Source organism: Oryx dammah, unplaced genomic scaffold, assembly GCF_014754425.2.
Source record: "Oryx dammah isolate SB20612 unplaced genomic scaffold, SCBI_Odam_1.1 HiC_scaffold_18, whole genome shotgun sequence".
Taxonomy (NCBI): domain Eukaryota; kingdom Metazoa; phylum Chordata; class Mammalia; order Artiodactyla; family Bovidae; genus Oryx; species Oryx dammah.
Window position 1 is genome coordinate 99,074,406 of NW_024070202.1, and position 135,529 is coordinate 99,209,934.

The 135,529-nt window shown below is 45.8% G+C and overlaps 3 protein-coding genes across 4 annotated transcripts in view; 1 reads left to right on the top strand and 2 right to left on the bottom strand.

The window, feature by feature from the left end:
• The window catches only part of WDR91 (WD repeat domain 91), a 27,042-nt gene extending 24,194 nt beyond the window's left edge, over window positions 1–2,848 (bottom strand). The window contains exons 1-3 of the mRNA XM_040260926.1: window positions 2,676–2,848; window positions 1,177–1,356; window positions 393–600 (exon numbers count right to left, since the gene is read on the bottom strand). Coding sequence (XP_040116860.1) covers window positions 393–600; window positions 1,177–1,356; window positions 2,676–2,798 — 511 coding nt within the window. The 5' untranslated portion in view covers window positions 2,799–2,848. The remainder of the gene's footprint in view (window positions 1–392; window positions 601–1,176; window positions 1,357–2,675) is intronic.
• Window positions 2,849–23,436: 20,588 nt separating this feature from the next.
• On the top strand, window positions 23,437–38,500 carry STRA8 (stimulated by retinoic acid 8). Its single transcript, XM_040259894.1, has 7 exons — window positions 23,437–23,638; window positions 24,253–24,337; window positions 27,443–27,658; window positions 28,743–29,019; window positions 32,785–32,858; window positions 34,853–34,964; window positions 38,107–38,500. The coding sequence occupies exons 1-7, from the start codon at window positions 23,437–23,439 to the stop codon at window positions 38,179–38,181; spliced, it is 1,041 nt and encodes a 346-aa protein (XP_040115828.1). The 3' UTR covers window positions 38,182–38,500.
• Window positions 38,501–40,004: 1,504 nt separating this feature from the next.
• On the bottom strand, window positions 40,005–100,914 carry LOC120878232 (solute carrier family 23 member 1-like). 2 transcript variants are annotated; one of them, XM_040260927.1, is made up of 12 exons: window positions 100,761–100,914; window positions 85,201–85,344; window positions 81,843–82,000; window positions 69,863–70,022; window positions 55,769–55,950; window positions 53,959–54,079; window positions 52,748–52,904; window positions 51,819–52,072; window positions 43,942–44,106; window positions 43,468–43,576; window positions 42,121–42,216; window positions 40,005–40,709 (listed from the first exon to the last, which is right to left on the bottom strand). In XM_040260927.1, the coding sequence occupies exons 1-12, from the start codon at window positions 100,800–100,802 to the stop codon at window positions 40,465–40,467; spliced, it is 1,833 nt and encodes a 610-aa protein (XP_040116861.1). In that variant the 5' UTR covers window positions 100,803–100,914; the 3' UTR covers window positions 40,005–40,464. The 2 variants fall into 2 exon arrangements, with proteins under 2 accessions (XP_040116861.1, XP_040116862.1); XM_040260928.1 differs by lacking the exon at window positions 43,942–44,106.
• Window positions 100,915–135,529: the final 34,615 nt, after the last annotated feature.

Sequence of the window (135,529 nt, forward strand, 5' to 3'; positions counted from 1 at the left end):
CCCTAGAAGCGTTTTCACCCCCTACCTAATCCCAGCAAAGTCCAGTGAAATCCTGGGGAGGCATGGAGCATGCGCAGAGAGGGAGGCTGGCCGGTTTCGCTGTGCTTGCTGGGAGAGGCCCCCCGCTCTACTTGAGGGCTCCTATCCCCCTACTGCGAGGATAGTCTCCCCACCCACCCATGTCAACGATTCAGCAGTAGAACTAAGAATTACAACTCCCACCCTCCCAGATCAAAATAACCACAGTCGGCCCAGCCCCATCACGTGACAACACGATGATGATCTTTGGGCATTTTGTAGAAGAAATGACTGCATTAAGGGCAGCAGCCGCTGATCTCGCTGTCGGTTGGCCTCAGGCTGGGCTGCCAGCCCCCCGGCCACTGAGAGGATATGCATGCACTGAAACAGGACACTCAGGAAGTTGTGCAGGGACACGATGAAGGTGTCGGCCCACTGGCGCGAAAAGTAGGTGGCGAAGGTGGGGTTGGTGTCGGGAGATGGCAGGAAGGGCAGGACAAACCAATCCTTCCACTCGGCCTGGTTCTGGAGCTCCGAGGCCTGCTTTGCAAAGAACTCCTGAGCCTTGTCACTTCTGTTTGTCTGCCAAGACACGGAGGAGGCGGCAAAGAAAGGAGAGAGACAGAAGGCCAGAGGTGAGACTCTTCACCACCACACCACAGGCAGCTTTTGAACACTGGCCTGCTGAGCAAGTCGTCAAACACGATCTATGAACTCTGTATAAAAGAAATCACCACTCTTTTCTCAAGTTCCTTGTAACTTCAAAGAAGCTTGTTTAAAGCTCTAGTGATAAATGCCACCCTAAAAATTAATTCCTAGTTGATTTTCAAATAATCTAAGTGATTTACTACCCTCTACCCCTCAAGTCAGTCATAACCTTTTTACTCAAACTTTAGCCCAGCTACTTATATTCTTCAAAACACCACCCAGGCTAATGTGCTTAAGACAAGAGGAGAAATAGGAATGAGGAAGGTAAGTCAGATGATCTACAGATGAGAAGGGGAAAAAAAAATTGGAAAACAGTCAAAAATAATTTGCACTGTGACTGTTCCACCCTTTCCCAGAGTAACAGAGAAGAGCTGTCCCTAGGCGTTAAAAGAAAATCTATTTCTGGATTAAAGAATTTTCTCCACCAAGAGATCCCTGAACCAGAAACACCTGGATTGTGTAGACGAGATAAAAGCGGAACAGGCTGGTTTTCAGCTTGTTGATGGTGGGTCTGTACACGTCCTCCAAGCGGCTGAAGAGCCGCCGCTCCAAGTAGTTCCAGTAATCCCGAAGAGCAGCCAGGTCATACACCTGCATTAATTGCTGCAGCTGGTCCACAATCTTGTCCACCTGGAGAGAGAAAGATGTGATGGAAAAGGGAATTCTCTCTTCGCACCACAGAGTTAATACAGCTTTTTCCCTCTTGCTGCAGCTTCTGGATGCTTCCATTTTTTTTTTTCTTTAAGTTAGCAATCTATAAAACTTTCAAAACACTGAAACATAGTAGGTTTCAAGTTTTTTTCTTAATGTTAGATATGTGTTTCTACCCTTTGGCAAGCATGGAAATTTCAGGTGTAAAAGCACTCTGATCCAGGAACCAGACAGAGTCCAGGGCCTGGACTTAGTGCTAATTTATTCAACCACCTTGGCAATGTCACTTCAACTCTCTGGTCTTAGTGACCTAAGATTTCAAAAAGCAAAAAAGAGGGAGTGAGACAATATCCATGCTCCTCCTCCATTCCAGGATTCCAAGTCTTATGTTAGAGGTACTGTCTCCTTCAAGTCCTCTAAGCACCACTAAAGCCCTGGCAGCTGCTGAGAGTGTCAGCCAAAAGGGGTCCCCTCCTTGTGAGGAGCACTCATATCGGAGGACACAAGATGGAACAGGTTTTGAATACTGATACCATTCTAAATCTCCCCATTTTACAGATCAGGACACTGAGGCTCAGAGAGCTGAAATATTTGCTTTAGCCACCACCAAGTAGCCACTAACTTTGGCAAGACAAGAACCCAGGTCTCCTAACTCCCCTCCGGTGTTCCTGCTGCTAACTCACTGCCTCTCTACTCACCTGCCAACACCAACTGAAGCCAGCAGACATACACACAAATCACACACATATAACTTCCAAGAACTCAACAGAAAAGCATGTCTGAGCTAAGTTATGTTTTCAAATGTACAAGGTCTTCCTCAAAGGCGAAGCAAAACTGCCAATGGGTCACTGACAAAGCCATTTCAAATACCTAGCTCAACATGGGCTGCAGACCCCTTTGCTCCCAATGCCACTGGAAGCCGACTTTAGAATATTTCTGTTCCCCAAACCCAAACGTCTACCCAACCATAGCTCCTCAAACCTCATCGCCATCCAGCCAATGACTGGCCAGCACCTGCTGGGAGACGGGTGGAGAACAGAGCCCTGGACCAGGAGTCAGGGCACCTGGGCTCCAGCCTCGGCGATGCTCCTGACTCGCTGGCAACTTCGGACAAGTCATGTCCCCTCTCAGGGCCTCAGTTCCTCATCTGTCAACCGAGTGCCGGACGCGCTGATGTCAATGATCCCCCTGGCGCGGTGACAGCGCCGCTCCCGCCCCGGAGGGCAGTGCTGGGGGAGAGCCAGCTCCTGGCTCCCTCGGGGCCGCCTCTGCCCGCGCCGCGCTCGCCGGCCCCTCACCCGGAAGCCCTTCTCCTTATCCGCCTTGATCTCGGCGTCCAGCTGCCGCAGAGTGTGCGTGAAGCCGCGGAAGAGCAGGTACTCTCGGACCATCTCGTCAGTGCGCTCCACGGCCTCCGCCATCTCTGCGCCAGCGCCGCCGAGGGGCTGCGCCGGGTGAGGGACGAAGGGGCGGAGCTAAGGCCGAACGGGGCGGGGCTGGGCGCGAGCACCGGATCGTCACGCCGAGGCCGGCCTACCAGCGCGCACGCATTGCGCGCCGCGCGCCTATGGCCCCGCCCCCGGACCCGCCCAGCTGCTCCCGTCACTTATCACCCAGCTCAAAGAGCGAATGAAAGCAGCACTGCTAGCTGGGTTTTACTGGCAGCGCCAGCGGCGGCTGTGTCATCTGAGTTATTGAAAGGGGCGGCTGCCGTCCAAGTCAAGTAGGGCTGGACCTTGGAGATTATCCCAGATAGTCACGAGGCGGGGGGCTGAGATGCCCTGATCGTTGGCATTACAGCGCCGAATCTTCTGTGCTCTGCCTGCCCTCATTTTACAAATGGGGGAAACTGTAGTCCTAGAGGCAAAGTAACTTGTGTGAAATCACACAACCAGGTGTGTCATCAGGGAGCTCTAACCTCTCCCCCAACTTTCATTAATAAGATTTATCAACACCGCAAGACAATCAAAGCATACTGTTACCAGAAAAGAAAAAAAAAAAAAAGGACAAGTTTCAGAACAGAATGTATAATATGATCCCACTTTCTTGAGGAAAGGAGTGAGGGAGAGATGCGTGCTTTTGTGTACATTTTACAAATTCAGGAAGATTACACACTAATCCCTTGTAGTTGTTTCCTCTCCCAGGTGAGACTCCGAGGGACTTTCACTTCCTAATTTTTACTGCTTTTTTGTTTGACATTTTTATAAAGTGCATATAAGCAGGGAAATATTCAATATCTTTGAGCCTCACTTTCCACCTACCTTCCAGAGTAATAATGAAAATGTAATAAGATAATGTATGTGAAATGCTTAACACAGTAAACAGCCCATCAGTAAATTGCAAGGTTTGTTCCCTTCTCTCTAATGGTATGGCTTTCTGTACAGTAAGTCCCCTGCGGACGAATCTTCAAGTTGCAAGCTTTCAAAGATACAAACGTGTATTCACATGTCCAGTCATGTGTTAGTTCATGTGCCTGGCATACATTGTCACATGTGTGCATCCTCTACAAATAGTTGTGGTTTTGTATTGTGTGTATTTGTGTGTGCTTTACAGCAATGTATAGAGTATAACAGTACAGTATCTTCATTTTTTCGCCTTTTCACTTGAGGGCAGCTCCTGTATGCCAGCTGTTGTACTGTACTACTGTACTTTTCAAGGTACTGTACCATTTGATTACAAATGGTTTCTTTATTTTTTGTGTTTATTTTTTATGTATTATTTGTGTGAAAAATATTATAAACCTATTACAGTATTATAAGTGCAGTACTATATAGCCAATTGTGTTAGTGGGTACCTAGGGTAATTCTGTTGGACTTACAAGCAAATTAGACTTAGGAACATGCTCTTAGAACATAACTCATTCATATGCCGGGGACTTACTGTATTTGTCAAAGTGAAAGTGAAGGTAAAGTGAAAATGAAGTCACTCAGTCGTGTCCAACTCTTTGAGACTCCATGGACTGTAGCCTATCAGGCTCTTCTGTCCATGGGATTTTCCAGGCAAGAGTGCTGGAATGGATTGCCATTTCCTTCTCCAGGGGACCTTCCCGACCCAGGAATCGAACCCAGGTCTCCTGCATTGCAGACAGACGCTTTACCATCTGAGCCACTCAGAATCATGACTGCCACTCTGCCTAGATCCTCCAATCTTATTACATGGAAATTGAGCCCCAAAGGCATTCTGATCTGCACTAGAGAAATTTGAAAAGATAACAAAGCGTAAAACCCATGGCAAGACAAGGTAGAGACTTGTTCCTCTCTGCCCGCTTTACCTGTCTCCACAGGTATAAGTGTCCCCCAAGCAAACAGGCTTGCCACACAGGGCAGGCAAGAAGAGTCCCCTCTGTGATTACTAGGAGAACTGGGGCAAATCTTATTAATACTTTGACTGGGATCTCAGATTTTCAAAAGGGAACTTGGGAAATCCTGACGAGTAGCCAATGCCAATTCCTCCTGCTACAGGAAAGTTTCGAGTTAGATTCTCCTTTTAAAGGCACCAGAAGCCACAGCCCTCACCTCTCCCACCTCCCCCACCTTCAACAGCCATGACGGTTTCAGACCAGAGTCTATAAAACCAACTAAGATTGGTTTTCTGATCAACAAAAGACAGCTCCTCTGGGCCTTAGTAGGAGCTCTTTCCTCTACCAGGAATGCCGTCTTCCAGATACCCATATGGATGGCTCATTTGAGCAAACACAGGAAGCAGATTATGCACATTTGCACTAATGTCACCTTGTCAGAAAAGTCTGACCATCCTGTACAAAATAGCAGTGCTGTCACCTCCAGAACTAGCCCCTTTGCCCGGCTATATCTTTCTCCATAGCACATATCACCACCTGACATACTAGATATTTTACTTATTATCTGTCCCCTGCCCCCCTTGAAAATATAAGTGGCAAGAAAACAGAGAATTTTGTCTTGTTTGCTACTATAGCCCCACTGGGGCTTTCCCAATGGCTCAATGGTAAAGAACACAATGCAAGAGAATCAGGTTCAATACCTGGGTTAGGAAGATCCCTGGAAGAGAAAATGGCTATCCACTCCAGTATTCTTGCCTGGAACAAATCCCATGGACAGAGGAGCCTGGCTGGCTATAGTTCATGGGGTCACAAAGAGTTGGATATGACTGAGTGACTAAGCATGAATGCATAGCCCCACTGCCTAAGATAATGTCTGACTTATAGTTATTACTATTACTATTAAGCTTAAAATAGTCACTTGTGCTTGGAAGCTCTGTTGATTGGCAGCTGACCCCTTCTAGGTTCCATTTCCATGAAATAAGTGAGTCTCAGACATATGTGTTCCCACGAATCCCTCGGAAATTAGTCCAAATGCAGATTCCCAGGCCCCATCCAAGCATGCTGAGAAAGATTGAAGGCAGGAGGAGAAGGGGACAACAGAGGATGAGATGGGTTGGATGGCATCACCAACTCAATCAACATGAGTTTGAGCAAGCTTCAGGAGTTGGTGATAGACAGGGAAGCCTGGCACGCTGCAGTCCATGGGGTTGCAAAGAGTCGGGCACGACTGAGCGACCGAACTGACTGACTGATTTCATTTGAACCTCATTCAGCCCTGTGAAGTCTTTTTCTCCTCATCTTAGAAATAAAAAACTGAGGTTTAGGGAGCCTAAATGATTTATTCACGTTCTCAGGTTGATGTTTTTGATTCCAAGTCCTATAGTGCTCACAGCAGCATCACTGAATTAGTCAGCTTGTGAGATAGGCCGCATGGCTAAGTGAGGACAATTATGTCCTGCTCCTGAAGAGTATTAGAGCTCAGACTAACCACGCAGGGTCTCTTTCATGGCTGGAGCACTCTACCTGGGACAGGGATCAATCAGTTTAACCCTGGGTACCACAGATAACAGGTCAAAGGTATAAGAGCTCTGGAGCTCTCTAAGTTTCTGGGATTATTTTAGAATTTCATCTCCTACTCAGACTTCTTTTTTTAGACATGCTGGGAGGCATGTGATATCTTAGACCCCCAAACAGGGATCAAACCGGTGCCCCTTGCATTGGAAGCACAGAGTCTTAACCACTGGCCTGCCAGGGAAGTCCCCCCTGCCCTTACTTCTGATCCTGATGCTCTGGGCTGCCCTTTGTTTAATCTACAACTTCTGATATTTCTTGTCACCCCCATCCTTTGCCTGTTCTGCCTGCAGTTGTTCCCTTGAACGCCTATCCTTTAAGACTCAGCCTAGTCATCCCTGGCCCTCACCACTCCGGTTGCACTTGTGTATCCCTCTCTCTGTTCCCTTGGCCTAGCACCCTGTTTGTGCTTATCACACTGCTTTGTAACTATCTGTCTCGTTTCCTTGATTATAAACTCCTGGGAGCAGAGAGTGTGTCTGTTGATCCTCCAGTGCCTAGCATAGTCCCTTGAAAGGAGGTGCTCAAGAGCTATTTGTTGAATTAATGAGTGAATGAAGTGCACATGACTGTACTGCTGGGGACTCCAAGTTACATGCTTAGTACAGAGCTCCCATTGCCATTGTCTTCAGTAGAGAAGTATTTTCTTACTGTGGTTAATGTCATAAAAAGTCCTGGGCTCTTCTGAAAACTGGAAGTGGCCTGGCATGACATATTTGCACATTAATGTTCACCCCCACTGAAGACCAGTGACATAAATTAAAATACATGTTATTTTCCCTTACCAAATCTCCATTGAAAAATCTATTGCCTGGTGTTGATCAACATAAAATGAAATATACATTCTCACCAAGCTCCAGATTGAGCTAATTTTCTAGGGATGACATTATAAGTGATTACTACCCCCCAAAATGTTCATACTCTTGAACTCAGTGGCTATTGCTTCTAAAATTTCCCTTAAGAATAATTTTTACAAAAACAAGATTCATGTAGAATGGGTTGTTTGTAAGAGTGCAAATTATTTGTAATAATGGAAGTTATTTACAATGGTGGAAGTTGTAAGTACTTAGAGGCTGCAGTAAGGTGTACTCCAAGAACTTAGGGATCAGGAAACTGCATTTCCACTGGGTGCTGAACTGCAGAACCAGCCCAAGATGGATCAGAAACCAAAGAAACAAAGTTAGTGAAGAGAGAGAGAAGCTACAAGCTCACAGTACTTGACTGAGCATATCAATTCACAAAATAAATAGTGTGTGCGTCCATCAGAAAAGGTTTTGCACTCAGACTCACAGAAATCAGGGACTTCCCCGCTGGCTCAGTGGTAAAAGAATCTGCCTGCAGTGCAGGAGACACGGGTTCAATCCCTGGGTCGGGAAGATCCCCTGGAGAAGGCAATGGCAACCTGCTTCAGTATTCTTGCCTGGGAAACCCCATGGATAAAGAAGCCTGGTGGGCTACAGTCCAGAGGGTCACAAAGAGTCAGACATGACTTAGTGACTAAACAGCCACAACACAGAGATCAAGTGAGTGACCAAGGGCAGAGCCCACTGAAGCCCTCAAGTGCATCTCTTCCAGCAGACATCCTGAGTTCTGTCCTATGACAAGACTATGACTAGGCCATGAAAATTGGGCCATTAGAGGTAACCTACCCTTTTCCTAGATCCAACCTCACCAGGGGTCCATCTGATTACCCTGGCATTTGACCACAGGAAGAGTTATAGCATTCTGGTGTCTTTCTCCTCGTAAACAGAAAAGGAGTTTCCAATTATGTTAGTCTTCCAACATAGGCCAAAGGGGCTGTCGTTGAGACCAGTGCTACCATGCACAGTCTGTGTGTGTGCAATAGTTTATTGAGTGACAATAAGTGTGGCATTGTGATATCTCCCTCAGATCCCTGTGCAGTGAAGTTAGCATGAAACAGCCTTTCAGAACCTGCTTATCCTTGGGCATGACAAGAACAGTTCCCAGCTGACCTGTTCTTCACACCAACTGCACAGGCAGGCCTCTCTTCATGATTTCTACAAGGAAAAAGAAATCTGAAACAACCAAAATGTCCAATATCAGGGAAAAACTGAAATAAGTCATGCTAATCCATCCCATGAATATCAGATCATTACTTTAAATCTTTTTTTTTTTAAGCATATTTCATTACTTAGAGAAATGCTCATACTACATGTCAAAAATGTGTGATTTGGGGACTTCCCAGTGGTTAGGACTCCATGCTTCCACTGCAGTGGGCACAGGTTTGATCCCTGGTTGGGGAACTAAGATCTGGCATGCTGGTAGTGCAGCTAAAAATTAAAAAAAAAAAATATATATATATAGTAAAGCAATTATCCTTCAAGTAAAAGCTTTTTAAAAGTGTGATTCACACTTCAAAAAATTTTCAGGCAGTCTCTTATAAATTAAACACACAATTACTATACAACCCAGTCACCATGCTCTTGGGCATTTGTCCCAGAGAAATGAAAACATATCTTCACATAAAAGCTTGTAGATAAATGCTCATAGCAGCTTTACTTAATCGCCCCAAACTGGAAACAACCCAGATGTTCTTCACCTGTTTTTGGTAGAGGCTAAAACACACAAGGTCAACAGGCAACATGACCAACCTACCTGACTTCCTCTGGTTAATCAAACTGGTACATCCATATTATGGAATAGTACTCAACAATAAATATAAGTGAATTAGTGATACACAACAAGTAGATAGATCTCCAGAAAATTATGCTGAGTGGAAGAAAAGAATTCTAAAATGTTATATATGCATACATATACACCAAAAGGCAGGTACAATTCCATTTATTTAATATTTTTGAAAATACAAAATTTAGACATGGAGAACAGATTAGTGGTTGCCAGGGGCCAGGAATGAGTGAAGGAGTATGAGAGGAAGGGGGTGAGATTATTAAAGGGCCAGATGAGGGCTCCTTGTGGTAATGGAACCATTCTGGGTCTTCGAGTTGGTTGTGGATACATAGATCTACACATGTGCTAAAATTGTAGAGACATAACCACACACATATGTACAAGCAAAAGGGGTAGTGTTAATAATATCAGTGGATTATAAAGGTTAATATGCTGATTGTGATATGATATTATAGTTCTTCAAGATGTTACCACTGAGGAAAATTTGCTGGAGGGTACATGGGATCTCTGTACTATTTCTTACAACTGCATGTGTAAGAAATACAATTATCTCAAAAACTAGAATTGTAGATGCAATATGATTGCTTATATAATATTTTTGATACATACATATGCAAAAAATAGCTACAGTTATTGGCTTTATATAGTAGAGATGATGAATTTTATGGGTGATTTCTGACTTTTTATACTTTTTAATGTTTTTCACATTCTTTACCATGAACACATATTAATTTTATTTTGTAAATATGATGAATATCTTTAAATACAGCACATTCATTTTTCATAACCATATCTTAGTACCAACTCACACAAATCTTTTATCAACTATCTCCCCAAGACTTTTAAATATAAATTGAAAGTGAAAGTGTTAGTGAGTTCAGTCATGTCCGACTCTTTGCAACCCCATGGACTGTAGCCCTCTAGGCTCCTCTGTCCATGGGATTCTCCAGGCAAGAATGCTGGAGTGGGTTACCATTCCCTTCTCCAGGGGATCTTCCCAATCCAGGGATTGAACCCAAGTATCCTGTATTGTAGGCAAATTCTTGACCATAAAAATTCCCAATCCTCTGCTTATACAATTCAGTTTTCAAAACAAAATACAGGACCTTACACTTGAACTCTATTAATCAAGTTGTCCCGCTTCCTCATCTGCAACATGAAGAACTTGAGTCAGAAGAACCATGAAGACCTTCCAGCGCTTATGGTTTATGGGCCTCATTCCGGCATAAGGCACTTGCTGGGGACCTTGGTCTATCTGTTTAAAGATTATCTCTAAAATTATCCAAAACACTGAAAGTGACCCACCTTCTTCCAGACACTGTGATCATTCCTTAAGGAGTATCCCAAATTAGAGTGAGAACTTGCCTGCCTCTCCAGGCCTGTGCCTTCCACCCCATGTGGAACCAAAGTCTCCATTAACACAGGGCAGTAAACCACCAATAATGGCATTAAACTGCCAGCAGCAGGAATCCATGAGTTTATGAATCTATAAAATCATTCACTTTCACTGCTGAAACCATTCAAATCTCCTAAATTAGTAAGTAATATGCTTTCGCAAACATCGAGTGGAGGATAGCATGGGGGAATCCCAGTTCTGCTGTCCCATTTCCTAAAAAACAACTCCTTGCTCTCTACAATCCTGTTTCTGCCTTCTGCAATAAATGAGGCAGCTTCCCTGCCTGTTCCCCATACTTCTCTCAATCATTCTCTCTCTCCCTCTTTCTCTCTCTGTGTGTATAAATGCATTTTGATTCTCTGGAGAGCCCTGACTAATACACCTTGCAAAAGTTTTCTCTACTTTCAGATGAATTCACCATTCCTTTATAGTTCTCTAACCAACTCAGTGGACGTGAGTTTGAGCAAGCTCGAGGAGTTGGTGATGGACAAGAAAGCCTGGCACGCTGCAGTCCATGGGGTCACAGAGAGTTGGACACGACTGAGTGACTGAACTGAACTGAACATATATTATGCAGCCATGAAAACAAATGAGGTAGATCCCCAAATCCAAATATGAACTCATCTCCAATTTATATGATTGAATAAAAACAGCATGTTGCAGAGTGATATATTTATGTAAAGGTTCTTTCCTCCCAGAGCTCACAAAACTATATTTTCTGAGGGACTATCTGTAGGTATGTAAACATTTAGCAAAGGATCTGGGAGCAGACATATCAAACTAATAACAGTAGCTAAATCTATAAAGGTGGAGAGAAGACCAGGGTGGGCTCAGGTGTCTTCATTTTACAAGGGGAATGTGTATTATTTGTGTAGCTAAAATTCACTTTATGTGGCAACTGACTAAAGGAGTTGACCGATGATTTGATTTATAAGAACTGAGCCTGCCCATCCTTTCATTTCATCCTTTCAGCTCTCCGGGCTCAAAATCAGGGAGTCACCTTTGACTCCCCTCTTTCTGTGGGTGCCCTCCTACCATCAACCCATCACAAAGGGTTGTGGGCTTTGCCTTCAATATCTAGTGATTTCTAACCTCATCTACCACCAGCTCTCATATTTTCTCACCTGTGTTATTAAAAGAGCTTACCTGGCCTCCAGGCTTCGCCCCCTTACCTCCTCACTGCCTCTTCTGGACTCTGTTTCTATGAGGTTGACCACTCTAAATATCTCACATATGCAGTATTTGTCATTCTGTGACTGGTTTATTTCACATAGCATAATGTCCTCAAGGTTTATCCATCTTCTTATGACTGAATAATATTCCATTGTTTATATACTAATATTCCATCGTGTGTACCATATTTTCTTTATCCATTCATCTGTCAATGGACATTTAGTTGTTTCTGCCTTTAGCTACTGTGCATAATGCTGAAATGAACATGCGTGCAGACATCTTTTTAAGATCCTGGTTTCAATTCTTTCAGATAAATACCTAGAAGTGGGATTGCTGGATAGTTAGTTTTATTTTTAATCTTTTTAGGAACCTCCATGCTGTTTTCCCTAACTGTTGCACCATTTTACATTCACAGGAACTGTGCACATAGTTCCAATTTCTCTGTATTCTTCCAATACTTTGTTTGATAATGGCCATCCTAACAGGCATGAGGTGACATCTCGTTGTGGTTTTGGTGTTTATGTCCCTGATCATTGGTGGTACTGAGCACCTTTTCATATTGCTGTTGGCTGTTTGTATGTCTTCTTTTCAGAAACCTCTGTTCCAGTCCTTTGCCCATTTTTTTTTTCAAAGGTTATTTGGGTTTTTGCTATTGAGTAGTAGGAGTTCATTACATATTTTGGATATTAACCCCTTAGATATACAATACTTTCTCCCATTCTGGAATGCCTATTGACTCTGTTGTTTCCTTTGCTCTGCAGAAGCCTTTTAGTTTGATGTATATTTTTATTTCATTGCCTGTGTTTTCAGTGTCATATCCATGAAACCACTGCCAAAACCAATGTTCTGAAGATTTTCCCTTATGTCTTCTTCTAGGAATTCTATAGTTTCAAGCCTCAACTTTCTTCATCAGTATTTGTGTTTCTCTTTTTCCATTTCACAGCACTTTCATACACTTTAAACTCTTTAAACAGAAACCCCAGAGGGAAGTCCCGTGCTGCTGAGTCATGATGACAGGCCCTGGAGGTCAGGAGAGGATGGGCACTCTTACCCTGGGATGCGTCTTGGGAGTCACGTTTCTGTCCTTCTACAGCAGACAGTGCCCAGCCAAGCTGACTCAGCAATACCTGTTCCTCGTGAAGGAGCTTACTCAATTCCCAGACTCTTCTGGAAGCCAGAATCTGGCCCTATGCAAAGGAGATGAAAGGCAGAAGCCCATCTAGGATTGCATTTAAGGCTCCTTTTGACAGAAGAGGAGCTGGGAGCTCCAAACTGGAGTCAGAGACTGTACCATTCTGTGGGCCTCACCTTCCTCATCCCTCCCTGCATGCCATTGTCCACAGACCTCAGTTCACAGCTGAGAATCTTCTGTTCGGAAACTTACAAAATGATGCAAATTTCTCTCCAGCAGAAAAAAGTTAACATTCCTTTCACTAAATGCTACCCAACAAGGCATGGCGAGCAGAAAACCAGAGAGAACCCTAAGTGTTCAGACTTTAGGCAGGTGATTGCCTTTCTCTGAGCTGGCTTCTCCCATCTATGAAATGGGGAAGAGAAGACTCTTCACAAGATCATCCATGAGGATTAAGAACATAGCAGATGCTCAATACACAATCCATCACTCTCATTTTGTTTGGACGATACAAAGATGATAGAGTCTGAGACCCCTGCCTGTTATCACATGAAATGGATAGAACTAACGTTGATGCAAATAATCAGAAAACAATCTATAATAAGGGACAGAAGAGAGTTTCATTTGAGGCAAAGTAAGGAGTATAGCCCAGGAGACACAGATTCAAGAAGCACCTGAATTATGTTCCACAGGACTGCAAAATAGAGGTGGCTTGTATACACAAAATCTATAATATTTACATAAGTTGTTTGTCAAGATTTAGGACTGGAGCTGGCAAGAAGGGTGCTTGTTAAGCAGAGATTGGTTGGTGCCCAAAATGGTTGTATAGTTACAAGCATAGACCTGGAGACCATACGATTGCAGCTGCCAGCTGCTACCAGATGTTTTGAAAATAGCTGGTAACATCCTTGAATTTGATACAGTTCAGAAAATTCAGGAATTGGTGCAGTAATGTGTCTGCAACCACATCCACAATGGCCACCAGCTCCATTTTAGATGTCTGAATCACAGTTCCTCCATTTTGATTTTTAAATGATCTTAAACACGTCATCCCCAACAATGGAGAACAAGTGAAAAAGGCTGTTTCTCAAAACCAGAAAGTTAGGGCTGAGGATGCAGAACATGGGTGGCCATAGTGGGCTGGCATTATGCAGAAATCTTAGAAGGCTCCCTGTTGGGACTGGTGTAGAACTTATCTGAGGGAAAGAAATGCTCTCAGGCTGGTGGAGGGAAGGGGTATTTCAGGGCGGGATCTATGCTCCTTTGGCAGGGGAGGTATTTTGGGCAGGACCCATGTTACTATGAGGAGGGATATTTCACGGCAGGATCTCTGGTACTGGGAGGGAGGAGTCAGGGTCAGAAGGTGATGCTGTGTCTGTGTGTGGCTGTTACCGGGGAGAACTCTGATTGTATCCAAAACTGGTGAGAAGCCACCTGGAGGTCCCAGAGTTCATGAGCAGAGCCTTCTGCCTCACGGCAGTGAGGAAGGCTGACTGAAGTGGGCCAGAGGTCTTCATTTTCAAGAAAGAAATCTGGCTGCAGCAGGTAAGGAACCCTCTCAGCAACATCCCACCCCAGGACTGCATGTTTTCTGGATGCAGACCTGCTCCTCAATGGCCACATCCAGGGAGCCAGACATGTGTGGTAGTGGTGGAGAGGGGATGACTACACAAAGGGCTGGGCAGGTTGGTTTCTGGACCTCTGTGTGCCCTCTTAGTGCAAAGGTAAAGCTCTCCAAGAGAGAGGTGTGCTGCTGCTGCTGCTAAGTCGCTTCAGTCGTGTCCGACTCTGTGCGACCCCATAGACGGCAGCACACCAGGCTCCCCCATCCCTGGGATTCTCCAGGCAAGAACACTGGAGTGGGTTGCCATTTCCTTCTCCAATGCATGAAAGTGAAAAGTGAAAGGGAAGGAAGGCACTCAGTCGTGTCCGACTCTTCAAGACCCCATGGACTGTAGCCTCCTGGCTCCTCCGTCCATGGGATTTTCCAGGGAAGAGTACTGTACTGGCTCTTGAATGCCCTCAGTCGCACAAGGGTCTCAACAACTCTGAGACTGGTGTTGGGAGGCAAGGAGCAGGGGCAGGGAGGAGAAACAGAGGGGGCAGGGGAGAAAAGCAATTCCTCAGGGACCCTCCATGATGCTAGGTCACAGGGTCCTGGCAGCCAGAAGGGCCAGGGCCTCAGGCTAGGCAGAATTTTGTTTTAAAATGAATATTTAATATTTATCTTGAAAAGGAGGAGGAGAATTTGCTCTCCCTGGGTGCTTTCCATGTTACAGTTTCTTTCTACATAACACACGGTTTAATTTAGTGTTCCACCAAACTCCGAATTTCAAGAGCGGCCACTGGGGGGCCAGGTACCCTGTCTGTCTGTGTTAGGTAGATTTCATGGTCCTCATGTTCACTGTGAGGTAAATCCCCTGTCAGAAACCAAATCCAAGTGCCTCTAGGCCCCGTGCAGGAGGGCTTTCGACCTCAGGTTCACCCCTCCCTGTGGTGAAGCAGCTTGTCCCAGGAGCAGCAAGGGGCGCCTGGCTGCTGGGACCTTCTAGCCTCAAACTGAAGGCGTGGAAGCAGATCATCCCGGAAACATTCAGGGGAGCAGGAATTCAAGCAGAAAGACACCTAGGCACACAAATCTCTATTTGGGGGAAAAATGATTTTTGGGGGGGGGCGGGCCTAAGCTGGAAGAATACCTGTTTCCTCTTGTCTCAGGGAGTAAGCACTTTCTCTTTTCTTCTTGCTATTTTGATCCCACCTTCTAAAGGCCGCTTCTGTGCAACCTCTCTCATGGCCCACCCCTTTTTTTCTTCCCTAGTTTAAAACATCAATCCCCCGGTCTCCACCACCGCCCCCACCCCCCGGCTTGTATGTGTGTCGCTATTTCCTCACATCTGCCTGCTCTCATCTTTCCCCCGAGACAGGGAACCTGTGCTCTGGACCCTGTACTGACAATACCCTCTCTAAGCCTCAGGGAAACCCTGTTCAGGCTGGTGTCAGAGCCCCGTTTGAGGGATGAGGATACTGGGGCTGTAGGTCAGGCCAGCGGACCCAGTCGAAGGACATCCGTTTAGTCCTCGGTGGGTACATACAGCCCGTGTGGTGACACAGGGATCCGCTCCCTGGCCGCTCTCGACCTCACTTGGAAAGAAGTCGTCGGGCAAGGTGAAAAGGTCAACCCCCCCCGTCCCCCTCCCCCCCCCCGCCCCCGCCGCGTTGTGTCACCTTCGGACAATATGTTACACTGTTTCTTCCACTGCCTGCACCTCATTGGTCCACCACCGCGCATTCTCATTGGCTGTGGGCCCAGGAACACACTGTGATTGGTCCGCACGCCTGTGCTGAGGTCTGTCGGGGCCAGTGGAAGCGACACTGTGTTTGGCACATGAAGCTGGTGACCCACTGCCACCACTGTCATGGCTTCCCGCGGCCCGTGTGCCCAGGTGTTCATCTCCCTGCGAGGGTGAGAGTCGACTAAACGCCACGCATTCATCTCCAGAATAGTGCACTGGCCTTGTGGGTGCTTTATGCAATACATGTGACTGACTGAAACTCGTAGGTCCAAACAGGTGGCCATTTAGGTCTGGGTTCAAACTTTTGTACATTTGTACACGTCATCCTGACACCCAACAGATTTCTGAGAATGATTCTGAGGGTTTTGTTTTTTTCTTAAGTACGATCTTATTCCCTGGTGGCTCGGAGGTTAAAGCGTCTGTCTGGAATGTGTGAGACCCGGATTCGATCCCTGGGTCTGGAAGATCCCCTAGATGAAGGAAATGGCAACACACTCCAGTACTCTTGCCTGGAGAATCCCATGGAGGGAGGAGCCTGGTAGGCTACAGTCCATGGAGTCGCAAAGAGTCGGACACGACTGAGCAACTTCACTTCACTTCACTTCACTATAAGCATAGGGAACCAAAGGAAGCTACTGGTGGGTTGCAAAACTCTGTGTGTGTGTGAGAAATCACTTCAGTCCTGTCCGACTTTGCAATCCTATGGACTGTAGCCCGCCAGGCTTCTGCAGGAAAGACTACTGGAGTAGGTTGCCCATGCCCGCCGCTAGGGCATCTTCCCCACTCAGAGATCAAACTGATGTCTCCTGCATTGACAGGGGAGTTCTTTACCACTAGTGCCACCTGGGAAGCTCTAATGCAACTGGATCACACTTAAATGTTTTAGGGATTGATAATTTAAAATGATTGAAAGTTACTTTGAAACTTGGAAAGGGTGAAGTCATAGTTTTTTTTTTTAAAGTTTAGCCTAGGGAGTTCTTTTTTTTTTTTTTAAGTTCAACTCTAGGTGGGTATTAAGTGGTGTTTCAGTAGGAAAGTCTTTGATAGAGAATGTATGCTTTATATATGAGAGGTGATGATGATAAAAAAAAATGTGGCATGAGAATACAAACCTCCACAAAATGTCTTTTTTTTTTTTTCAAAATGTCTTTTTAGAAGAATGCATCAATGAAGCTGTCTTCTAACTCTGTGAGACTGAAGGTTATGCGTAGCAGGCTGATCTAATGAACAGGATTGAAGGCACAGTAAAAAGTTTTTTAAAAGGAAAAGATTTCAGAGTTATGGTCATTCTGAAATGCCTGATACTATTTTGGGCCCTAGTTTCCTGCAGAATGGATGGGCTGTGCACAAAGTGCCTGGTAAACATTTGTTTGAGGAGCCACAGTCCCCAGAATTCCTTCAGATCAGCTGCCCATGCTGCCGTGTGCTCTAACTCCACTTATGCTGGAGAATGAGCAGCTTGTGTTGCTTGCCCTTGCTCCAAATAATCACAGACTCATGACAGTGACCTTAAAGGTGAACAGCTTAAAACTATAATCTAGTTAAAGACTTTTTCACCTCCTTTATCCAGATAAAGAAATTAAGATTTCAGGTTTCCTGGCTCATAGAATAGTCACATTGCTGGTTAACATAAAGTTAGAGCTCAAGTCTTGTGCCAATCCATAATCCCTCTGCTTTTCCCACACTGGTTCGTCTCATTGGCCAGGTACCATCTCTAGGAGCAACCTTCCATCATCCTACCCACTGTGGATTCATATGACTAGCTTCCTTTCACCTACTATCCCCGTAATGAATTCCCCAATTCTCACATGTATCAGACGCCCAGACATTCACATTCACCCTCCAAACATGCCCTATTTCCTGAGTCAGAATAAGGTATCCAGGTCCTGTATAATCCTTCCCTACCTGTCTCACATGCAGCTGGCCAGCGTCACCTTCAAAGATTTTTTGAAGTTTCTCAACTATGTGCTTGTCACTGTGAATCTTGTCAAGAACTGAATTCATGAGATTGCAAATGCTTAGGATCCAGAGAGAACTTTGGGGTCAGTGTCCATCGCACTATTACTCCTTGCCCCCAAGGTTTTCTCTTAATGCTCTCCTTGTTGTTCAGTCGCTAAGTTGTGTCCAACTCTTTGTGACCCCATAGACTGCAGCACTCCAGGCTTCCCAGTCCTTCACTGTCTCCCAGAGTTTGCTCAAATTCATGTGCATTGAGTCAGAATGCTATCTAACCCTCTCATCCTCTGCCACCTGCTATCCTGTCTTATAGCTGTTCTGATGCACTCTCAGACATACATGGATCCTGACAAAGGATCTTACTGATTTGTTGACAAAACAAGATTCAAATGAGAAGCCAGTGTGACCTGGGTCTGAAAGCTTCTCAGAGAAATTGGGGCTTAAATTGAGAACTGAAGGACAACCTGACTCTAGACAGGTATAAACCAGGGGTGGGAGGTCGGGGCGGGGGGGCGTGGCATTCTAAGTAGGAGGAAAGAAAAGGGAGACAGGCAGTGGAGGCAGCCTCTGGAGGCAGCAAGTTATGGGAGTGTCTGCCCCCTATAGGAGAGGCAGAGGACTGCACCCTCATCCGGTGCGGCAAACATCTCCACAGCCGGGCAGATCTTTCCAGAGAAATGTGTTTGGGTAAGAAACCTGAGAGGAAAGTCAAATTATCAGCATTGTCACAGGAGAGCTCTAAACTCCCTACAAGCCCAGAGGCCTTTGGCATTCATATTCCTAGACTATTTAGAGAATTTGAGATCCTGAGAGGACCTTGGTGTTTTTACCTCAGCCTAAATGTCAACCTAAATGCCCTGTTATCCAGGCACACGCATTTCTTTTTAATTTAAACAGGTAAAGAAGACTCATATTCTTAAATTCGAAAGGGTCTTGTTTTTCCCTGTACTGTGTGCTGTCCTTAGTCCCTCAGTTGTATCTGACTCTGTGACGCCATGGACTCCACCAGGCTCCTCTGTTCATGGGATTCTCCAGGCAAGAATATTGGAGTGGGTTGCCATTTCCTCCTCCAGGGGATCTTCCTGACACAGGGTTCAAACCCAGGTCTCCCGCATCACAGGCGGATTCTTTACCACTAGTACCACCTGGGAAACACTTGTTTTTCTCTGGGCTTCCTGTTCACTTCAATGTTTCACTTTGCTTCCTATTAAAGATTTGTCTGTGTCTGGAAATTGGAGACTATAAAAGGTGGCCTCTGATGTAAACTAGCCCTCAGGCTGGATGGGCCTCTGATTCTGTAGCTGTCCTCCCAACCCAAAGAGGGGTGCCTTCTCAGGGTAGGAAAGACCTCACAGGGTTGGGAGACACCTGCCCCACCTCTTACAGACTGTAAAGAATGAGACCTCAGGGTATGGCCTACCCTCCTTGGCCTCCTTGGCCACCGTGGTCAATTAACAAGTATCTAGTGAGAACCTGCAAGTTTCTGGAGACTTCCTGCTGTAAAGCAGCAGTGCTCTTTGACTGTAAGTCAGGTATGAGCACCTTGGGTTTTCGGGAGTCGAGCTTCGATAACAGGTTTTGTATCACCTATGGTTGATTGTGTATCTGTTGTCGATTATACTCATTGATTTGGGAACTTTTACTTGGGAATTGTTCCCCTTTCAGCTTCAATCTACCTTCCTTTCTCTTTAATATTTTACCTTTACTATTTAGGGCGAAGCCAGGCCTAGCACCTTGCAGCTTCTCATGGAGACTGCAGGAGAAGGCGGCAACGCTGGCGGCAGAATGCTGCCCCGGCGCCTGCAGGAGCTGGAGCAGCGGGTGGCCCGCAGACGCCTGTCCCAGGCCCGCCACAGAGCCACCCTGGCAGGGCTCTTCGGCAACCTCAGGAAGGCTGTTTACTCCCACTCTGATCTCACAGCCTCAAAGGTATGGGGACCAGAGGGTAGGGAGGAAAAGCTCCCACACATGGAAAGACTGTGGAGCCAGGGTGGGGACTGGCCTGGAGCTCCACCCCCAAGGGCTGCGGCTCGGGTGGGTCAGCGGCCTGCAGTGGACACCTCGTGGCGCTCTGTCTGCTCTGGGCCCTACCTACCCGCTGCAGACAAGCCTGGCCTCAGGAGGGAAATGACCCACCAAGAGGCTGGGTGAGCCGGCCACACCGATGCCCATCCCTCTCATGGGCCGTGGTGAGCCTCCAGCCACTGCCCGGATCCTGCATTCCCACTGCAACACACACAACTCCCTCTCCCCAGAGCACACCCCCAACTACAGGCGCGTGTGTGTCCCTCAAGTTTCATGCACTAACCAGGTCTTTCCCTAGGTGGCAGGACTCTCCAGGTAAGCATTTGTCTTTTCCTGATCTTAATTCTGCCTTTCTCCTTCCTGGGCTGCCGTACTGCTGGTTGGTGTCTCTGGCAGAGCACAGAAGGTTCGCGTGGGTTCAGGTGGTGATGGAAGGATGGAGTTGGTATCACCAGAGGGAGCAGTCAGGAGGTCTCCAACGTGGGGGAAGTCGCGGTAGCCTCAAGGCCCCTCACCCTCTTTAACGGAGGGAACTGGAATTCAGACAGGACCTGCCAGCTGCCAGGGAGAGGCCAGGTTTGGGGATCCAGGCCAGGCCCTCTTTCCACCGTCCATCTCTCTGGACCAGCCCGTTGCCCTGAAACTGTGGGTTTCCGTCTGGGCTGGTGCTGCTTCCAGAGCAGGTGAACAGAAGAGCACCGGCCCCCACCACCGGTGGGCACAGGGCCAGAGCCTCTGTGGAAAACAGAGGAAGGTGCCCCAAGTGCCCTTGTGCCCGGGCAAGGGGGGCAGGAAGAATCTCAACAGAGCTCCCATCTGCTCCTCTAGAAGGGTGTGGGGGGTGGGGGGGCGGGGGAGCGCTGCTCCTCTGCCCGACACCCTGCTGTGGACGCCTCATGGTGCTCTGTCTCCTGCTGCACGTGGCTAAAGCTTGAGAGCTGCGCCTTAGCTGCCCGCTGCAGACTAGGCCACATCCGGGCCTCTCAGCAAAAAGCCTGTCCAGAACAACTCTGCTCCGTGTCCCCGGGTGACATGCATCCAGGGGTGCACAACAAACCCAAGGCCCCGTCACTGCAGTGAAGAAGTATGCAGAGACAGGCAGCACGACTGAAGAAAAAAACAGGTACTGGGGGCTGGCAGTAAGGAGTGGAAGTAAATCTAGAGGAAAGCCCTCTGCACCCCTGAAAATTCAAACCTCATGATGTGGTAGTGGAGAGCCTGGCTGTTAAGTGGCATCAGCCCACGCGAGGTAGGTTCCTCACTAGGCTTCAGTTAACACATCGGTTAAACAGGGACACCAGTCACGGCTTCCTGAGGCCTGCCGTGGAGTTTAACAAGAAAAAGCATGAAAAACATAGGTCCTGGGTGGTTTAGAATGCTAGTATCGTTTCCCCATGCATCCCCTCATTTATTCCTCCCAGCTCTGTTCGTCTCACCCTCACTCTGCAGAGGAGCAAACTGAGGCTCCAGAAAGTTAGACTATTTGCCTGGGATGGCACAGCCAGGGGACAGCCTGGAAATCAAATATCTTCTGTCCTGTCCTTCCTTTGCGCTCCTGCTGGAGGGAGAACGCTGAATTTTGCATTTGTAGTGTCCATGCAGAAAGGATTTGCCTTACAAGAGTGAGATCCAGACATGTGTGGCAGCAAGGTCGTACTAGTTCTCTGTGGCTGCCAAAACAAAATAGCATACACGAGGTGGCTTAGAACAACAGAAATGTCTCAGAGATCTAGCCTCTAGAGGCTCAAAATCCAGGTGCCGGCTCCCTCTGACTGCCCTAGGGGAGAACACTTCCTGCCTCTTCTGGCATCTGCTGGCAATCCTTGGCATTATCTGGCTTACAGAGGTGCCACTCCAGTCACTGTGCGTGTCTGTCTCTGTGTCCGAATTTCCCCTTTTATAAGGACACTGGTCATACAGGGTAAAAGCCCACCCTCATGACCTCACGTCGACTTGATTACCTCGAGAAAGGCCCTGCTTCCAAATAAGGTCATGCTCACAGGCCTGGGGTTAGAACTTCAACACATCTTTTTTTAGGGGCACATAATTCAACTCAGACAAAGGTCCTAAGAAAATCAGCCTGCCAAAAATGTTGTAGATACAGAGTTTCAGTGAACAGCACCTGGCCTATGTGGCTCTGTTCCGGCCCAGGTGACGCAGTCAGACTGCAAGGTGGGCATGGGGTGGCCGTGCTGCGCGGACACAGGTGATTATCCTAGACCAGAGGGCTGGAAAGTCCTCACCTCCCAAGCCTGGGGTTCAGCCAGCCTGTTGGCCCCAGGTATCCCGAGTGGACAGGGTCCTTGCTGACCCAACGGTGTGATTCTGAGCCTGGGACGAGGGCCAGCAGATGGTGTAGGGCGGCAGGGGCCCCGCTCTAAAGGAGCAGTCCGAGACCCCCGTGGTCTGCTGGATCTCAAGTCGCCGTCCCATGGGTCTGCAGAGTGGCGGACCTTTAGTCGCCCTCCAGTCTCTTTTTCACACACCAGTGGGGCTCAGTCGGGCCCTCCAGGAGGGTGGGTCCCTCCACCGCCCCTGCAGGGTGCTCCCACGGTCCTCTGCAGGGCTTACCGAATTCTGTTAAGAGGGGCTGTTGTGTGTTCTGTGTGATGAGTGGTTGTCTCCACGCTCACCTCCCCTATTAGAATGTCAGAGGCCTGAAAGCCGGGCAGTTTTGTTTACTCTGTGACCCCAGGTTGGGCATACAGCTCTTTGCCGTTGTGCGTGCCTGAGGTCTGGGACTCCTCACAGGCACTGGGCGGTCTGAATAATACACAATATTCAGCGTTTCTCATTGTTGTAAAATCTTGCAGTTACCATTTTGACTTGAATAATGCTATATCCAGTGGTGAAGAAGAAGGAGGGAGCAAGGAAATGCTTGTGATTCTATTTTTGCAGGACAGGAAATTCATAGTTCAAGTTGACAGAGCATTTGATAAGACTTTAGGTCGACTAGAATGTATGCATCTGGCAAACAAAAATACATTTTTGTATTTTTACTAACTAGTACATTTACTGGGAGAAGGCAATGGCACCCCACTCCAGTACTCTTGCCTGGACAATCCCATGGACGAAGGCACCTGGTGGGCTGCAGTCCATGGGGTCGCTGAGAGTCGGACATGACTGAGCGACTTCACTTTCACTTTTCACTTTCATGCGTTAAGGAAATGGCACCCCACTCCAGTACTCTTGCCTGGAGAATCCCAGGGACGGGGGAGCCTGGTGGGCTGCCATCTATGGGGTCGCACCGAGTCTGACACGACTGAAGCAACTTAGCAGCAGCAGCAGCAGCAGTACATTTACTAATACTAAACTAGTACATTTACTGTTAACCTGCCTGTAGCACACTGCGAAGTGAGCAGAAGTTAATGGGGGGAGGAGGGGGCTTTGTGCTGCCTCTACAGACATTGTCCATCCCAACTTCACGGCACGTCTATAGTCGTTTGCAGCCCTAACTGTCTGCTGAACACAGCCTAATGGTTTCCAAATGCTTTGGTATTTCTGTGAGAACCATTCCCAGAATACAAAGTAAATGTCGTGCCTTCTGTGGCTCAGAACTAAAACGATGTCAAAGACAGACTTCGCACCCGAGGTGGGGGTGGCTTCAAGCCAGGAAAGGGGCTTCCATGTCCACAAAACCAACTCTGCGGGGGGAGGCTGGCTTCTCCGCACTGTCTGTCTCTGTCCTCAGTGGCAAGTTTTGAATAAGGCGAAGAATCATATTCAGGAACTGGAACAAACTTTGGATAATCTGCTGAAGCTGAAAGGTAAGCGATCCATACCTACCACCCCTCTGCCTCCCAGTGTAGGGCTGGTTGGTTTTTTCTGTTGAAAACAGAGAGATTGGGGTAAGCCAAGTGAACATATAGTTACTGAGAGCCTACTATGTGCCAGGCACTGCACCTGGGCCAGGGGTACGATGAGATCCATGCTCCTGTCCTCAGTGAGTTTAGGGTCTGGCAGGATGGACGAACGTCAGCGGGCTGTGTGAGCAAGAGGAGTTCCTTCCCAGATGCCTGACCTCCTCTTGAGAGGCCAGAGAAGTGGACCAGGGCTGTCCAACTCGAAAGCAAAGGGCAGAAGCTGTCTCCCTTCTTTAGCATTCAGGCTGGACATTGGGGTTTCATGAGTCAGTGGAAGCTGAATTCTCAGCGGGGTGCTCTCCATGCCTTGACTGAGAAGGGCCGGCTCAAGAAGCTCTTCCCCTGTCCCTCTCCCCCTCCCATCTAAAAAGAGAGGTGAAACTGGGCTCTTGACCCCTAACACTGAACCTGGGTGGGCTCAGCAACCACCCATGGTCCACGCAGTCCAGAAAGGCAGGAGAGACTGGACCAAGTCCCGACTTTATCATGTATGACCCTTGCCTTCAACTCCTTAATAGGATCTTTCAACCTGGAGGATGGGAATGCAAACAGCTTAGAGGAGGTCAAGAAAGAATATGCCAGCATGTACTCCAGAAACCTCAGGTAAAACCCCCAAGCACCAGGAGACCAAGGACATGCCGCTCTTCTGCCACAGTTTTGCTGCGGCTCGACAGCCCACCCTCCCCTCCAGAATGCAGAACAGAGTGAGAGGCACTGCTTATCTATTTAGAACAGCTTTGTGCTGGAGAGTTCTCATCTCTGTTTTATCCTAATCACATGTATTGGATTTTTCCTGAATATAAAAATAATCCTACTTATTAACAGAAAATGTCAAAAAGAACAGAAGTACCCGAAAAAGAACATGAAAGTACTTATCTCACCACTCAAAGAAAATCAATGTTAACCATAAAGAATATCCTCATTTTTTTTATTTTGCACATTATTTTGTAGAGAAATGAGATCACAGTATTCATATAGTACTATAGCTTAAAAAAAAAACTTACCTAATGGTTTTACTGAAGGATACATAAGAAGATCGGGGAAATCTAAATCTCTGCCTACTTTCTAGCTTCACAGGAACCTAAGAAAAGCTAAAAAGGATGTCAGAGAAGAAAGGAAAAAGTAGTACATGCGGGTTCTGCAAGGGGAAGGGGTGCTGAAAGGGGAACCTCGTTTATAACAGCGCACTCAGATAAGAGAGGCTGCCTGAGTAACGTCTCTCACATTTCTGTGATCTCACGTGGGACATTTAACGCTCACACCTTTTGACATGCACTTTGTAGCCTCCGTCTTTGCTGTGCTCTCAAAGGCTGGCCCAGGCCCCGTGCCACCTTACCCTGCGCAGCTGCTCCAAGCGCAGCCTGGACTCTGGGCACAGTGGCCGGACCCTCATCACCTCTGGTGGCGCCAGGGTGTTCCCAGCATGGTGTGAGCTCAGACCGGCCTCCAAGGAGGCGCCAGAGTATGTGTGTAAACAGTTTTACTCACTCTGAAAAGGGGACTGCACATGGCTTGTGATCAGAGTCTCCCGACAACCTGCGGAAGCCAAGTGAGGTTGTTCCCCTAGTTTGGGGAGGGGTTACTGATTTCTTATATTGTTTTCTCTGTGCTTTTCTGTATTTGTAGTTTTTTAAAACAGCGAATGTGTACTATATCCTAAAGGAAATAATCAGGAGAAAAATGATTTAATTAAATTCACATTGTAGACACTGTGAGAATACAGAAAAGTATTAAGAAGGATGTAATCACCTATAATCATAATCTGCACTGTTTGGTCATGTGGAGGGGAAAAGGCAAGTGGAGTGTGTGTGTATTGAGTATACGTGGCAGGGTATTTGTGGCCATATTTTACAAATCAGACTGGCCCCACCTAGAAATCAGCCTGGGAGATGATCTCAGTGAGGCAGACGTTAGCTATTGACTCCACCCCCCATTTATTACGGACGCCATACTCTCCCTCCTGATTTAACATGTGAACACTATCACATACTAAAATCTTATTAATACTTGTATCACCCACATGTGGATGGCTAAATTTCTTTCTGAATCATATTAATTAGGGAAGATTTTTCACTAGAATTATTATAAACCTGCAATAATTAAAACTGTGGTACCAGTAGAGGACTAGATTGATTGCATTTATGAATAAGCTTAAGTGCCTTTGTTCAGGGTCATTTGCATTTGCCTTCCTGGAAGCTTTTTTTTAACCTATTTTTTGCCCATTTTCCTGTTCGGTTGGTGGTCTTTTTCTTATTTAGTGGTAGAAGTACTTTATGTATAATGAGAAATCAGCTCTCCTAGCATATAGATTACAAACAATCATACCTTGGTTGGTTGTTTTACTATTTCAGCATTTCTGTTTTTTGTTTTGTCCATGCAAAAATGAAGTCTAATCTGTCTATCTACAATGGCACCTGATGTTATTTGAATAGTCAGAAAGACTTCTTCCACTCTGAAATTAAACAGAAAGAGAGACAGCGAGAGGCTGAGACCCCTCCTATGTTTCTTCTGGTGCACTTGCTTTTTAACTCAATCTGATGCCTTGGGGATTATTCCTATCAGTATGAAGAGATTCTGGGTACAAGTCTTGGTTTTCCAAATTGTGTCATACTGTTTCATTCTCTTAAAACTATCTTCTGAAGAGCAGAATTTAAAACTTTGAAGTCCAATTTATTGCTTTCTTTTCTAGGTGGAGCTTTTAGTTTAAACCCAAATATTTAACCATGGTTTTGGGTGCTACTGTAAATGCTACTTTTTAAAATTTCAATTTCCAGTTATTCATTGCTAGTATACAGAATACTACTGGGTTTTGTATATCAACTTTGTATTCTGAAACCTGGCTTCCTTCTTAGTTCTGGCCACATATTTTTAGGTTCTTTGGGATTTTCTGCATAGATAATCACATTGTCGGCAAAGACAGTTTTATTTCCTCCTATCCAATCTGTAAACCTTTCATTTCTTTAGTTCACCTTATGGGATGGGCTATAATTTCCAGCATAATTTTGAATAGAAGTGGTAAGAGAGGACATCTTTCTCTTGTTCCTGATCTTGGCAGATAAACAATCTTTTACTACTAAGTATGCCTGTTAGCTATAGGCTTTTTATAGATGCTCTTTATCAGGTTGAAGAAATTCTTCTATTCCTAGTTTGTGGAGAGTTTTTAAAAACCATGAATGAATGTTGAATTTTGCCAAGTGCTTTTCTGCACATATTGAAATTAATATTTTTCCTTCAGTCTGTTGATATGGTAAACTACACTGATTGATTTTCAAAGCTTGGATAACCATCTTATATTCCTAGAATAAACCTCACTTGGTCAAAATGTATTTATACATATGTAGGGTAGGGTAGGTAGGGTAAGAGGACCATGTTGCCTGCATGCTTGGGCCATCAGTCATGTCCAACTCTTTTCGACCCCATGGACTGTAGCCCACCAGGCTCCATCGTCCATGGGATTTTCCAGGCAAAAACATTGGAGCGGGTTGCCATTTCCTGCTCCAGGGGATCTTCCTGACCCAGGAATCAAACCTGTGTGTCTTGTGTCTCCTGCATTGGCAGGCGGATTCTTTGCCACTGAGCCATCGGGGAAGCCCGCTTACGCATAGATATAATATAGATAAAATATGCTAAAACTGCGTTTAAATGTTTAGTCTTGATGTTCATGAAGGAAATTAGTCTGTAAATGTCTTGTTTCTACTTCCTCCCCAGTCTGGTGTCAAATAAAATTCATCAGAAAGGCTCAGACACTTGGTGCTCCATCGAGGCAGCCGGGAAGGATGTTGAGGAGGAAGAAGAAGAGGAGGAGGAGGAGGAAGACCAGGAAGAGGAGGAAGAGGATGAGGAGGTGGAGGAGGAAGAGGAGAAAAAAGTGGAGCTCTCACACTCCTCCGTCACTGTGCTGCCAGACCTGTTGGAATTTGAAAGGTTTGAAAGGCCTGGCGCCCGTGGGGGAGGGGACAAGTGCTCCAGCGGGAGCACCCTGCAGGCCCTGAGTCACGGGCCCTCCAGATTTCCACACAGGAAGGGCTTGGGGGTGGGGTTGGCAGAGGGGCTAGAGAAATAGCCTTGAAACCACATTTGCACAGCACATGCACTGTGTTTCCTCAGACTGACTTTATCTGGGGTGACACTGTGGGGGTCTGTTGGAATTTGAGGGCTAAAGTGCCTCCCCACCCCCACAGCATTACTGGTCTTGGAGCAAGGGAAGCAGTGAATGGCTAGCCCAGATTCCACCTGCTATTCACTGCTGCTGCTGCTGCTAAGTCGCGTCAGTCGTGTCCGACTCTATGCGACCCCATAGACAGAAGCCCAACAGGCTCCTCTGTCCCTGGGATTCTCCAGGCAAGAACACTGGAGTGGGTTGCCATTTCCTTCTCCAATGCATGAAAATGAAAAGTGAAAGGGAAGTCACTCAGTCGTGTCCGACTCTTAGCGACCCCATAGACGGCAGCCCACCAGGCTCCTCCATCCATGGGGTTCTCCAGGCAAGAGTACTGGAGTGGGTTGCCATTGCCTTCTCTATGCTATTCACTGCTCCTCCGCAAACTCAAGGCTGAACACATCCATGTATGTGGGCTTGGAGGAGTTGGCCCAACAGAAAGAGGCTTACTCCACAGCTTCCAAATTTAAGCGAGCTCATACCATGTCTGCATATTCCTGGGCTCTAAATTCGAAGCCATGTTCCCCTGGTGAGAGAGTCAGCCTGCCCTGCCTCTCATCCTCTCTTCTGTCGGGCAGTGAGCTTCACAGAGGGCGCTGGGAGGACTTAGGAAGGGACCCCAAAACACAAAACTAAGTCGCGTGTGGCCCCCAAGCTGGCTCTGCACTGCTAGGGTCAGGGCTGTCAGAGACTAGTGAGGCTGAGTGCCTGGTTAACCACAGCGCGGGGCAAGGCCTGTGCTCTTCACCGCCCCCCTTCCCTACCATGGGATCCCAAGGAGCCGCTGCGGGTTGGGGGACCTTGGGCCACTGGGTTCAGGTCTGGGGGTCACTGCCCTTTCGGTTGCAGGTACCTCAGCTTTTACAAGCAGACGATGGACTTTCTGATCAGGAACAGGATCATCTCCTCCAACGAGGTGACGCTCCCCGTCGTGTCCGCGGCCATCTCCCATCTGTGGCAGACCCTCTCGGAGGAGAGGAAGACCATCCTCTTGCAGGCCTGGGAGCAGGCACAGAGTGGCCTCGTGGGGTCCTGTCCAGAGCCAGACTGTCCCGAGGGCAGCATGAAGGACAGCGGGGTTGACAGCCAGGGAGCCAGCTGCTCGCTGGTCTCCACTCCTGAGGAGGTGAGCCAACCCAAGGGTGAGATGGAGGGTGGATAGGAATGACTCCATCACCTGTGCCTGGAGATGCCCACCGAAGTTAGCAGGGTTCCCACAGCCCCCTAGAGGTGCTGTCTGGATGCTGGCGCGGTACGTTTCTGATTTTCCTGACAAATCTGCACAACCACAGAACATTTATTTTTCTCCTGTTACCTTCCTGGCCTTTCCATGGGGATTACAGAAGAGACGGCTTAGAAGGCTGTATCCACTCAGATTTTTTCAGCTTCAAGTACTCGCTCATTAAAACAAGAGGTGATGTACTCTGCCCACCCGGGAGGGCCTGCGCGGCAGGAGGACTTCCGCTACCCAGCCATGTGGCCGTAGATTCGGTTCTTTCCTTCTCCCTGCTCTGCCTCCTCTCAGGGCTGGCATCTCACCTTTCCCGCCCTCCCCATTTATCCCACAGGGTATAATTATGGAATGGCGGCCGGTAGCAATCAAGTTATTATTCCTCCTCCTCTGCATCAGTTTAGTTCAGTTCAGTCGCTCAGCTGTGTCCAGTTCTTTGCAGCCCTATGGACTGCAGCATGCCAGGCCTCCCTGTCCATCACCAACTTCTGGAGTTTACTCAAACTCATGCCCATTGGGTTGGTGATGCCATCCGACCATTTCATCCTCTGTCATCCCCTTCTCCTCCTGCCTTCAATCTTTCCCAGCATCAGGATCTTTTCCAAGGAGTCAGTTCTTCACATCAGGTGGCCAAAGTATTGGAGTTTAAGCTTCAGCATCAGTCCTTCCAATGAATATTCACGACTGATTTCCATTAGGATGGACTGGTTGGATCTCCTTACTGTCCAAGGGACACTCAGGCGTCTTCTCCAACACCACAGTTCAAAAGCATCAATTCTTCGGTGCTCAGGTTTCTTTATAGTCCAATTCTCACATCCATACATCCTTTCCTTCAGGCAAGAGAAAAGACTACCTCTGGCTCTTTCTTAAGCATCAAGGAGGAACATCTCCAGAAATTTCCACCCTCCCTCTCCTGCCCTCTCATTGGTCAGAATTGGCTAGATTGCCAGGTTCCTGAGCCAATGAATAACCGAAATAGAATTCCAGTGGGTCAGTTCCCGCCCACCCCACAGAGTATTAATAGAGCGGAGGTACCCACGCCTTTACTGTAAATGCTCAGAGTTCAAGCTGTTAACCCCGGCCATGGTGGCCATGGTCAGCCAAGCGGAGCGCTGGTGGGCGTTAGCGGTCGGTGAGCGCTGAGATCAAAGTGGGCTCCTCCGCTGCTCTTTCAGAATTAGGAGAGCCGCGGAAGTCTGCTGCTCCCACTTGGGGCCGCAACTCTCCTCCCTGCTCTAGCGGGGCGGGCTGCTCTTTGCTTCTCTGCTCCTAATCTAGTGCTTTGCAGGACATTCAGCTTGCATGGCACCACCCCCCTGCTTTGCCCTGACTTTTCAAACGTTCCTCAGCGGGTGGTTTCTTTAAGGAGATGTCCGGTGTCTCTCTGGGGAGTCTTCGAGCCAGCGAACCTCCAGATGCCTCTGATGCTGGGGGAACAGCCCTTGTTGCTCACTCAGTCGTTATCTGACTCTTTGTGACCCCATGGACTGCATATGCCAGGCTTCCCTGTTCTTCACTATCTCCTGGAGTGTGCTCAAACTCATGTCCATTAAGTTGGTGACGCCATCCAACCATCTCATCCTTTGTTGTCCCCTTCTCCTGCCTTCTATCCTTCCTTAGCATCAGGGTCTTTTTCCAGTGAGTTGGCTCTTTGTATCAGGTCACCAAAGCATTGGAGCTTCAACTTCATCAGTCCTTCCAATGAATATTCAGGGTTGATTTCCTTTAAAACAGACTGGTTTAATCTCCTAGGTGTCCAAAGGACTCTCAAGAGTCTTCTCCAGCACCACAGTTAGAAAGCATCAGTTCTTCAGCAGTCTTTTTTATTGTCCAGCTCACACATCCCTACGGGAAAAACCATAGCTTTGACTGGACGGACCTTTGTTGGCAAAGTAATGTCTCTGCTGTCTAGGTTTGTCATAGGTTTTCTTCCAAGGAGCAAGTGTCTTTTAATTTCATGGTTGCAGTCACCCTCTGCAGTGATTTTCAGTTCAGTTCAGTTCAGTCACTCAGTCATGTCCGACTCTTTGCGACCCCGTGAGCTGCAGCACGCCAGGCCTCCCTATCCATCACCAACTCCCGGAGTTCACTCAGACTCACGTCCATCGAGTTGGTGATGCCATCCAGCCATCTCATCCTCTGTCATCCCCTTTTCCTCCTGCCCCCAATCCCTCCCAGCACCAAAGTCTTTTCCAATGAGTCAACTCTTTGCATGAGGTGGCCAAAGTACTGGAGCTTTGGAACCCCCCAAATAAAGTCTCTCACTGTGTCCATTGTTTCCCCAGCTATTTACCATGAAGTGATGGGACCAGATGCCATAATCTTCATTTTTTGAAAGTTGAGTTTTAAACCAGCTTTTTCACTCTCCTCTTACTCCTTCATCAAGAAGCTCTTTAATTCCTCTTTCCTTTCTGCCATAAGGGTGGTGTCATCTGCATATCTGAAGTTATTGATATTTCTCCCAGAAATCTTGATTCCAGCTTGTGCTTCATCCAGCCCGGCATTTCCCATGTACTCTGCATATAAGTTAAATAAGCAGGGTGACAGTATGCAGCCTTGATGTACTCCTTTCCCAATTTGGAACCACTCCCTTGTTCCATGTCCAGTTCCGACTGTTGCTTCTTGACCTGCATACAGGTTTCTCAGGAGGCAGGTAAGGTGGTCTGGTATTCCCATCTCTAAGAATTTTCCACAGTTTGTTGTGATCTACAAAGGCTTTACCTTTGAAGTAGTCAATGAAGCAGAGGCTTTTCTGGAATTCTTTAGCTTTTTCTATGCTCCAGTGGACAGCCCTGGATGCCCCATTCTCTGGGGGGGCTTCCTAGACACCAGGACCTGGGCATGGAAAACTACTGTCACCTCACCCAGTCCTTCCAGTTCACAGGCAAGGCCCAGCATGTGGGAGGACCTATCCAGGATGCCTAGCTCCAGCTCTAAGGATTGCATCTTTCATCACAGATTTTTTTTTTCAAATCTCTGCCCTTTGGTCTCTAGTTTATTGTTGACGCTCCAGGCTTCTCAAGTGGAGTTTAGTTAAAAGGCAGGCGCTTGGCTATTACTCTAGACCCACTGAATCCGAGTCTTTGAGGGGATGGCTCAGAATCTGTTTTTAACAGCACCCCAAGTGACTGGTGTGACTGCAAGGGACTCCCAAGGTGGAGTGAGGTTGGGGCAGGGAGGTGGGAGGAAGCGGGTTGGCTGTGGCATATCCACCCTGGGAGTGGGCTCTCTGCAACCTAACCCCCCAGCCCCCTCAACCTCTGTTCCCCTAGCATGAAACTGCTAGATTGTGGATCCTGGGCTCAGACTATCCCTTGGGCGGTGTAGATGAGCCCTTTCCCATGTAAACAGAGGCTCACCTCTGGCTGTTGTCTCTCCCGCCTAAGCCCCCACCCTCTTTAGAAAGAGGAGACTGTGGTCCCCAGTGCTTCCCCATCTCTCAGCCACTCTCTGGGGTTGGCAGTTTTTTCTGGGTGGTCAAGAACTTAATATTCATCCCCTGTAAAGGTCACCAAGCAGAGACCCTGGGTTTGGGCCTCAGCTTTAACATGCATCCCTTTGGGGACAGGGGGTAGGGAGACTTTCTATCCCTTCGCAACCCAGAGCAAACATCAGAGTGTGGCAGATTTCTGACACGTGAAGTTTTGTGGTTTCTTTCAGATCCTTTTTGAAGATGCCTTCGATGTGGCAAATTTCCTGGACAAAACTGAAGCTCCAGGCACATCCAGCCTCAGGTGAGGAGGGGTATGAGACTGTGTGTGTGTGTCCCTGTTGGGGTGTTTAGGACCCTCTCCCTTGCAGCCTCTCAGAGGGGAGCATAATTCAGTGGAAGTTCTTGGAAATCCACTTTTTCCTGTGATTCAGAAAAGGCTGGCTCTAGGATTGTGCCATTGCCCTGGGGAGGATCTTCTCTGGGGCTTCTTCAGCAGAGACAGTTCTTCCGCTGTGATCCAGGGCTGAGATACATCAGCCAGAGTTGTCAACTATAGGTGGTCTGAACTGTCTCCTGGGGTGAGCTGGCTGTGGGTGGGTTACAGCAGTCAGTCTGGTTTGAGAGATGGACACAGAGAGTCTGGGCCAACATGGAAACTGGCCCCATCCCTGAGCCTTGGGGTGAGTGACAGAGTCTCTGAGCTGCACAAGGGGAGAAGCTGTTTTCACAGTGCTGATGGGAAGGATATAGAAGGAGGGATGACCCCCTGAAGTCAGAAGAGCATCTGGGGAGATTTTAAAACAAGAAGCAGCTTGTTTTTTTTAAACACACACACACACACACACAGTTGTGTTTTCTCAGAAAGAGAGAGTTTAGGATGAAAATTTCCTTGCTACTTTGAAAAGCTGTGGTCTTACAGCCTACAGACACAGCCCCCTTAGATACCTGGTTAAAAAGAAGCATCCAGTGGTTAAGACTCCACACTCTCAAAGCAGGGGGCCCGGGATTGATCCCTGGTCAGGGAACTAGATCCTGCGTGCTGCTAGTAAGACCCACACAGCCAAATAAATAACATTTTTTTTTTTAAGAAGCAAGAACATGTAGCTTTCTGCCTTGGGAATGAGGTGACATTCATGTTCTCATGATCCCAAAGAACATCTCCATTCTTTCTGAGGCCTGTGGCTCCAGCCCAGAGCCCTGGCGGCCTGCAGGCAGATGAGACGTCAGCATTTGAAACTCAGCTGCTAACCCCCTCCCCAACCCCCAGCCCAGCCAGAGTTGCCCAAAATCTCAAAGCGATTTTCTGTGGTGACTCTTCCCAGCTGTGTAGTTTGATTTTGCTGAAACGGCTGGAGACAGACACTGCTACCTCTTTGCTGGGCTTGGGCTGTGAACACAATTTGGTTGAAAACTGGCCAAAGTTTACTTGGCAAATAATTTTGTTAACTCCTCACCCTGCTGGTGGAACAGAAAACAACCAATTGGGGGAAAAAAAAATTTTTTTTTTTTTCTTTCTTTCCCTAGAAAGGCAGAGGGTTGCTGCCAGGGTTCCCAAGCTGACTGTGAGGCCTCATTCCAGCAGGAAGTGAGGTCAAAGCACCACCAGCTGTCCAGGCCTGATTCACAGTCCTTGGTAGGCTTCTCCCCTTGTCCCAGGAAACAGCAGGAAAAGAATCTTCAGGGCAGCCTTCCGTCTGTGCCAGGGCTGGCGTTTCACGTTAGACCTCCTGAGCAGAGGCATGTCAAGGGACTGAACTTGATCGTGCCCTGTGCTTCCTGAGTCTGAGCAGCCACGGGTGGAAGCAGAGCCTGACTTTGGGCGGAGAGGAAATCTTGCTCCTTGTTCCCCAGGCCACAGCTCAGAACACTGAACTAGGACCCATGGACCAGCCTCCCTGTAGTCTTGCTTCCCCAGCAGCTTCCAGACATGATGCTGGAACTGGGGCTGTGCAAACCTTCCACAGAAGGCGCTGGGCCACTGGAGGGTTCAACTGCATGCTTCAAAGTGTTTGGTTCTCATTGTAATCCAGATATTTTTAGAGGGTGCAAGCAGAGATGGAGATTGAGGGCAGGATGAGAAGCGGGCAACAGAGGATGAGATGGCGGATGGCATCACCAAATGAATGGACATGTATTTGAGCAAACTCCGTGAGATGGTGAATGACAGGGAAGCCTGGCATGCTGCAGTCCATGGGGTCGCAAAGAGTCAGACATGACTTAGTGCCTGAACAGCAACAACAAAGTAGAGGTAAAAAGTTAGGATTCTAACTGCTGTTTCTTCCTTTCTGCCCTTAGTTCCGTGCTGGCTGTCTGCAACTCAAAAAATCCCGAGGATAAGTTTCAGCTCTACATGCAGATCATTGATTTTTTCAGAGGCCTTTGCTGTGTTAACACTCAGGTCAAACAGGTAGGATGGAGCAGGGTGCAGTCAGGCCTTGGCTCGTCTCCCCTCAGATGGTGGGCTCTGGAGGGGAGCACTGACTGCAGCCCCCCCCAGTTCACACCACGGGGGGACGTTCTTCCATGGATAGTTGACTTTAGTCTAATGCATCTTGTGGAAGGGGGATGTCCAGGGAAGCAGGGAAGAGGCAGAGGGATGCTCTTCAGGGCACATCCGAGCCTGGGAGCCTTGAGGCAGGGACCAGACCTCAGAGGCCTGGCCCTTGGCAGGCATTCCTACATGTGTGATTCCTTGATGCCTTTCTGAGAGGCTGAACTAGTTCATCATTTTCTGAGACCCTGGGGTAATATTTGCTGTCAGCTTTTGAAGGATATTAATTTCTGCTTCCAAAAAGCTGACTGTGCAGCCCACAGTGACATGCATTGTGGGGGTCTTGGTTAGAAGGTCCATTCCTGGAAGTTTCCATGGAGGGAGGGGGTTATTCATGAGCTGCCAAGGAGACAGCCCCTTTCAGATGCAGAGCCATGGATTTTCCCACTGATTTAGCAAAAATATAGCTGTTTATTTTAAAAGGTACGTGATAGTGATGAAAATGTCCCAAAAATAATCAGGGCAGCTTTTCAGTGTGGCCCTTTTCCTGCTCACCCTTCACTTCCCTCTGCTGAGACCACTTGGAGCCAAGGCCGTTTCCTGCAGTTTGCTCTCTGCACCCCCCAACGATCCTTGGCCACCAGCCCTGACCACTGAGTCCCTTTCTCTGGACACAGTGAAGTCAGGTCACTTTACCAAGGCTTTGAGAGCAGATGGATAGGACAGTCTTTGTTTTCCCCACTTCATTTCTCTACACATAGCAGGAAAGAAAGAACTGGCAGGACTGGAGCTCATGTAAAGCAGAGGCGCTCAGACTTGACTCACCTTGGGAGTTCATTGGAATGCAGATTCCTGACATCCCCACACTCAGGATTTCCATTCAGTGTTGTGAGATGTGGCCCCAGGAATCTGTGTCTTGAACAAGCTGCCCAAGTGTCCTCATGCAGGAGGCCTCAGGCCTTGGTACAGGGTGTGTAAAGAGGGCAACTGCATTCTCTTCCTCATTCATCCCAGTACCTGTGTTGGTTTCCTAGGACTGATGTAACAAATTACCACAAACTCAGGGGCTTAAAACAACAAAAATTTATTCTCCCAGAAGGCCCAGTTGTGGTGTTGACCCGCCATGCTCCCTCTGAAAGCTCTAGGGGAGAACTGTTCCTGCCTTTTCCTCGCTCCCGGTGGCTCCCAGCAACGCCGGAGGTCCCTGCACTGGTAGCTGCATCGCTGCCTCCATCTTCTGTGCATCTCTGTGTCCCTCTCATCTTGTAAGGACACCTACCATTTGGATCGAGGGCACACCCCAAATCCAGGATGACTTCAGCTTTCAGCCTTAGTTAATCACATCTGCACAGACTCTAGTTTCAAATAGGCTCCAGGTAGACATGAACTGGGGGGAATGCTACTCAACACACTTCAGCACCCAGTCCCAGCAGACACCTCTTGCAGCCTAGCAGTTTCACAGATCTGCAGCTGAAGAGTCCCTCATTATCATTTTCAGAGGCTTTAGAGATGGTTGGATGGCATCACCGACTCAATGGACATGAGTTTGGGTAAACTCCGGGAGCTGGTGATGGACAGAGAAGCCTGGCATGCTGCAGTTCATGGGGTCGCAAAGAGTTGGATGTGACTGAGCAACTGACCTGAACTGACTGAAGGAAGCAGAACATTTGGAATCACATTCAGGCACTCTGTGACAGACTCCAGTGTGTGGCTCCCTCCCCAGATGTTTGGCCTCGGGGCATCCTCCACATTCCAGCTCCCCCTTTTCTCAACCTTTGCCACCATCCTCACCCTAAACGAGGGGTCCGGGTGATTTTCCTTTGACCAGTTCTTCCCCTTCTTGGATGCTCTGGCTCTGATGTGCCCCACCCTATCAGGAGGGCACGGCAGATGAGGACCATTCTCTGGAGCTTCATTCTCAGAATCACCCCCAATCTGGTCCCACGTCCATGAGATGGTTGGCTGGATTAGGGGTGCTTCCCAAGGCCCAAGGGAATCAACCCTTAACGAACAGCGCGAACAAACTACAGGGGTGATTTTCTGCTGGGGTGGGGATATGCAGGAAGAACACAAACCCAGGAATGTACTTTTAGGGGAAGAGGTAATGAGGAATCAGTTTAGCTGGTGTCATCATTAAGGGAATGAATGAGAAACACTTGCTAAATTAACATAATGCTGTTTCTTTTCAAAATGATCCCCAAATAGCTAACCCATGTGGTTTAAAGTTTAAATGTTACCAAAAGATGTACAAAGAAAAGGGAGTCTCACCTACTGGTGTTCCTTGTTCCTATTGCATTCCCTCCCCCAAAGGCAATTATCATGACCAGTTTCTTATACAGTCATCCAGAAATATTCTCCAGCTACTTATATAATCTATCAAACACAAATGGTATACCCAGGTGGTTCTAGTGGTAAAGAATCTGCCTGCAATGCAGGAGACCCAGGTTTGATCCCTGGGTTGGGAAGATCTCCTGGAGAAGGAAACAGCAACCCAGTCCAATATTCTTGCCTGGAAAAATCCCAGAGAAGTGCTACAGTCCATGGGATCGCAAAGAGTCAGACTCAAATGAGCACACATACGTCAAACGCAAATGGCAGCCCACCATACACACTGCTCTGGACCTCACTCTTTTAAAATAATGTATCTCACAGAGAAGGATCCCATTCCTTTTATTGGAAGCAGCTGCAGAGTATTCCATAGGTGGGTGCATCGTGGTATAATTCATCATCCTCTGTTGAGGGCATTTGGATAAAGCTTTAAGATTGCCCCTGTCTCGCTCATGGGTTCTTAGAAATCCCCAGGAGAGGAGAGAAGCCAGTTCTACTGTATCCAGGAGAAGCCCTTCTGGCTTCTGGAGTCCAGTGAAATGGAAATGGACTCCCTGCCCTTCATTGCTCTTAACTTCCTAGCTGAAAGCTGGAGGAGAAGATACCGCTGAAGAGATGTGGGGGAGAAGCAGAGGGAGGAGGCATGCCTGAGATGATGGGCTCATCTCCCCCGCCTGAGGCCTGGAGCCTTCAAATAAAACTTGAATCCTCTTCTACCGGTGTTTTGCAGGAACCGGACCTTCCCGTCGACGATGAGATGATAATGTTGAGGTGCACGGAGACATTTGACGATGAAGATCTGTGATGCAGGAGGGGATGGAGGAGGCTGGTGGTCTCTGGCTTTGAGTTCTGGCAGCCCAAGTTGCCCCTGCCTTGGCATTTTGGAGTGGGCTGCCCCAAAAGCATTTTGATGGTTGTAGTTTCTGGTTGTTATAAAGTACTTAAGAATAATGTGGTTGTGTGTCAGTCTTTCGGGGTTGTTTTGAATGAGGTGCTGGCCTGCTGCAGGGCACACACATGCTCCCTCTGTGCTCCTCTTCAGAGGGTACCAGATGCACCTGAGGACCAGGCCGTGAGTCTTTCAAGAACAGGACGGCCAGGATCTGTCCCATGACACTGGGTACTTGCAGGGTACCACAATGCCTGGTTCAGGGCATTGTGTTGATGGGTTCTAGTGAGCTCTGGCATCCACCCCACATCCTGCAAGCTCTAAAAGCCCAGGAGCAATGCTGACCTCAATCTTGTGCTCCAGGACACCAAGGCAGAACACCTATATCTGCTTCTTCTGACAGTAAAGACTCCTGAATGGAGTCCATGCCAGGGCCCACAGTGCTCGGAATGCTTTTTGGTGAGGCTGCTGGGCAGAATGCATCAGTGCACTTGGGCCTGTGTACTGGGGGTTATTACATGTCAGCTTGGCAAGGCCATAGTACCCAGGTACTTGGTCAAACATTGTTATAGATATTTCTATGAAGGTTTTAGGTTTTTTTTTTTAGAAGAGATTAACATTTAAACCAGCAGACTTTGAGTAAAGTAGATTACCCTCCATAGTGTGGGTGGGCCTCATCGAATAACTTGGACTGGACTGACCATGCTTGTGACACCATGGCCCTGAATTCTCCAGGCCAGGATACTGGAGTGGATAGCCTTTCACCCTGGATCATCCCAACCCAGGGATCAAACTCAGGTCTCCCATATTGCAGGCAGATTCTTTACCAGCTGAGCCACAAAGGAAGTCCAAGAATACTGGAGTGGGTAGTCTATCCTTTCTCCAGTGGAGCTTCCCAACCCAAGAATCGAACCAGGGTCTCCTGCATTGCAGGCAGATTCTTTACCAACTGAGCTATCAGGGAAGCCCTAACCTCCCTCAGCAAGAGGGAATTCTTCCAGTGACTGCCTTCAGATTCCAGCTGCAACTCGTCCTAGCCTACATGGCCTGCCCTGCAGACTTCAGACTTGCCAGCCCCCACAATCACCTGAGCCCAATCCTGAAGTCAATCTCTCCATCTGCCTTCCCCATATGTGTGTGTGTACATATATATCTCTAGACATATATGTGTGTGTGTATATATATGTGTACACAGACACCCTGTTGGCTCTGTTTCTCTAGAGAATCCTGACTAATCCATTGAGGATGCAGAGAGAACAGGTTCGCCTGGCTCTGTACAGTTTATAAATCATGACAACAGTGGCTCCACTCCACTGAAGGCCTTTCAAAGGCTTTGGCTGTTTCATGTCCCTGTGAGAACCTGCAGTGCAGGTTAAGTCTTAGGGTCCAAACCTGGTGCCATCTGACTCCACACCCCCAGTGCTCACTGCCTCACCATACCATCCTGTGATGCACAATCTGACTCCAAGGACTAGCACTGGGGATATGCAGGGACTGTAGCTCTGCAGACCCTTCAGGGTTTACCGGGGCTTCCCAGGTGGCACTAGTGGTAAAGAACCTGCCTGCCAAGGCAGGAGAGGTAAGAGAGGTGGGTTCCATCCCTGGGTGCAAAGATCCCCTGGGGGAGGAAATGGCAACCCACCGCGGTATTCCTGCCTGGAGAGCCCCATGGACAGAGGAACCTGGCGGTCTACAGTCCATAGGGTTGCACAGAGTCGGACACGACTGAAGTGACTTAGCACAAGCACAGCGTTTACAAACGGCAGGGGCCTACAGGGGAGGAGCCTGATTGGGAGGAACCTGGATGGGAGGGGTCAGCAGGCCTCATACTTCTTTGCGGAGGAAGAGAAATGTTACTGTCACCTTTTAGCTAACAGCCCCATCTCTGTTCCCTGCCCCACCCAAAGCCTCTGCCTCCCAACGCATCAAAATACTGCCTAGAGGCTTTCTGTGTGGACACCGGGCTGCCCTGGTTTACCCTGGAGACGGGAGGGCTGAGCACGGTGTAAGGATGTAGCTTGAGGCCAGGCCTCGCTGACTCGCTGACGGGGTCACAGCACGCTTGCCTGGCCTTAATCCAACACGTATCTTACTCTGCCACCACGTGTGGGGTGCAGAGGCGCTCAGGACGACAGGGTACCTCCCACAGTGGGTGGGGCGAGGAGCACACTGGGTGGGGGCGGTGCGGAAGGAGCCGGCTCACATCGGGGTGTCTGTGGCGCTCGGCGGCCGCTCTCCTGAGGAGTCCCAGGGGCAGAGCGAGAGCTGGCTCACTCCCACCGCGCCTTCCCCGGGCCAGAAGGGGAGGTACTGGGCGCAGGAGGACGTGCAGAACCTGGTGCCGATCCCCCAGGGGAGGCCGTAGACCTCCAAGGCCTTCGTAGTCTCCTCAGACTCCTCCTGGACTTGATTCCATGCCAGAAGGCCTCTCTCCTGCAGACTTCCTAATAGGAGACAGCGAGCGAGGTCAGGACTGGGCCCCAAGGGAGCCGGCGGACCTGGGCAGGGGGAGCCTCTGGAGAGTTCGCAATGCCCTGGTCCTGCCGGCAGCTCCTCCTTCTCCTCCTCCCAGCCCATCCCAAGAATCAGCTCAGCTCAACTCCGCCCAACTCAACTCAATAGATGTGAGAGCAGGACCGTAAGGAATGCTTGAGCGCCAAAGAATTGATGCTTTAGAGCTATAGTGCTGGAGAAGACTCTTGAGAGTCCCTTGGACAGCAAGGAGATCCAACCAGTCAATCCTAAAGGAAATCAACCCTGAATATGCATTGGAAGGACTGATGCTGAAGCCGAAGCTCCCAATACTTTGACCACCTGATAAGAGCTGACTCACTGGAAAAGACCCTGATGCTGGGAAAGATTGACGGCAGGAGGAGAAGGGAACGACAGAGGATGAGATGGTTGGATGGCATCACCGACTAGGTGGACATGAGTCTGAGTAAGCTCGGGAGTTGATGATGGACAGGGAGGCCTGGCGTGCTGCAATCCTTGGGGTCACAAAGAGTCAGACACAACTGAGTGACTAAACAACAACAACTCAGCTCGTCACCAGGAGTTTTCTGAGCAACCTTCTATGTACCACCGTTCTTGCCTCATCTTCCAGGGTGGACCTTTCTATGTTTCAATGTTTCTGGAATGCAGGTGTATTTTATATTTGGTGGAGAGAAGAAACATGGAAAACCAAATATCATGAAGCAGGAGTTGTTAGAGAGGTCCTTTCAAGAAACTGTTGGAGGACCAAGAAGGGAGCACGGAAGGCCACCAGTGAGGACAACTCTGCACCCCTTCACCGGACTCATCCTCAGCACTGATGGGTTTGGGGTGCTCATCACCACACTCGGTGCCCTGTATTATAATGGTCTGTGGTTGTGTCTCCCTTTCCTACAAGGCTGTGAGGTTCCAGAAGGCTGGGCATGTCCTGCTGCTCTCTGTACGGTCAGTACAGAGCACCTAGAGCACAGCACACCAGCTATGGCTTTTGTTGGAATATGAATATATACATGTGTTCTCTCCCTCCCCAGCTAGACTGCAGGCTCTAAGAGAGCTGGAGCTGTGCCTTTTGCGCTTTGCTTCTGGTATGTTTCCCACCTTAGGGTCCTTTTATGGGCTGAACTGTGCTCACCCACCCACCCCCAAAATCATATGTTGAAGCCCTAACCCACCTCCTCACATTCCTCAGAATGTGACTACATTTGTTGACAGGGACTTGAAATCACCCCACCCAAACCCTGGACCTGTTCAGGGTATGCTGTGGCCAGCCTCACATGGGAACTGGGGCTAGGGAAGCAACGCAGGTGGCCCTAATACTGACCGTCTACCCAAACTGCCAGCTTACAGGGCAAAGATGAGCCCTACCAGGGATGGTGTTGTCCAACAGAAATCCCAGAAATCCACCAACAAACATGCCCGTGGTCAGCAGCACCTGGATGACTTGGTCCAGCTGAAGAATCCCTAGAGTGGAGACAAAAGTGACAGGGATTAAAAAATGGGCAGAGGATCTTGACAGAGACTTTTCCAAAGAAGATGTCCAGATGATCGACGAGTACATGAAAGGTGTTCAACATCATTGATATCAGGGAAATGCAAATCAAAATCACAGTGAGATATTCATCTCACACCTGTGAGGATAGCTTTTACCAAAAAGAACTGAGAAGTGTTGGCAAGGGTGTGGAAAAATAGAAACCCTTATGAATCATTGATGGGACTGTAAATTAGTGCAGCCATATGGAAAGGAGCATGGATGTTCCTCCAAAAATTAAAAATAGGACTACCATTCAGTTCAGTTCAGTCGCTCAGTCGTGTCCAACTCTTTGCGACCCCACGAATTGCAGCATGCCAGGCCTCCCTGTGCATCCATATGACCCAGCAATTCCACTTCTGGGTATTTATTCAAAGAAAATGAAAACACCAACTCAAAAGACACATGCACAGCCACATTCACAGTAGCGTTATTTACAACCGCCAAGATATCGAAACAACCTAAGTGTTCATCAGTGGATGAGCAACTACAGAAAATGTGTATGTTTACAATGGATATTATCCAGCCATAAGGAAAAGCATGAAATGTCGCTATTTACACAACATGGATAGACTTTGAGGGCATTGTGCTGTGAAATAAATCAGAGACAGAAAAACAAATATGTATGATCTCACTTATTATATGTAGACTCTTAAAAAAAAAAACTCATAGAAAAAGAGATCAGATTTGCAGTTACCAGAAGCGGAAAGTGGGAGAAGGAGGAGGTGCTGGAGGAGGGTGATCAAAAGGTACACACTTCCGGTTATGAGATAAGTATGAGCAGTGTAATGTACAACATGAGAACTATGGTTAATGCTGCTGTATGTTAACCATACAGTTCTTAACAGAATAAACCCTAAGAGTTCTCACTACAAGGAGAAATTTTTTTCTTTTTCCCCCCACTTCTCTTTATTGTATCCACATGAGATGACGGGTGTTAACTAGACTTATTTTGGTAATCATTTCACAATGGATGTACATCAAAACTTTATGCTGTATACCTGGAACTCATACAGTGATGTATGCCAGTTATATCTCAACAAAACTGGAAATAAGTAATGGCGATGTAATGTACAACATGGTGACTATAGTTAATTTAAAAGAAGTGACAGGAATTCCCGGGAACCAAGGGCCCCACCGGCTCTGCTCCTGGAATGGTCACAGTCTAGAGGATGGAGAATCACCTGTGTGGAGCCTCTCTGGATTCTTGTTCACCCAGTTGGGAATGGCAAGCCCACAAAAGATGGAGAAGCCAAAGATGAAGAGGTTTCTGGATGAGTTCAAGTCCACGTACTGCAAGAGAGAGGCCCGGAGCCATCAGCACCTATACTGAACACCAAGCACCCCTCCAAAGTGCCCCCTGTTCGCCCATCACTGGAGGGTGGAGGGGGAAGTTGGATTCAGAGGGCACAGGCTCTCAGTCAAGTCCCAACTCCCCCTTGACCCTGGGAGCTGAGTGGTTTGGATAATCCAATTTTGTTTTTCAGAAGTTTGGATGTTCCTGGTTACTTCTTCCCTCTATCTGGGGCTGGTGCATTTGCTGGGACTGGAGGATTCCCTTCTCCTCCCTGTCCCCGGCCTGCTCCATTCATCTCCATCCCATGGGCTCCTCTCAGGAGATGCAATGCTGCTGCTTTTCCAAGGGTGCCTTGCCTCACCTGGAGATTGGAAATCCCCACGGCAGTGATGACCCCGAACATCACCAGGAACATGCCTCCAATCACGGGTGTCGGGATGGTGGCAAATGCAGCCCCGATCTTCCCAAATATGCCCATCAGGAGCAGCACACAGCCCGCAACAACAATCACCATCCTGCTTCCTACCTGCAGCATTCAGGGAGAAGGGATACAGACGGGGGCTGAGCTCCAGCCAGGCCACATGCCCTGGAGACCTCTGCGCTCTTCCTGGGGAATCACAAACAACAGCTCCAGGGGACCTGCAGGAGGACCCCCCTATACTTCTCATGGGGCTAGGGAAAGGATGAGGGTGTGACCTTGGGTCCCAGCCTCTGCCCTCTCCTCTCCCCTCTGCTGCTCTCATGCCTATCTTCAAGTTCTGACTGCAGTGCTCCTTCTCTGGGCAGCTTTTTGTGAAGAAGTGGCAAGAAGTCTCTTTTGGGAAGGAGTGGCCCAATGCTTAAGAATGGGGTTTGAGAGCCAGTTCCAACTCTGCCTTTAACTATCTGTGTGGCTTTATGCATGTTATCTAACCTCTCCAAATATCAGCCTTCATATTTATCAGGTGGAATTAATAATACTTACTTCACAAGCTTATTATAGGAAGCCAGCATTACCCTGGCAGTACCAAAGCCAGATAAGGACGCTACAAGCAAAGAAAGTACAGGTGACCCTTGAACAATGATTTGGAACTGTGTAGGTTCCTTTACATGCAGATATTTTTCAACAGAAAACGCTGCAGCACTAAACAATCCATGGTAGGCTGAATCTCTGAATGTGGAACCACAGATATGATGGAACCACGGATATGGAGGGACCACATGTACAAAGACCCAACTATAAGTTATGCAAGGATTTTTGGCTGCGGGGAGGGTTGGTGCACCTAATCCCACCCCATTTCCCATATTGTTCTAGGGTCAACTGTACAGACCAATATCCTTGATGAATATAGATACAAAAACTATCAACAAAATATTAGCAAACCAAATTTAACAGCACATTAAATGGATCATACACCATGATCAAGTGGGATTTATCTCTGGGATGCAAGGATGTCTTGACATATGCAAATCAATAAATGTGATACACCACATTAATAGAAGATAAAAATATATGATCATCTCAACAGATGCAGAAAAAGCACTGGACAAAATTGAACATCCTTTCTTGATTAAAAAAAAAAAACTTTCAACAAATCAAATATAGAAAGAATGTACCTAAAGGCATATATAAAAAGCCCACAACTAACATCATACTCAATGCTGAAAGGTTGAAACTTTTCTTCTAAGATCAGATCAGAAACAAGACTAGGGTGCCAACTCTCACCACTCCTATTCAACATATTACCGGAAGTCCACAGCCATAGGAACCAGGAATATAAAGAAATAAAAGGCAAAAAAAAAAAAAAAGAAAGAAAGAAAGAAAGAAAAGGCATCCAAATAAAAAAGGTAGCAGTAAAATTATCTTTATTTGCAGATGATATGATCTCATATGTAGGAAATCCTAAGACTCCATTAAGAAATTGTTAGAAACAGTGAATTCAGTAAAGTTACAGGATAGAAAATCAACATACAGAAATGTCACGTTTTTCTACACTAATAATAAAACATCTGAAAAAGAAATAAAACATACCCATTCATAATAGCATCAAAAACAATAAAATATTTAAAGATGAATTTAAACAAGGAGATGGAAACTATAAGACTTTGATGACAGAAATTGAAGAAGACACAAATAAATGCAAAGGTATATTATGTCATGACTTGAAGAATTAGTATTGCTAACTGTCCATATTACTGAAGCCATCTACAGATTCAATGCAATCCCTATCAAATTTTCAACAGCATTTTCACAGGAATAGAAAAAAAATCCTAAATGCTTATATATAATAGTATAGTGTCAGTTGTTCAGTTGTGTCCACTCTCTGCAACCCCATGGACTGTAGCCCACCAGGACCCTCTGCCCATGGGATTCTCCAGGCAAGACTATCAGGGGGTAGCCTTCCCAACCCAAGGATCAAACCCAGATCTCCTGGGGAGATTCTTTACCAAGGGGATTCTTTACGATCTGAACCACCAGGGAAGCCCCCTAAAATGCTTATGTAAGCACAAGAGATGCCAAATAGATAAAGCAATCCTGAAAAAGAAAAATAAAGCTGGAAGCATCTCAAGTCCTGATTTCAAACTATACTACAAAACTATAGTAATCAAAACAGTATGGTGCTAGCATAAAAACAGACACATACACCAAAGGAACAGAATTGAGAGCCCACAAATAAGTCAATGCATATATGGGCAATGTTTGACAGGGCTTTCCAGGGTACAAGTTTCATCCCTGGTCATGGAACAAAGATCCCACATGCCATGTGGCCCAGCCAAAATGTAAAAAAAACAAAGAAACAAACAAAAACATTAAAATGATAATTTGTTTTGTAGGAATAAAAAGCTCTGGAGCTCTGTTGCACAGCATTGTGGATACACTTAACAGTACTGAACTGCACACTTCAAAAATATTAAGATGGTAGATTTTATGTTATATGTCTTTTACCACAATGTTTAAAACTTTTAAGATACTCCAGTGTCAACAACTTAAAGTCTGTTAGTGCAGTGATAAAGTAGCAGATTTTACCTTTGCTTATTTTTCTTCCCAGCTTAAGAGCACATTGACCACTGACTGCCACCTGGTGGCTGGTGAGGCTTGACACGCTCAGCGAGGACCAGCAGTGGCACAGCCAGAGCACCAGTCACGTCCTTGGGCCACATGGAGTGGCTGAAGGGCATGCCCTGGCTATTCAGGGCCTAAAAAAACATGGTCCACTGGAGAAGGGAATGGCAAACCACTTCAGTATTCTTGCCATGAGAAGCCCATGTGCACAATTTATTTAACTGACTTCATAAGAAAACATCTGATAAGAATATACCGCATCAGCAGGCCTCCCTCACCTGCCTGCTGCATCTCTTAAAATTGTCCTATATTAATAAATCTACTTCTTGCCTATCAAAAAAAAAAAAGAATTTACCACATCAAAGGAAACTTCTGTTTTGTTTACAACCCTAACAATGAACTGTGAGAACTAAGCATGAATCTAAGCACAATAAATCAACTTGTCAGGTTCAACCAACGCCCTTTGGATATACTGATGATCTCATAAACAGCAGGTCATCCCAAATCCTACTACCACAGAATTTACCATGCAGCCCTGGGCCTCTTTTGGTCTCAGGATTGACATCTGGGCTGGAAGCTACAACACCCTAGAGAAGTGATGGGAAGTCTCTGACCAACCTACTTCCTCCCTCGCCGCCACCACTTGTCCCCCACTTCCCACCCCACCAACTAGGAGAGAACCAAGAACTAGTGAAAGGCAAAGGAGAGAAGGAAAGATATACCCATCTGAACACAGAGTTCCAAAGAATAGCAAGGAGAGATAAGAAAGTGAACAATGCAAACAAATACAGGAAAACAAAAGAATGGGAAAGACTAGAGATCACTTCAAGAAAATTAGATATACTAAGGGAATATTTCATGCAAAGGTGGGCACAATAAAGGACAGTATGGATCTAACAGACACAGAAGATATTAAGAAGAGGTGGCGAGAATACACAGATCTATACAGAAAAGAACTTAATGGCCCCAATAACCACAATGCTGTGATCACTCATTTAGAGCCAGACATCTTGGAGTGTGAAAGTGGGCCTTAGGAAGCATCACTATGAACAAAGCTAATGGAGGTGAAGAAATTCCAGTTGAGCTGTTTCAAATCCTAAAAGATGATGCTGTGAAAGTGTTGCACTCAATATGCCAATATTTTGAAAACTCAGCAGTGGCCACAAGACTGAAAAAGGTCAGTTTTCATTCCAATCCCAAAGAAGGGCAATGCCAAAGAATGTTCAAACTACTGCACAATTGCACTCATTTCACATGCGAGCAAAGTAATGCTCAAAATTCTCTAAGCCAGGTTTCAACAACAGTACGTGAACCGTAAACTTCCAGATACACAAGCTGGATTTAGAAAAGACAGAGGAACCAGAAATCAAATTGCCAATATCCACTGGATCACAGAAAAAGCAAGAAAAATCCAGAAAAACATTTACTTCTGCTTCACTGACTATGCTAAAGCCCTTGTCTGTGTGGATCACAACAAACTGGAAAATTCTTAAAGAGACAGAAATAACAGACCACCTTACTTTCCTCCTGAGAAACCTTTATGCAGGTCAAGAAGCAGCAGTTAGAACCAGACATGGAAAAACGGACTAGTTCCAAATTGGGAAAGGAGTACATCAAGCCTGTATATTGTCACTCTGCTTATTTAACTTATATACAGAATACATCATGCACAATGCCAGCCTGTATGGAGCAGAAGCTGGAATCAAGATTGCCAGGAGAAATATCAATAACCTCATATATGCAGATGACACCACCCTTATGGCAGAAAGGGAAGAACTAAAAAGCCTCTTGATGAAAGTGAAAGAGGAGAGTGAAAAAGTTGGCTTAAAACTCAACATTCAGAAAACTAAGATCATGGCATCCAGTCCCACCACTTTATGGCAAATAGATGGGAAAACAATGGAAACAGTTTCAGATTTTATTTTCTTGGGCTCCAAAATCACTGCAGATGGTGACTGCAGCCATGAAATTAAAAGATGCTTGCTCCTTGGAAGAAAATCTATAACCAACCTAGACAGCATATTAAAAAGCAGATACATTACTTCACCAAAAAGGTGTGTCTAGTCAAAGCTATGGTTTTTCCAGTAGTCATGTATGGATGTGAGAGTTGGACTATAAAGAAAGTTGATTGCCAAAGAATCGATGCTTTTGAACTGTGGTGTTGGAGAAAACTCTTGAGAGTCCCTTGGACTACAGGAGATCCAAACAGTTAATCTTAAAAGAAATCAGTCCTGAATCTTCTCTGGAAGGACTGATGCTGAAGCTGAAACTCCAATACTTTGGCCACCTGATGGGAAGAACCGACTCACTGGAAAATACTCCATTGTTGGGAAAGATTGAAGGCGGGAGGAGAAGGGGATGATAGAGGATGAGATGGGTGGACATCACAGACGTGATGGACATGAGTTTGAGTAAACTCCTGGAGTTGGTGATGGACAGGGAAGCCTGGCGTGTTGCAGTCCATGGGGTCACAAAGATTCGGACATGACTGAACAACTGTACTGAACTGTAGTCCATGGGGTCGCAATGGGTAGGATTCAACTGAGCAACTGAACAACTGGATTTGCAGCCCACTCATGTACCTTCAGCCCACTCATGTACCTTCACCCCACTCCAGTACTCTTGCCTGGAAAATCCCATGGATGGAGGAGCCTGGTGGGCTGCAGTCTATGGGATCACTAAGAGTCAGACAGGACTGAGCGACTTCACTTTCACTTTTCACTTTCATGCATTGGAGAAGGAAATGGCAACCCACTCCAGTGTTTTTGCCTGGAGAATCCCAGGGACGGGGGAGCCTGGTGGGCTGCCGTCTATGGGGTCACACAGAGTCGGACACGACTGAAGCAACTTAGCAGCAGCAGCAGCAGCATGTACCTTTCTTCCCTGCTCCTTCCTTCTACTCTCAGTTCAGTTCAGTTCAGTCGCTCAGTCGTGGCCGACTCTTTGCAACCCCATGAACTGCAGCAGCCAGGCCTCCCTGTCCATCACCAACTCCCGGAGTTCACTCAGACTCACATCCATCGAGTCAGTGATGCCATCCAGCCATCTCATCCTTGGTCGTCCCCTTTTCCTCCTGTCCCCAATCCTTCCCAGCATCAGAGTCTTTTCCAATGAGTTAACTCTTCGCATGAGGTGGCCAAAGTACTGGAGTTTCAGCTTTAGCATCATTCCTTCCAAAGAAATCCCAGGGTTGATCTCCTTCAGAATGGACTGGTTGGATCTCCTTGCAGTCCAAGGGACTCTCAAGAGTCTTCTCCAACACCACAGTTCAAAAGCATCAATTCTTTGGTGCTCAGCTTTCTTCACAGTCCAACTCTCACATCCATACATGACTACTGGAAAAACCATAGCCTTGACTAGATGAACCTTAGTCGGCAAAGTAATGTCTCTGCTTTGGAATATGCTATCTAGGTTGGTCATAACTTTTCTTCCAAGGAGTAAGCGTCTTTTAATTTCATGGCTGCAATCACCATCTGCAGTGATTTTGGAGCCAAAAAAAAATAAAGTCTGACACTCTAAACAGCCTTAATTTAGAAATTATACATCAAAAAACTTTTTTGTTCCATTTATTGAGTATAATTTTCTGCTCTGCATGATATTTGCTTCTTATAGCAGGAAAAACAGTTGCTGCCTTTTACTCATGTAGCCCATTCCTGTTATATGTCTGTGTCGGTCAGTGGTCCTCACATGGAAAGACATCCCTTTCACTTGCACTAAAGGTTTGGAAACTTTGGGAAAATACCCAAGCGTCCATGGTGTCAATTGCTCCAGGGGTGGGTGCTGGCTCTGCTGTTGCTCACACGTTTTAGCTCCCACTGTGGGCCCGAGGTCATGCAGATACAGAGGTGGATAGGTCTGAGGGAGCGATCAGAAAATGCAGAGAAAGGAAATGAGTAGCAAGCTCTGTATTCTCCAAAGCTGACTTCATTTGTTCTGAGAAACACCGCACCTCTGCACTGAAGCAGACAGGAAAGCAACATTAATAATATTCTTTTCTAAGCCTTCTTAGAAAGCACCGTCTTGAAGAATTCGCGCTGAACTTATGGGGCTTTCCTGTGGAAAATGGGAGCCCAGAAGAGATTTTTTTTTTTTCAGAAGAGATTTTAAGTAGGGACTAATTTAATTGGGTTCTAGAAAGATCCTTGGGCAGCCATGTGGCAGCTACATGAGTAAAAGGCAGCAACTATTTTTCCTGCTATAAGAAGCAAATATCATGCAGAGCAGAAAATTATACTCAATAAATGGAACAAAAAAGTTTTTTGATGTATAATTTCTAAATTAAGGCTGTTTAGAGTGTCAGACTTTATGAGAGATGAGAGATGGGCAAGGTCCTGGGAAGAGATAGTTAGGGATTCTGCCATGTTCAGATGGTTGGGAAAGCTGTGGTCCTGCGTGGACAAAAGAGGACAGGAGGGCCACAGGCACACTGAGAAAACAGAATCCACTGTGAGGGGTACACGACAGAGACGATAAGGACGCCCTGGGTGAATTCACGAGGACAAGGTATACAAGGAGGAGAGGTAAGACAGGGGCGTGGACTGAACATCACAGAGGCCATGCTGAGTGAGAGGTACCCTCACTCAGTGAGAGTACCAGCTGACTCAGTGAGAGGTCCAGGTGACCGCAACCAAGAAGGTTAAGAACAGTAAGCAGAATAATGGCTCCTCAGAGATGTCCACATCCTGATCCCAAAACTCACATGGCAAAGGGGACTTAAGGATTTTGAGATGGAGAGAGTATCCTGAATTACCCAGGTGGGCCCAGTCTAATTACACGTACCCACATAAGCAGATAGTCTTTCCCAGGTGTAGTCAAAGGGAGACGTGACAAAGGAAGAAAGGTCAGAGAGAGGCAATGTTGCTGGCTTTAAGATGGAGGAGAGGGGCCAAAGGATGTGGGGAGCCTCTAGACGATGGAAAAAGCAAGGCAATGGATTCTCCCCTGGAGCCTCCAGGCAGGAACGTAGCCCCGCTAATACCTTTACTGTAGTCCTGTGAGACCTGTGTTGGAGTTCTGACCTCCAGGTTGGTAAGACAATAAATCTGGGTTATTGAAAGCCATTAAGTTTGTGGTAATTTGTTGCAGCAACAATAAGAGACTAAGACATGGATGACAGATCCAGGTACTTAGCCTGCACACCCACCACCCACCCCTGCCACACACACACCACCATGGCCCACTGTCTGCAGCCTTACCCTGGTGATGCCCAGTGCGCCCACATTCTCACTGTAGGAGGTGGTGCCATTCCCTGTCCCCCAGGCCCCTGCCAGCAGGCAGCCCAGGCCCTCGATGCCGATGCCTCGGTTGATGGCGTGCTTCGGAGGGGGTGGTGCCCCCACCAGGCGGGCACAGGCATAATAATCGCCTATTGACTCCACCATTGAGGAGATTACCCCTGCAATGATCCCAAAGACCCCAGCCAGGCTGACGGTGGGGAGGCCCCACTGACCTGAAAATGCAATGCAGAGGGAATATTAACCCAGAAGACAGCAGGTTGCTGGACCCCAAATAATTTCTTTCTGAGAGGATTCTCCGGAAGGCTTTAAAAACTGGGCAACACGTCTTCCAGCCCCACAACTGTCCTGAGACTTTGTCTTGAACCCCTGCCTTACCCGTGCCTCCCTGGGGGTAGGTCAGATGCCCTGACCTTGAGGTCACAGTGCGCACAAAGAGCCAGCAACCCGGCCTTTTCCCAGGAAGGCCCTGAAGCATTCTGAAGTCAAGATACTTACTCAGGGAGGCTGTAGCTCCCTAGCCCACGAGGCCACGCCTACCTATCACCACTGAAACGTGCTTATTCACACAACCTGAGCCGAGAACTACAGGGAAAGGAGACCAGAAGAGGCCTAAGGGATGGCCTTGACCTCCAACCCAGAAATGTTCTTATTCAGTCCCAAGCCTTCCTTGTGTGGGACCCACCAAGTCCAGGAGGAGACCCAGATACTGGCTAGAGGTCAGGGTTCCTCTGTGCTTTTCCCCACCACAGGCTGTTGTTAGATCCCTTGGAGAAGATTCTGCCCCCAACCCCCTGGCTCTATTCACCACCCAGTCTGGTGCCTTGAGCCCCATGGACAGACCTAGGAAGCATGTGTCCCAGGCAATAAGGGCCCAGTCTTCTCATTACCTGGGTAAGGGAAGCGAAACCACGGAGCCTGGCTCAGGACGTTGCCTTTGGTGTCAGTGCGGGCCAGGTACCCGTAGGCTGTGGGTGCTGAAGGGAGGGCTTCAGTGATTGTGAGCACAAAGCAGAGCAGCCACGAGATGCAGAGCCCCAGCAGTACCTGCGGAAGGGAGGTGCCCTTCACACCTGGTCCCACTCCCTGCCCCTGTCCACACCTCCCAGCAGGGTTGGGCAAAAGAGAGAATTCAGGAAAGCTCTTCAAAATGAGGAAGTGTTGGATTAGGAACCCTTCCAGTCACAGAAATCTGCGTGTCAGGGGATAAGTAACGCAGTGAAGGAACACAGACAATAAACCGTAGGGAGACCTTATGCCAGGTAGAGGCAGAAATGTCTAGGAAAGTAGACAAGGCCTGGGTCAGAAGGACTGCAAGCTGACTCCCTTTCTACTGTTTGCTGGTAACATGACTTGCTTCAAACTCCTTGAGCTTCAGTTTGCTCATCTATACAATGGAATTTCAGCCATTGCTCTGCAGAGCCTGAAGCAGGATTTCTTAAAGTGGGGTCCTCAGATGTATCGATTTATAATCTGTGTTGGTAGAACTCCAGACATCTGTATTTTTAGCAGTGTTCCCAAGTGAAAAAGGATCAATGAGATCATTATATGGAAGTATCTTTTTTATAATGCAGAATGCAGTTCATAGGTGAATGAAACCTGAAAACACCTTTATGGGGTTGGCAACTGTGCCTGCTTGACAGACTGGAACAAATTCAACAGAGAAGGCTCTGAAAAAGGAGGTACCATCTGAATCATCCAGGAACCAATGAGAAAGAACCAATGAGAAAGAACCTAAGCATCTTGGCCCTTCGTTTTGCACCCACAGTGGTGATCCTGGCTATCTCCCCCATGGCCATGCTCTGAGGATGTCCTGGGAAACACGAGGAAGCTGTCCCACACTGGCCACCACTGTAGCAACCTGGGGCAAGCTCTCTGCTCCCGCAGGAGAGAAGCATTGGGGGAGCAGCTGTAGGGCACTAAGCCAATGCTCCCACCACCCATGGGAAGGGTGGGGAGGAGTAGTTAGGGGAGGCTGAGGAGGAGAGGCCACTGCAGGTAGAGAGCATTTGACCTGAGGCCCATCTGGGTGAGCAAGAGGCTGCCCCTCACTCTCCAGGTGAGTAGCTAAGAATGGCGGCGGGTGGGGAGTGCTTCTTACAGGGAAGACCTGAAACAGGTAGAACTTAGAGGTGTGACACTTCTTCTCTCGTCCATAAACGGGCACGGGCACTGCGATGTTTTTCAGGTACTGAGAAAACAGCACGATGAGGAAGATGGTCCTGAAACAGAAACAAACCACACCCAACCTGGCGAGCTGGGGCTCATCCAGAGCGAGGATCCAGGAAGCTGGGCCACTGTGTGCCTCTGGGTCTGGAGAGCGAGGGCTGTGCTAGGAAGGTCCTCATCTAGGCCCTGCTCTGCATCCTGCCAGCTGGGAACAGGCGGGCGGGCCCCTTTCAGAAGCTGCCGGTGGCTGAAGAGGAAGAGTGGGCAGAGGACTACTATCCCTTGGGACCTGAGAAATGAGCATGACAGCTGCACAGATCCAGACTGGAGCCGATGAGGCCAGGTTCAAAGCCCATCTTCTCTCCCAGGAGGTCCCGCAGGCCCTTGAGGTCAGAGTGAATGAACACATCCATCTGTTGTTGCCAAATTCCTCCTGCCCTCTGTTTAAATGTTAAGGGCCTCTTCCCCACCCAGCTCCTAAGCCTTCCTGACACTCTTCCCCTGTCCTCTCCATCCCCCACAAGCTGGCTGTCACTGCCCCATTCCCTGAACAAGCTTGACACTCTGGGACCCTCATCACTGTCTCCTGGTATCACAGGTACTTGGACTCAAGTCTTAACCCTCCGCTAAACTACCAAATGCATGAGAGCTGGGCTATGTCTCTGTACCTTTCCCAGGAGCTGGAGGTGTACAAATATTTGCTCAGTGAAAACCTAGGAGGCAAGGGACAGGTAGCATCAGCCATCTGTGAACCCTGCACTAAGTATGTCTAGACGCTGCCTGTGATGAACTCATTGTCTGTGAGGACTAATAACAAACAAATAGTAATAATACATTCTAAATAGCCATTTCACTGCTTTTTAAGGTATTATAATGTACATGAACTAGAGAGCCTCTTGATGAGGGTGAAAGAGGAGAGTGAAAAAGTCAGCTTAAAACTCAATATTAAAAAAATTAAGATCATGTCATCTAGTCCTATCACTTCATGGCAAATAGAAGGGGGAAATTTGGAAGCAGTGACAGATTTCCTCTTCTTGGGCTCTAAAATCACTTCAGATGGTGACTATAGCCATGAAATTAGAAAACAATTGCTTCTTGGCAGGAGAGCTATGACAAAACTAGACAGTGTGTTAAAAAGCAAAGACATCATTTTGATGACAAAGGTCCATCTAGTCAAAGCTATGGTCTTTCCAGCGTCATGTATGGGTGTGAGAGCTGGACAATAAAGAAGGCAGAGTGCTGAAGAATTGATGCTTTAGAACTGTGGTGTTGGAGAAGACTCTTGAGAGTCCCTTGGAAAGCAAGATCAAACCAGTCAATCTTAAAGGAAATCAACCTTGAATACTCTTTGGAAGGACTGATGCTGAAGCTGAAGCTCCAGTACTTTGGCCACCTGATGCGAACAGCTGACTCACTGGAAAAGACCCTGAGGCTGGGGAAAATTGAGGGCAGGAGGAGAAGAGGGTAACAGAGGATGACATGGTTGGATGGCATCATCTGTTCAGTGGACATGACCTTGGGCAAACTCCAGGAGACGGTGAGATATACAGGGAAGCCTGGCATGTTGCAGTCCATGGGGTCACGAAGGGTCCGACACGACTTGGCCACTGAACAACAACAAATGTTCATGAAGGTACTTGTAAACCACCTGAGCTTGCCAATATCCAGGACTCACTCTTCTAACTGGGTAACCTTCCTCTAGAGGGAACTCAAATGGCCCTTGCACCACGGAGGGTACTTACGTGGCAGCAATCCCCCAGTGGATCCCGGCGTCGTCACCCGCGGAATCAAAGAGAGGCAGGGCGACCAGGGAGATTGTGGGAGCAATGGTCAAGGGGCCGATGAAGCGCATGAGGAAGCCAATGAGGCCAGAGAAGCCCACCAGCATCTGGACACAGGAGGCAACCATGACGGCTCCCTGCAGCTGGAGAGGAAGAGTGGCTCGTTGACTGAGAGCCGGCGGTGGGGCGGGGCCTGCGGCGGGGCGGGGCCTCAGCCCCGCCCAGCCCACCGGGATCGGTGGTTCCTTCAGAGGCAGGGCAGGGGGCAAAGCTGGACCCTAAAGGAAACAACGGAAGGCGAGCTCTAACCTCACTCCTCTCTCCAGTCCTCTATTGCCAACTGTCTGTTGGACATTTTCACCTTAAGTTTTTCAGAAAGTAGACTTCAGGGTTATCATGGTGATAATGCTGATGACTTGTACCCAGTAGTGTGTTGACCGTCTTGCTGCTTTACTTTTCTCTGGTTTCCTTCCTACTTTCTGTCTCAGAGGCTGGCAAAGGGGACAGAGAGTGAATTGTTGAGGTTCTGTGGGCTGTCAGGCTCAGTCGAAACTTTTCCAGACAAGATGGGAACAAATGAGCTTGCCCATGTTCTAATAAAACTCCATGGACAGGGCCTGAAATTTGTATTTTGTACAATTTGGACTTGTCATAAAATATTCTTCTTTTGATTTTTTTCAACCATTTAAAATATAAAACCATTTTTAGCTTGCGAGCTTTTCAAAAAACAAACAGAAGACAGGCAACCGGCCAGATCTGGCTTATAGGCTGTAGTTTGCCAACCCCTGAGCTATAGGACTCATTGAGTTTATTTCTCTTTTTTTACTTTACTTATTTGGGTGTTATACTTTCTTTTTTATCCCTTGCTTTGAAGTCTGATTTCCCAGAAAAGAAAGAAGTCTGATTCCTGCTTTCTTTTGATTAGTGTTAATATAGTATATTCCCCTCCATCTATTTACTTTTAATCTACATGTATCTTTATATTTAAAGTAGCTTTCTAGAGAAAGACAAATATAATATGATATCGCTTATACATAGATCTTTTTTAAAAGGGTACAAATGAACTTATTTACAAAATAGAAATAGAGCCACAGATGTAGCAGACAAACTTATGGTAGATCCCCTGATAGGGGAGGGTTAAATTAGAAGACTGAGGATGACATATACACACTACTATATATAATACTGATAACTAATAAAGACCTGCTGCATAGCATGGGAAACATGACTCAGTACTCTGTAATGGTCTATCCATAAGGAGTGGATATATGTATATGTATAAATGATTCACTTTGCTGTACATCTGAAGCTAACACACCATTGTAAATCAACTCTATTCCAATAAAATTTTTTAATAATCAAAGTAGGTTTCATCTGGACGACATGTGGTGGGGTCTCATTTTTTCATCCACTCTGACAATCTCTGGTCTTTTAATCTATGCCTTTAGAGCAATGATGCTCAAAGTAATTATTGATCTAGTTGGATTAATATCCACCATATCCATTACTATTTTCTATTTGTTGCCCTTGGTCTTCATTTCTTTTTTTGTTTTCTACTCTTTTTCTGCCTTTGGTGGTTTTAACTGATATTTTTATATGACTCTATTTTCTCTCCTTTCTTAGCATAACTAATATCCTTTGTTTTCCCTTTAGTGGTTGCCCTAGAGTTTGCAATAAACATTTACAGTGAACTCAAGTCCACTTTCAAATAACACGATACGAATTCCTGAGTCGCATGAATAACTTATAGTAACAAAAGAATCCTAATTTCTCCCACCTAGCCATTTTATCATTGCTGTCATTCATTTCACTTATAAATAAGCATACACACATATATAAGATTTTTTAAACTACCATAATACCAGAAGGTGAAGTTTACATTGATCTAATGTGTTGAAACCTGAGCTCACCCTCTCTTCCCTACCACCATTTTCTCATAATGACTATTTACCTGTCCTCTCTATTACTTCTTATCTCCCAGAAAGAAATGACATGACTATTGATCCTGTATTTGCCTCACTTTCATTTGTGGCTACTATTGTGATGTAGAGTTGGACTGCTAACCATTGGTGATTTCAAGACTTGGGATGTGTGTAAATAAATATAACCCAGTGAAACATGGAAAAATCTACCTTGAATTCCAATAGGCTAGCTCAGTGAATTAAACCAATCCATTGACCAGTGAAAGGAAGTTGAAACTTGCAAAAACTTTCCCATGTTTACAGCACTGGTGAAAAACCCTGGACCAGCAGATGGAGCTAAAATACCACAGCTAAGACTCTGGGTTTGTGCTCACTCTCAGACACTTGGAAGTGATGTGGGAAAGAAATAGTGGAGGCTACTGTTCTGGATCTGGGCAAGAGGAACCCCTACCCTGGGCCCTGTGCTTTAGAGCAGGGGTTGGCAAACATTTTCTGTAATTGGTCAGATAGTAAACATTTCAGGTTTTGTGGGCCACATGTAGTTTCTGTCACATATTCTTTTTTTAACTTTAAACAACTTTAAAATGTAAAAACCAGGACTTCCCTCATGGTCCAGTGGTTACAACTCCACCCTTCCATGTCAGGGGACAAAGGTTCAATACCACACACCCAGTAGCATGGTGTGGCCAATAATAAATAAATAAATAAAATGTAAAAACTATTCTTAATTGGTAAGGAGTAAAAAACAGATTGAGTAACTTCCCTGGTAACTCAGCTGGTAAAGAAACCACTTGCAATGCAGGAGACCCCAGTTTGATTCCTGGGTCAGGAAGAGCCCCTGGACAAGGGATAGGCTACCCACTCCAGTATTCTTGGGCTTCCCTGGTGGCTCAGACAGTAAAGAATCCACCTGCAATGCAGGAGAACTGGGTTTGATCCCTGGGTTGGGAAGATCCCCTGGAGGAGGGCATAGCAACCCACTCCAGTATTCTCGCCGGGAGAATCCCCATGGACAGAGGAGCCTGGTGGGCTGCAGTCCAGGGTCGCAAAGGGTCAGACACGACTGAGCACAGCACAAAACAGATTACAGGCTAGATTTGGTCTAAGAGCCACAGTTTGCTGACTCTTGCTTTAGAGGACTCAGAAACATAAGAACGGTGAACATACTAAAGAAAACACGGTTATGTCTGTCATTTGGGATCCTGAGCTCGGTGCAGGCTCAGCATGACCCACATCCCTAAACATCCTCTTACTACTAATACTGCGTCTTCAAAACAAGGTAACTGCTTCTGACTATTACAGTGTTAGAGCAGCCATGTCATGAGAACACAGGAAGGATCTGAGCAACAGAAGAGCTCGGGCAGGAGAGGAGACAAATTAACTTGTCGGATCTTTCTTCTCAGATAGTACGAAGGCAAGAGATTCTTGCATAAGAAATTTTACTTCTTGTGGCTTCCCTGGTCACTCAGTGATGAAGAATCCACTTGCCAATGCAGGACACATGGGTTCCATCCCTGATCCAGGGAGATCCCACATGCTGCAGAGCAACTAAGTCCATGGGCCACCACTATTGAACCTGTGCTCTAGAGCCTGGGAGCCACAACTACTGATCCCACGTGCCTCACCTACTGAAGCCCAGGTACCCTGGAGTCCATGCTCTGCGACAAGAGAAGCCACTGAAATGAGAAGCACACGCACCATGACTAGAGAGTAGCCCCGCTTGCCCATGCGCAGGAACAAAGGCCCAGCCCAGCCAAAACTAAATTTTTAAAAAAGAAATTATAGTTTTCAGTAAGTCTAACTGAAAGGGAATTTGTGCCCCTGGCATCTAGCAGATCAGGGTAAAGAAACTGATGAAATAAAATTCATATTTTAAGGCAGACAAGAAAAAAAATTAAATATAAAAGATGATTGCTCCTCGGAAGAAAATCTACAACAAACCTAGACAGCATAATAAAAAAGCAGAGACATTACTTTGCCAACAAAGATCCATATAGTCAAAGCTGTGGTTTTTCCAGTCGTCATGGATGGATGTGAGAGCTGGACCATAAAGAAGGCTCAGTACCAAAGAACTGATACTTTTGAATTGTGGTGCTGGAAAAGACTCTTGAGAGTCCCCTGGACTGCAAAGAGATCAAACCAGTCAATCCTAAAAGAAATAAATCCTGAATATTCATTGGAAGGGCTGATGCTGAAGCTGAAGCTCCAGTCCTTTGGTCACCTGATGCAAAGAGCTGACTCATTGGAAAAGACCCTGATGCTGGGAAAGATTGAGGGCAAGAGGAGAAGGGGACAACAGAAGTTGAGATGGTTGGATGGCATCACCGACTCGATGGACATGAGTTTGAGCAAACTCTGGGTGATGGTGAAGGACAGGGAGGCTTGCATGCTGCAGTCCATGGGGTCACAGAGTCAGATACAACTGAGCAACTGAACAACAACAACAAAGGAAGACAGGAAAAAAATTAAATATTAAATTCCTCCTATTTGTTTGGGCCTCCTCCCTCCCCAAAATGCAGTGTGCATCCACATTACACATTAACCAGAGCTCTTCAAAGATGGAAGGGCCAGATAAACTGTAAAGCAGTTTTATTTTTTTCTTTCTTCTGATGCTAACAATGTAACTTCTTTTATTTATTTATTTATCTTTTAATTGAAGGATTAGTGCTTTACAGAATTGTGTTGGTTTCTGCCCAACATCAACATAAATCAGCCATAGGTATACATATGTTCCCTCCCTCTTGAACCTCTCTCCCATCTTCCTCCCCATCCCACCCCTCTAGGTGGTAGCAATGTAACTTCTTGAAAGAATAGTGTTCTTTCTCAGCTCTGTTGGGAGTCATGGTGACCTGCTGCTCCCTTCTATGGGCTTACCTGGACAATGTATGCCTGGTGAACTTTACATGAAATACCAGTATGTCATTTTAACATATGATCATTTTTCTCAAAAATATATATGACTATGAAGACTCTGATGAAGACTCTACACATGGACATCACCAGATGGTCAACACCGAAATCAGATTGATTATATTCTCTGCAGCCAAAGATGGAGAAGCTCTATACAGTCAACAAAAACAAGACCAGGAGCTGACTGTGGCTCAGATCATGAACTCCTTACCACCAAATTCAGACTTAAATTGAAGAAAGTAGGGAAAATCGCTAGACCATTTAGGTATGACTTAAATCAAATCCCTTATGATTATACAGTGGAAGTGAGAAATAGATTTAAGGGCCTAGATCTGATAGATAGAGTGCCTGATGAACCATGGAATGAGGTTCGTGACATTGTACAGGAGACAGGGATCAAGACCATCCCCATGGAAAAGAAATGCAAAAAAGCAAAATGGCTGTCTGGGGAGGCCTTACAAATAGCTGTGAAAAGAAGAGAGGTGAAAAGCAAAGAGAAAAGGAAAGATATAAGCATCTGAATGCAGAGTTCCAAAGAATAGCAAGAAGAGATAAGAAAGCCTTCTTCAGCGATCAATGCAAAGAAATAGAGGAAAACAACACAATGGGAAAGACTAGAGATCTCTTCAAGAAAATTAGAGATACCAAGGGACCATTTCATGCAAAGATGGGCACAATAAAGGACAGAAATGGTATGGACCTAACAGAAGCAGAAGATATTAAGAAGAGGTGGCAAGGATACACAGAACTGTACCAAAAAGATCTTCATGACCCAGATAATCATGATGATGTGATCACTCATTTAGAGCCAGACATCCTGGAATGTGAAGTCAAGCGGGCCTTAGAAAGCATCACTACGAACAAAGCTAGTGGAGGTGATGGCATTCCAGTGGAGCTATTTCAAATCCTGAAAGATGATGCTGTGAAAGTGCTGCACTCAAGATGCCAGCAAATTTGGAAAACTCAGCAGTGGCCACAGGACTGGAAAAGGTCAGTTTTCATTCCAATTCCAAAGAAAGGCAATGCCAAAGAATGCTCAAACTACCACACAATTGCACTCATCTCACACGCTAGTAAAGTAATGCTCAAAATTCTCCAAGCCAAGCTTCAGCAATACGTGAACCGTGAACTTCCTGATGTTCAAGCTGGTTTTAGAAAAGGCAGAGGAACCAGAGATCAAATTGCCAACATCTGCTGGATCATGGAAAAAGCAAGAGAGTTCCAGAAAAACATCTATTTCTGCTTTCTTGACTATGCCAAAGCCTTTGACTATGTGGATCACAATAAACTGTGGAAAATTCTGAAAGAGATGGGAATACCAGACCACCTAACCTGCCTCTTGAGAAATCTGTATGCAGGTCAGGAAGCAACAGTTAGAACTGGACATGGAACAAAAGACTGGTTCCAAATAGGAAAAGGAGTATGTCAAGGCTGTATATGGTCACCCTGCTTATTTAACTTATATGCAGAGTACATCATGAGAAACGCTGGACTGGAAGAAACACAAGCTGGAATCAAGATTGCCAGGAGAAATATCAATAACCTCAGATGTGCAGATGACACCACCCTTATGGCAGAAAGTGAAGAGGAACTCAAAAGCCTCTTGATGAAAGTGAAAGTGGAGAGTGAAAACGTTGGCTTAAAGCTCAACATTCAGAAAAGAAAGATCATGGCATCTTGTCCCATCACTTCATGGGAAATAGATGGGGAAACAGTAGAAACAGTGTCAGACTTTATTTTTTTGGGCTCCAAAATCACTGCAGATGGTGACTGCAGCCATGAAATTAAAAGATGCTTACTCCTTGGAAGGAAAGTTATGACCAACCTAGATAGCATATTCAAAAGCAGAGACATTACTTTGCCAACTAAGGTCCATTTAGTCAAGGCTATGGTTTTTCCAGTAGTCATGTATGATTGTGAGAGTTGGACTGTGAAGAAGGCTGAGCACCAAAGAATTGATGCTTTTGAAGTGTGGTGTTGGAGAAGACTCTTGAGAGTCCCTTGGACTGCAAGGAGATCCAACCAGTCCATTCTGAAGGAGATCAACCCTGGGATTTCTTTGGAAGGAATGATGCTAAAGCTGAAACTCCAGTACTTTGGCCACCTCATGTGAAGAGTTGACTCATTGGAAAAGACTCTGATGCTGGGAAGGATTGGGGGCAGGAGAAGGGGACGACAGAGGATGAAATGGCTGGATGGCATCACTGACTCAATGGACATGAGTCTGAGTGAACTCCGGGAGTTGGTGATGGACAGGGAGGCCTGGTGTGCTGCAATTCATGGGGTCGCAAAGAGTCGGACATGACTGAGCGACTGAACTGAACTGAACTGAACTGATGCCTTTGACTTCTGACAGGTGAAACAGTTCCCAGAGCTTCCTGACAATCTGCTTCCTGGGTTATAATCCTCAGTTTGGTTCAAATAAATCCACCCCCCCCTTTTTTTTCTTAACTTGATAGTTAATTAAAATTTCCGCTTCTTATTCTTTGCTTGTTTTAATTTGCATTTACCAAAGCCAAGTATTGCCTCCCTGGGGGAGAGCAGAAACAAAACCAAACCTCAAACCACATGTGTTTTGTGACTCATGCTATTGATGATATAATACAAATAGGCTGCACTGAAGAAGAAATACATCATACTTTGAAAAAAGTTTGACAAATGGCATTTGAAGGTTAGCCAATTGACCTGGCAAAAATCCAGGGCCCACCAGCTTTACAAGTGAAATCCTTAGGTATGTCTTGGTCTAGAGCTACATGGAAAAGTTTATTAAATATTAAAAACCCCTGTTAAATCTGAGTCCACTTTGAGAAAAGAAAGGAAGCACAAGGACTTGATAGATCACAGAGGTACATCGGCATCTGGTGTGCTCTTGGACTGCACATCAGAGCACAGACATGTGCAGAAAAGCTGTTTTTGAAAGGGAAGAACAGCAGAAAGTTCTGGCTGAAATTCACAAGTTATGGCTCAGATTGGTCTCAGACCAACATCCCAAGCAGCACAGCGCTCCTGAGATAAAAGAAGTATTGGTGGTGGAGTCCACGCTGAATGAGGGCTGACCCTGGCAGGTGCCAAATGCTTCAGCTCTGAGTGGGGCATTTGGTGCAGAGGTGGCCCAAAGGAACTACTCAACCACTCTCCCTCTGAAAGGCCATTCCTCACTAGTCTGCTACTCGGCACTGTTTGGAATTAGAGCACTACTGACTGGCACCAAATAACTCCACGATCAGAAATCTCAATGATATCTTGAATGCTGTCAGAAAGACATTCAAATAAGGAAGGGGCATGCGTGCATGCTAAGTCTCATCAACATAACTTGCTGATTAAAAGGAAATAGTTACATGCAGGAGAAGAAAACACAGTGACACAAGGAGGAGTTCATAAGATCCATGAAAAAGTGACAGTCCCTGCCTTCCTTGGGTGGACACTACTTCACAAGATAATCTAACTCTAGCAACCAAGATTTGGATCTCACTATGTGGGTCTTTGAATTCAAAAAGCAAGTTGGAGTCTTGCTGTAGGTACTGCTCATCCACCTGAGAAAGACTGAGACTGAATGTAACATTTCAGTAGAAGGGCTTTGATGGAGGAAGGAAGGCAAGTAAGTCTAAGTCCAGCGAATGAACAGTGCGTGTGATGTGCCAGTGGACATGAAATTACCCAGAATCATCCCTTTAGAATTTTAGGTTCTCAAGCTGTGGCCAATGGGCTAGCAGTTTGGTCTGGCAAGTCGGTCATAGAGGCTGTACTGAAATTTCACCTTTTATGGGACAGGACTTAATAGTCAAATCTCAGATACTGGTGGTTCATATCAATGTCCCTGTGTCTTAAAAAAGAGGAGGGAAGTATGACTTTGAATGTAGTCACTAGGGTCCAGGACATGACACCTTGGGTCACAAGCCATGCACACGTGGGCTCACAAACTGCACAATCTCCATCTCTATCTGACATTGTTTGTGTTTCCCAGGATGATCCAGATTGATGACAATGATTGATTGATTGATGACAGTGGTGGGCACAGGTGCCTCTGGTGGCAGAACATGAGGATAAATAGCCCATCACAGAGCTGGTAGGCTGCCCGAACCAGACAGTCCACAGAGTAGGGAAGGTTTTTAACACTCTTTAAAAACCTGGTGGTTCTGGAGAACTGTGGTGCTGGAGAAGACTCTTGAGAATCCCTTGGACAGCAAGGAGATCAAACCAGTCAATAAAGGAAATCAACCCTGAATATTCACTGGAAGCTGAAACTCTAATACTTTGACCACCTGATGTGAAGAGCTGACTCATTGGAAAAGATCCTGATGCTGGGAAACAATTGGGGACAAGAGGAGAAGTGGGTGACAGAGGATGAGATGGTTGGGTGGCATCACCAACTCAGTGGACATGAGTTTGAGCAGACTCCAGGAGACAGTGAAGGACAGGGAAGCCTGGCCTGCTGCAGTCCATGGGGTCGCAGAGTCAGACATGACTTACTGACTGAACGACAACAAGAAAAACCTGGTATGGACAGTGTTTCTGATTTGAACGTTGCCTATCCTATCACTGAAGCCCCGGCCCAGGCTACAATATAGAGACTAGCAGCCCAGACTGAAATCACCATGAAGATCAGCTTCTATATTAAACAGCTCAAGGATCACTTTTCACAGCATGACCATGACAGGAATGGACCAAGAAATACAATATCAATTGATCTTTTCATATTTCATGACACTGTACTCCAAAGCAGTAAAATTACTGCAAAATTAGAATATGTGCTTGAAGCAATAAAATGTGGGTGACAAAGGCAGGAAGGGCAGGCTTTGCAGGGTAACACAGTGGAAGCTCAAGATCAAGCTGAAAATGGCACAAAAGTGAGTCGCCAGTGGAGCAGGTGGAGCAGAGGGTAAAGAAATCTTATTTTCCCAGGACTAGAGCTTTGGTTGTGTTCCTTAAGATGGAATACTAGAACCAATTTAATTTGACTTGCTGGTATTCTGATGATATTTATGGGCCGGATTGGAAAGTCTGGTGTTTTTCAGGGTGCATCCTACCCAGTGGAAAGAATCCAGGACAATATATTTATTAAATCATGTGAAAGTACCTTGGGAAAGGACACACAAAGGAAGATTTAGCAATGTTATTTTTCTGGCCCACTATTAAAAGTTAGGGGAGAAAAACTCAAAACTCCCTCTAGGAGCAAGAAAATGGGTTGAGAAGGGCTCATCATGGGAAAAAAAAGATGGTGGAAGAAAGAATTGGAGTCACCAAATGTTGCATCAGATAATGCTACTTTTGCCCATTGTGTTTAAAATGGAAAGAAGAAAATGATTTCTTAGTCATACTTCTAGATACATCTTCAATTTGGGATGAGGGGTGCTGGCATCATAGTTGATTCTATGCAACTGAGCACATCTAAATAAGCTAGACCCAGAGTATACTGGGCTGTACTGAATGGACAACGAGGAATGAACACTGTGAAAGTAGCCAGTACCCACAGTGATGCTGGCACATTTTGGACGTGGTCTGTTGTCTGAACTTCAAGATTAAAAGGTCATAGACAGGTCATAGACTAACTATGAGCTCACAGGTGATTTACATGATACTTGATGAAATGAAAGTCACAGAAGTAATGATAAACAACAAAATCTCTATTGGGATATTGAACTCGAGTCACCGGTTAAAGGGCTTCCCAGGTGGCGCAGTAGTAAAGAATCTGCCTGCCAGTGAAGGAAATGCAAGAGACTCAGGTTTGATCTCTAGGTCAGGAAGACCTGCTGGTTTAGGAAATGGCAACATACTCCAGTATTCTTGCCTGCAACGTTTCATGCACAGAGGAGCCTGGCAGGCTCCAGTCCATGGGGTCACAAAGAATCATACATGACTGAGCATACACACAGACACACAGACACACACACCCACACCTGTTAATGTGGCAAGCATAGGAGCAAAAATGAGTCCAGGTGTTCAAATAGACCTATAAGATGAGGACAACTACAGTTAATTCTGTATCATTCAATAGCATCATAAAAGAATGATACAAATTTACCATAATGTACTCAGTAGAGTGGCTAACATGAAAAAGCTAGAAAATGTTGGTGAGATTGTGGAGTAACTGGGACTCACATATGATGTTGGTAGGAAGGTAAACTCGAACATCCATTTCAGAAATGTATTTGCTAGTGTTTACTAAAGTGGAACATATACACAATGTGATGGTGAATTTAACAACAACTTGACTAAAGGATGCCCAGACAGCTGATAAAACATTATTTCTGCAGTGTTTCCAGAAGAGATTAGTATTTGAATTGGTGAACTGAATGAAGCAGATGGCCCTACCCAAAATGAGTATCTCTCTGCTAAATCACTTCAGTCATGTCAGACTTTTTGTGACTCAGTGGACAGTAGTCCGCCAGACTCCTCTGTCCATGGGATTCTCCAGGCAAGAATATTGGAGCTGGTTTGTACTGGTTATATTCCAGGCAAGGATACTGCGTGCTCTTCTCCAGGGGATCTTCTTGACCCAGGGATTGGAGCCATGTCTCTTTGTCTCCTGCACTGGCAGTCGGGTTCTTTACCATTAGTGGCACCTGGGAAGCCCATCCAATGTGAATGAGTGCCATCCAATCCTTTGAGGGACTCAACAGAACCAAAAGGCAGAGGAAGAACATTTTTGCTTGCTGCTTGAGCTGGGACGTCTGTCTTCTCCTGCCCCTAGACATCAGCACTCCTGGTTCTCAGGCCTTTGGAATCAGATCAGGACTTCCATCATTGTCCCTCCACCCCACCCCCCATTGGAGTGTTTTGTCAATTCTATTCCCTCTCATTGGTCAAACTTGGGTAAGAATAGAAATCTTGTCAGGAATGTGTCTCCTCTGTATTACCTCTTCCTTCATCTGTCACGTTCTGAGAATGTGACCCTTATTGCAGCCATGAGGCTGCTGAACGTGGACTGGGTGGGATGCTGGATGGACCCTGGCTTCACTAAGGCTTGTCAGGTAGACTCCCAGCGATATCTACTAACAGACTCTGCTCTAGGTCCATAGCCCTGAGTTTTGGAATGCCTTTGGTCCAGTCCTAGTGAGCTTGGGGGAAGCACACTAAGACAATAAGTGAGGGCTGGAGTAATACCTGAGCAAACTATCTTGTACTAGAAGGACTGGTAAAGGTCAGTTTTCATTTCAATCCCAAAGAAGGGCAATGCCAAAGAATGTTCAAACTACCCCACAATTGCACTCATTTTACATGCTAGCAAGGTAATGCTCAAAATCCTTCAAGTCAGGCTTCAACAGTACGCGAACCATGAACTTCCATATGTTCAAGCTGGATTTAGAAAAGGCATAGGAACCAGAGATCATATTGCCAATATTAGATGGATCTTAGAGAAAGCAAGGGAATTCCAGAAAAACATCTACTTCTGCTTCATTGACTACACTAAAGCCTTTGACTGTGTGGATCACAACAAACTGTGGAAAATTCTTCACGGGATGGGAATACCAGACCACCTTACCTGACTCCTGAGAAACCTGTATGCAAGTCAAGAGGCAACAGTTTGAACTGGACACAGAACAATGGACTGGTTCCAAATTGGGAAAGGAATACGTCAAGGCTGTATTCTGTCACCCTGCTTATTTAACTTACATGCAGAGTACATGTTGTGAAATGCCAGGTTGGATGAAGCACAAATGGAATCAAGATTGCCGGGAGAAATATTAATAACCTCAGATATGCAGATGACACCACACTTATGGCAGAAAGAGAAGAGAAACTAAAGAGCCTCTTGATGAAAGTGAAAGAGGAGAGTGAAAAAGCTGGCTTAAAACTCAACATTCAGAAAACGAAGATCATGGCATCTGGTCCCATCACTTCATGGGAAATAGATGGGGAGACAATGAAAACAATGAAAGACTTTATTTTCCTGGGCTCCCAAATCACTGCAGATGGTGACTGCAGCCATGAAATTAAAAGTCCTTGATCCTTGGAAGAAAAGCTATAACCAACCTAAACAGCATATTAAAAGGCAGAGACATGACTTTGCCAACAAAGGTCTGTCTAGTCAAAGCTATGATTTTTCCAGTAGTCATATGTGAATGTAAGAGTTGGATCATAATGAAGGCTGAGTGTCAAAGAACTAATGCCTTCGAACTGTGGTGTTGAAGAAGACTCTTGAGAGTCCCTTGGACTGCCAGGAGATCCAACCAATCCGTCCTAAAGGAAATCAACCCTGAATATTCTTTGGAAGGACTGATGGTGAAGCTGAAACTCCAATACTATGGCCACCTGATGTGAAGAACTGACTGATTTGAAAAGACCCTGATGTTGGGAAAGATTGAAGGTGGGAGGAGAAGGGGATGACAGAGGATGAGATGGTTGGATGGCATCACTGACTCAATGGACACGAGTTTGAGTAAACTCTGGGAGTTGGTGATGGTTGGGGAGGCATGCTGCAGTCCATGGGATAACATGGGATAACAAAGTGTCAGACACGACTGTGTGACTGAACAACAACAAGAAGAACCCCACACCATATAGTGTTTGTGTAACTCTGCCCCTGTTCCGGAGGAGGTGGGCCTTTGAGTTGCTCCAGGCTTACATATTTAAAGCTGGGAGGGAGATGATTGGACTTCCTAGAAATCTCAGGCAACCTTCACTCTCATATATTACTCCACCCATGAGCCATCCTTGACACCTCACCTCCGAGGCCAGGTAAGGATGTTAGAGTCTGGAAGCTATGAGGCCTACTGTCCCTGAGGGTGTGGCTGGGCTTTCTGTTGACAGTCCTGTGTGCTGGCTTCCTAATCTATCATTTAGATAAGCCAACTTGGAGCACGGGCATCCTGGGGACTCAGAGTGTAAAGAATCTGCCTGCAGTGCAGGAGACCAGGATCCCATCCCTAGGTTGGGAAGATTCCCTGGAGGAAGGCATGGCTACCCAATCCAGTATTCTTGCCTGGGGAATTCCATGGAAAGAGGAGCCTGGTGGGCTACAGTCCATGGGGTTGCAAAGAATCGGACATGACTGAGGGACTAACACTCACTCAGCTCAACTTATCCTGGAGCGTGGCCAAACTTGAAAGCCTGCTTCAAGGCCACCAGTTTCTTTCCCTGAATGACACAACTGAATTAAACAAGGACCAAGTGTCTTAAAGTTTGTAGTCTTGCCTAGCAGTGAGCTGAGAAAGTGAGTCAACTCCGAAGCCCCTTTTGAGGGCCACCCCATTCCTCGCACCCCGCCCCCTCAAACCATTACCTCTCGGATCCTCTTCTGCCATTCCTCAGTGAATTCAGGTGAGCTGGTGTTCACCTGGCTGGCATTGAGGGTCCACGTGGGGCACGTCCAGGTGGGAAGAGACAACATGGCCAGGGAGGGTCCCAAGAAAGCAAATGTCCCTCCCTGGAGAATGGGCAGCCTGGAGGAGGGGAAAGGAGACAGTTACCCATTAGCCCCTTTAACACTGGCCTGTCGCTGGCCCCAGCAGAGGTTTTTTCATCCCAAGTTCTACCTTGGTTTCAGGGCAACACGTGACTCCTGCAGTGGTCAGTTATAGGGAACTCCTGCTGCTGCTGCTGCTGCTAAGTCGCTTCAGTCGTGTCCGACTCTGTGTGACCCCATAGTCGGCAGCCCACCAGGCTCCCACGTCCCTGGGATTCTCCAGGCAAGAACACTGGAGTGGGCTGCCATTTCCTTCTCCGATGCATGAAAGTGAAAAGTGAAAGTAAAGTCGCTCAGTCGTGTCCAACCCTCAGCGACCCCATGGACTGGAGCCTTCCAGGCTCCTCTGTCCATGGGATTTTCCAGGCAAGAGTGCTGGAGTGGGGTGCCATTGCCTTCTCCGATGGAACTCCTATCAATCTCCAAGTCAGATCCATAAACTGTGCCAAACTTTGGACAGTTAAGAGAGGTGGGGAGGATAAGACCAGCAGACCTAATCCCAGTCCTGGAGATGCGAGCCCAGGAGCAGAAAGTCACGTACTGGGAAACAATCTGGGGCAGCACAGAGCTCAGGGAACACAGTTTGCTAGGTACCACTGTCTTCCTCAGTCCCAGAGAAACTTCCCCAGACCCCAGGATCAAAGCACAGTTCACACACGTCAAGTTCCCCCACTGACAAGAGATGTATAGCCTAGAATCTGGGTGGCCAGATTCCTTTGTGCCTTCAAAAATGGAAGGCGATTCCAGACCTCTACCTCCAGGCTCCTTTTTATCACATGGACTGAACAAGTTTGAGGTTCATTATCAGAGTGTGTCCCCTACACAGGCCTTTCTTCCTCCTGGTCAGCGTCTTACTCTGGCCTCTGTGAGAACTTCCAGCAGTGTCCATCTGACTTGTGAACACAGCCTGATAAGTCAACCTCCAATAATCCTGTCTTACTAGAAGGTCAGAAGCTGTTAAGGCTGACCTAGTCTCCTCACCCTGCATATTATAATAGAGCTGGTGCGGAGGGAGAATGGAACAGAGGATCTTAGCCTCTTGCTTGCATTTGTCATAGTATAGCATGCCCAGTTTAGATACTTGTTCTTAACGGTACTAAAAGAGTACTTTTGAAATCAGGATTCCATGAAGATAGCTTAAAGAGTCTTCTTGAGAACAAACTATTTTATTTAATGAAAATATAAAGTATACGAAAGAGTTTTACTGCCTAACTGGATTTTGTCCTGGCTGAACATAGGAACTAGCAACGCCTGAGCATCAGCCTCAGATGAGTTCACAGGCTGGTCACGAGGGTGCACCCAGGCATGGAAAGAGCTTAGACCTCCAGGTGATTCTAACATCAGCCAGGGTTGAGAACAACTGATCTAGATTCATAAATCTAGACCCATAAGGCTCCAAAACAGATTGGAATATATGGCACACACAGGGCAGGAAACATGGGTGATGGAATGGGTATGTATGAATGATTTTTTAGTTAAAAAAATTCTGGTGGGGAGAGATAAATTAGGAATTTGGGATTAACATGCATACACTAATATATATACAAAACAGGTAAACAACAAGGACCTTCTGTATAGCACTGCTGCTGCTAAGTCGCTTCAATCGTGTCCGACTCTGCAACCCCATAGACGGCAGCCCACCAGGCTCCCCTGTCCCTGGGATTCTCCAGACAAGAACACTGGAGTGGCAGGGAACTATAATCTATTTTATAATAATCTATAATGAAAAAGAATCTGTATATAATATATATTTATATATATGTATAACTGAATCAACTTGCTATATACTTGAAACTAACACAACATTGTAAATTAACTATACTTAAATTAAAAATTCATAGAAAGTATGAAGCTAAGTGTCTTGACAGAGAAGGGAAACGCACTATACTTATATCATTGCAAAATCCCTTTTGAGCTTTTAAAATGAACATAGCATATCACAGGTACACACAGTATGTAATACAAGATTTCTGTTTCAGTTTTTTGCTATAATTCCATATGCACATTTCATTCATTCAACAAATATTTACTGAGGACTTGCTCTGTGGGAGGCACTGGTTGTCAGGTATTGGAAACACCACAGTGAGTGAGACAAAATTCCCACTTATATTCTAGTTACATATTTCCTGGTTAGCCCTTGTACTAACAAACTAATCATTTACAGTAACACACTCTCAGGGACTCTTTAAACAGTTTACAGTTATACTTATAAACAGTCCATCATTATGGCCTCAGCCATTTCAGTATTACTGGGTTCCATGAGGGCAGAGAAGTCTATTTTCCTTTTCTATCCCTCCAGCACCGAGGTTAGTATTACAAAATCTATCAACACTGGGTTTTCTGATTTCATTTTTTTAGTTTAAGAGGCATATAATGAAATCCTGACAAATGTGAATTTGCATTTCATAAAGTCACAAAAGATGTGATTTTATGTCTGTTTTTCTTTGTCTATAAACTGTTTTACTCATTACATAGAAATTAGATACTGTGAAAATATATTTAAAACAGTTTTACTGATGGTGAAATTTGTTTTCACTTAAAAAATATTTTCTGTTATTATATCCCTAACTTAGAACTTATTTAAGGGATATTTCAAATTTTTCAAGTAGTTCAGCATTTTTATAACTCTGTTCATGTTATATTTTTCCAAGATTATTACATGTAGTTGGGATAATGCACTAACATGATAGTTGCACTTTTTACCTTTTTTTTTTTTTTCCGGCTGAAGAATCTCTCAGCTTGCAGAATCTTAGTTCACCCACCAAGGGAACTTGCATTAAAAGCACTGAGTCCTCACCAGTGAACCACCAGGGAAGTCCCTCTACCTTTTTGAAACTACTAAATATATTTTATGTTCAAGAGCAAGATGAATTGTTTCCATTAATTTACTAGAGTGTGTTCCTATGTCCTACAGTTAGATTCACACAACGTATCCATAAATTCTTCCTCCCCTCTCCTATACTCAGATCTTCCAATCCCATTTTCCATCCATTCCTGTTCCCCTCCCCACCTTGTTTTATGAGCATTACCACCTTGCTCATAACTTCTTATTGATACTCTTTTGACAGAGATCTATGTATATTTCTTGTATTTCTACTAGTTTTTCTTTTTTGCACTTTCTTGGTACATGTTTAAGATCTGTGCATTCAGAATTACTACAAGGCTTTCATTGTTCTATATACATTTTACCTTTTTTGGTGACTTTAATGTGTATCTTAGAGCTGCTTTTAATTTCACAATTAATTTCACCTTATTTTAAAATTTTTACCTTGAATATGATTCGCTATTATTATACGTGTGCCTTCTAATTCTTTTGTCAAACACAGATTGTTGATTTTTAAAATTAAACATTTTAGAAATAGAAGGGCCATTTGAAGCATATCCAACCTGGCCTTATCACTTTATAGATAACTGATCTGGAGCCCAAGGTCATAGAGTTAACCAGGGTGTCTTGGGTGTTTTCACCACTGTGCTATAACGCCAGTTAAGAGCATGGTATAGACCAAAGGCAAGTTTGAATATGACTTTGCCTTATCAGGTGTGTGACCAAGCCATGTTGCCCAACTTCTGCAAGCCTCAGTGTCCTCTTTGACAAAATATAGTAGTAATCTCCCAAGGAGTAACTGTGAAGATAAAATATATGTAAGTGATTAGCATGATGCCTAGGGAAGAGCTCAATAAATAGAATAATTTTCATTATTATTCCCTCTGAAATGTGTGGTTACTTCTGGAAAGGGTTAGTCAGTCAGTTCAGTCACTCAATCATGTCAACTCTTTGTGACCCCATGGACTGCAGCACACCAGGCTTCCATGTCCATCACCAACTCCCGGAGCTTGCTCAAACTCATGTCCACTGAGTCAGTGATGCCATCCAACCATCTCATCCTCTGTCATCCCCTTCTCCTGCCTTCAATCTTTCCCAGCATCAGGGTCTTTTCTAATGAGTCGGCTCTTCGGATCAGGTGCCCAAAGTATTGGAGCTTCATTTCAAGCATCAGTCCTTCCAAAGAATATTCACGGTTGATATCTTTAGGATGGACTGGTTTGACCTCCTTGCAGTCCAAGGGACTCTCAAGAGTCTTCTCCAACACCACGGGTTAAAGGCATTAGTTCTTCGACATTCAGCCTTCTTTATGGTCCAACTCTCACATCCATACATGACTACTGGAAAAACCATAGCTTTACTATATGGACCTTTGTCGGCAAAGTCATGTCTCTGCTTTTTAATATGCTATCCAGGTTGGTCATAACTTTTCTTCCAAGTAGCAAGCGTCTTTTAATTTCATGGCTGCAAGTCACCATCTGCAGAAAACAAAGTCCGCCACTGTTTCCACTGTTTTCCCATCTATTTGCCATGAAGTGATGGAACCAGATGCCATGATCTTCGTTTTTTGAATGTTGAGCTTTAAGCCAGCTTTTTCACTCTCCTCTTTCACTTACATCAAGAGTCTCTTTAGTTCCTCTACACTTTCTGCAATAAGGGTGGTGTCATCTGCATATCTGAGGTTATTGATATTTCTTCTGGCAATCTTGATTCCACCTTGTGCTTCATCCAACCTGGCATTTCACATCATGTACTTTGCATACAAGTTAAACAAGCAGGGTGATAGTATACAGCCTTTGCATACTCTTTTCCCAATTTGGAACCAGTCCATTGCTCCATATCCTATTCTAACTGTTACTTCTTGACCTGCATACATGTTTCTCAGGAAGCAGGTAAGGCGATCTGTTATTCCCATCTCTTGAAGAGTTTTCCACAGTTTGTTGTGATCCACACGGTCAAAGACTTTAGTGTAGTCAATGAAGCAGAAGTAGATGCTTTTCTGGAATTCCCTTGCTTTCTCTACAATCCATCTAATATTGGCAATATGATCTCTGGTTCCTCTGCCTTTTCTAAATCCAGTTTGAACATCTGGAAGTTCACGGTTCACATACTGTTGAAGCCTGGCTTCAGTCATATGAGGACTTCCATCATAGCTCAGTTGGTAAAGAATCCACCTGCAATGCAGGAGACCCTGGTTTGATTCTTGAGTCAGGAAGATCTGCGGGAGAACGGATAGACTACCTACTCCAATATTCTTGGGCTTCCCTTGTGGCTAGCTGGTAGAAAATCTGCCTGCAATGCTGGAGACCTGGATCTGATCCCTGGGTTGGGAAGATCCCCTGGAGAAGGGAAAGTCTACCCTCTCCAGTATTGTGGCCTGGAGAATTCTATGGACTGTAATGGGGTTGCAAAGAGTTGGAAAAGGTATGTATACCAAAACATTTTCTTAATGTTTCCTTAAATAACAGATGTTATAATATGGGCTTTTTGTTTTGTTTTTAAAGCTGTTGTCTGGCATTCCCATTTCTTGAAGGTTGGTTCTCTAAGATGGGCTTCCTAAGACTCTCCCTGTCCATTCTCCCCTTCCCTTCACTCTTTACTATCTCATCTGTATGCTCAAGTCTGAAGAACATTCCCTGCCATTTTCTTTTACAACAACTTGCAAAATCTACAGTCTCAGGAACAATCCTTAGAAATTTGATAGGATTGGTATTTTAAGTGGTCAAAGCCACAGATATGTGTCCGTGGGGGTACTATCAACATCTGAGCTTATATAGTGTTTTAAAGTTACACAGCATTTTCTCTTCCTTATCTCAAGAGTATTGCAGGGTGTGTAGCACAATGCTGCTTTGTCTCTGTATGAGGAAACTGATACTGGAGGAGGTGCCAGTGGCAGGGTTCAACTGGGAAGTGCAGAGCCCTGATCAGAAAGTATGAGTCAGGGGGCCAAATTGTAACCCAGTATGTTTGTTATAAGAACAATTGATAAGAGGACATGTAGTAAGAACAAACTTCTTAAACAGTTTATGGTAATGATTATGTGAATAATTTTTCTCATCTCTTAGTATATATGAATACTTCCATTTGGGCCCATAAAGTAGGAACAGCTAACCTTTTGGAAGTATTGGGAAGTCAAGCTTCAATCCTTCTCTCTGAGTTATCATGCACTTCATAAAAATAGTATACATGATACTCGTTAAAGACATTGAGTCAGGCTTTATTACAAGGGGGCTACTACAATGGGATTTTGTAATAGGAGAGAGAGATCAGGCTCAACGCCCAATATGATAAGGAAAGGTGAGAATTTATAGCCAAGGAGTAGGGTGGTGTTTAGTGGATAGAAAATTACTAAGAGGAAGCATCAGGGTAAGGAGAGGATTCATGATGAAGACAGGACAAGGTGATCAGACATCACCTGGAGATGATGGAGAATGAGGAACCCAATCAGAGAGTCAGAGTGGATATTCTGGCTACAGGCATTGAGCAAGATTCTTGCTAAAATTGGACCTTGCAGAGGCCAACATGGATGCTCAAAAGTCAAGCCTAGTTGAACAGTTGTTTATTGGATGTAGCAGTAGGATGATCATAGTCAATCTTGTATGTTAGACACTATGACTAAATGGATCTCTTCCAGTTAAATAGACTCAGCACAACTTGGGTCTGTACAAAATACCGCAGCAGAAGGGGGAAGGTTGCCTAAGACTCTGGAGTTCCTAAAAGTACACTGGAAACTAGAAGGCAAGGGAACAGTGATTTAAAAATTCTGAAAAAAAATTTTTTTTCCAACCTAAAATTCTATATCCAGCCAAGTTATCAATCAAGTATGAGAATAGGATCAAGATATTTTCACATATGGAGAGTCTTACAAAATTTATCTCCCACGTGGTCTCTCAGGACACTACTGTGTAATCATGTTCCACCAAGAAGAAGAGAAAGGCATGGGATTAAGAGATTGAGACTTGAAAACTGACATGAAGAGAATTGCCAGGATAAGGGTAAAGAGGCATCTCAAGATGACACATCTAATATACACCAGGCACACATAGCGACTGTTCCAGACTGTTCCAGACTACAGCAAGTCAGAGAGCCCCAGGGGGTAGTTCATCAGGAGGATGAAGCTGATAGCTATCTGATGTGAGGAAATTTTCAAAAAGAGATTTATACAACAGGCAGGGAGCTTATCATTGAAATGAAAATAAACAGAAACTTTAAAATTTTTTTTAAAGATATTAATTTTAGAGAAAACACACAGGCTTCCCTAGTGCCTCAGTGGTAAAAAATCCGCCTGCCAAGATGGGAGCCATGGGTTCAATTCCTGGTTTGGGAATATCCCCTGGAAGGAAATGGCAACCCCCTCCAGTATTCTTGCCTGGGAAATCCCATGGACAGAGGAGCCTGGTGGGCCATAGTCCACGAGGTCTCAAAAGAGTCAGGCATTACTTAGTAACTAAACAGCAACATTATAATGAGAACACTCAATGTTGACCTATGCTGGGAGGATGTGATTATAGGAAGATGGAAAATATGCTTATATGTGGTAGGAGTGAGGGGCTGTGAAAGAAAATGAAATCAGTCATCCATATTGGCACTTCAGTCACTAGTGCATAAGAGAGAAGTGTATTAATTAGAGACTCCAGGGAAAATAGCTAAATAATCAGCTTTGAGGGGTGAGAGTGCTTGCCTCTGCTTAGAAGAAAGGGGAAGCAGATAGATATCCTTCTCTGGCAGGAGAAGGCTGTTTGTCTGTCCTCTTTAAACCCATCACTACCTACTGCCTTGGGAGTGCCTTTGACAGCCACCCACATTGCTCCAGTCCTCCCTTCTGATCTGCCTCAAAGATTTGCATACCTATTCTTTTCTTTTTCCTTTTAAGGGCTTTAATGCTGACCACCACAGGGAAAGAGATTGGGAAAACAGAGATAAAAGCAGGTGAATAGAGAAAGGTTGCAGAATCTGGGAGGTTGTCTCAAGCCTGGAGCCTTGAGCCATATCTCGCAGCCCCACTTCCAAGATGGTAACGGGAAGTCTACTGGAGTTTTGCTCTCAGGCAAAGTACATCCTGTGAAATGCTGGACTGGATGAAGCACAAGCTGGAATCAAGATTGCTAGGAGAAATATCAATAACCTCAGATATGGGGATGACACCACCCTTATGGCAGAAAGCAAAGAACAAAAGAGCCTCCTGATGAAAGTGAAAGAGAAGAATGAAAAACTTGGCTTAAAACTCAACATTCAGAAAACTAAGATCCTGGCATCTGGTCCCATCACTCCATAGCAAATAGATGTGGAAACAGTGGAAACAGTGACAGACTTTATTTTGGTGGGCTCCAAAATCACTGTAGATGGTGTCTGCAGCCATGAAATTAAAAGACGCTTGCTCTTTGGAAGAACAGCTATGACCAACCTAGACAGCACATTAAAAAGCAGAGACATTACTTTGCCAACAAAGTCTGTCTAGTTAAAGCTATGGTTTTTCCGGTAGTCATGTATGGATGTGAAAGTTAGACTATAAAGAAAGTTGAGCGCTGAAGAATTGATGCTTTTGAACTATGGTGTTGGAGAAGACTCTTGAGAGTCCCTTGGACTGCAAGGAGATCCAACCAGTCCATCCTAAAAGAAATCAGTCCTGAGTATTCATTAGAAGGACTGATGCTGAGGTTGAAACTCCAATATATTGGCCACCTGAAGAGAAGAACTGACTCATTGGAAAAGACCCAATTCTGGGAAAGATTGAAGATGGGAGGCAAAGGGGATGACAGAGGATGAGATGGTTGGATGGCATCACCAACTCAATGGACATGAGTTTGAGTAAGCTCCAAGAGTTGGTAATGGACAGGGAAGCCTGGTGTGCTGCAGTCTATGGGATTACAAAGAGTCGGACACGACTGAGTGACTGAACTGAACTGAACTGAAAGATTCAAAGGGTGTGGGTCTCATGAAACATGTCCTGATACTTTTCTAAGAAAAAGTTTTAAATGGTTCTTATTTTTCCCAGTTATAAAGCAACACATGGACTCTGCAAAAAAATTAATGGTAAATAAAAATACAAAGCATAAATCACCATAATTCCACAACCCAGAAATAATTATTAACATTTTGTTCTAATCATTTTTTTAAGCCTTGAGTAGATAAACTTTATCAGTACACATACAATATTGGTACATACCTTTCATATATAATGTGTATCACCCAGAAATAACCTTTAACATTTCTTTGATTCCTTTTGCCATCTTTAACTAGATAAATGATTATCAGTATACATAAGACGTATTTCTCTCATGGGCTTCCCTGGTGGCTCAGCAGTACAGAATCTGCCTGCAATGCAGAAGACCCAAGTTTGATCCCAGGGCTTGGAAGATCTCCTGGAGAAGGGCATGGCAACCCACTTCAGTATTCGTGCCTGGAGAATCCCATGGACAGAGGAGCCTAGCAGGCTATAGTCCATAAGGTCACAATGGGACATGACTAAAGTGACTTAGCAAGCATGCACAGACTTCCAATGGCACATCTGGTGGCTTGTGTGATTTGTCATCGAGGCAAGGGCAAGGTGGCTGCAGACCTCTGGCTATGGGCATGGACTTTCTGCATAACCTGGCAACAGATACAGAGCTTGGGCAGATCACAGCCCAGCTACAGGCAAGTCCATGGAAGAAAAGGACCCAGGCTGATTTGGGCAAGACTATATAGAAGCCAGGTCTGAACGTACTTTGGACAGAAATACCACTTGAGACATTCCCAGGAAAATAAAAAGGGAGGTATATCACTTGGAACCACTCCAGAAAAAGAAAATCCCAGGTAAAAATGAATAATTCCAGAAATGGAATTAAGACCCAGAATTACACAGTCAATATTTCATTTCCTTTAGTGATTGCATCTGAACTTATTGCATTCTTTTGAAATGAATGGTTACATAAATTCAGAACTGAGCACCTCAGTGGGAAGGCCCTTGGGGGATACACCCAAGACCCCTAAAGTCACACCAGGGAGGCAGCCATCCCTCTGCCAAGGGTTGCAGCTGCCTGCCCCACAGTAGGCACTGCACTTTCCAGCTCTTATCAGGGAAGCTGTTTTTTGCCTCTTATCATTCCTTTTGACTATTTAACATGGCTTTAATCATTAACATATTCTGAAATCTTATTGCAGTATCAGCATTTTTGTTTGCGGTCTAAAAAGTGCACATTAAATACTGTTTATCCAATAACCTGCAATCAAATCTACTCAACCTGCAATCAAATCTACTAGACCTTTGATTCACAGGCTATCAGCTAGTTTTGTAATTTCTAATGTCTCCAATGAGCAACTGTACTTGTTAGTCTCTAAACAGGAAGCCTATTTCAGGGAAATAATCTCAGGTGTATTCCTGTCCCCACCTTAGTCTAAGACATTAGCATGGCTTTATTCTTAATTTTATTTCCCTCTTTCTCTGCATGTTTAATTAGGCTGCAGATTCTTTTAACTCTGTCTTCTGATTTTGTTTTGTCTTTCACAGGGTTTACCAGAAGGCTAGCCCCACAAGCACCCTCAGTACTGAGATTCCAGTTGGAGCATAGTACTGCATCATCTTCTCCGTCAACAACACAGGTGTCCACACATTAGAGATGGACTTATCGATATGACACACCTCAACCCCCTCATTTTACAGACGAGAACACTGGGTTTTAGAGAGGGTGAATGGCTTGTGCAGCTTCCCACAACACAGAAGCCAGACCTAGAATTCAGGCCCCCAGCTTCCAAGATCAATGTTTTTCCATTATTATAGTGAACACCATCTCAGTTTAAGGCAAGGAGCTTCCCCATCCAGAAGAGTCTTGTGTATGTAACTCTCTGTGGGGTGGCTCAGGGGTGGGGGCTCCTGGGTGTCCAGGCAGGTGGCTGCAAGGCCTCTCTACTGCAGCACCTGTCACTCCAGGGACTGATCCTGGAAAGGTAGCAGGGGTCCTGGATATCAGGGACTAGGGAAACAGACCAGACCAAACATTAAAACTCTCTCAGTGCTTGGTGGGGGATTGGGAAAAATCTTGGCTCTCAAAGATGATGACAGAAGAAGGAAGAGAGAGCAGGGAAATAATTTGACAAAGATGTAGGCTCTAAACCCCTCTCCTCAACAAAAAATGGGAGGCCTTAAGCACTGGCTTATCTCCTGTAAATGACTTGCAAAAGCAGCACTTTGGAAAGAGCCTTTGATTTGATTTAGGCAAGAAGACTAGGTTAGGAAGGAATATTCTTTAGATACTCTCTACAGGCAGCCTATCTTGGAAATAATCAGCCACCTTGTAACAGCCCTCACCTGTAGTTTGATTCAGATAATTGATAAAGGACAAAAGTTCTCATCAGAAAGAAATTTTTTTTCCTGTTTCTTTAATTTTGTATCTATGTGAGATGTTGGATGTTCATTAAATTTACTGTACTAATCATTTCTTGATGTATGTAAGGCAAATTATTATGCTGTACACTTATACAGTGTTGTCTTTCAATTATATCTCAATGAAACTGGAAGGAGAAAAACTTTTCCTCTCAAGTCATTTTTCTCATAAGATAAATTGGGCAGAAGCACATCATAGGGAAGGTTTTCCATTTTCCTCTGCATCTCCGAAACTGGGCACAGACTTGGCACAGATTAGGTTACAAGCAGGCTTACAGTGAAGATTCTCTCACTTGCACTGTTCCTTCTGAAGTCCAGGGACGAGTCCCCACAGCGTGTTCACTAGCCACAAGCCTTGTAGAATTTGCAAAGGTAAAAAGTTTCAAGCATGGCCATCTGTAGCTATTTGTATTACTTTAACGAAGAACTCTGGCCAATGGAGATAGTAAATGTTGGCGCTGGGACTTCAACTTAGGTGCTTACTTCTGATCTTGCGCTCCCTCTATCATGTCACACCAGCTTTCTAACTCATCTCAGGCTACAAGCCAAGCAAACCTTATTGCTACCCTGGGAGATAAAAGTTAGAATCCACGGAGAGGAGTTTTACCTACCTGATTCCTAAAAATACTTGCAGGAGAGTGCAGATGCCAGAGACGAAGAAAATGGTGCTGATGAGGTAGCTCTGGGTCAGGGGATCATGCTGCAAACACAGGCCCTTAGCCAGGATGAGCGGCACTGCCACCAGCCCCCCTAGGGCCGTGAGGAAGTGCTGTAGGCAGAGCAGAGAGAGGAGACACACTTAGAGATGCTGTGGCTGCCTACTCCACCTGATCCTATTCCTTCTACTGCAGGCTCAACCTTCAGTCTCAGAGGAGATCCAGGAAAGTGGCAAGAACTAGGAAGGCCTGGCAGCAAGAAGCAGGGACACAACCAGAAGGTCTGGGGTTCAAAGGCAGGAACCCAGGGCTGAGAACTGCTGTTCTAGGTAAGAAACCAAGGTAGGGACGCAGTGTGTGAGGGCGTAACAGGAACCAAGGAGGTGGCCTTAAGAATAGGAATAAGACAAGAGGCTCATTATTAAAATAAGGCACAAGGTGAGGGCAAGACCACTGACCAGGCCTGAGCACATTCTTCAAGACTGATTATACATTAGGTCACAAAACAGCATCAGCAAATTTAAGAAGACTGACATCAAACCAACAGTCTTTTTTGTCTGCAATGGTCGGAAACTGGAAATCAATAAGAGGAAGGACACTGGACACAAGCTGGTGGAAATTAAGAAACACACTCCTGAACAACCAATGGGTCAAAGAAGAAATCAAAAGGGAAATAAAAGATGACTTAAGACGAAAATGGAACTACAACATACCAAAACTAATGGGATGCAGCAAAAGCAGTTCTAAGAGGACAGTTTATAACAATATATGCCTGCATTAAGAAAGAAAAAAGGTCTCAAATAAACAACTTAACTTTATTTCTCAAAGAACTAGAAAAGGAAAAACAAGCTGAGTCTCAAGTTAGAAGAGAGGGAAAAAATACAGATCAGAACAGAAATAAATGAAACGAAAAACAATAGAAAAAAATCAACAAAATGAGAGCTTTTTAAAGATAAACAAACCCTTAGCTAAACTCAGAAAAAAGGAGAGAGGACTCAGATAAAATGAGACATGGCACAATAGAAATACAAAGTACCATAATACAATAGTAACATTACACACCAAGAAATCGGATAACCTAGAAGAAATGGATAGATACTAGAAATGTGCAATTTACCAAGACTGAATCATGAAGAAATAGAAAATATGAACAGACCAATGACTAGTGAGGAGACTAAAACAGTAATCAAAATTTCCCAGCAAAGAAAAGCCCAAGGCCAGAGGGTCCCACCGGCAAATCCTATCAGATGTCTAGAGAAGAATTAGCACCAAGCCCTCCCAAACGCCTTCAAAAATTGAAGAGGGGGGAACTCTCCCAAACTCATTCTACAATCCAGCACAACCCCGATGGGGTTGTGGCTCAGACGGTAGCTGCCTGCCATTCAGAAAACTCAGGTTTGATCCTTGGGTTGGGAGGATCTCCTGGAGAAGGAAACGGCAAGCGATTCCAGTATTCTTGCCTGGAAAATCCCATGGACAGAGGAGCCTACCAGGTTACAGTCCATGGGATCGCAAGGAGTTAGACACAACTGAGCAACTTTCACACAACCCTGATACCACAGCAAGATAAAAACCCTACAGGCCAATATCCCTCGTGGATATAGATGCAAAACTGCTCAATGAAATTCTAGCAAACAGCATTCTACGGTACATTAAAAGGGCCATAAGCCATGATTAAGTAGGATTTTTATCCCTGGAATGTTAAATCAATAAATATAAATCAATAAATATGATACACCATATTAATAAAATGAAAAATAAAAATCCTATCACCCCAATGGATGCAGAAAAAATCATTTGACAAAGCTCAACACCCTTTCATAATGAAGTATCTACATTATCCATTTTATTGGCTCACAATTATATTTTTTAAAATAGTAAGACATTTGCTTCTCTTTTTTTGTGGAAAAGCACAAGGAAGCAAACAAAAAAGTATATCTCATCCCTGATATTCCACATTGAACATTTTGGGATTAAAATGAAAATGAATCCATCTATGAGATTAAAGATTCAAGCTACAAAAGTTACAAAGCAAATAGTGAAACTTGAAAGCTACTTTCCTTTTTCTAGTTCTTCAACCCAAGGGTAAATACCTCTATTAGTTTCTTATGATTCCTTCAAGACATGCAAAAATTACTGCGGCTAAGTCACTTCAGTCGTGTCTGACTCTGTGCAACCCCACAGACGGCAGCCCACCAGGCTCCCCCGTCCCTGGGATTCTCCAGGCAAGAACACTGGAGTGGGTTGCCATTTCCTTCTCCAATGCATGAACGTGAAAGGTGAAAGTGAAGTCACTCAGTCGTGTCCGACTCTTAGCGACCCCAAGGACTGCAGCCTACCATGCTCCTCCATCCATGGGATTTTCCAGGCAAGAGTACTGGAGTGGGTTGCCATACATATACTTATTTCTGCTATACTATCTCTCTTTTTGTTTGTTAGTCTTTAACGTAAAAAAAGATCACACTATACACAATTATTTACTTGACTTTTTTCACTAAATCTATGTTGGTGATCATTTTTTAACTGCAAGGTAAATATATCTTTCTCTTTCTAACAGCTACATTAAAAAATTATTTGTTAGAATATGCCATAGTTCTCTAAGATGGATATTTTGGGAGTGTTTCTGGGTTTTGTTTGTTGTTGTGATCTTATGATTAATCAATAGAATATCTTTGTACTTATCTTAACAAGTCTTGCCAGCATATCTAGAGAGAAATTCTTAAAAAAAATTTTTTTTAATTTGGCCATGCCACGCAATTTGTGGGAACTTAGTTCCCCTACCAGGGATTGAACCCGTGCCTTGGCAGTGAAATGATGGACTTCTAACCACTGGCCACTGGGGAATTCTCTACAGAGAAATTCTTAAGCATTAGGGCCTGGATTAAATAACATGTGTTTTACCAGTTAATAGAAAAGTTGCACCAGATAACATCCCAACAAGTATTTGACAATGCTTGTTTTCCAATATTCCCCAAGCATTGATTATCAAACATATCAGTTGTTTCCAAACAAATTATAATTGATATCTTAAAAAAAAAAACCTCACAATGGCCCAGTTGGTGTCCTTGATGTGACCTAGTAGCTTAGCATGGGGGATAATCTTCCCCTAACTCCCTGCCTCCATCCCCAAACTCCTTGGGAGAAAAGAGAGGGAAAAAAAGAGAAAAGAAAGCCTGAGTCCCTTAAAGGTCAACAACATGGAAGCCAAGAACACGAGCAACTGAAGTTAGATCTTGACTAATTTGACCCGGGTGTGTTGATGTGCCTTTTGAGACAGAGACTCCTTATACCCAGTCCTTCTGTGTGGCATTACCTGGATCCCCAAGAAGATGCAGAGATACCATGGCGGGATATCCAGGATGCCATAAGCCAGGTGGCTGCTGCTGGGACTCTTGAGCTGGCCATCCTTCTTCCTGCCTTTGTCACCTTCATGGGAGCTGAGCACACCATCACCCCTCTGCTGGGAAAAAGACAAAAACACGTTTGAGCATTTCAAGAGGAATCAAGTGCATTTTGATGCCAAAAGCTTGGCCTCTATGTACCAGTGTCAAATCAAATCTCAGAGACAGAGTTTTGGATGAAGTAGGAAAGAATAGCTTATTGCTTTGCCAGGCAAAGGGGAACACAGTGGCTCCTGCCCTCGAAAACTGTGTGTCTCCACCCAGAGGGATTTGGTGAGAAGTTTTATAGCAACGGCTCAAGCATGGGGCTGCTAATAAGATTAGGCCATGTACAGTTCAGTTCAGTTGCTCAGTCGTGTCTGAATCTTTGTGACCCCATGGGCTGCAGCACGCCAGGCCTCCTTGTCCATCACCAACTCCCAGAGCTTACTCAAACTCATGTCCATTGAGTCGATGATGCCATCCAACCATCTCATCCTCTGTCATCCCCTTCGCCTCCCACCTCCAATCTTTCCTAGCATCAGGGTCTTTTCAAATGACTCAGTTCTTCCCATTAGGTGGCCAAAGTATTGGCATTTCAGCTTCAGCATCAGTTCCTCCAATGAATACTCAGGACTGATTTCCTTTAGGATGGACTGGCTGGATCTCCTTGCAGCCCAAGAGACTGTCAAGAGTCTTCTCCAACACCACAGTTCAAAAGCATCAATTCTTCGGTGCTCAGCTTTCTTTATAGTCCAACTCTCACATCCATACATGACCACTGGAAAAACCATAGCTTTAACTAGACAGACCTTTGTTGGCAAAGTAATGTCTCTGCTTTTTAATATGCTATCTAGGTTGGTCATAGCTGTTCTTCCAAAGAGCAAGCGTCTTTTAATTTCATGGCTGCAGACACCATCTACAGTGATTTTGGAGCCCCCCCAAATAAAGTCTGACACTGTTCCCATTGCTTCCTCATCTATTTGCCATGAAGTGATGGGACCAGATGCCATGATCTTCGTTTTCTGAATGTTGAGTTTTAAGTCAACGTTTTCACTCTCCTCTTTCACTTTCATCAGGGGCTCTTTAGTTATTCTTTGCTTTCTGCCATCAGGGTGGTGTCATCTGCATATCTGAGGTTATTGATATTTCTCCCAGCAATCTTGATTCCTGCTTGTGCTTCTTCCAGTCCAGAGTTTCTCATGATGTACTCTGCATAGAAGTTAAATAAGCAGGGTGATAATATACAGCCTTGATGTACTCCTTTTCCTATTTGGAACCAGTTTTTTGTTCCATGTCCAGTTCTAACTGTTGCTTCCTGACCTGCATACAGATCTCTCAGGAGGCAGGTCAGGTGGTCAGGTATTCCCATCTCTTTCAGAATTTCCCATAGTTTGTTGTGATCCACACAGTCAAAGGCTTTGGCATAGTCAATAAAGCAGAAGTAGATGTTTTTCTGGAACTCTCTTGCTTTTTTGATGATCCAACAGTTGTTGGCAATTTGATCTCTGGTTCCTCTGCCTTTTCTAAATCCAGCTTGAACATCTGGAAGTTCATGGTTTATATACTGTTGAAGCCTGGCTTGGAAAATTTTGAGCATTACTTTGCTAGTGTGTGAGATGAGTGCAATTGTGCGGAAGCTTGAGCATTCTTTGGCATTGCCTTTCTTTGGGATTGGAATGAAAACTGACCTTTTCCAGTCCTGTGGCCACTGCTGAGTTTTCCAAATTTGCTGTCATACTGAATGCAGCACCTTCACAGCATCATCTTTTAGGACTCAAAATAGCTCAACTGGAATTTAATCAAGTCCACTAGCTTTGTTCGTAGTGATGCTTCTTAAGGCCCACTTGACTTCACATTCCAGGATGTCTGGCTCTAGATGAGTGATCACACCATCATGATTATCCGGGTCATGAAGATCTTTTTTGTACAGTTCTTTGTGTATTCTTGCCACCTCTTCTTAATATCTTCTGTAGGTCCACATCATTTCTGTCCTTTATTGAGCTCATCTTTGCGTGAAACAGCCCCTTGCTATCTCTAATTTTCTTGAAGAGATCTCTAGTCTTTCCCATTGTGTTGTTTTCCTCTATTTCTTTGCACTGATCACTGAGGAAGGCTTTCTTGTCTCTCCCTGCTATTCTTTGGAACTCTGCGTTCAAATGGGTATATCTTTCCTTTTCTCCTTTGCCTTTCATTTCTCTTTTCATAGCTATTTGTAAGGCCTCTTCAGACAACCATTATGCCTTTTTGCATTTCTTTTTCTTGGGGATGGTCTTGATTCCTGTCTCCTGTATGGTGTCACAAACCTGCATCCGTAGTTCTTCAGGCACTCTGTCTATCAGATCTAATCCCTTGAATCTATTTCTCATTTCCACTATAAGGGATTTGATTTAGGTCATACCTGAATGGTCTAGTGGTTTTCCCTACTTTCTTCAATTTAAGTCTGAATTTGGCAATAAGGAGTTCATGATCTAAGCCACAGTCAGCTCCTGGTCTTGTTTTTTCTGACTGTATAGAGCTTCTCCTTCTTTGGCTGCAAAGAATATAATCAATCTGATTTCGGTGTTGACCATCTGGTGATGTCCATGTGTAGAGTTTTCTCTGTGTTGTTGGAAGAAGGTGTTTGCTATGACACAGAAAACTAACCAATCTGATCACACAGCCCACAGCCCTGTCTAACTCAGTGAAACTATGAGCCATGCCATGTAGGGCTACACAAGACGGACAGATCATGGTGGAGAGTTCTGACAAAACATGGTCCACTGGAGAAAGGAATGGCAAACTACTTCAGTATTCTTGCCTTGAGAGCCCCATGAACAGTATGAAAATGAAAAAAGATAGGACACTGAAAGATGAACCCTCCAGGTCAGTAAGTGCCCAATATGCTACTGGAGATCAGTGGAAAACTAACTCCAGAAAGAATGAAGAGACGGAGCCAAAGCAAAAACAACACCCAGTTGTGGATGTGACTCATGATGGAAGCAAGGTCTGATGCTGTAAGAGCATGGAATGTTAGGTCCATGAATCCAGGCAAATTGGAAGTGGTTAAACAGGAGATGGTAAGAGTGAACATCAAAATTTTAGGAATCAGCAAACTAAAATGGACTGGAATGGGTGAATTTAACTCAGATGACCATTATATCTACTACTGCAGGTAAGAATCCCTTAGAAGAAATGCAGTAGCCATCATAGTCAACAAAAGAGTCTGAAATGCAGCACTTGGATGCAATCTCAAAGATGACAGAATGATCTCAGTTCATTCCCAAGGCAAACCATTCAATATCACAGTAATCCAAGTCTGTGTCCTGAACAATAATGCTGAAGAAGCTGAAGTTGAACAGTTCTATGAAGACCTACCAGACCTTCTAGAACTAACATCCAAAAAAGATGTCCTTTTCATTATAGAGGACTGGAATGCAAAAGTAGAAAGTCAGGGAATACCTGGAGTAACTGGCAAATTTGGCCTTGGAGTACAGAATGAAGCAGGGCAAAGGCTAATATAGTTTTGCCAAGAGAATGCACTGGTCACAGCAAACACCCTCTTCCAACAACACAAGAGAAGGCTGTGTACAGGGCACTGCTTTAATCTGGTCTCAGGTAATCTGATGAGAACCTTGTTCTTGGGCTTCCCTAGTAGCTCAGATAGTAAAGAATCCACTTACAATGCAGGAGACCCAGGCTTGATCCCTGGGTTGGGAAGATCCCCTGGAGAAGGGAATGGCTACCCATTACAGTAATCTTGTCTGGAGAATTCCATGGACACAGGAGACTGTTGGTCTGCAGCCCATAGGGTTGCCAAGAGTCAGATATGACTGAGTGACTAACACACACAATCTGATGAGTTTGAGGTTCCTTTAATCTGGAATGAAGAATGGTGACATCTTCCTCCTTAAAAAACTAGGAATAAACCCACCATATGACCCAGCAATCCCACTCCTAGGCATATACCCTGTGGAAACCAAAGTTGAAAAAGACACATGTATCCATTGTTCATCGCAGCACTATTTACAATAGCTAGAACATGGAAGCAACCTAGATGCCCATAGACAGATGACTGGATAAAGAAGTTGTGGTACATATTCACAATGGAATATTACTTATCCATAAAAAGGAATGCATTTGAGTCAGTTCTAATGAGATGGATGAACCTAGAGCCTATTATACAGAGTGAGGTAAATCAGAAAAAGAAAGATAAGTATCATATACTAATGCATATATACAGAATCTAGAAAAATGGTACTGAAGAACTTATTTGCAGGGCAGCAATGGAGAAACAGAGAGAATAGATTTATGGGCATGGGAAGAGGGGAGGACAGGGTGAGATGTATGGAGAGAGTAACATGGAAACTTCAGTTCAGTTCAGTTCAGTCGCTCAGTCGTGTCCGACTCTTTGCGACCCCATGAATCGCAGCACGCCAGGCCTCCCTGTCCATCACCAACTCCCGGATTTCACTCAGACTCACGTCCGTGGAGTCGGTGATGCCATCCAGCCATCTCATCCTCTGTCGTCCCCTTCTCCTCCTGCCCCCAATCCCTCCCAGCATCAAAGGCTTTTCCAATGAGTCAACTCTTCGCATGAGGTGGCCAAAGTACTGGAGTTTCAGCTTTAGCATCATTCCTTCCAAAGAAATCCCAGGGTTGATCTCCTTCAGAATGGACTGGTTGGATCTCCTTGCAGTCCAAGGGACTCTCAAGAGTCTTCTCCAACACCACAGTTCAAAAGCATCAATTCTTTGGTGCTCAGCCTTCTATGTTTCTATGAAGTAAAATAGATAGCCAATGGGAATTTGCTGTATGTCTCAGGAAACTCAAACAGGGGCTCTGTATCAACCTAGAGGGATGGGATAGGGAGGAAGATGGGAGGAAGGGTCAAGAGGGAGCAGATATATATATATATATATATACCTATGGCTGATTCATATTGAGGTTTGACAGAAAACAACAAAATTCTGTAAAGCAATTATCCTTCAATTAAAAAATAAATAAATAAATAGAAAGAATGGTGACATCTTCCATTTATTGGGGGTTTTAGTCCTTTTGTTATTATTGTTCAGTCACTAAGTCTTGTCCTACTCTTTGTGACCCCATACCCTGCAGCACGCCAGGCTTCCTTGTCCTTCATTCTCTCCCAGAGTTTGCTCAAATCCATATCCGTTGAGTCAGTGATGCTATCTAACCCTCTCATCCTCTGTCATCCGCTTTTCCTTTTGCCGTCAATCTTTTCCACCATCAGGGTCCTTTCCAGTGAGAGGGCTCTTTGCATCAAATGGCTAGAGTATTAGAGCTTCAGCATCAGTCCTACCAATTAACATTCAGGATTTATTTCTTTTAGGATTGACTGGTTTGATCTCCTTGCAGTCCAAGGGACTCTCAGGAGTCTTCTCCAGCACCACAACTTGAAAGCATCAATTCTTCAGCACGCAGCCTTCTTTGTGGTCTAACTCTCACATCCATACATGACTACTGGAAAAACCATAGCTTTGACTACACAGACCTTTGTTGACAAAGTGATATCTCTGTTTTTTAATATGCTGCCTAGGCTTGTCATAGCTTTCCTTCCAAGGAGCAAATGTCCTTTAATTTCATGGCTGCAGTCACCATCCACAGTGATTTTGGCGCCCAAGAAAATAAAGAGACTGTTTTATCTCTTGAGGTGGAACCAGGACCCTGCCCAAAGCCTGCACTGTTGTTTCCTGGCTGCTCTCTGTTGTCTCTAAATCCCCTCCTTTCCCTGATTAGCAACTGTCTGAATCTAACCTTTGGGACTCAGGGAAGGTCATGGAGGCTGGAGTCTGTTCCCCACAAACAAGGAACAAGAGACATGGAAAGGCTTCTGTGCCCAGGAGCCCTAGAGGCTCCTGCTTAGTTTCATTTTCTTATTACAACCAGACAGATGGACAGCTTTCTAGAGGCAAGAACAATGGTATTGTGATATATGCTGGCCAGCTTGTGGTTTCTAGATTCAGACTCAAAAGACCAGTGACTTTCTATACTATACATCAGCAGCAAGCCCTAACAGAAAATAAACTTTGTGGAAGAACGAATGGGGATCAACTCCATGGTCAGAAAATGGGCAGAGGTATTCCTTGATGATTCATTCAGTGGTTAGGACTTCATGCTTTCACTGCCAAGGGCATGGGTTCAATCCTTTGTCTGGGAACTAAGATCCCACATGGTGTAGCCAAAAAAAAAAGTGGGTTTCTCAAGAAAATGTGCAAGGAAATGGGGATTCTGACCCAGATGGTGTAGCTGCCCTTGTTTATGCTCCCACAGGCCAGCCCTGTGCCAAAGCCTTTATCATAATGTGTGTATTATAATGGACTATTTCCTTATCCATCTCTTCTGCTAGAACTGAGTTCCTAGAATGCATTCACTGTGCCTTACTCTCCTTTGTTGTCCCAGCTTCTAGAACAACCCCAATGCTCAGTGTAGACTGAGTAAATGGAGGAATGAATGGACATAACACAAATGTAAATAAGTGTAGAGCATATAGAATGCTCTAGGGTCAATAGCCAAGTTACATTCCTATCAGGTTACTCCATATTAACTTTGACTCATAAACTCTCTCCTCCAATTTATTGGCTATATTGTTTACCAAACTTGGGCAAATTATTAACATGTATAAGTCTTATTTTTCTGATCTATGTAACAAAAATGTTAATAACACCTACTTCATAGATGGAAAAATTAAATTGGAACATGAAGAAATGGGGAGATGTTGCTCAAAGGATATAAACAAGTAGTATAACATGAATAGGTTCTGGGAAACTAATGTGTGGTGATTATAGTTAATAATATTGTATTATATATTTGACAGTTGCTAACAGAGTAAATCCTACATGTTCTCAGCACAAAAAAGAAGTGATGACTCCATGCCATGATGGAGGTGTTAACTACTAATAACTGCTGCTAAGTCACTAAGTCATTTCAGTCATGTCCGACTCTTTGAGACCCCATGGGCCATAGCCTGCCAGGCTTCTCTGTCCATGGGATTCTCCAGGCAAGAATACTAGAGTGGGTAGCCATGCCCTCCTCTAGGGGACCTACTCAGCCCAGGGATCAAACCCAAATCTGTTAAGTCTCCTGCATCGGTAGGCAGTTCTTGACCACTAGCAATACCTAGGAATCTATTAATAACTGCTATGGTGGTAATCATTTTGCAGCATATAACTGTATCAGGTCAAAGTCTTGGACAGTTTACGCTTACACAATGTTATATGTCAAGCACATCTAATAAACCTGGGGAAAAACAGAGCATGAAGCACATAGCCCAGTGCCTTGCATGGTGCACCTACCCAAGAAATTAGCTGCTATAATTATGATAAGCTTCTGGTCCCAGGTTTCAAAGGCTTTTAACTCACACTTGAGTGACATCAGAGCATCTGTAGGTGGAGTGACATTAGAGCAGCTGTAGGTGAGAGGAATAGGAAAGCAATGTCGCCAATGTGGCCAGAATGGGGCAAGGCCACCAGCATGAAGATCAGGCAATTAGGTGACAAGCCCCGGCAGGGTCCTGGGCCCTGGTCGAACCGCAGAGGAATAGCAGGTTCTGCACAGTGGCACAGCCAGGGTGCCCTGAAGATAGTGTGGGCTTCTCACAGAGAAAGTTCTGGCAAGGATGTTAAGGGTACCCATACCAACACCAACCTCCATAGTCAAGCACCCTTTACTTCAGCACAGCCTCAAAGAACAACTTCTGAACTGAAGCTTCACTATGACTCCTGGGAATACTAATCACTTCAGTGCTATGGATTCTTCCTATACAAGAAATCTGCTATTTTTTGTGACTACATTGATATAAAGATACATTACTATATACTAAAAATTTTCTCTTTTGTCTAAAAATTAATATTTTTTTCCTTCTGATTTTAAAAGAAATGGGAGCAAAACTATGGGCACAGACACTATGGCTGCTCTCCCTAACGGTCAGTGGCCCTGCTCTGGAGAAGTAGGAGAAGCAGATGAGTGGGGGGCAAGGGGTTACCAGCTGCTTTGAAGTGGAGAGAGACAAGAAAGCCACCAGATCAAGAACTGGGTGTTTGGCCGCTTCCAGGACAGCACTGGTCCCTAGGGAACATTATATTCTAAGACAGGATTTCTCAACCTCAGCACCATTGCCATTTTGGACAGGATAATTCTTCCTTGTGTTGTGTGTGTTCATGGCAGGGGTTGGGGCTGTATCATGCACCCTAGGATATTTAGTAGTATCTTTGGCCTGGACCCACTAGATGCCCGTGGCAAGCCCCTGCCCTCACCTTCAGTTGTGACAACCCAAAATGACTCCAGACATTGCCAAATGTCACCAGCAGGGTAAAAATCACCCCGTTAAGAATTGCCATTTTAAGGGTATTGTTCAGATCCCACCAGGGGAGCCGCAACTAAGGACAATTCTGGCTGACGTGGAGAGTGGGTGGGATAGATGTGCCATCTCCACATGGATACAGAGGAAGCCAGTCCTCCTCCTCCATGGGATGGAGCACAAATCGGATCTCAACTCTTTCCCAGTACTCGGGGGCCCCATCACTGGCGATGGAGAAAATTTCCCAGAGCACTAAGGTCCAGGTAGTGGGAGGAGCTCAGGGCTGCCATCAGGCTTGGAGAGAGTGGGTGGACTGAGTCAGCCACAGCACAGCCCTGCAGAGTCACCCTGTTCCTGGGGCTCGGTGCAGCATTTGCCCATGAATCTATTATTTAGTTTCTGAGACTTAAATGGAAGAGTTTTGCTTCTACTCATCTATACAGCAATGTCTGGAAGCATGCCTCCCAAACCTGCTCCAGGAAGCCCCAACTTCTCTCCACTCCCGCTCAGACTACAGCCCCAGCATGCCTCACAGCTATAACACGGTTTTCTCATCCAAAAGGCCACAAAGTCCCATAACTTCTCTACTCCATCGCTAGCACAGAGTTAGTGCTCACAGCACAATCCGTTGAGTGAAAAATAAATAAATGAACACATGTGCCGGGAGCCAGCATGAGGAACTCTGCCCATGGCAAAGGTCATGAGGAAGGAGGCTTCGGCATACGCAAAGGCGGGATCGAGCCTCAGGAAACCCCCTGTTCCCGAGCATCTACCCCCCAAGCCAAAGTGCCTACTTTACTGTTTTATACTCTCACCCATACCTTTGACTTTACGGGGGGCAGACCACCCCCCACCTCTCTCGGAGAAGGAGTTAACTTGCAGCTCCAGTTAATAAAAATTCCTGGGCGTGACAAGAGTGTTTCAACTTACAAACTCCTCTGAAGTTTCTCTACCCTGCCTAAGCAGGTTCATCCAGCCACTTGTGATTGTTTACAGCCTCCCAACCATGAGAGGCATGAGATGCTTTAAAACTTTCTAAATACAGACTCTTTTGAGAAGTTAGAAAATTATTAGTATAGTATAGTGGGTTGATTAGAAATTATATTGGTGAAGGGTTTTTCATTTGTTGAGCCAATATTTGCTGCTAAATCTCCATATTCCCTGCCCTTATAATGAATATAACTAACATATAGGAAAAATAAGTATTAACCTTTAAGATTAATCATATTAAACCTTAGGCAAAGTAAATTCCTTTCTTTGATTGTAACCCACTACACCCTCACCCTATAGGAATACAACTTTACTTGGAGAGTGGCGCCTGGTTTAAGAAAAAAATCACCTCTGGAAAAAATAAGTTTTCTGGTTGACTGACCGTTATCAGAAAGGGCCATAAAATGTCAGCAGGCCTCATGGCCAGAAGATGATGTAAAACCCCTAAGACCTTTGTATAATTTTATATGAAGCACCTGATTTTGACAAGGGCCAGGTCTGCTGACCCCACGTGACTCTGTATTCATCCCTATGTATAACAAAAAGTATATAAGCAAACCTGAAAATAAAGAAAACGGATCAGTTTCTGGAAAGACCAGTTCTCCCATGTCTTTCTTTCTTGTTCTCCGTTTTTCTGGCTGAATTCCCATCTGGAGCGTGGGTACTCATCAAGCCTGCTAATTTTGCCTGGGCTTCTAAGATCAGACCAGGGAGGCCTCAGTGCCTCCTCTCCTTTGGGAGAACGGAAAGACACCTGTGGCCTACGTAGGTGGTACTAGCTTCTTGTCTCGAAGCTTTATTGGTATTCTGCGTAAACGAAGTTATTCAGCCTCTTTTTCTCCACTAATTTTCCTACTACACTATTCCTTTCTAATCTCTCTTTATACTTCTAATTAAATAGCTTTTTCCTAGGACGCCAATTCCATCTCCCCTTTGAATTACCCTGGATCCACCGGGGCTAGACCCCAGCACACATGCATAAATTAATGACCATAAAGATTCTCTCACCGACTTTTTAAAATAAATACATAATTGGTTAGAACTCTTCGGAAACATTATGCTGATCCTATTTGGATTCCTGAAAAGAAGGCTGTCCTGATGCAGCTTTGGTACTTGGATTGGATGTGAAAGAAGGGTGGTTTTGCCTAAGCAGGTCAAGGCCAAGCCAAAGATAGCCTGGAGGGTGTCCGAGGGAACTTTGGAGCACTTATCGCGAGGTTTTAGTGACCGTGTGGCACAGTCCTTGAGCAAAACTGCAGAAGAACTGGCTGAAGAAAAGAGGAGGGGCAGAAGGAAAAGAATGGCTGTTGATTGGCTGGCTGGTTGATTGACACTGCGTAGGCTACACAGAACAGCAGAGCACACAGTTTGAACTGGGGCCACAGTGGTCTGTCAGTCCCCTGCTTGGCAGCCATTCGCACATCACTTCCCCTCTCTCAGACTCTGTGTCCCCTTCTGACTCTGGGAGGGTTGCAAAAATACCCCAAAGCATATATGGCTTCCTATTATGTGCGCCTGTGAATGAACTCACACGACTTGGGCAGGTACAGCTCTAGCAAACTCACCTCATACCTTCTCCCAAGACCCCTTGGAATTCTCAGAAAGGTGAAGGGGTGCGGGGGGGGGAGGTTTGGCGGGGGACAGTAGGGGGGATGTTAGTTTGGGGCCTCCCCCATCTCCCTGCCACCATTTAAGAGTCATTCTTTATGGCAAAAAGTAAAGAAGAATTAAAGAGCCTCTTGATCCAAGTGAAAGAGGAGAGTGAAAAAGTTGGCTTAAAGCTCAACATTCAGAAAACTAAGATCATGGCATCCGGTCCCATCACTTCATGGCAAGTAGATGGGGAAACAGTGGCTGACTATATTTTTCTGGGCTCCAAAATCGCTGCAGATGGTGACTGCAGCCATGAAATGAAAAGACACTTACTCCTTGGAAGGAAAGTTATTTCCAACCTATACAGCATATTAAAAAGCAGAGACATTACTTTGTCAACAAAGGTCCATCTAGTCAAGGCTATGGTTTTTCCAGTAGTCATATATGGATGTGAGAGTTGGACTATAAAGAAAGCTGTGTGCCAAAGAATTGATGCTTTTGAACTGTGGTGTTGAAGAAGACTCTTGAGAGTCCCTTGGACTGCAAGGAGATCCAACCAGTCCATCTTAAAGGAGATCAGTCCTGGGTGTTCATTGGTAGGACTGATGTTGAAGCTGAAACTCCAATACTTTGGCCACCTCATGCGAAGAGTTGACTCATTTGAAAAGACCCTGATGCTGGGAAAGATTGAGGGCAGGAGGAGAAGGGGACAATAGAGGATGAGATGGTTGGATGGCATCACCGACTCAATGGACGTGGGTTTGGGTGGACTCTTGGGAGTTGGTGATGGACAGGGAGGCCTGGCATGCTGTGGTTCATGGGGTCGCAAAGAGTCGGACACAACTGAGCGACTGAACTGAACTGAACTGAATGACTCAGGACTTCCCTGGTGGTCCATGGTTAAGATTGCCTTCCAATTAAGGGTGTGAGGGTTCAATCTCAGGTCAGGGAGCTAAGATCCTACATGCCCAGTGGCCAAAAAAACAAAACATGAAACAGAAGAAGTATTGTAACAAATTCAATAAAGACTTTGAAATTGGTCAACATCAGAAAAAATCTTAAAAAAAAAAAAAGTCAATGACTCAAAGAATGTTCTCAGCCTGATGACTCTGAATATTCTAAGTTGTGTCTGGATATCAATCTGGACCTGATGAGGTTATGGAAACCACTTCTGTAATTGCTTTACAACACTTTTCTGGGAAATTGTCCTTGTATGAGGCCCAACATGGAAAAAAAATTAGAACTTAAGAGTGGAGAAAAACTTATCTTCCTTGAGAACAGCTGGTTCTTCATTCTGATAAGAGTGTGTGACTTCTGTGAAGGACGTCAGCTATGGCTGGTAGAACACACAGAGCCTGATCAAAATACATCTTTTGCTGTAAAGCACTTTGTGTCACTTACATAAAGTTCTGGGGCAAAAAATCAAATAAGCAGGTACACAGTGGACTAAGATTCCTGTGTGTCAGAGATGAGTCACTAGCATATTAAAGATATACATAGAAATGTGACATCCTAGAGATATTGTAGAGCAGGGGCTTCCCAGACGGAGGTGGAAAAAGCCCCACCTCAGGGCATATCCAAATGGGGAAAGTGACTTTATCCAAGGGGAATCCCTGGTCAGTAAAATTCTGTAACTCTCAGACTTCCCTGGTGGCCCAGTGGTTAAGATTCTGAACTCCCTATGCAGGGGGTCCAGGTTCAACCCTTGGTCAAGGAACTAGATCCCACATGCCTCAACCAAGAGTTCACATGCTGCAACTAAGACCTGGCATGGCCAAATAAATAATTTGTTTTTAAGTCTATGACTCTTATAGTGGCAGAAAAGTGCCTACAAGCCCCTTTTTGAAGGAAGAATAAACTCTTAATGAAGCTTCCCCATGAGTCAGCACTGGTATGAGAAGACGGGCCACAAGCTTTTCTTCTGATTGGAAGAGTCTATCAGCTCAACATATGGGCTGTAATGTCACCAAAACACTTGCTCAAAGAGGCATTCTGTTGACGTGTGGCATTTTATAGTGCTTTACAGTTTGCAAAGAGCTTCCAATGCATCCTCTCATTTGATTCTCACAACCCAGTTTCCAGAGAGGAGATTGAGGCTCAGTGAGATTACATGACTTGTCCCAGGTCCCCTTGTAAATGGGAGAATGGAACTCTCCTCTCCTGGTCGAGGGCAGTTGCTGGCAGGTGCATTCCTGTGTGTATGGGGACAGCCTGTCATCTCTCTAGAGCAGAGCAGCAGAGCAGGAGGCTGGCACAGAGGGAACAGCAGTGGGAAGGAGGATTCCTGGGGGGAAATGAATCCCTTGGCCCTCTGACTCTAGCCACCCTCCACACAGCCTCCTGCTCCCCGACTTGCCCCCTAGGTTTGTTTCCTAACACTTCCAGTCAACTGACTCTAGCCATTGGGATTGTCCAGGTCTCTCCAAACATGTCTGGGGAATCTGTCTTCCCCACGTTTATATCCCTAGAAGGTTCTAACAAAGCAATATGCACATGAAAACCAAAACATCTCAGAAAAGTGGCCTTTTAATCTGGGTGCTGTGACCGAGGCTTTGAGGAAAATGAAAAGACAGTTCACTGAATAAAGACAGATATGTTCCCAGACCCTACCACTCCCTACTGGTTTCAGGTGTGCTAAAGATGTGGAAAACATCACAGCTTTCAGAAATAGAGTCTTCAACTTATTTCCCAAGTTGGTTTTTTTTTTTTTTTTTTTCTTTGAGATGGTGGCAAAAGAGTTGTTAAAAAAATTTTTTAAAGGTCCAAAATGGAGTAACTAATGCTAAGCCCATATCAGCCCACCAAGACTTAATAAAGTGAAAGAAAGTGAAGTCGCTCAGTCGTGTCCTACTCTTTGCGACCCAATGGACTGTAGCCTACCAGACTCCTCCACCCATGGGATTTTCCAGGAAAGAATACTGGAGTGGGTTGCCATTTCCTTCTCCAGGAGATCTTCCCAACCCAGGGATTGAACCCAGGTCTCCCGCATTGTAGGCAGACGCTTTATAGTTTGAGCCACCAGGGAAGTTCTAACCTGATATCTAACCTAATTAATTGCATGCAGTTTTGGTTTCTCACAGGGAAGTAACGTTTCGCTAGTCCATCTCAAATTATCTGGTCAGAACTAGTGAGGTGATCTGCCTGGTAGACCCCTGCTTTTCAGGAAAGTGACCTGTCCTGAAACAATCCACTCTTTGAAAGAATAACTTTGCCATGCCTCTTTCTGCCTATAAAACTCCTCCATTTTGTACAGTTCCTCAAAGCTCCCTTCTATCTTCTGATGGTATGCTGTCCATTTCTAAATCATTAAATAAAGTCAATTAGAGTGGACTTCCCTGGCAGTCGATCGGTTAAGACTCCACACTTAACCGTGTGGAGTCACTGCAGGGGGCCTGGGTCCAAACCCTGGTGGGTGAACTAAGATCCTGCATGCTACAAGGTGTGGCCAAAAGAAATAATAATAATTTAAAAGATAAAGCCAACTAAGCTTTAAATTTACCCAGTTGAATTTTTACTTTTAGCAATAGGAATTCTGAGAGGAGAGGAAATTTCTCTCAGGTGCCTGTCACAATTTTCCAGAAGAGTCGGCCACAGTCTCTTTGCCAAAAGACTGACTAGCAGTGGGCAAGGTCTGGTAGCCAGCTCCAGGGGACAGTTCTGAGGGCCCAGGCCGGGCTCATGCGTGGCACCTGTCGCACAGATGCCATGGCTGGGCCTGGTGGGGAGAGGCTCTGTCTGGCTACGGTGGGCAGAGGGTCCCCACTCAGTCAGCTCCCCCCACAGCGGCCCTGGTTGTTTTTAGGTGGCCAAACTAGGCTGGAAAGAATGGTGGGAGCAGGGCTCAAGGACTAGCTTGAGCCTCCAGATGGGTTATTGTCACTTTACTTCTCTGGGCCTCAGCTTCCTTATATGTAAAATGGGAACAGAGGTGTATGCCTCGGGTTTGAAGGAAGAAAATAAAGTACACAATACTAGGACATATCAGCCATTCGGTAAACAGTAGCTCCGTGCCACTCTCGCTCTCTGTGTATGTGTGTCTCTCTCCCTGTCTCATTCTCTCTCTCCCTGCTTTCCTCTTTCTCTTTGCTTTGCTTCAGAAAGGCTTTCTGATCAAAGAAATCATAATGCTGAGAAACCCGGAAAACAAACCCTTACATTCCACAGAGTAAAACAAAGAGGACCTTTCAGCTCTCCCTTCCTTTGTAATTCATTCACGGAGTTCAGCACTGAGGGTGGAATCTTTGCCTTGTGAGAGTGGCGGCAGGAGAACAGTTGTAAAAATTCAAAGTCTCACTTAGAACACAAGCCACCTTCCTTAGGAATCCACATTAGGACTCCACGCTGGGACCTTTCTCCAGGGTCTTTCCTCTTTTCGGCTACCTCACCAATCTGCCTGCAATGCAGGAGACCTGGGTTTGATCCCTGGGTCAGGAAGATCTCCTGGAGAAGGCAATGGCAACCTGCTCCAGTATTCTTGCCTGGAGAATCCCATGGACAGAGGAGCCTGGCAGGCTACAGTCCATGACATTGCAAAGAGTCAGACAGGACTGAGAGACTAACACTTAACACACACCCCAGCTCTATCATCCCCTCTCTTCTACCAGCACTCACCAAGGGGTTGGGGTGCTCACAGGTGGGGATGGCAGAGTTCATGGCCGCTTGGGGGTCTTCTCTTTTTGGCTTCCTCTCAGAACAGAAAAGAAGCGAAGCCGCTGCTGGAGAGGAAGATTAACTTCTCACAGCCTGCCAAAATAATAAGAGGGAAAGATGAGGATCCAAAAGGGTGAGGCCTCCAAGCCCCACCTACTGGTCTATAACAGACACCCCCTCCAGCCCTCTGCGGCCACTGCAGGGGACCAAGGTACATCCAGTGATAGTAAGCGCTGCATCATTTGAAAAGTGTGGGTAGTTGCAGAGAAGTTAATGATTCCCCATGGCACCAAGGAAACAAATCAGGGTGCAGCCTGTTGAGATGTGTCGAACAGCACTTTCCGTGGTTCCCAGGTTCCCAGGGCAAGAGAAGAGGGGGGTGAGGCTCTGGGCCAGACATAGAGGCTTTTCTGTTTTCTAAAGCTGGTTTCTAGTGACTGGTTGAACTGGAATGAAAGCATTGCAAAAGTGGCACGAGCAGCCTGGCCCCTGAGATACACTGACACAGTCGTTAGGGAGGGACTGCCGACCCTAAATGCTGACCTGGGAGAGGCTACTAAGGCTCATGGGTGGAGCAAAGACCTCAGGTGAGAGGCTGCGAAAAAATGCTTCTGCCACTTGGGTGCCTGTCTCCCTAATACGCAGAAACTTCTAGTAACCTACCTATTGCAGAGACAAACCCAGGAAGGCATAGTCTTGGTCTTATCCTGCACAGAGTACTAAAATGCTCCTCTAAAACTCTCGATAAACCCGACTCTATGAAGTCCAGTGGGGCTTCCCAGGTGGTGCTTGTGGTAAAGAACCCACCTGCCAATACAGGAGATGTAAGAGATGTGGGTTCAATCCCTGGGTTGGGAAGATCCCCCGGAGGAGGGCATGGCAACCCACTCCAATATTCTTGCCCAGAGAATCCCATGGACAGAGGAGCCTGGTGGCTGCAGTCCACAGGGTTGCAAAGAGTCGGACACGACTGAAGCAACTTAGCATGTATGCACATGAAGGCCAATGCAAACAAATACCTGTTATTCATAATGATGGAATGTTCTGGAACAGATAGCACTGGGACTCAAGTTTCAGGAAACACCTAGTGGGACCTACATAGACACTGCTAGGAGTCCGTCCAAGAGGAAGCCCTGAAAAGCACAACAATGAGAAGTTTGACATGGGAGGGGACAGAGCTGACAGGCTATAACAGAAAAACCAAGGTCAGAAGAGAGTCAACGGTCACTAAGTAGTTGACCTTTACTGAATACTTGTCCATTCTGAAGATCAGCCCTGGGATTTCTTTGGAAGGAATGATGCTAAAGCTGAAAGTCCAGTCCTTTGGCCACCTCATGCGAAGAGTTGACTCATTGGAAATGACTCTGATGCTGGGAGGGATTGGGGGCAGGATAAGGGAACAACCGAGGATGAGATGGCTGGATGGCATCACTGACTCAACGGACGCGAATCTGAGTGAACTCCGGGAGATGGTGATGGACAGGGAGGCTTGGCGTGCTGCGATTCATGGGGTCGCAAAGAGTCGGACACGACTGAGCGACTGAACTGAACTGAACTGAACTGAGCATTGCACCATACCTTTTCTGTTTTTCTTACTAAATGTTCACTACAAACTAGCATTCATATCCTTATTTTACAAAAGGATTAAAAATCCTATAAATTCAGATTTTTCTAAGATTAAGAAATATGCGTGTCAATGGGTTAAGCTATTTGCCCAAGATTCATAGCAAGTGCAGGAGCTGAGATTCAAGCCCAGACAGTCTTGTCCTGCAGCCCATGGGACTCAAGGAGATGACCATCAGAGACAGGCAAGTGTTCTGGGCCTGAAGAGGGCTCTGGGGACACAGTCCAGGGAGTGTGGTCAGAGGGGCTTCCCCACCCCACCTGGTAAGGAAATGTGGATCTTCCCCAAAAGGCACCAGGGGCCCCAAGTTCACCAGAGAAGGGGAAGCAAGGCTGCTCAGCTTCAAGGGGGTGGGTCCTGCGGGGGTTGGGATCCCCAGAGCAGGCTAATTCTGCAGTCCCCAGGGTGGGGAGGGGCAGGAGATGAGGACAGACGGCCGGTGCCAACATTTACATGGACGATGAACAGCACACACTCTGTTTGTTGCTCCAGGAAGACCTGGCTTAAGGGGGGCCAGGAGGGTCCAGGAGTGGGGAGTTGCCTGCACTGTCCCCACACCCCCCACCCTCACAGACCTGTGGGCAGGGCAGAGTTGGGGTCACCTTCAGGGACAGTGAGAAAAGAGGCGTCTTCTCAGAATCTGCCCTCCCCACACTGGAGGTCTGGCCTCACCAGGCTCTGCCCTTTCCTATTGCTGCCAATTTCTTGGATGTACAAGTAAACTCTTCTACAGACTGAGGTAAAACGGCCCTGGGTTAGCCACGCAAGGAAGGCAAAGCAGAGAGATGGGCTCCTCTCCCCCTTCGTCTGGCTGCCTGTACAGTGTGCTCAGCGTCTGCCTGCCTCTTCAACCTCAGCACCTCTCTTCCAGGGCTGACACTCTGTCTCACAAGGCTCTGTGTTGGGCGTCCTCTCAGCATTGGCCCTTTGGCCTGTGGTCTCTGCCGCTGTTCCCTTCTCGCTCAGTGCTATGAGGAGCCAAGCCAGCCTCCCCTACTTTTCCTCCACCTTCTGCACCTTAGAAGTTATTTTCAGGGAATTCCCTGTGGTCCAGTGGTTAGGGCTCAGTGCTTTCAATCCCAAGGGCTCCAGTTCAATCCTTGGTCAGGGAACTATCTCACGACCCTCACAGCCAAAAAAGGAAAAAAAAACTAAGTTACTTTCACAGATTTATCCCTCCTCTCATCATTGACTGGGCCTGGCTTTGAAACAGAAGGGAAGGGCCCTTGAGGACTGGCTAGAACCGACTAGATGGTGGAAGAACTGACTCCCAGCAGCCCCTGGGGGCTCATTATAATATATTAAGATGCTGACGACACACCCACAGGCACTATGACACTTCCGCGGCTGACCATCAAAGGCCAAAAAATGGGCAGTGGCCCAGTTCCTAGAAATCCCTACCGCCTTTTCAAGATAGTTGAAATAATCCTCCCACTCATTAGCCTAGAAAATTGTTGTTGTTTATTTGCTAAGTCTTGTCAGACTTTTTGCAACCCTATGGCCTATAGCCCACCAGGTTTCTCTGTCCATGAGATTTCTCAGGCAAGCATACTGGAGTGGGTTGCCATTTCCTTTTCCAGGGGAATCTTCCCAAGCTAGGGATCGAAACTGTATCTCCTGCACTGGCAGACAGATTCTTTACCACTGAACCACCAGGGAATGCCCAGCCTATGAAATTACCCAGTTGGTAAAAACTAACCATCCAATGTTTGGGGGCCTCTTACCTCCTAAGATGGCCCACACTCCCTGGAGTGTGCTTCTTCCATGACAGCGCTCACATTCTGAGATGACCTCATGCCCTCCAGCTGCTCTTGCCTTTTGAAACTGTCCGGATACTGTCTGTGGAATGTGTATTTCTCCAAATAATTCCATGTATTACCTATTGCTTTGTCTCTCACTGAATTCTTTCTGTGCTGAGACATAAAACCTGAACTTCGGTAATTCTTGAGACCAGGTGTGTGATTTTAATTAAAAAGCAGTGGGTTCAAATCTCATCTGAGTTACGTGGTTTCAGCTTTTGCTACCATCTCTCACCCCAAAGCCTCAGTGGTACCCCAACTCTCCCATTTCCTCAGCTGTCCCAGATGCTGGCTCAGCTCTGCCTCCCTGATTGGAATGATCATGCCACCCTATACACACACTAGCCTGAGTTCTCCACTACACATTTCATACAGTGACATATGATTATTTATTACCCTGTGTTTCAAGTTACAGAAATCTCGCTGTTCAGTTGCTCGGTCGTCTCCGCCTGTTTGTGACCCCATGGACTGCAGCATGCTAGACCTCCCTGTCCATCACCAACTCCCAGAGCTTGTTCAAATTCATGTCCATTAAGTTGGTGATGCCATCCAACCATCTCGTCCTCTGTCGTCCCCTTCTCCTCCTGCCTTCAATCTTTCCCAGCATCAGGGTCTTTTCTACTGAGTCAGCTCTTCACATCAGGTGGCCAAAGTATTGGAGCGTCAGCATCAGTCTTTCCAATGAATATTCAGGATTGATTTCCTTTAGGATTGCCTGGTTTGATCCCCTTGCAGTTCAAGGGACTCTCAAGAGTCTTCTCCAACACCATGGAATCTAGTAATTAATTCAAGCAATGACAGTTTTAAGAATATGAAATAAGAATAAGAAACTGGTTTTAAGAATATGTGGTCTCTCTAGGAATCTATCGGAGAAGGAAATGGCAACCCACTCAAGTACTCTTGCCTGGAAAATCCCATAGACAGAGGAGCCTGGTATGCTGCAGTCCATGGGGTCACGAAGAGTCACACAACTGAGCAACTTCACTTTCCCTTTTCACGTTCATGGATTGGGGAAGGAAATGACAACCCACTCCAGTGTTCTTGCCTGGAGAATCCCAGGGACGTGGGACAGAAGGATGTGGACATGCAGAGACAGAGACGAGCTAAAGAGTTAGCAGAAGCATTTAGTCTACCCAAGAACAGAAAGAGAAAAGAGTGTAACTGGCAAATTGCCTGGTATGTTCCTATTAAGCCACAACAGGTGACTGCTTCTGTCAAGCAGCTTTGGAAGAGAAAAACAAAGAGGGATAGCGACTGAAAAAGAGAAAATAAGACAGATACACATTACTGTATGTAAAATAGAAAAACAGCAAGGAACTACTGTAGAGCAATATTTTCCAATAATCTATAATGGAACAGAATCTAAAAAGAATATATAAAAAGGAAGAGAAAAACAGAATTTTTAATAAGTTGGCGGTTGTAGGAGGGAATCTGCTGGGAGACAGCCATGGGGCAAGACACACCTGACGGCAAGAATGAAAGGGCCAACAGAGTTTCTCAGAAGGTCAAGCTAAACTAAGGGCTTTCCCACTGAGAATCTGTTTAGCCTTCCCCGATTTTCTGAGCAGAACCATCCTGGCCCCACAGCAGCCAGTCCACGGACTTCAGGCAGAGTTTACTCTGCCCCTGGCTGCCCGGCTTGAGGGTGAGAGGCCAGTTGTGTGCTCAGTTGCTCAGTTGTGTCTGAATCTTTGTGGCCCCATGGACTGTAGCCTGCCAAGCTCTTCTGTCCATAGAATTTTCCAGCGAAGAATACTGGAGTGGGTCGCCATTTCCTACTCCAGGGGTTCTTCCGGACCCAGGGATTGAACCTGCATCTCTTGCATCTCTGGCATGAGGGTGAGAGGCCAGTTGGAGTGCTGCAAGCTCCTGGCCACTGCCTTGGATGTGTGATGGTCATGATAGCCAACCAGAGTAACAGATGCGATGGAATTTTTCAGGGATTTGGGGAAAGGAGGGATTTTCGCTTCGTCACTAAACACAAACCTTCAGGATGTAGATGCCAACAGCCACCTCATGACACAGAGTCTGTGAAGGAGGCCAATATGAAGAAGAGAGACCAGGCCCTAGTCTGGTCCATACATGAATCCATACATCAAGCCATATACCTCAGCTAATAAGTTCCCTTTTGGGCTTAAATCAATCTGATTTTCATTTTCTGTCATTTGAAGCCAAAAAAAGAAAAAAAATTCCCAAACTTACACTTTTATCTCTAGTCCTAGACTGATTCTTTTTCTGGAATAACTTACACAACATTTACCAAGGTTTTACCCTTCATGAACAATGATTGTTAAATTTCAAAAGCAATAAAAATAACTTAAAACTGATTCCAATGCAGACAACCTCAACATGCTTCTATACAATAGAGTCCATTGTTTAAAATGTGACACAAACAACCCAAGAGTAATGAGGAAGCAGTGTAAAGGCTACTTGTCTCTGAGATTCTTCACTCAAATGAAAACCTGATTTGTTCATCTTTTTTTAAAAATTTTAATTGAGGGATGATTGCTTTACAGAACTGTGTTGGTTTCTGCCAAACATCAACATGCTGATTCATTAACCTTATATTCTTGATGTGAAAGGTCAAAAAATCGACATTAGTCATGGAGGACATAGTTATGGAGGCTGGGATTTTCTAAATGTTCATCAAGTCCTGACTTGTTTTAACAGAAGCTGAATTCTGTGTAGACTTTTAGGTTTGATTTTTTTTTTAATTTTTTTTTTTAGGTTTGATTTTGCAAAGTTATTTACTTCAAATTTTGATACATGCAGCTTGGGAAATTGCTTCAGGTGGATTGTGGCTTTTAATGTATGACCTCCTGCTCTAAATATTAATAATTCCCATACTCAGTTAAATCTCTGTTATAATGCAGAGATTGGCAAACTGACTCAGAGACCAAACCTGGACCATGGCCCATTTATGTAAATAGAGTTTTCTTGGAACACATCCCTGCCCATTCATTTATATATTCTCTATTGCAACTTTGGTGTTACAAGGGCAGCATTGAATAGTTGTGATGAGATAGAAAGCCTAAACTAATTTACTACCTCACCCTCTATAAAGAAAAAAAAAGTTTGCTGATTGCTGGTATAGAATATCAGTCTGAAAATTAAGTCTTCAGCATGTAATTATTTCATCTATAATGATACAATGGAGGTACAATTTAAATAAATGAAGTATAGCTAAGAACTCATTAAAAATTCTGTTTTTCTCTTTTTTATATATTCTTTTCAGATTCTGTTCCATTATAGATTATTACAAAATATTGCTCTACAGTAGGTCCTTGCTGTTTTTCTATTTTACATACAGTAATGTGTATCTGTCTTATTTTCTCTTTTTCAGTCGCTATCCCTCTTTGTTTTTCTCTTCCAAAGCTGCTTGACAGAAGCAGTCACCTGTTGTGGCTTAATAGGAACATACCAGGCAATTTGCCAGTTACACTCTTTTCTCTTTCTGTTCTTGTGTAGACCAAATGCTTCTGCTAACCCTTTAGCTCATCTCTGTTTCTGCGTGTCCACGTCCTTCTGTTGGGCAAGCGTGGCCCTGGGAAGAATATCCAGGTGGCGTCAGGAGAGACAGGGCTGGACCACCTGGAATAGATGGTACCGACCAGGGGACTGCTGTCTGTAAAACCAAAATCTGAAACCAGCTTTTGAGAGCAGGGTTGAAAACTATTACTCTGATACAGGGCTTCCCTGGTGGCTCAGAGGATGAAGTATTCGCCTGCAATGTGGGAGACCTGGGTTCGATCCCTGGGTTGGGAAGATCCCCTGGAGGAGGAGTATTATAGAGTATTACTCTGTCCAGTACTTGCCTGGAAAAGAATCCCCATGTACAGAGGAGCATGGTGGGCTACAGACCACAGGGTTGCAAAGAGTTGAACATGACTGAGTGACTAAGCACACTCTAATACAACCAGGCAGATTCCAAAGTTGGAAGACAGGTTGCCAAAATTTAACGGCTGCTCCAACCTGCCCGTTGCCCTGCAGCCAGCTCTGGTGCCTTCACAATTCTAGCTCTTCCTACGACATGCTCTGCTAATCCCCACCCCTCCACCTCCATCAGGTCAATAAGGCTGGGAGAGGAGCTTGGGGCTGGCTGGAGGAGACCACTGAAAGTCAGGTGGGCTCTCATGCAGAGACCCTTCTGGCATGAGCAGTCCTGGGATTATAATCCAGACTCCACCAGCTTGAGGTGCCCCATCTGATATTTTCCCCTGCCTGAGCACCATTCGGCAGCCTTCGTGGGTCACTTCGTGGCCCACACAGCCAGAGGGCTATCTTCCAGAGCATTTGTTGGCAACCCATGATGCACCCTGCTACCGCCTGGCCATTGGAGGAGCTGGGAAATCAGAGGATGCCTAGTAGGGGAAATCAAACACTATGAGTTAGCATTCTTAGTTGCAAACAACAGAAATGGACTGTGACCAACTTAAGCAAGAAATGGGCATTTACTTGAAGAACTCTGGTAGCTCAGAGAATGAAGAATTGACCAACTAGGAGCTGGGAAGGATGGCAGCTGCGGATCTAGAATCACAGCGGCAGGAACACGGACTTTGTCTTTCCGGGTATTACCTTCCCCCGCCACTGTCTCTGCCTTGTGCTATCACTCAGAAGTCAGACTGTAGGAGACGGGATCTGATTGGTCCCGCCTGGGTTATGTGCCCACCCCTGCAGGCAGCCCATGGCACTGGGGTGGTGGTGGGGTCCTACAGCTGGCAGCTGTCTGCGGGACACCTAGAATGCGGAAGGGGCAGTTTTTCCAAATGAAAGGGGAAAAGAGCAGAAGGAAGGTGTAGAAAGGAGATGATCACTTGGCACCATCACCATAATAGGAAGCATTCAGGTGGAGGAACCCAGCAAGTTTTCCCAGGCAAGTTCTGTGCTATTGCAGGCTAGTGAACCAGCCATGTGATCAATAAGTACCAGTTCAGTTCAGTTCAGTCACTCAGTCGTGTCTGATTCTTTGTGACCTCATGGGCTGCAGGATGCTAGGCCTCCCTGTCCATCACCAACTCCCGGAGCTTGCTCAAACTCATGTCCATTGAGTCAGGATAGATGCCATCCAGCCATCTCATCCTCTGTCATCCCCTTCTCCTCCTGCCTTCGATCTTTCCCAGCATCAGCGTCTTTTCCAATGAGTCGGCTCTTTGCATCAGATGGCCAAAATATTGGAGTTTCAGCTTCAACATCAGTCCTTCCAGTGAACACCCAGGACTGATCTCCTTTAGAATGGACTGGTTGGATCTCCTTGCAGTCCAAGGGACTCTCAAGAGTCTTCTCTAACATCGCAGTTCAAAAGCATCAATTCTTCGGTGCTCAGCTTTCTTTATAGTCCAACTCTCACATCCATACATGACTACTGAAAAAACCATAGCCTTGACTAGATGGACCTTTGTTGACAAAGTAATGTCTCTGCTTTTTAATATGCTATCTAGGTTGGTCATAACTTTCCTTCCAAGGAGTAAGCATCTTTTAATTTCATGGCTTCAGTCATCATCCACAGTGATTTTGGAGCCCAGAAAAATATAGTCAGCCACTGTTTCCACTGTTTCCCCATCTATTTGCCATGAAGTGATGGGTCCACTGGAGAAGGGAATGGCAAACCACTTCAGTATTCTTGCCTGGAGAACCCCATGAACAGTATGAAAAGGCAAAATGATAGGATACTGAAAGAGGAACTCCCCAGGTCAGCAGGTGCCCTAAATGCTACTGGAGATCAGTGGAGAAATAACTCCAGAAAAGCAAAAACAATACCCAGCTGTGGATGTGACTGGTGATAGAAGCAAGGTCCAATGCTGTAAAGAGCAATACTGCATAGGAACCTGGAATGTCAAGTCCATGAATCAAGGCAAATTGGAAGTGGTCAAACAAGAGATGGCAAGGGTGAACGTCGACATTCTAGGAATCAGCGAACTAAAATGGGCTGGAATGGGTGAATTTAACTCAGATGACCATTATATCTACTATTGCGGGCAGGAATCCCTCAGAAGAAATGGAGTAGCCATCATAGTCAACAAAAGAGCCTGAAATGCAGTACTTGGATGCAATCTCAAAAACGACAGAATGATCTCTGTTCGTTTTCAAGGCAAAACATTCAATATCACAGTAATCCAAGTCTATGCCCCAACCAGTAACACTGAAGAAGCTGAAGTTGAACGGTTCTATGAAGCCCTACAAGACCTTTTAGAACTAACACCCAAAAGAGATGTCCTTTTCATTACAGGGGACTGGAATGAAAAAGTAGGAAGTCAAGAAACACCTGGAGTAACAGACAAATTTGGCCTTGGAATGCGGAATGAAGCAGGGCAAAGACTAATAGAGTTTTGCCAAGAAAATGCACTGCTCATAGCAAACACCCTCTTCCAACAACACAAGAGAAGACTCTACACATGGATATCACCAGATGGTCAACACTGAAATCAGATTGATTATATTCTTTGCAGCCAAAGATGGAGAAGCTCTATACAGTCAACAACAAAAAAAAGACCAGGAGCTGACTGTGGCTCAGATCATGAACTCCTTACTACCAAATTCAGACTTAAATTGAAGAAAGTAGGGAAAATCGCTAGACCATTCAGGTATGACCTAAATCAAATCCCTTATGATTATACAGTGGAAGTGAGGAATAGATTTAAGGGCCTAGATCTGATAGATAGAGTGCCTGATGAACTATGGATGGAGGTTCGTGACATTATACAGGAGACAGGGATCAAGACCATCCCCATGGAAAAGAAAGGCAAAAAAGCAAAATGGCTGTCTGGGGAGGGCTTACAAATAGCTGTGAAAAGAAGAGAGGTGAAAAGCAAAGGAGAAAAGGAAAGATATAAGCATCTGAATGCAGAGTTCCAAAGAATAGCAAGAAGAGATAAGAAAGCCTTCTTCAGCAATCAATGCAAAGAAATTAAGGAAAACAACACAATGGGAAAGACTAGAGATCTCTTCAAGAAAATTAGAGATACCAAGGGAACATTTCATGCAAAGATGGGCTTGATAAAGGACAGAAATGGTATGGAGCTAACAGAAGCAGAAGATATTAAGAAGAGGTGGCAAGGATACACAGAAGAACTGTACAAAAAAGATCTTCATGACCCGGATAATCACAATGGTGTGATTATTCACCTAGAGCCAGACATCCTGGAATGTGAAGTCAAGTGGGCCTTAGAAAGCATCACTACAAACAAAGCTAGTGGAGGTGATGGAATTCTAGTTGAGCTATTTCAAATCCTGAAAGATGATGCTGTGAAAGTGCTGCACTCAAGATGCCAGCAAATTTGGAAAACTCAGCAGTGGCCACAGGACTGGAAAAGGTCCGTTTTCATTCCAATCCCAAAGAAAGGCAATGCCAAAGAATGCTCAAACTACCACACAATTGCACTCATCTCACATGCTAGTAAAGTAATGCTCAAAATTCTCCAAGCCAGGCTTCAGCAATACGTGAACCGTGAACTTCCTGATGTTCAAGCTAGTTTTAGAAAAGGCAGAGGAACCAGAGATCAAATTGCCAACATCCGCTGGATCATGGAAAAAGCAAGAGAGTTCCAGAAAAACATCTATTTCTGCTTTATTGACTATGCCAAAGCCTTTGACTGTGTGGATCACAATAAACTGTGGAAAATTCTGAAAGAGATGGGAATACCAGACCACTTGACCTGCCTCTTGAGAAATCTGTATGCAAGTCAGGAAGAAACAGTTAGAACTGGACATGGAACAAAAGACTGGTTTCAAATAGGAACAGGAGTACATCAAGGCTGTATATGGTCACCCTGCTTATTTAACTTATACGCAGAGTACATCATGAGAAACGCTGGACTGGAAGAAACACAAGCTGGTATCCAGATAGCCAGGAGAAATATCAATAACCTCAGATGTGCAGATGACACCACCCTTATGGCAGAAAGTGAAGAGGACCTAAAAAGCCTCTTGATGAAAGTGAAAGAGGAGAGCGAAAAATTTGGCTTAAAGCTCAACATTCAGAAAACGAAGATCATGGCAACCAGTCCCATCACTTCATGGGAAATAGATGGGGAAACAGTGGAAACAGTGTCAGACTTTATTTTTGGGGGCTCCCAAATCACTGCAGATGGTTACTGCAGCCATGAAATTAAAAGACGCTTACTCCTTGGAAGGAAAGTTATGACCAACCTAGATAGCATATTCAAAAGCAGAGGCATCACTTTGCCGACTAAGGTCTGTCTAGTCAAGGCTATGGTTTTTCCTGTGGTCATGTATGGATGTGAGAGTTGGACTGTGAAGAAGGCTGAGTGCCGAAGAATTGATGCTTTTGAACTGTGGTGTTGGAGAAGACTCTTGAGAGTCCCTTGGCCCGCAAGGAGATCCAACCAGTCCATTCTGAAGGAGATCAGCCCTGGGATTTCTTTGGAAGGAATGATGCTAAAGCTAAAACTCCAGTACTTTGGCCACCTCATGCGAAGAGTTGACTCATTGGAAAAGACTCTGATGCTGGGAGGGATTGGGGGCAGGAGGAGAAGGGGACGACAGAGGATGAGATGGCTGGATAGCATCACTGACTCGATGGAGGTGAGTTGAGTGAACCCTGGGGAGTTGGTGATGGACAGGGAGGCCTGGCATGCTGCAATTCACGGGGTCTCAAAGAGTCGGACATGACTGAGCGACTGATCTGAACTGAACTGAACTGATGGGACCAGATGCCATGATCTTAGTTTTCTGAATGTTGAGATTTAAGCCAACTTTTTCACTCTCCTCTTTCACTTTCATCACAGGTAGAGGGTATTTATCAGACCTGGTATCACTGGCTGGGACCAGACAGGGGTCATGGGCCATCACGTAGGAAAGGGTGGGTTTACCAGAGAGGTCCCAGGTGCCCACCCAAAGATGGGGGCCAGGCTCAATGCAGAAACTGAGTTCGGGGAGGATTCTGAACTCCTAGGAAAGCTAGAGCAAATGAGGCATAGGTTTCAAGAGATCTCTTCAGAATTTGGGGCCTATGGGTATCCTTTTTTCTGTATTTCTAGGACTTTCTGCCCTTTCAAGGGTGGTTTGACCCATAGACTTGTGAACTCTCCGTTGAAAGTGTAAAAGTGAGGTGTGGTTGGGAAGGTCTCAGGAGACCAGGGGCACAGAGGCAGGAGCGCTGAGGGTCCCACACAATCCTACCCCCAGCTGACCCTACACCCGTATGATGACAGATGGCTGAGACCCAGGGACAAGGACTGGAAGAAGCAGATCTAGCTGGAGGCTGGGGGCAGGTGGCCACCCACATTCACTGCTTGCCTTTAAAGCTGAGACCCCAGGGAATAAAGCCCCACCTCTTACCCTCGCTTTCAGGGAAGACGCTCGGAGACTTATCCAGATTCAAGGAAAGTTATGCTGGGCCCCTGTATGGGAAGGAGAGAGGGAGGGGTGGGCATGGTGCCCAGAAGGGAGAAGAGATCTTTGCCTGGTATCCAGTCTCAGCCAGCTGCCCCCAAGAGACCCTAGGAGTGGCTGACCCACAGAGCCAGGCACTCATTGTGCAGGGCTGAGCCAATGTCTCCATCTTTGTGAGGACATCAAACTTATTAGGAAGACACTGGAAAAATAACATTTTGGAAATAATAATAATACTGGGTTCCTCAGACTAAAAAGAAAATGTTCATTTATAAAGGGAAGGATTTCACACTGCAGGTAGTTGAGGGGGTCAATGAGGAGCAGAAATGGAAAATATCAGAGCCTTGTGGAAGTGGCTGAATCCCACTTCCTGGGGAAAGAGTCCCACATAGGACAGCAAGACCCTGAAGGGACCATCTGCATGATGGGTCCAAGTGGCAGAGACCCAGAGGCACCCTTCCAGGAGACTGAAGCAACTGAATAATTCCTGGGTCCTCGAGCCAAAGAATCAGAGAATCAGATGGTCATGATGGCTGATGGCCTGAAATGATGAGGGCCTTCGTGTGGGGACATACGTGAACTGAAGAACATGGACCAGACAGAAAACAGATGTCTCCGAGGACACCCTTGAACACAGCTGTTAGTCGCTCAGTCATGTCTGACTCTTTGCAACCTCATGGACTGCAGCCCGCCAGGCTCCTCTGTCCATGGAACTCTCCAGGCAAGAATACTGGAGTGGGTTGCCATTCCCTTGTCCAGTGTATCTTCCCGACCCAGGGATTGAACCCAGGTCTCCTGCATTGTAGGCAGATTCTTTACCATCTCAGCCACCAGGGAAGTCCTAAGCACAAGTGACTCAAGGCCAAATGGGACCTTTCCTAAAGCCCTGGCATGACCCATGTGCTCCCAAACTTAGCCACAAACTCCAGGAAAAGGGGAAACCCCAGCTGGAAAGATTGAACATCTACCATCCTAGTAGAACGGAGAGTCACAAAAAAAATGAATGTTTTTTCCTCTTTGCCCACCTACATTTTTTTTTCATAGGAATTCAGTCTTGTATGGAAACCTTAAGGAGGAGGGCTGATGCTTTACACAAGTAGAAAATTGCTCCAGAAGTAGCAACTGTGGTTGTGTAAGCCACAGACAAAGCAGAGTGAGTGTCTGTCTTCCCCACACTCCACCTTTGAGCTCAAATCAGGGATTAGACATCATGGAGATGCCCATGGTTGGCCATTCTTTGCACCATCCCCAGTGTTATACTGGAAACAGTGGTGTCTTGGCACTGGGCTCCATTGTAGCTCTCCTGCTATCCAGGGGTTGATGGCAGCGAGGGGTGGGGGGTGGGAGCCCAGAGCCAGAGATCTTCTAATATCTGTGCTCTTGTGCTCCCCCCAGATTCATATGTTGAATCCTGATGCCCAACATGATGGTCTTTGGAAGTGGGGACTTTGAGGGAGTGATTAGTACATAAGGGTGAAAGTGAAAGTGAAGTTGCTCAGTCGTGTCCGACTCTTTGCGACCCCGTGGACTGTAGCCCACCAGGCTCCTCTGTCCATGGGATTCTCCAGGCAAGAATACTGGAGTGGGTCGTTATTTCCTTCTCCAGGGGATCTTCCCGACCCAGAGATCGAACCCAGGTCTCCTGCATTGCAGGCAGACTCTTTAACCTCTGAGCCACCAGGGAATAAGGGTGGAGCCCTCATAAATGGAGTTAACGCCTTTATTAAAGAGACATCAGAGAGTTCCTTCACCCCTTCTGCCCTGTGAGGACACAGCAGGAAGATGACTGCCTGTGAACCAGGAAGCAGGTCCTCACCAGACACGGAGCCACCAGCACCTTGATCTTGGACCTTCAGCCTCCCGAACTGTTGTTAAAGCTGCTCAGTCTATGGTATTTCTGTTATTACAGCCCAAATAGACTAAGACCATCTGGCATGTGTGGAATTCCCTTGTGATTTGATTTACAAGAAAACAGTGGCTTTAGCCCCTGGCCTTTTCGTCGCTCAATTTCTCTCAATAGGAGTTTGACCTAAATACTTCCTGCACGTGGTATCCATTTTCCCGCTGAACGTTTCTAAGGAGAATGAGAAGCAGCAGAGCTTGGGCTACATACCAAAGTGCTCCTCCTGAGAGGCACACCAGGTGGGCATCAGGGGTGGCTTCTGCCCAGCTCTGACCAAGACCCATGTGAACTCAGTCCTTCTCTGCATGCCGGTCTGGCAAAATATCAGCAGCTGACTTCAGAACCCACCAGGGTAAACATTGCTTCTCCCTCTTTTTCCTTCATTTTCTTGCAGAGAAGTTTCTAGCAAGTAGGATTCTAGATAATGAAATCTAGAAAGAGCTATAGAAGAAACTACGGTCCCGAGAAGGACAGGACCTGCTCCACCCACATATCTCATCTCAGTGAAGGACACTAATGTCCACCAACACCCAAGCCAGAGCTCAGTCCACCATACAGTTCTTCCCAAGTCCTGTCCAATTCACCTCCTAAATGCATTACACGTGTGTCCAGCTGTCCAGGGGTAGCAAATGTATAATACTAATTTCATCTAAGCTAACTTCATTGAATCAGCTCTTAAAACATAAATCTAGTCTTGTCATTCTCCTTTTTAAAACTCTTCCTGACTCACCTGTGCCCCAAGGTTACAGTAAACTGAATCCTTGGCATGGCCTATGATGGCTTTCGCCATTTGCCTTCTCAGAGCCCCATGGCTCACCACTCCCCATCACTCTGAGTGGCACACACCAGTAGGTCCTCCATGAAGAACAGTTGGATTGAATCACATTCTCCAGACGTATTCAGTGTGTCTCAGTTATTAAGTTGTGACTTTGAACTCTTGTCCACAAAGAGGTGGAGACTCCAATACCTCCTCATCCATGGGGCAGCCTTTCTGTGAGCCCCAGATGCCAGAAAATAAGAAAATACAGTTAATATGCTGAGCACAGAAGAATTGGTGCTTTTGAACTGTGGTGTTGGAGAAGACTCTTGAGGAGATCCAACCGGTCCATCCTAAAGGAGATCAGTCCTGGGTGTTCATTGGAAGGACTGATGTTGAAGCTGAAACTCCAGTATTTTGGCCACCTGATGCGAAGAGCTAACTCATTTGAAAAGACCTTGATGTTGGGAAAGATTGAGGGCAGGAGGAGAAGGGGACGACAGAGGATGAGATGGTTGGATGGCATCACCGACTCAATGGATATGAGTTTGGGTAAACTCCGGGAGTTGGTGATGGACAGGGAGGCCTGGTGTGCTGCATGGGGTCGCAAAGAGTTGGACACAACTGAGTGACTGAACTAACAGTTAATATGATGCTGGATGGAGAGGTTTGGAGTTTCTCAAGAGCCCACTGCTCAGCAGAGCAGCTCCTCTGGCATTACACTTGCCACCTTCCCCTTTGTAACAAGGGCTTTTCAAGTGGCACAGTGATAAGGAATCTGCCTGCCAGTGCAGGAGATGTGAGAGACTCAGGTTCGATCCCTGGGTTGGGAAGATTCCCTGGAGTAGGAAATGGCAACCCACTCTAGTATTTTTGACTGGAGAATCCCACGGACAGAAGAGTCTGGTGAGCAGCAGCCCATGAAGAAGCGAATAGTTGGACACAGCTGAGCCACTGAGCACACACATACACCTTTGTAACGACAGTTCTTCCCTGGAAAGGGCCCATGGAGAAGGACCATAGGAGTCTTTTGGGAGAGAGAAGTGAGAGTCTGAAATAGAACTTTTCTTTGCCATCCTTTCTAAACAAGCTTTGTACTTTGGTGGGACAAAATAGACTGCTGTTGGAGCTGAGATAGGAGGGAGGGAAAGCACTAGAGATCTCAGGGGAGAGTGGCTGCTAGACGGCTCAGGACGGCCCTGGGGCTTGAGGGCCTACTTCTTAGTCACCTGGCTTTTGGTCTGGGATCCAACTGGACAAAGGTCAGTCCTTACTGATGTCTGCTTCCTTCCTTCGCTCAGATCTGCTCTGGGTAGGAGCAAGGTGTGTAGAGGGCTGGGAAGTGGGGGGTGAGACACAGCTGCTGATACCAAAGCAGCAGCACAGGGAATCTCCTGGTGGTCCAGAGGTTATGACTTTGCACTCTCACTGCCAAGGGCGTGGGTTCAAACCCTGGCTGGGGAACAAAGATCCCTGCCCCTCACCCCCACTCCCATCCCCCAAAAAGCAGCAGCACAATCAGGCTTAGTGAGTTGGCTTTGTGGAGAAGGAGGAGAAGGAAGCTATTAAAGGAATGTGTCAACAGCTCTGAAAACTATAAACAGGAGAGGGGTATGGGAGCAGGCAGTTCTGTTGAGGGTGATTGAAGAGTGAGCCGCCCAGGCTGAACTTGGAGGTCTAGTCAGGTCCGTGTCTCTTGGAAGTTTCCTTTCAGGAAACGTGCACACATCTGCATAAGTCTACACACCCTCCTTCTGATACTGTCTGGTTTCAGTTTTGACTTTTTTTTTCTTTCCCAGGATCAGGAAAGTGCAAAGGGCTGGACCCCCATCCACCCTGTGTCTGGTGTCCTGGAAAAATCTCAAAGCCACTCTGATTGCTGCTGGAGATGTGAACAAGTTTCCCGAGCAATGCCAAACCCTGGACTGACACTCAGAAGAATTTGAGGGGTAGGTTCAGAAGTCCCCAGAGGGGGTCTAAGAAGTCCAGAGTCATCAAGTCAAGCACACTTCTCCTGACAGTCTGGGAGAAATGACTTCAGTGGCCAGGACACCCTCATTGACCAGAGGGTCTCTGGCGGATGCTGTGAGTGTATGTTTGGAGGATGGGGGCAGGGGAAGGATGATAAATGTGAAATGATGGAGCAGGGTGGGTAGAAATCAAAAGGCATTGTAACAGTAGATTCAGTGGCAGTGAAACAGAGCAGGGTCCGATGGTCCTTCCCCGCCCCCCCCCCCCCCCCGCCCCCACACCATGTCCTCTGCCTGCCTTTTGTCAGTGGAAAAACTCTAGTCAAAGAATAATTTAATCAGAGAAATGAGAACATATAAAGACAAAGGAGAACAGTCCAAGGAGACTAAATATTAAAAACATAATCATTAAGCAGAGTCAAGGACTTTGAGTTCTTTCTCAAGGGCTATAGACAATATTCTGAGCCACAGCCTGGGAGCTGTCTTACAGGTACTAGAATGCCAGGTGGGGAAGTTAACCACATTATCACCAGACTACATACCCAGGACACGAGCTGCCACAATTCTGAGAATTGGCCACGAAGAAATGGGAACAAATGGGCCCTGGAACTGAAGGTTAATTGTACCTAAAACAACCAAGATGATGCTGGTCAGACCACTGATGACCGATCTGAAGATGACTGTTAGAGATGACGGTGCTGTTTCTGCATGAATCCCCATCACCCCCGACTGTCTATAAAAGCTCTCACCCCTGCTTTTTCAGGGGGTGAGGGTGGAGCTGGCTTTTGCACAGATATCTGCCCCCTGCCCCTCACCAGTTGCTGGCATCTGAAATAAAGCAAACTCTCCTCTCCACTAACCTGGCCTGTTTATTAGTTTTTGAGTGGCAAGCAGCCAGACCCACCACACCTCTTTCAGTAAAAGTAGGTGTCTGGGGCAGGCATGTTAAATTTTAGGCTGAAGGACTTCCCTGAGGGTCCAGTAGTTAGGACTCCATGCTTCCACTGAGGGGACATGGGTTCAATCCCTGGTCAAGGAACTAAGATCCCATATACCACAAGGCTCCCAGCCCCAAATTTTTTTAGGCTGAAACCAGACACTCTAAAAACGTATGTGGAGGCTCAGAAGCCTGGCAAATCAGAAGTAGAGTGGCATAAAATGACCAAGTCATGGCAGGAGCATTTGAATAAACTAGGACCCAGGCCAGGAGCACCCTTGTTTGAGAGCCTCTTGAGGGACCCATTACTCAGGCCTGCCCTTCCCTCCTGCCTCAGACATGGTGACCAGCAGCCTCACAAGGCACCCTTCTGGCAGTGAAGCCCTGACCCCCATTGTCTCCTGAACCCAAAGGCAGTTGTTTTCATGCAACAGCAACACAGTATCCTGCTCCCCAGCAGAGAAACAGCCTGGCATTCTGGACCGTTATCACACCGGACCGTTATCACACCTCTAGTAACTAGCTTAGAAAAGTGTTCTCAGGCCAGTGACCACTCTGGGAACCCAATTTGTGCCCTTAGCCCTTTAGATGACTTGAATGAAAACAAATCCAACAAAATAGATTTTGGAGGGAACAAATAAAGATGTCCTGCCGGGAGGGTGGCGTCTGTGCCGGATCTTGTCGGTTCAGGGAGGGATGGGGGAGGCTGTGCGGTGAGGGCTGGAGGGGGTGGGGCTGAAGGCGCAGAGGCTACACGCCTGCCCGCTCCCTCTTCTCTTGTCCTGTGTGCCCCCACTGAAGCGGTTCCCATAGCCATTCAAAGGCTGGCTCTGTTGGGGGTGAAACCAGGTCACAGTCTCAGTGGATGGCACTTTGGCTGATTTTACACTTGATGACACACTTTCTTCCATAACTGTTTCCTGGCATAGAGATACAAAAATCGCTTCACTCAGCTCTGCATCCATGCTAAGTCCCTTCAGTCATGTCTGACTCTTTGCAACCCTGTGGACTGTAGCCCTCCAGGCTCCTCTGTCCATGGGATTCTCCAGGCAAGAATACTGGAGTGGGCTGCCATGCCCTCCTCCAGGGGATCTTCCCCATCCAGGGATCAAACCCCTGTCTCTTATGTCTCCTACTTTGGTAGGTGGGTTCTTTACCACTAGCACCACCTGGGAAGCCCCTCACTCAGCTCTAGGCCTGACCAATGAAGATGAAACAGACACACATCCTGACCTGGGGACAGTGGGAACTGCCAAGTGACTTCCGACATCATTTGGGATGTTCTGTGATACAAATGCCTGTGGGTTTTTCTCCTCAGAAAGAAATATGATTTCTGCAGGACTGGAGGGCTGTTCTCTTGGACATGAGTTCTCTTAGTTCTGGCATTTCCTCTGAGTCCTTCTAACAAGCCCCAGGGCCCAGGCCACTGCCTTTCTCCTTTCAGCCCTGACATCCTCGAGGCAGGCTCAGCCACTCTCTGGGCCCCGGTGCTGCGTGGGGAGTCAGCTAACAGGCTACACTGTGTTGCTCTGTCCCTGGGGAGGCAGTGCTGCAATCTGGAGTCCCTGAGGGTGGGCCGGTGCACTGTGAACCCTTTCCACGCCAGTGGGACTGGCCAGGGCCTCACGGAACCCTTGAGCCCTCCGAGGATGTTTTCTGCAGGGCAGTGAGTGCAGCCGACCCTAATCTTACCGCTGAGGTCAAGTGGGGTCCTGCCGGCTAAGCAGCATCAAAGACTAAAAAGCCATCGCTAGGCTCCCAGCCAGCCTTCTCCGGACTGACCCAGATAATTCCTTCCCTGTTCCCTACTTGGCGGAGAGGGAGGGGCCTCCTTTGCGTCAAGTCCTTGTAGGCAGGCGGAGCCTGTGTAATGGAGAGCAAGGAGAGCAGTGACACCCAGTGGAGAAATCATCACCATCCCGCTCCAACTGGCCTGAACCCTGAACACATCTCACCTCCCCAGCTCTGGGCTTGAGTCCTGTCCATGGTGCTGACACCCTGGAGTGGGGAGGAAAGGCAAGCTGACTGGAAGGTGCCACAAGTGCCTGACATGTGACATCTGTGGCCCCAAGGGAAGCCCACAAAGCCACTCCTGGCTCCCAAATGCCTCTCCGAGGACCAGCCCGCTTCTCTCCACTCTCCCCAGGTACTACCCAGGGAGATGGCCCTACACAGGAAGAGGCATGTGGGACTGATGGACAGGGCTGGACTGGGGATGCAGAGCTACCTTCCTGCCCTTTACTCCATCAACTCACCACTCTGAAAGCTGAGGCTTTCAGAGGGAATGTCTCAAGCTGAACCACACCCTGATCTTTGTGCCTGAAGGCCTGGGCAGTCCACCAAGGTGGCAGTCCTGGTCACTCTGAGGTCAAGCTACCATAATGGAATTTTTCCTTCAGGCCAGGGAGTGGTGGGCTTCCCTTGTAGCTCAGTTGGTAAAGAATCTGCCTGCACTACAGGAGACTCGGGTTCGACCCCAGGGTCAGGAAGATCCCCTGGAGAAGGAAATGGCAACCCACTCCAGTATTCTTACCTGGAGAATCCCATGGACAGAGGACCCTGGCAGGCTACAGTCCGTGAGGTCTCAAAAAGTCAGACACGACTGAGCAACTAAACCACCACCACCAGGGAATGATGGGCTGAGAGCTGCCTGTGGCCCAGAGTCTGGATCTGGTAACCGGTTTCTTGCCCCCATATTTTCTACTGGTGCCTTAGGGTCCTCCAGCTCAGTTTTCCCTTGTCAGTGGCCAACATCACTCAGCTCCTATGGAGGTGGGCTTCGTCCCCTGGAGCGGCCTCCTGCCGGCCGCCCTCCTGCCTCCTCCTATGCAGCCAGGCTCTCAGCCATGCCTGGGCTTTGAGCGGGCTCCCTCATGGCCCCATGGCCCAGCCCTTCTTCCCACTCGATGCCCAGTGACCAGATGGCTACCTGGACTCCATTTGCCTGATGACAGGGGGACGGTGTGAACAGACCTCACTCCCATAGCCAATCAGTGCCTCTCGTTAGATGGTAAACAGGTTCGTGGTGATACAGGAGTGGGGAGCGCTGTGTGTGACTGAAAATTGGCTAGAATGGGCAGCAGACTGCCCTCGCTGGCTTTTATCCTCAAAGGCAGGGGAAAGCAGTGGAAGGACATGCCACAGGAGAAAGTCCCCATCCCCGAGTCCAGTGAAGATTGGGGAGGAGGTCCACCCTCCCCCCAGAAGCAGAGAAAACATCTGAGTCTGGAGAGCAAGACAGCGCTGAGTGCCAAGACACTCAACCCCACGGCGGGCCCCCACAGATGGCGTCCTGGGTCCCTTGCATCTCCCTACCTCTCTTCTCTGCCACTTCATCCTTCATCCCAGGGACGCCTCCTCAGGCCAACTGGCAGGCCAGAGTCTCCCCTCTGGAGTCTTCACCAGGGGCCCTGCCAGCAGCTCCAGGGGCTGTGCTCTGCTCAGGTCTCGGAAGACACACCTCCCCAAGGCTGGGGCCCGAGAGAGCCGGGGTCCCCGCAGAGCTGGGAGGGGCAGCAGCATGATCCCTGCTACCCTGGACTCCCCTCCCACCTGCTGAGCCAGCAGGGAGGTATCCTGGGCAGGCTGCCTTGTGGACTTTTCCCCTTTCCCCCCACCTCCATCCCCACCCCGGGTTCTTTGATGAGCGAGGCAGGAGACGGAGCTGTTGCTCACTCAGCCATCTGTCCCGTCTTCTTCATCCCATTGTCTGTGGGGCCCAATCCAGACCTCTCCCAGGATGGGCTGGAGAGAGCAAGCACCCGCCCGAGATCCGACTGCAGGCTCTGTCCCCATCAGCAGCATTCACCATGTCAACAGAAAGATCTTTCTAACTCACCGCGTCCTGTGCCTTAAGGGAACTGAACTTAAGGAAGATGTCCTAAGAGGGATATGAGGATGAACAAGGAACAGGATACTCTGTGTCCCTATAAAGCTCTAGAGAGAAGACAGACTGCCTGCCCATGTCAGGAGCATGGCTGGGGGGCCCTGCACCCTTGACGTGGGCAGGCCCCGGGCACACACACAAAAGGAGGCCTAGGCACCCCGTGTCCACTGATGGGCTACAAATCCCACTGATGGGCTACAAATCCCACTGACACGCTGTGAATAAGTCAGTCCTGTCATTCCACCCTGACACACACACCTTCATAACCACCTGGCAGCTGGCTTGCATTTAGGATTCTCTGCCTCCTGGGAGTCTGTGCTCAAATGCACAGGCAGAGCAGAGTGGGCCTTGACTCCCAGCCCCACCCCCAGCTTTCCTCACCCTGCTGAGTGGGCTTCTCATTGAAATCAGACATGTGAAGCCATACATAATTAAGAGTGAGGGTTAATGATAAAACCTCTAGTGTTATTTGCAAAGGAGATGAAGAATCTCACATGTGTTTCTGAGAAATTACTCTCCGCTGACCATGTCCATGTCCTCACACCCCATGCACTTCTTACCCTGCTGTGATCGCTCGGCTACCTTCCCTCCAAAAAGGTCATCAGTGACCCCAAACATCCAATCTGCCAACTGTGTTGTCTTCATCCTAACTAACCTCCATAGTGTTTGACCTAATTGACCACGACACTCTTCCCTCTCTTTGCTTCCATAAAGCCATTCCCCCACCTTGGTTCTTCTTTTCTGTCTGTGTCCCCCAGTCTCACAAAGCTGATGTTCTCCAAAAGCCTGCTTATGGTTCTCTTTTAGTTTTTTCCTCCTCACTCTTCCCTGAATGATTTCAGTTCCATACTACCCACCCCTGAAGTGTCATCTCTAACTCTATGCTCTTCCCTGATATCCAGTGTGTGTGCACGCACGTGTGTGCATGAACACACGTATGTTGTCCACTATAGATGATACCACCCAGCATCAAACTCCTCCTTCCCTTCCTCTTCAGCCAATACACACACAGCTGTGTAGAAACCAAAGAACTCTGTCATCTCTGCTTCCTTCTTCCTTGATCTTTTCACCCAGACACAAGTCCTGCCAGTTACCTCTCAGGAATGTCTTTTCAACTTAAATCACTCTTATTGGGGGAAAATTTAATTATTTTTTTCCTCTTTAAACTTATTATCTCAATTCAGATTCATGTGCACTTTCTTACCAGGACAAATGTTTTGTTTTTCTTTCTTTCTTTTTTTTTTTAAGCCAAATATGCATAACATAAAATTTACCATTTGAACCCTTTCTGAGTATACAGTTCAGTGGCATGAAATACGTTCACACTGCTGTGCTATCCATCTTCAGAACTTTCTCATCATCCCAAATTGAAATGGTACCCATTCAACAGAAACTCCTCACCCCTTTCCCAGGCCCTAGTAATCAGTATTCTACTTTCTCTATGGTTCTGACTATGTTAGGCCCCTCATGCAAGTGGCTGCTGCTGCTGCTGCTGCTAAGTCGCGTCAGTCGTGTCTGACTCTGTGCGACCCCATAGACGGAAACCCACCAGGCTCCTCTGTCCCTGGGATTCTCCAGGCAAGAACACTGGAGTGGGTTGCCATTTCCTTCTCCAATGCATGAAAGTGAAAAGTGAAAGTGAAGTCGCTCAGTCGTGTCTGACTCTTATCGACCCCATGGACTATAGCCTACGAGGCTCCTCTGTCCATGGGATTTCCCAGGCAAGAGTACTGGAGTGGGGTGCCATTGCCTTCTCCCATGCAAGTGGAATCATATAATATTTGTCCTTTTGCATCTGGCTTATTCTCAGTAGTTTTTACAATTTTTCATTATTTATTTTAAAATTTTTATTGGCATATAGTTGCTTTACAATGTTGTGTTACTTTCTGCTGTACAGCAAAAGTGAATCAGCTATACAGATACATATATATGCTCTTTTTTTTTAACTTCCTTTCCCTTTTGCTCACCACAGAGCATTAAGTAGAGTTTTCTGTGCTATATATTAGGTTCTCATTAGTTATCTATTTTGTACACAGTATCAATAGCGCATATATGTTGACCTGAATCTTCCAATTCAGCAATAGTTTCTAAACTGGCTTCATTATGTCTGGGGCTTCCCAGGTGGTGCAGTGGTAAAATACCCGCCTGCCAATACAGGAGACTTGGGTTCAATCCCTGGGTCTGGAAGATCCCCTGGAGAAGGAACTGGCAATCCACCCCACTATTCTTGCTGGAGAATTCCGTGGACAGAGGAGCCTGGTGGGCTACAGTCCATGGCAACACAACTGAGCAACACACACACATTACACCTTGTTTTTCTTTTCCAACACTTTTGGTACAATACAATCCTAATCACCTTTCTAAGACATGAAAAGACTCTTTCACACTGACTCCAAAAGAAAATCCACACTCTGGCATGGTGGTCAAGGCCTTCCAAAACCTGGCCACCACCTACCTTTCCAGTGCCACTTCTTGCTATTTCCCACACCACCAGGTAAGTCCTCTTATGCCTTTCTCGAGTGTCCTGCCCCTGCCGCCACCTCTGCTTGGAATGCCATATCCTCTCTGTCCTTTGTGCCCTCCTTCAAACCTTTGGTCTTCACTTAGCAAGCTCTACTCATCCTTTGAAGTCCACCTTCTGTGTTTCTTCCCCAGGGAAGTTGGCCTTGACCTTCCAATACTGATCCAGTCCCTCCCTCCACCATGTTACTAGACCACTGCGCACATCTAGGTTTTATGTACTTTCTATTTTGCCTTATATTTCTCATTCAAAACGCTTTAAGAAATATTGACGTCAGTCTCCCCTTCAAGCCTGTGATTTCTTTAGTGGTCGAGAACACATCCTTTCCTTTCTTTTAGGGCACTCTAGCGGGTGGGTACTCAGTAAAACGTAAGTTCAAGGAATAAATAAGCAAAATATTCATCCGTCTATGTCGGGTTACAGTTCAGCCTTCTTTCTTTTTTTTGGCTGCATGTGGGATCTTAGTCCAGGGATTGAACCCATACCCTCTGCATTGGAAGCACAGAGTCTTAGTCACTGGACCACCAGGGACGTCCCAGCCTTCTCTGATATATAAGGACACATTTGGTGGTCCCTAAACGTCTTCTTAGATACAGGGTTCTGAAATGCACTTTAGATACCCTGCCATATAGCGTGTAGGAACATCTGCTCCCAACACGAAAACCTGGAATAACAGTGGTTACCACAACAGCTGCTTATGATTAGAAGCTCTTTAAGTGTCAAATATAATAAGGGTAATTACTCAAAGCTGTCATCTTGATCGTCTGAGGCAATCAAACCCAAAGCAGTGGCTTTCCCCCAGGAGCATTGGTAGCAGAATCCAAACCTAGAAGTCACTTGAACTGAAGGTCTTCTTGAAAGGAAACTGTGGGTGCCATTCCCAGGAGGAGTGACAGCCACATGCAGTGTGGCCGCGGAGGGCTGTCTGGGCGGCTCCCTGACTGACACTGACGAAATCCACGTGACTGTAAGCGCATGCCCGTGTTCCCAGCCAGCAGCCTGCCACCTGACAGCAGGATTTCAGGAGAAGAAAGCACGTTAGCAGTAAATCGTTACACACTCGTTCTTTGCATTTGCACTGTCCTTCCTTTTCAAAGCATGCACATTTACAACATTTCATTCAAGCCTCACGGCCACATGAGTATAAAGATCTTGATGTGTGGATGAAGAGGCCAGCGCTGGCAGGGCAGTCTTCCCAAGGCCATAGAGTCAGCAGTAGCACTCTTTGCTGTTTCATATCAGGGGTTTCTCAGCTACATTATGGTTATTAATACATAGGAGGCAAGGATTCTCCCCTAGCCTACTATGGATCTAATTTTGTTTATAGTATTTGTTTTATAAGTCTTAAATTTAGGTTTAGTAAATGAATCAATATTTTTCCTTTTGGGTCTTACATTTTGCTTATAAATGCTTTCTCACCCTAGGGTGATAAACATATTTTTCTGCACTCTTTTTCTTGGCCATGCCACAAAGCTTGTGGGCTCTTAATTCCCTGACGTGCGTGCACGCTCAGTTGTGTTCAACTCTGTGCGACCCCATGGACTGTAGTCTGCCAGGCTCCTCTGCCCCTGGAATTTTCCAGGCAAGAACACTAGAGTGGGTTGCCATTTCCTGTTCCAGGGCTTAATTCTCTGACCAGGGATCAAACCCCAGACCCCATGAATGGAAGCCTGGAGCCCTAACCACTGAACAACCAGAGAATTCCTTCCTCTGCATTTTCGACATGAGTGCATAGCCACTGCTGGACTGTTTGTTTAATGGTCAGCACTAACACTCAAGGATGAATTCTAAGAAAGAAGGAGTTATGTCTGTTTTGTTACCCACTATATCCCTAGAGCATATCACAACCTAGTACCTCTGGCTCAAGAAATATTTTGAGTGGGAAAAAAAAAGAATTAAGGGGATACTATTAATGAGAGAACACAGATACCCCTGGAAGAAAATCAACATATGTAATTTGATTATTGTGAATTTTATTTTGATAATTCTGTATATAGTCTATTACATTTTACACTCAGTTTTGAATTCTGGGGATTGCCAGCTTCTATAGCAATCCTAAAATAATCATAAAATCCTAAATGTTGGAGGCAACTTTCGGGACCAGGGAGAGGTCCAACTTCTTGGTTGGTATGGCACCACCACCACCCCCCTATTCGGCTCTGCCCCGAGAAGAGGCTGCTGAGTGCGTGTGCACAACCTCATTGGCACCAAGCCCTGCCCCAGGAGACTGGTGCATGGCATAAGAACGTCCCCTACTGCTGGCCTTCTCTGGGCCTGAAGCTGGTGGTAATAGCACCACTCTCCCAAAGCACCAACCCCAGGGTTTTCTGCCATGTCTATTTCCTAAAAGTCCGGGCACTCTCTACTGCCTGCTTGCCTTTCTTCGCTGTAAGACTGTTAACTATTTGGGGACAACATCAAATTATTCTGATTGGGTCCATTTCGGATATATGCTAACCTCAACTAGGCCCTTGCTACTTATTTACTACTCTTTTTATCCATTTTTTTTAAACCTTCCTGCGACAATCTCCTAAGTGCTAATTAAACATTTTATCAGTTGTTAAGCTCCAAACCCTGAGTCTACCCCTGGCCTCCTCATTATGCTGAGCTTATGGGTTCTCTTAAAATTTCTTGTCTTGTGTATAACTGAATCACCTTGCTGTGCAACTAAAAATTTTAAGTCAACTATACTTAAATCAATGGAGAAGAAAATGGCAACCCACTCCAGTGATCTTGCCTGGAGAATCCCATGGACAGAGAAGTCTGGTGGGCTATAGTCCATGGGGTCACAAGAGTTGGACATGACTTAGCAACTAAACCACCACCATACTTAAGTAAAATATATATGCTAAAAAAAGAAAAGATTTCTTGTTTTTAACCTTGAAACCCTCTCTCGTATTTGCTACTATTAATATCTTGGAGGAAAAAATATCCCTCTTTTTATTAATAAACCTCCACATGTGCTCTTGATTGAATTTGGCTTTCTTGTTCAAATTTCCTTTTCCAGGTAGTTTTGTCTTCTCTGACTTCTAACAGGCTTATGGCTTCCTGGAGGGCAGGCGGAGGGGTGGGGCAGGCAGGAAGCTGCTTGTACTCTAATTTGGCCTCTGAAATTGTGTTGTCATCATCTCTTCATCAAACGTCTTGGCCGTTCATGTCTCTTAATTCTTTAATTCCTACTCATTCTTCAACCTACTGCAACTGGCTTTCAGGACCTCCTCTGTATTAAAACCAGTCCCTTGAAGATCATTACTGACCACCTACCAATAAAATTTAATAGCAGCCCACCACCCAAAGTTTCCTTCCCTCTCTCATTTATGCAGATAAAATGGCAGGCAGTATGCTAAGCCCTGAGAACATGTGGACAAAAAGAAAGAAAACATTACTCAGGGTACGAAAGGTACCAAGGACCACCAAAATTTGAGAGCAAGCTTCAAGGAGCAGATTACCAGGCTGAAGATGAGATTGGTGTGGATATTCCAAGTTGAGAGAACAGAAATGCATGGAACAGAGTCTTGTGAAACACAGAATATCACTGTGTGCTGGGGAGAAGGCACTGGGTACCACCCTAGCGAAACTTAAACTTCATTAGGAATGTGTTGGGAGTGGGGGTTTTGGAGAGTTTTGAAGGGGAGTGACATGACCCATTTTAGCTGCTCTAAAGCACAGGTGCCAGCTTTGTTGACAATTAGTCATCGGACCCACATCCTGCTACCCTTTCCTCTGAGTCACAGTTCTCAGATTCCCTCCAACAGGATCCCAGGCTAGGCCCTGCTGATAAGAGGCCCAAAAGTGAAATCTGAAAGGTGAGAAAGAAAAAATTTTACTCCTAGATCAGCAGCTATGGGCAGGCAACTGGCCACTGGCAAACACAGGGTTTTGGTAGCTACTTCCTGCAGCCTCCTGAGAATCCCAACGTAGCGCTGCAGGCAGTTGAGAGGGAGCTCTTGGGTGAAGGCTTTCCTTGGACCCCAGCATGCCCAGATCTGCTGCAAGCCATGAGGTCCTCCTAACCTTTCCTCTCCCAGCCTTCCTGGGGGTTGTGAAACCCCTAGTTTCCTGACGAAAGCCTCACACAGGATGCCATTTTGAGTAAGTCTTGCCTAGAAACAATTGACACCATACACTCAGGTCTTTGTGTCAGACCACTCGTCTCTATTTCCCCCCAGATTTCTATCTCACTTCTCACCACTATAAAGATGATTCCAAAACTATACTTTCTACCTCTGGTCTTTCCTCTTAAGTTCCACATCCAAATTTCCAACTATTTCCTGGACACTTCCATCTTGATGACCTGCTGAAACCTCAAACTCAACACATTCGATAAAAATCACCTTCTTTTCAAACACTAGTTTGAAAAGGAACTATCCTTTTCACGAGTCCACAGTTCTTTTAAGCACAATACAGTTATTTATTCCAGCTATCTGGCTGCAAACCACAGCCATACTAGATTTTACTCTCATTCAGGTAAACATTTATCAAGAGGTTACTATGTGTCAGGCCCTTTGCTAAGTGCTGGGACTAGCATGGCTAACAGGTAGATATGGGGACCTCCCTGGTGGTCCAGGGGTTACGACTATGTGCTTCCACTGAAGAGGTAGCAGGTTCAATCCTTGGTCAGGGAACTAAGATCCCACATGCCACTCGGTATGGCCTAAACAAACGGGTAGCTGTGTTCCTTGCTCTCAGAACTTACAGTCTAGTGGAAACTTCTAGAAACTTCAACATGTTTACAAAAAAATTTTTTTTAAATCCTTAACCTGTCACTTGGAAAAATTCAAGATTCTTAAATATCTTTTGAATTATTTCCCCTTCTCATCTTCTCACCCCCTTATCAATCAGTAACCTTCACCTGGACTATTTCTCTTGTTTCCTAGCTAGACCTTTTATTGTACTGTGGACTTTCCTATGTTTTGATGGAACACACATGCACATACCTTATTTCACAGAAAATTTCAGGTGGTCAACAGTCCCCTTGAGGCAAAACCCCAGACTCTTGGGGTTTTCCATTAACCTGAAGAATCCCACTTCAGTATCTCTCCCATCTTCATCATTCCTGCCTAGGGTTGTATATTCACAAAGGACAATCTTATAATGTCTCTCTCCTAAAACAGAAACTGGAAACAGGCTCATTTCCAACAAAATCAGAGTCCAGGGCTCTTGAAAGCCTTCTTTCTCACAAGTCCCCTGCACAAACCCAGGTTCCTTACAAACTGAGATGTAGTCCCTAAACACGGCTTATGCAACTTCATCACAAAGCCTTTCTTTGCTCAGGCTGTCCCCCAACCCAAGTCTTATTTTATCCAAAGCTCATATTTCTTTGAGCTAGTTTGATATTTCATACATTAGACATTCATATCCAGTCTTAGTTTTTAATTTTAATTTTTTTTGGAGGGTGGCATATGAGATCTCATTTCCCTGACTGGGGATTGAACCTGTGCCCCCAGCAATGGAAGCACGACGACCACCAGAGAAGTCCACAGTCTTAGGGTTGACTATCCAAACCTTTTCAGAGTAAGAGAACAGGAATCACCTTATCTTTGTACCTCCTGAAGCACCTGGCATAATGCCCAGCCCAAAGTAGATGTTTGAAAATGTTAGACTTAATTAAGCTCAAATTTCTCCTTTACATCTCAGTCTCAGTTGCATCCTTCATCCTTTTTCCTCTCCTACATAACTGTCCTTCAAATATTTGAAAACAATTACCTTGTTCCTTTTTCTCATCTGCCCAAAATCCAGGAGATACTGGCTAACTTGGTAGTCTATGTAACCAAAACTCAACATAAGCACAACATAGTCAAGAAGTCCCTCAGCGTTCTATTTCCCAATCAACCTTTGACTCACACTCTATGATTTGGGACAAGCAGTATCTCTTCATACCCTTTATTTCACCACCACTCTGCTAAAATAATGAAGAAAGAAAAATAAAACAAGGGGGAAGCAGATAATTCCATCCTTATCTTAGTCATTTTACAAATATAAACAAGAAGGGTGGCAAAGCACTTGGAGCTTCAGAACAGAAATGGAGTATGAGCAAAGTAATGGATACATGCAGCTGAGAATGGGCAACAACGAGCTTTAGCTCTGCTATTAAATCTGTGACCCAGGACAAAACTCAACCTTTTTGGGTCTATTTACATACTTTTTGCATATTAAGGAGACTGAAAAAAGCCAAGGAATTCACACTACTGAAAAAAAAAAATATATATATATACCTTTTGGGCTGTATGTAATCTTCTGGACCTTTGGTATTTTATTAATAGCATCTCAGTTTTACAAATACTAAAGCTGAAAATAAAAATACCCCACAGATCATTGTTTCTCCTTATTGTTGTTCAGTGGCTCAGTTGTGTCCATCTCTTTGCAACCCCATGGACTGCAGCATGCCAGGCTTCCCTGTTCTTCACCATCTCCCAGGACTTGCTCGAACTCATGTCCATTGACTCAATGATGCCATCCAACCATCTTATCCTCTGTCATCCCCTTCTCCTCCTGCCTTCAATCTTTCCCAGCATCAGGGTCTTTTCTAGAGTCGGCTCTTTGCATGTTTCTCTTTAAATTCTCTTATTTATGAGCCTTAGTTTTAACCCAGCCTACCACAAATATTCTATTTGAACTATTAACCTCTATTGGTCATATATACCTACTCCCATCGGCTCTGGAGGGAAGCTGTGGAAGGAAGTGCAAGGACTCCACTTACACACACCTGCAGACACACTCAGAGATGGAGCAAGCGCCGAATGCTTTAGAATGGCCAGTTCTTATGAGATGTGCCTTGAACATTTGGGCCAATGTTTACGTCCATGCTCAAATTATTTGGGTTACCACCAATAGAAACTGTTATCTTATCCTTTAAAGGGATTTTCCCCCCATAATGATGTACTCATTTCTTTAAATCAATTTGTTCAGTGGCAATTTTAGAAATGAATTTTCAAAGGCAGTTCTTTCTGGTAGGAAATTGCCTGCATGTTTAAAAGCTATGTCTAGACTAAGTTAATAATGTGTTAAGCACAAAGAATTGAGTACTTATTTTTGTGACAAAATAAGTATTTGGTTTTTAAAGAATTCATGTTAACGTCCTCAGTCATCTTTCACTTGGATAGATTGCTTGAGTGGAAATAGACATATCTGACAAAGGATACGTTTCATTACTATGTTTAAGGTATATAAGCTGTCAACTCTTTAAAGTTTACATACCCTAAATATAATAAGGACCTTAAATCAAATGATGATGGTAAAAACTTGATAGAAAACTTGAATAACATGTGCAGTGGATGCCATGTCTTTAAATTCAGGCAGGTGGTGGAGAGTGCTAACTGCATTCAGCTCTGTTATAGGCTGTCATGGCATAATTTCCTTGTGGAAACACACTGTTGACACTTATTACTTGTTCACAAAACATAATTCATACAGTGCTAAGGGTAGGCTATTTCCTCCTCTGCAATTTCTAGAATTGCTCTAACTCAGTGTAGCCTAGAAAATGACCCACATCCATCTGACTTGCTATGTCCCCTAAAACTGCAGTAAATGTGGACATCTAGATTAAAATTTTATTGTGATCCACACAAAGGCTTTAGCATAGTCAATAAAGCAGAAATAGAAGAGGAACTAAAAAGCCTCTTGATGAAAGTGAAAGAGGAGACTGAAAAAGTGGCTTAAAGCTCAACATTCAGAAAACGAAGATCATGGCATCTGGTCCCCTCACTTCATGGCAAATAGATGGGGAAACAGTGGAAACAGTGTCAGACTTTATTTTGGGGGGCTCCAAAATCACTGCAGATGGTGACTGCAGCCATGAAATTAAAAGACACTTACTCCTTGGAAGAAAGTTATGACCAACCTAGACAGCATATTGAAAAGCAGAGACATTACTTTGCCAGCAAAGGTCCATCTAGTCAAGGCTATGGTTTTTCCTGTGGTCATGTATGGATGTGAGAGTTGGACTGTGAAGAAAGCTGAGCACCAAAGAATTGATGTTTTTGAACTGTGGTGTTGGAGAAGACTCTTGAGAGTCCCTTGGACTGCAAGGAGATCCAACCAGTCCATTCTGAAGGAGGTCAGCCCTGGGATTTCTTTGGAGGGAATGATGCTAAAGCTGAAAGTCCAGTACTTTGGCCACCTCATGCGAAGAGTTGACTCATTGGAAAAGACTCTGAAGCTGGGAGGGATTGGGGGCAGCAGGAGAAGGGGACGACCGAGGATGAGATGGCTGGATGGTATCACTGACTCAATGGACATGAGTCTGAGTGAACTCTGGGAGTTGGTGATGGACAGGGAGGCCTGGCGTGCTGCGATTCATGGGGTCACAAAGAGTCGGACACGACTGATCGACTGAACTGAACTGAACTGAGATTAAAATTTTAACCATTAAAATAATCCCCTGTATGACAAGCTTTGGGAAAACAAACTAGTGATTGTAAATCAAAAGAGCTTCATTGGAAAAGAGGATATTAAAAAGAGAGAAACCACTTCAAGGTCAACAAAACAAACGTGGGCAGGTGCCATTCAAACCATATATACACGTATACATACAACATGGCAGCTAGTGCTTGTTCCTCCACTTTACTGCCTAAAAAACTATGCAGATTAGCTTATAAAATCAGAGCACAAAACTGGACTAAGATGGTAGATTAAACCTACATACTTAAAATTAGAATAAAGAAAAAAGCAGGGAGACCCTGACAGGAGATGACAGAGCAGAATGCGGTGACCAAGAAAGCAGCAGTCTGTCCCCTGGCTGATGAGAAATTTCATGCTAGCAGCAGGGAATGCTGAGACCCAACACAAGTCACACCACAGAGTCCTCAAGGGCACAGACTGACTGTGCCAGGTGCCCTGAGAACCACGGATAAAATGTGTGGGGCGGGGCTAAAATAAAGCTTACTGAGAAAGCTGTTTCAAGAAGTTAGTTCCATAGATTCAGTCCCCCACTCCACACCATAGTGCAACCATACATTTCTTAAATGGGCAGGTATTTACTTGGAGACAGTCTCTGGAGAGAAAAGGACTGAAAACAAGGATGAAGTAAACATACTCATAATGGATACAGAGACCACCATAGCAGCTCTGGCCTCAGACCCTCACCCCATGGCCAGCCATCATGAGACTCTTCTCTAGACAATCTGACCAGCCCAGGAAAAAAAGCCCAAAGACATTGACAATAGGTCTTTCCCAAAAGAGCCCATCCAGACCTTCCCAAAGTGAAGTTCAAAGCTGGCATGCCTTCATGTTTACAAAACTTCCTGTCAGCTTTTTAGTCATATTCATGAGCGGATATCAAGAGTTACCAGGGATCTGCGAAGTCTCTAATATGAAAGACAGAGATCAGAGCAAACAAAGAGGTAAAACCAACTGGGAGGAACATAAACAATGCAAAGAGACAACTGTATGTATAAATAAACTCGAGATAAAGCTTCCTAGAAGGAGCAAGAGACCAAGTTGGCAAATTGGAAAAAAAAGGAGAAAGTCCAGAATAAGGGCATTTTTAGAAAAGAAGAGCAGAGAAAATAACTGCAAGAAATTCACTCGTGAAATAAGTCAAGAAAATTTCCTAGAATTGAAGGACATGAGTCACCAGGTTTTAAAAACCTAGTGTGTACCCACTGTGTTCAGCATAGACCCATACCAAGGAGCACAAAAGACAATTTCTACAAGTGTCCAGAGAGAGAGAGAGAAACAAAAGGATTACATACGAGTGGCTTTGGATTTTTTTTAACAGTAATACTGGAAGCAAGAAGACAAGAGAGTAAGGCCTTCAAAGTTCTAAAGGAAAAAATATATACCATTTTCTGTCCACCAAACTATCAACTGAAACAGTATTTTCAGGTATGCAAAATATTTATTTCCCACATGCATTTCTCAAGGGGTTTCTGGAAGATGTCACTCCAACAAAATTAGAGGAAAAAAGACCATTCCTATGGCATATAGGAATACAGGGGGGAACAGACCCAAGAAAGGAAAGAGGTAAAGGGAACCCCAGGAA

Bases quoted from the DNA above. Each gene is read 5' to 3' on its own strand.
- STRA8 (XM_040259894.1), top strand. From the start codon at position 23,437: ATGTCAAAGACAGACTTCGCACCCGAGGTGGGGGTGGCTTCAAGCCAG. The intron at 23,639-24,252 runs GTAAGCGATCCA...ACTCCTTAATAG, and splicing joins TAATCTGCTGAAGCTGAAAG to GATCTTTCAACCTGGAGGAT. The intron at 24,338-27,442 runs GTAAAACCCCCA...CTTCCTCCCCAG, and splicing joins ATGTACTCCAGAAACCTCAG to TCTGGTGTCAAATAAAATTC.
- LOC120878232 (XM_040260927.1), bottom strand. From the start codon at position 100,802: ATGAACTCTGCCATCCCCACCTGTGAGCACCCCAACCCCTTG. The intron at 85,345-100,760 runs GTGAGTGCTGGT...TTTTCCCAGCAG, and splicing joins GTGAGCACCCCAACCCCTTG to AGGGGTGATGGTGTGCTCAG. The intron at 82,001-85,200 runs GTAATGCCACAC...CTCTGCCTACAG, and splicing joins GCATCTTCTTGGGGATCCAG to CACTTCCTCACGGCCCTAGG.